This window comes from Sceloporus undulatus, chromosome 6, assembly GCF_019175285.1.
Source record: "Sceloporus undulatus isolate JIND9_A2432 ecotype Alabama chromosome 6, SceUnd_v1.1, whole genome shotgun sequence".
NCBI classification, from domain to species: domain Eukaryota; kingdom Metazoa; phylum Chordata; class Lepidosauria; order Squamata; family Phrynosomatidae; genus Sceloporus; species Sceloporus undulatus.
In genome coordinates, this window is record NC_056527.1 from 26,869,923 (window position 1) to 26,999,101 (window position 129,179).

Below are 129,179 nucleotides of genomic sequence, written 5' to 3' on the forward strand. Positions count from 1 at the left end.
CACAAATGTAAAGTGAATGTAAAATACTAACATATGGTTCCACTTATATCTCCAGCAGGTCTCCTGAAGCTTTATGGAAGTGCTTAAAAAAGAAAAATATACTAGCCCTAATAAAGCTTAACAGAATTATCATAAGCAAAAAATTAAATACAATATCAGAGTTATTAACAAGAAATGGTTAGAGAGCAGTATATTTTGGTTAGAGATCAGTATAGTGTATTGGTATATAGCAAATTGTAGCAAACAATTACTAATGGTCAGTGAGGAGTGTAGCAGCACCGCAACTGTTTTTAGGGAACTATCATATATACCTGACTCTAAGTCAAGAAATGCATGCCCCAGAATTGACTCTAAAATCCTGGGCCAACTTATATGTGGGTCAATAACTAGTACTGCTTAGAAAGGTCCTAAAACAAGCAAGCCTGATACCCCACTCTTGGTGCCTCTAGGTACTGTGTTTTTTCTCTGTGTGTGTTGTGTGTGAAAGAGATTCCCAGTCCGATTTGCAAGCCTCTGCTTCCCATGGAAGAAGCTCCACATTTAACACCACTTGCTTCCCTTCTCAATCTGATGTTAAAACCTCTCCTCCAGCACCTGGGAATTGGTGTTAGGAAAAGAAGGAGTAGAAGTCATATTTTCCCCATTCCATCCTTTGTAATAGCCCCCTAAGTTTTACCCTCGGCTTATCCACAGGTCATATAAAAATCCATGATTTTGACCCTGAAATCTCCCCTTTACCTATACATGAGATCAACTTGTACACGGGTATATGAAGTATGTACAAAGAAAAAATACCTGCCGTGGGAAATAGAGTAATGCCAACAACAACAATCAATCAATCAGCCATGAAAAACCAACACAAATGCATAATCTAAATAAATACCCCATATAACTCCCCATTGTATTTCAAGTATTGGGTCATGTGTTTAATCTTCTATTTTAAAGATTTTGCTTAAAACCAGAATGTCCAAAGGCTTTGCTCAACCACCTTTCTTAAATTGGTGGGGAAAACATCTGCTTAAATCAAAAGGTTATTGCTTGAGCTATATTCCCCAATACCATGACTTTTGAACCAGGATTAACTCCCTGACATGTACTCAAATTATGGGCAAATGAATGGAAACTTCTTTGATCTCAACTAACACTACACTACAGCATAATAATAATAATAATAATAATAATAATAATAATAATAATAATAATAATAATAATAATAATAATTTTATTTGTGTTTCCCCGCCTCTCCCAATTGGATCGAAGCGGGGTTACAGACTAATAAAATTACAGTACAAATAATTAAAATTCTCTAACCCATTATAAAGATTAAAACCAATATATTAACTAATGGTTAAGAATAACCATATAATACATAATACAGTACAATTGGGAATTAAGCAGCATCTCAATTCAGGGGCATGTCAGTCATTATCTTATAACATATCTGGGTATGCTTGGCGAAATAGGTCGGTTTTCACTGCTTTCCTGAATATCTCTAATGAGGGGATAGACACATGGCAGAGGGGAAGAAGCAGTGGCAAAAAAGGAGCTTTCACATTTGGGCCCCTGCTTAAACTTTGTGAGCTCTGCCGAGAGTTGGCTGGCCAGTTGGAACTGTGTTGCTTCTCCTACTTTCTTTTGTCCGACAAGCCAAGAGAAGAGGTAACAGAATAAACAAAGTTTTGGGAGGGAACAACTGGAAGCTGTGTGGAAAGGCACATCTCTAGGGAAGGAGGAGAAGGAGTATCCAGGATTGATTCTTCAAAAGAGTACTTCACTTTTATTGCCTCTCTTTTATTTAGAGTCCTTCCTTGCCACAGAGAAATATGGGATGTCGGATGCACCCCTTTCCATCCTGGTGAAGAGGAATTAAGAGCCCTTCCTCGTTGGGGAGTAGCTTTTCTTGTTGCACCTACGGTAGTTAGCCTGAAAGGAGCAACCAAGCAGCCAGTTGAGCAACAAGTAAGAAGCCTGTCGTGTGCACTGACCTTTGCCACAAAGCCTGGAACAAGCAAGAGGCTTCTCATTCACTGCTCTGCCAGGTGCTGAGTGACTAGGTGCAAAGGAGCAGTGACCACGATTTGTTTTGAATGTGCAGTAGAGCAGTAGACCTAATATCAAGAAATAAGCATGAAGGGGCTTCTAGTGTTGTCCCTCAAGAGGAGAGGGGGTGGTAGCCTGAAAAGGTTTGAGGACCACTGAGTTAGACATTCAACAAGGCTAATGGAAAGTAAATAATCAAACTTCCTCCAGTTCTGAAACAATGGTATTTGTTTGACTTAGAGTCGCAATGACCCGCAATAGCAGAAAGTGGAATTTACCTCTTGTCTTTATTTGGAACGGAAGTTCAGATAGATGGCAGGCATGCTGAATGTGCTTATGTTTAAAATTTCCTTGTTGGGGTAGTGTGTAGTCTCAATTTCCTTGTGTGTGTGTGTTTTTAACGTAGCTTTAGTTCTGGCTTTAAATTGGATTTTTCTATAGAATATCGCCATGTATTTAGAAGATTGCAGTGTATTTCTTGGATTTAAGGTATAAGTAACATCTGTGATTTTTAATTTATGTGATCTTTAGTTTATGCTGTTCTGTGGTTTAAATTCCCCTGATTTGGGGATGTTCCAATCAGGAATTTTGCAACCCCCTATTGAACTTTTTTTAGTCACCAAATTTCTAGCAGAGCACAGACTGAAGCAGTGAAAATCATTTATAACTAGGACTCTTTGATTTGCTATACTCACATCCCCTTGGTAACTCTGTCTCCTTCTTTTCTTTGGATGCCTAAACTATTTCTAAATGCTCAGCTGAAGTTTTACATTACTGCAGAGCTAGAAATCTGGGCACTGGAGGAAAATGTCATGAATTCTTGTTGGGTGTCAATGCCCTCACCCCCACCCACCCCCCACCCCCAAGTAGCTACACTCCTGGTTGCGACTATAATCCTTTGATCTAAACCAAAGTGCCTCCCCCGCAAAAAAATTTGGAGAATTTTATTCCTTTTTTTTAAATGGTAAAAAGATAACTTTTAAATGCACAATGATACAGTGGACGAAATAATAAACAAAGAAAACAGTCAACAGGACTAGAGCAACTTAGACTTGCTGTACAAAGCAGAGCATGTTCTCTCATCCAATTTGTTATTGTCCTTTAATTCTGTCTCTAAAAGAGACAGATCCTCCACACTACAAAGTGTTACTCATAAATATGGCCCTCGCAGGATACTAGCATGCTGCTAAGTCATGTGAAGACCAACTCACTGGAAAAGACAATAATGCTAGGAAAGGTGAAGGTTGCAGAAAGAGAGGAAGGCCATATACTAGATGGATAGTTTCAAACAAGGAGGTTACAAGATGCCAGCAGAACAGTTGAGGGAGTGTTTCGCTTATAGGACTACTATTAGTCAAGGCTGACTCGACTATTTATGGTTCCCCCAAATATTGCTGGACTACAGCTCCCTGTCTAGCTCACCACTGGCTATGTTTTCTAGAACTGATACAGTCCAAAACCAACTGAACATCCAAGTTCCCTGTCCCTGGTACATATCCCCCAAGAGTCTGTTGGGCAGAGACAAATTAATTCTCTGTCATCCACCTTTTTCAGCTGCTTTTAAAATGTTCCAGCTTCTTTCTTCTCCTTCCCTTTTACCTCTTTCTTCCTCATTTTACTTCAATTATTGCAAACTGAATGCAAAGTGCAAAAATAGTTTGAATTCAATGAGGTTAATAGAGAGGAGGACATGATCTTGTCCTTCCCACTAGACTCAGGTAAAAGTAAACTGCTGTAGCCTCTTCTAGCTTGCATGTTCTTCCTTGTTAATAACTTTTACCATCTTGACAGCAATGGTGCTTTGCAACACATGTCTTGGTTTTCATCTGTGATATGTTGGAGGATTTGCTGGTATCCAGCTCTCTGAAATTTCAAAAGGAGGTTTTTCCTGGTCCTCTCTTAAAATTTTGGACATTGAAAAAAAGATCATGTTTGATTGGTCATTCATATGTGTGTATATATTCATGATAACTTGTAAGACATCATATTTTTATTGTTGAAATACCAGAGGTGTCTCTTTAGCAGAATAGTAAACGGGAAATTAATGTTCTTCTGTTTCAGTGAAAAAGCTGACCTAGACTTATCTCATCCCTAAGCTGGTTTCCTCCTCTTGTCCTCCTTGGCTTCCAACCCATTAGGAAGCAGTATAAAGCTGATGAGTGCTGGACTGCAGACACAAATTCTTGGTGTTTGCCAGTCTGTTTTTCTTACTGACAATACAAGGAAATGTACAATTATCACCAATGATGATAAAGTGCATTGTTGCACCAACCATTAAAAGAGGTTTATGTAAACTAATATGTGCAATGCTTGCAATTTTTTTGAAATATTGTTATGGACCATTTGAAAGAACAGAAACACACAACCTGAAATGTTATAAACAAATTGATATGGCAGTCCTGGTATGGCTACTCAGTGCAATAGGGTCTGTGTCCAAGTAAGTGGATATGGGACTGCATCTTGAACCATAGCCACTGCATTTTTTCATTCCATTAGAATAAATTAAGTGACACTAAAAGGTTTAAAAATTAAAGTAAATGTGTTATCAGGGCAACAATATTCTGCTTATGTACTTGGAATTAAGCCCTGCTGAACCCACTGGAATTCACTTCCCCCCAACCACTATAGTCCCATAAACTAGAACTTCCAGACTCTGAATAACAGGACACAAACCCTTGGACTTTTCCCATGTCCTCAATCTCCTAGTGGGAGGTAATATTTGTGGGCCTTGGCAGCTGCCTTAGGATGCCAGATGCTGCTGTCAGGATTGTCTTTAGTCAGTAAGTCCTTTCTGGGGTGTTTGTGAGGATTAAAAGCGGGGGGGGGGGGGAGAGATTTTGTAAATCACTCCAAATTCATTGCAGAAAGGGAGGGATAAAAATGTAATGACACTTATAATTCATCTTATCAGCTCCAACATGTGAATGGTCAACTGTCTACTGCACAGTACCTTTGGCAGCCCCTTTAGTTAATATTTCATTCTTAATTTCCAACTTAAATGACAAGCTCTGACCAACTGTGGTTGCTACTTAACATTTATTGAAATCACCAGTACTTGCCCCTAGGTCTCAGGTTTTGGCCTGGAGACCTCAGGGTCAATCCTGAACTGGTAGCCCTAGCTCTCACCTGCTATTGCTTTTGTGATGGAAATAACAGTGCATCTGAAGAGAAGTTCCTATTAACCTGAACACTCTCCACATGAGAAAGAAACTTTGAAAATCAGGGGTCTTGGCGCTGTGAAAAATTTCCATGCAAACAGGAATGTTTCTTCTTTAGAGATATGAAATGATTAACCTACTGTCCACTTAGGGTTTTATCTCAGGCCCATCTGTGGCTACAGAGCCCTGGACTGAAAGATGGCTAAAGGCCTCATCTTGCCATTATGCTAAGGCTGTTCTGAAAGCATTAGGTGTGGTTCTGTCTTTCACTGTCTTGTCTACTTGGTGTCTTTTATTTACACAATCTTCCTTTGTTTCCTTCTATTTTTTCCCCCTCCCTCAAACCTTCCTTTCTCACTCCTACACAAAAGTCTTTCTCAGAATGTCTTACAATAGGTCCTCAGGCGCAACCCAAGTGAGAGTTGTGTTCCATGCAAACTCTATAAGGTATTTTACATGTCCACATAAAGTGAACATATTCACCTGTTTACACAAATGTGCATGTGTTCATTCTACCTAGATACAGCTGTTTTGTTATTGTGTACCTTCAAGTCATTTCTACCTTATGTCAATCCAAAGGTGAGGCTATCACATTGTTTTCTGGCAAGATTTATTCAAAGAGGGTTTGCCTTTGCCCCTGAGGCTGAAAAAGTGTGACTGGCCCAAGCTCATCCAGTGAATCTCAGTGGCTGAGCAGGGATTCAAACTCTGGTGTCCAGAGTCATAATCCAGTGCTCAAACCACTGAAACACATTGGCTTACAGATACAGCTGTACTGTGGATTTGTGAAGATTCTTGTGTCTGGATACAATTCTGGAATGAATCACCAGATACAGAGAATCTCATAAACATCTGAACCAATGTAAAATGTAGCATGTAAAAACTCTATCTTACTTCATCTAGGGAGCTTTGTTTAGATGACCTAATATTAAGTGTTGAGTACAGAGGATATATGTGTATATTCCATATAGAAGATCCTATCAAAATGTTAAAAGTGGGAAGAAGATCAATGGTATAAATTCCTTGACCTCCTACACCTGTAGATTAATGTAATCATGTACAGAATTCTATTCAGCAGGGACAGCACTGTATAAGACACACGAAACATACCAAAGCAGAACACATATAAAAGATGTTGCATCTACAAACTCATATTTCTACAATCAAGAGCATGTACAGTATTTGGGAAAACACTGAAAAGAATGCATTCACAATGGCTCATCTATTACAACTCTTACATATGCATGAAGTCAATATGTTGCATTTCTGATTATCCTAATAGATTATGTGTGTTTATTCAGAAACAAGCCGCACTGATTTCGATTGCCTCGCTCTGATATAACTTGTTGTAGAGCTGCAGCCATAGCAATATACACACTGTGTGGTCACAACTTTACAATTGTCCTCAACACTAGAAGGAAATCAGAGCTATACAGCTGTAGATAAAGGCATCCTTTTATTCTTTCATGATCAAAACTGCATATATAATCACACTAGAACTGCATAGTGTTGCATAATGCTATTAAAAATAAAGTTATATTTTTATTTTTATATGCTTATAAATATTTTATTCTATGATATGCATAGGCATTTAAGATACTCTCAACAAGCAACCTATTTCCAGAATTCATGTTTTAAATAAGGCACTGAGAATGCATTTTGACATTTAAAGGCGTAAAAGTCATTTTGCTAACCAAAACATCACCCAACAGAAATCCCTAGTTGAGCTGGGTTTTTTTTTTAAAGATAAGATTGGTGTAATATACAAATCAGCATGCAACTCAATTACACTTAATATCTGTTTGAAAGCTTGTTTGCTCCTAAGCAAAGGAAAAAAAATCAAAGCTGCAATTCTATCATCATATTCAAGATAGGATTGTGACTTACCCACTAGTGAAACTGCACCATGACAAACTGAAAGAAAAACCATCAGCAAAGGAACAATCATTGTAAGTGAGTTACTGTTGGCTTCCCTTCCTCCAGACTACGCTGTGGAATGGGTTCTTTTTGTACCATATCTTGTTAAGGCCAGCAAGGAGGAAAGCTGTGCTCATTTCTGAGAACTGATAGTTCAGGGAGAGCATTCTGGTTGTCCAATGATAAGGAAATGCCCTGCCACATGGGGGCATTTTAAAATAACAGGAATTCACAGTTCAAACGGTGTTTCCCTAGGCTAATTTCACTGCTGAAGGAAAAAGGAAGGAAGAGCTTCCACAGAATTGCAGATGATAAACTGATGACTGCTCAGCACATTTTTTTTCCTGAGAATGCCTCACATGAAATGTGGGAAACAGATCATTTGCTCAATTGCGTCTGCAAAGATCTTTTGGCAAACTGGGAAAAACTAAAAGAAAGGAACAATTTTTGCCTCACTGGCAAATTTAAAACTGTAAATATCAGTTTGGGATACTCTTTATAAAAGTTTGAAAAGGTAGTTTTAGAAGACAGTGCATTAACTTCTTAAATGAGAGATGGCCTAAAGCTTGTGGATCTTCAAATGTTGCTGGGCTGCAATTCCCATGAGTCCTAGCACAGTCAATGGAATCAAGGGAGCTATAGCCCAGCATGGTTTTGAAGGGCCATAGGTTGCCCACCTGTGTCTTAGATAAATCTGCTTACTTACTGGGAGTAGGCCCGATTGGTCTGATTAGAGTTGCATCTACATTGCAGAACTAATGCAATTTGACACTGCTTTAATTGCCATGGCTCAATGCAATGAGATTCTGGGATTCATAGTTTTATGAGAGAAAACTTGGGTGTTACAACAAACTACAAATTCCAGGATTTCATAGAATGGAGCCATAAGAGTTAAATGTGGTGTCAAATTGCATACATTCTGCATTGTGGTAGCAGCCTTAGATAAACACTGCAAGTCTGCTTAACCAATGGCATCACTAGGGTTGGCGTCACCAGGTGTGGTAATTCATGGTGTCACTTGCCCATTGACCATACAGAATTCTTAGGAATGTTTTCTGTACTAAAGTTACTCATAAATGGTAATTCTTGCAAATCACTGAATGTAACGACAGTAGTTGTGACATAAACAAATTAGCAAAATTAAAATTATACCTTTAAATCACAATATCATAAGCACAGTCCAAATGTATTTACATTTACATAGCTTCATGTGATTAAAGCGAGCATTTGGTAAGACAGAACTTTAAAAACCAGGGATTCTCCTTTGTTCGCCCACTGAACATCGTCCCACTCATATCTTCTCTTCTGCTGAGCTCTGGTGTTTTTAAAGGATGCAAGTGAACACTACAGTCCATTTCTGCCTAAAGGCAGACACTGGACACCTTTACGGTGTCACCCAGTGTGGCCCACACCCTCCTAGTGACACCCTTGTGCTTATCTGGGGTTCTGGGAATAAGCCCCATTGACCTCATGTGGATTTACTTCTAAGTAAACATGTATAGAATTCGTCTGTCAGCATAACTGCATTGTCTGAATCGAAAACTTAGATTTCGTCTGTTAAACTCAAGCTGCAACATGTGAATATTTACTATTCTGGAAATAATTGAAAGTAAGTTCATTTGGTTACCTTGTTGCCATCAAAAAGATCCTTGTAAAAGAACAACAGATATCAGTTTCCAGAATTGTGCATTAAAAACCATTTAGATATGTAGTGAACATTTATAGCTCACCTCTCCATTCCAATCCAAGACAGCCTTATTGATCTTAGTATGGGGTGAAACACTGCATCAGCCAGATGTTTATTGTGGTCTACAACTCCAATCTGTCCTAATCAATACGCTCCATTAGCCATCGTATATTTTCAGTGTGATCCCTGGTGCCTCTTCCTTTCCTGAACCCTGCTTGGACATCTGGGATTTCTCTCTCCATGTATGGTTGGAGCCTATGTTGCAGAATTTTGAGCATGATTTTGTTTGCATGGGATATTAGTGCTATGGTTCTATAGTGGCTGCAGTTTCTTGTGTCTCCTTTTTGGGGATGGGGATGTATATTATTATTATTATTATTATTATTATTATTATTATTATTATTATTAACCTTGATCACTTCCAATCTGTTGGCCATCATTTTGTTTTTCACATCTGTTGACATATGTTGGTTAGCACTAGTGTTGACTGTCAATGTGGATTGTAACAATTCCACTATTTCACAAGAAATCACACAGTTATGTTTTCTGTTCCACGATATATGAATCTGTGCCAACTTCAGCATGTGCTTCATGAGTAACCTTGAAACAACAGTAGCATTGCGCTATGAGAGGGAACATTTATTTGAGCAAGGAAACAGCTTTCACCTTTCAACTTCCAGGAGATTAATCTTCTGAACAATCACTTCTTTAAAGGAACTAAAAATATTTGAAGCTTCTTCAGATGACAATGATTGCAATGCAAGTCTCATTTTTTTAAAAGCAGCTTCTTTGTATACACACACAGACACAATATTTATTAGTTCAAATGTGCATGCTTAAAGTCAATTTGAAAGATTGGTATTGCCAGACTGGGACGAGATAATGAAATATAGTATGAAATTTAATATTTTGCCATGGATTATGGAATAAGAGTATGTATACTTAACTATACTGCCATAAGAGCTAGTAGCAATTGTGTAAATGGCTTTTAAAAGTTAAATCTCAGATGTAGGTAAGTGGATGTGGATCAGGGCCATGATGTATCTTCTACAGTCCAGACCAGGCCCTTCAGAGGTGTGATTGCACTGGAAGAAAACTTCCATCGTGATGAACGAATATACAATCCTATACACAGTTGTTTCTTCCAATGCAAATAACTGTCCTTAAATTCGTCTTTCTTCCTGCATTGCATCTAATGGCCTGAGCATCTACTTATTTTTTTTTAAAAAGCCATTCATAGAGTTGTTGAATGTGGAAAACCACGAGAAAGCTGAGGCACTTTATTCTAGTGCAAAATGCCCATACTCATGTTTGCACAGTACTTACAGAGAACTTCATGCAAATATATGGTATAGCCATTATTTTTAATCAAGCTTTACTGAACATAGTGGAAGTGACATGCATAGGGATTATACTGTCAGCTCAATAAATATTTCCACAGAATTTCATCCTGCGTTTCCTCCCTCAGAGCAAAGCTTTATAGTCGTAGCTCCTTGTTAAATTATTTCCTGCCAATAAATGAGACCACAATCCTATACATACTTACCAAGGAATAAAGCACTAGCACAGCAGTGGGCAACTGTGGCACGCCATGTGTTTCTGGATTACCTTCCATCAGCCCTAAATAGTATACTAAATAGCATACTGAGTAGTGAGGGCCCATGGGAGTTGCAGTCCAAAAACCTTTAGAGGACTTTAAGTGCCCATTCCTCCTTATCAAGTTTTCAAACTCCAAGTGATTACAATTGCATGAAGGGGAGAAGCAAGATTATGCTTATTGGTCCCTCCTCTTCCATTGTATTCATATTGGTTGACTTTGCTGTCCTCCGTGCAGTCTCAAATGGGAAGATTACAGTGGATCCTCAGTATTCGCTGGGGTTTGGTTCCAGGACTCACCATGAATACCAAAATCCACGGATGTTCAAGTCCTGTTTTATAGAATGGCATAGTAAAATGGCATCCCTTATATAAAATGGCAAAATCAAGGTTTGTTTTCAGTATTTGGGGGGGGGGAGGGGGGATATTTTCAAGCAATGGATGGTTGAATTCGTGGATGCAGAATCCATGGATACGGAGAGGCCACTATACAAGGATAGATTGCAAGTGATTAGTTCTAAAGCCATGGTACATGCTATATCATTACTCTGTTTTATTTTAAATGCTTTGAAAGGGCTTTAAATTGTTGTTGTTGCTTGCCTTTCAAATTGTTTCCAAATTATGGCAAACCTATCAAGGGGTTTTCTTGGAAACATTTGCCTTTGCCTTCCTCAAAGGCTGAGAAAATGTGACTTGCCCAAGGTCACCCAGTGGCCGAATGGGAATTCAAACCCTGGTCTCCAGAGTCATAGTCCAGTGCTCAAACCATGCTGGCTCCCATCTAAAGTCATACTATAATATTTGTATTTTAGAGGTTACCACTACCAGTTGCAACAATAATTACCTTAACTAGTTATTCTTACCAATACAAAGTGGTTAGGTTTTGGCTGAGTGGGGGTTCGAACCCTGCTCTACATAATCCTAGTCTAACACCAAAACAGGCTGGCTCTCTTCTTTAAATTAATGCTGTTTTATTATGGTAGTGTAGGGAAGTTTTTTTTTTTAAAGAACAAAGCCCTAAAATGACTGTGTTTTAGCTATACTTTGTTTTAAAAGTTGAGAGTTGCCTTGGGAGAAAGGTGGGCTGGGTGCATATCTAAGGATGCATGGGAGACAACAGTAACATCAAGAACTGGTCAAATAGGAAAATGAATGTTAGATACCAAAGTTGTTAGCCACTTCAGAGTTGCTTCAGAATGTAGTACACAAAAACAAGACAAAATGAACAATCAACGTTTATATTTTTATAGCATGGACAGTACCAAGAAATACAATGCAAGTTCTATGGCATCAGAAGAAAATTGACTATGCTACAATTATCTTTAGGAGATTAGTTATTGCAAACAAAGAATTTACTAATTATGTGTCTTGTCATGTTTTAATATATTGAGCATTCTTCAGCCTTCATCACAATCATTTCCTTTTAAAAATATTTTTACTGGAGTTAACATTGAGAAGACTACCTAATGGAGTTAAAATGACGAGTATAATTAACAGTTACAAGTGGAGGTTTTACATTTAGATTGGAAGAAAGTTTTAAACCGTTAGCTACAAAAATCTGGAAAAGTTATAAGGAAAAAATAAATTGTATCAAGACAAACTGAATAATGAGATCAATTTGCAATTTCTATCCCGATGCCTCATTTGTGTGACCTGATGAGCCATGAATCATTTGTTTCCACGTTGGAATTTTTTCCTTCTTTTTCAATTGTTAGAGACTTTTGAACTCAAAACTAGCATTGCAGATAGGTATACCTCAGAATTGCCTTAATGAAAACAAGAAACTTCATTGTACTAAAAGCAAAGTATGACCCTGGAAACTAGTTGCTTTTATCCAAAACTTCTGGGATGGTAGTTCCTGAAATCATTCAGAGCTGATGACTCTACAGTCCTCTTTCTACTATGTAACAAAATTTCTACTTCTGACATCACTGTACTCTGGATTGGAGAAGTGTAGGATGAATGGTGTGGCTTTTTGCAAAGTAAATTAGACTAGGTTAATGATTTCCAGTCTCAGGTCCACAGATTATATTAGATTACAACTCCCAGGATCTCTGAACCCTGGCCACATTGGCTGAGGATGCTGGGATTTATATCCCAATAATATCTAGATACCCATAGATTGAATCACACTGAAAATGCTACTTTTACACTCTTAATCCGTGGTGCCTTCTAAGATTTACCTTCCTAATGCATAAATATGTATGCAAACACCATGGATCAACTAATCATTTAGAAATATCATTCTTAATGCCTCAATTATTTAAATACAAGTTCTTATCTATGCTACCGAGATGTCAAGGTGATCAACACATTTTTATCCCAAATGGAAAGCTTGAGATCATAACTTAAACACTACATCAAAATGGTAAAACCATATAAAAATATAAAAGCCAGATGTAATTAAGACAGAAGACATTTATTCAACTGTATTTCAAAAAGAGAGATCAGAAACAAAAGAAAGCAACTTGGTTAATTATAACTTTTTTAAAAGGTTATTTCTTTAGGGTTCTCTGCTGCACCGAGACTCCTGAAATATTCTAGGGCTCAGCCCAGGAAAACATTTCATGCCATCTCCTCTTGAACAGCAATTTCTGATTAACTGTATATATTATGGAGTTGTTGTTGTTGTTAGCTGCCCTCAAGCCAATTCCAACTCACGATAACTCTGTGGATGAGACATCTCCAAGAATCCCTAGCTTTCGCTGCCTTCCCCGGATACTGCAAACCCTTGCCCATAACTCCCTTCATCTAGTCTATCCATCTAATCTGTGGTCTTCCTCTCTTTCTTCTACCCTCTACCTTTCCTAACATTATTGGTTTTTCTAGTGATCTGTGCCTTCTCATTATGTAGCCAAAGTATGATAGTCTCAACTTGATCACCTTTGCTTCCAAGGAGAGCCCTGGTCTGATCTGTTCAAGAAACCATTTGTTCGTCATCTTGGCTCTCCATGGTATCCTAAGTACTTTTCTCCAGCACATTTCAAATGAGTTGATTTTCTTTCTGTCTGCTTCCTTCACTGTCCAGCTGTCGCATCCATACATGGTAATTGGGAATACAATGGCCTGAACGATTCTGACTTTAGTGCTCAGTTGTAAGTCTTTGCTCTTCAGTATCTTTTCCAGTTCTTTCATAGCTGCCCTTCCTATTCTTAGTCTCCATTCTGGGAATTTTTTAACTATTTCAATTTCCTCATTGTCTAGACTGAATTATAGAATTAGCTTGATGTAAAATGTGTTATAATTGTTTTAGTTTTGCCTTTAATAGAATTGTTAATTTAGAATTGTTTTTAATAACTTTTGTATAGTAAGAACTTAGCTGTAGTTTGTTTTTTCTTGTTGTCACATGGGTGAAAGGCAGGACATAAAATTAAATAAATAATAATAAAATGAGTGATAAAATAAAAAGAAACATCTGCAATGTCAAGTGATTTACACATAATAAAGAACAGCTGTAGGACACTGACCTGAATGTTGCTTCTATGATTAAACACTTATTATGCATTATTTCGATTACTTAATTGTGGCATGACATAAAGAAAACAAAGAATGTAGAATTGTTCTGCAAAATAGTGGCTCCATGCTTCCATTGATGTACAGGGTGTAACATGGAAGGCACAGATCAAGTAGTGATTATATATAAAGTAGTAATAGAAATACCCTGAAGACAATGGAGATGGCTACACTTCGAACTGTTCTTATTCCCACCAAGAATTCATAGCCAAGCAAATAGTTCATAGCACAGGATTATTAAAACTAGTCAGGGAAAATCCCTTTGTGGGATCAATATAGCAACTAGATGTCTGTCACAAAGGGTGAGGTTCTTTGTTGGAGTGGCCTACAAACACTTAAATGTAAATAAGGCCCATTCTTTATATTGCTATCAAGAGAAGATGACAAAACAATACAGCATCTCAAAATAGAATGAAAGCCAGGTATTGTTTTCAGAAGAAAGGTCATGTCCAGGCACAAAACAACCTTGACTCTTCATACGCAGCCTGTTTGCAAGAGGGTGTAGAGAACATAATTTGATGGAATAGTTTACAGATTTCCACCAGAAAGTAAAAAAAGTTTTTAAAAAATGACACAATGAAATGGGTTCAAAGAGATTTCTCATTAAAGGAGACTGAACTGGGAAGGGGGGGAAGCACAGTGATGATGGGCTAAACTTAATGTTGAGACCTTCAGATAAATGAAGGAAAAAGATATATACATGCACCATGTGACAGAGAATAAAACAACTAACAAACAAAAGAAGAGTGCTAGCAGTACTGCAGTCTCAGAGAGAAACTCAAAACAGAGTAACTTTAATGTTTTATGTAAAAATATAGTTCAGACTCAAGAGCACTGAACAGGGAAATGGGTTAAATTCATACTCTCATCCAAACAATAATTTTGCAACAATTCACAACAATTTAAAAGATTACATCGAACAGACCTACTTTGGCAATACTTTTAAAATTTGTAAGCAACCTTGAGGCCCCGTTTTGGGGAAAGGGTAGGGTATAAAAATGAGAAGGGTAGAGGATGGAATTGTATTTGCTTTGGCAGCAGATACTGTATAATAAAATTAGACAGAGAAATATTGTACATTACATTAAGGGCGATGAAAATGGTTTCATCCATATAATCTTGCTAAAGTCCCTAACTCAGTCATGGGCCATGCTGGCCAAGATATATGGAAATTGTAGTCTAAATCTTATGAAAGGCACCAGGTTGCCTTCCCCAGCATATCATGATGATTCCATCCAAGATATTAAGTATATTATAACTTGTTTTGTCATGTGCCTTCATATCATTTCCAATGGCTGAGCAGGGATTTGAGCCCTGGTTTCCAAAGTCATAGCTCAACACTCAAACCACTGCACCATGCTGGCTCTCCTATGGTAATTACCAATGGTTAAGTAATAATTTCTAAATTCACAAATGAAACTTTGTATTGAGCTGAAGAGAATTAAATCTGTTTCCAGCTATGATAAATATCAGATCACGGATCTAGTTTGGCCACCCGTGTGAACTGGTTCTAGATGAGTGTGTCCCTTTCAATGACTTTGAATGCCATAGACCACTGTATCCTTCTGAGTGACCTGTGAAGACTTGGAAGCACTATTTTGTTTTGTTTTGTTCCCTCCAGTTTTATGTGGAGGCTTATTTAGAAGAGAGTACTGGGGACTCTTGTTCAGTTCCCTGACTGCTTTCCTTATCCCCCTTTCTATTTAATATACTGTATACAGTACATATAATTGCTGGGAGATGTTGTCCAGAGTTAAGGATTTAGAACTGCCAGTATAATTACCACTGCTGTTATAATTACCACCCTCTAGTTATAAGAGGAGAGAGGCAGCGTAGTGTGGTGGTTTGTGTGTTGGATTATGACTCTGGAGACCAGGGTTCAAAATCCCAGCTCAAGTCACATTCTCTCAGCCTCAGAGCATGACAATGGCAAGCCCCCTCTGAAAAATCATGCAGAGAAAATCCCATAGCCTTATGGCCACCTTAAGCCGAAAACGATTTGCAGGTACACAATAAGTCATTTCTAAATCTGTCAGTAACTGATTTAGGGCAGTTCTTCTGTTTCTAAACCAGTCAGTAACATATCAGGTGAAAATACAAAAACTGAAGCTTAATTCAAACAAAACAGAGGTACTCTTGGACACCTGAAAGGCAAGTAAGAAAAGGAGGACCATAACTCTGCTACATAAGGTTGTACTCCCTATGAAGCCCTCCCTTAGGTACATGATTTGGGTGCACCCCTAGATTAACCCCCAAACTTGGAAGCTTATTTTCACTAGTGGACAAGTTTGCACAGCTATACATCATGAGTTTTCTATATACAGTACTGTATAAATTACTTGTCCTAATTTATATAAAAATGCAGTTCAGTGTTCTAATCATATTTAATATGTTACAACCTAATAAGATGAGGGAGTGATCTAATACTATATCATGGTAATTTAAGTTGCATGATTATCTATTACACTATGAAAACAGAAATTTTGAAAAATACCTCGTTAGTGTGTTTGCATTATGTGAATGCCAATGCTAAAGAATTTAAACAACAGTGTGGCCTTCCTATCTAGAAAGCCAGATTATTATGCCTGCTCAGTTCATTGTTTAAAAACAAGTCAACTGCAAAAAGGCATAAAGGTATCTTTTCAAAAAAGCAAATGATGCTTAATATAAATAGCTTTCAAGTGGTGCACACTGGGGCATCAACTGTTGTTATATCCCTTCAAGTCCATTCAGAGATATGGTGATCCTATCACAGAGGTTCCTTGGCAAGATTTATTCAGAGATTTGCCATTGATTTCTAAGGATGAAAGAGTGATTTATCCTAGGTTATCCAGCAGCCTTCTATGGTTGAGTAGCAATTTGAACCCTGGTCTCCTAGAGTCCTAGCCAAATACTCAAACCACTCTGCCATGCTAGTTTCGCCATCACCTATTAAAAGAAATCTGAGTTCAATTTGAAGACATCAACTAGCACTGCAATAATTAGAACCTTATGAATCGAACTGTCATGACCTTAAAATAGAATCAGACAAATGGAGGATTCTTCTATCAATTATTGCTGGCTCTATAGCACCTCCACAGACAACAATCATACAGTACTGAAAACAGATGCTGAAGAATAAATAGTGAAAAGTTATCGCCTTCATGCCCTGCTTACAAGCTTCCACAAGAACATTTAGTTTGATGAAGATGGATCTTAGGTCTGAGCCTTGATGGTTCTTAAGTCTCCGTTCTTCATTGCTTTGACAAGGCAAAATAATAGAAGTCTAATAACAGGAGGAACAGTAAGTGTAATAAAAGAGGTGGGCACAGTAGCAGTTGGAACTACCACTGCAGATACTAGGGACTAGGAGATTATTGCATAATAATCAACATTTATTGCATAATAATCAAAATTTGCCGGCATTCTATTTAGTACCTAGGTATTCCAAGAAACTTCCCCCAAAATTGACAACTAGCATATGATGGTTTTAGCACTGGTATAGATGGAGTTAGGGGACGCGGTGGCTTAGCAGTTAAGACATTGACTCTGATGACCGCAAGGTCAGCAAATCGAGACCCAAGTGCCATATGATGGAGCTCCCATCACTAGTCCCAGCTTCTGCCAACCAACTTAGCAGTTTGAAAATGTGTAAAAGTACAAGATAAATAGGTACTACTGGGGGGGGGGGGGGGAGATGAGAAGGTAACAGTGTTACATGCACCTCGGTGTTTAGTCATGCTGGCCACATGGCCATGGACTCGTCTTTGACAACGTTGGCTCCCTCAGCTTAGTAACAGAGATGAGCACTGCCTCCTACAGTGAGACACAATTTGACAATCATGTCAAAGGGTGAAGCTTTGCCTGTACTTCATAGATGGAGTTCAAGCATCCATGGTTTGAAAATATTCAAAAAAAGTATAAATTTCAAATAGCAAACTTTGATTTTTCCATTTCTTATAAGGGACACCGTTTTGCTATGTCATTATATTTAACGGGACTTGAGCATACACAGATTTTGTTATACACGGGGGATCTTGGAACCAAACCCCAGCGTATAACAAGGGTCCACTGTATTCCAAACGTTGTATGTCTAAAGTTGGAGTGACTGTGGCCTCAGAAGCACGGAGGGGTAGCTCTGAGAAACAAGCAATGTCAGACAAGCCACAGGCACCTTTGGTTCAGAGATGAGGGCAGTGCTCTCATTGTTTCCTATGAATGCGATTACCACATGGATAGCCAAGGCCCAAGGGAGGAATTTGGGAAAGGAGAATATAAATTGTTTCTTAGTACAATCAGGATAGGATACCTCTACCAGAGATAGTAGAGAAACTCATACTGAATAAGTATTCTCATCTGTATTCAGAAAGACTCCAGTGATTTGTTTATACATTGTAAATGTTGGAGCTCCTTGATACAAGCCTAAAGTGACAGGATTCTTAAGTAACATACTCACAGGTTGAGTAAACCAAGGATTACTGCCATCTGTGGTAAGCTATGTACCCCATAAAATGAGGTACTACTACTAAAATGCTACACACTATATCATAGGTATTTGGGGAAATTCAAAGAAAAATGCTGTAGTAAATGAAAACAAGACAAATGTACAATTAAACAAAGGAGTGGAAAGCCACATTATGTTCAAATAAAAGCTACAGCTTGCTGATGAAAATGCTCAGAATATATGTTGAGTTGATACTTAATATACTATTCTTGACCCAAACTCTCGAGGCATCAGCAGACATTTTTCCTTAAAAGAAGTGGGCATGAGTGCTACTCATATCTCTAACCTGAAAACATACTTGTAGTCTGTGCGTACATGCAGAGGAAGTATCTTGGGCTATATGGATGCTTTGGAGGAGGATAAAAAGGCCACAAGATTTTTTTTTTAAAAAAATATTACACACAATCAAGTGATCTGACAATTATGATCGTCCTTAAGAAGACTTTAATAAATGTAGTGTTTTTGTTGTTGTTCCAGTTTAAAAATGCCATTCACTCATATCCAATGTATCCCCTCTCTCTCTCTTTGGTGTGATTTCCACCAATATACACAGAATATATTTTTAGCATTCAGATGACATAAAACCAGCATGGAAATGTAAGTTACATCACTTAAAACAATAAAATAAAACAGTTCAGATGTGTTTCATGGTCCCATATGTTTAGCAGCTTGCAAGTTATTATTCCAAAACCATTATTCATCAAAGCAGAATGTTTTCTGAATGCAGAGTGTCTGAAGTTTGAGACCTCTTACTTTGGTAGATAATGTCATCTAGTAGCACCCAAAGGCTACAGGAAGGCAAGACACTTTTGCATTCAATGTACAGTTAATGAAAACTAGACAATTCTGTTTCAAAAACATATCCACAGCCTGTAAGTATTTGTGATATGCAGGTTAGAGTTTTCTCCTACACTTTGAACAAACATTCTTATAAAATCCACGAACATGGTCCATCCGTTCATGATTAATAAAACAGTAATGTAAATTATTTTAACACTGTTATATATTCACATGATCACCACTAATCCAAAAACAGCCACTAACACAAACACACTATATGTACAGAACATATATGCCACAACAGTTTGTCAAGTTGACTCTTCACAAACTAGCCAGTTTCAGCAGACATAAATAATCTTGTACCAATGTCTAGGCATTTTAAAAGGAATTAAATGTCCTAAGTATTTTAACTCCTTTGCAAACTTAAAAAAATCCTAAAAAGTCAGTGCAAATAGAATCGTCATACTTGTTCACCAAGAAAGATTCCTATTAAGCTGAGGATAACCCATGTTTAAGATATTAAGGAATAAACTCATAACATTGTAAACTGCCTTCAGCAGAGGTTAGAGCAGATTAGGAATCAGAAGTCCTATACCCTATAGTAGTGCCTTCTGGGAGTAAGTATTTTGTTGTGATGCTGGAGGTTGTTGCTGTGGTGGCGGCGGCTGGCTGCCTGGTGGTTGGGGCAGGGTCGATGTGACTAAGTTATAGTTTGGCACCTGGGACATAGTTCCAGAATTCTGGTAAGCAGCAATGTCAACAGTAGCACCTGGGGGTGGGCTGTAGACTGAAGCTTGGCTACAATATGTAGTTCCTGGAACAGAACCAACCATTGTGCTGGAAGTAAAGCAGGGTGGAAAACGGTAAGTATTGACAAAAAGATACAAAATAAGGCAGACAAAAACACATTTTTCACTGAATATACATAAAAGAACAAATTTGAGTTTGCTTTCAAACCCAATGAAAACAAAGTTTAAAAAACTAATCAGAGGCCAAGAGCATTCTAACTTAAGTGACTTCACATAGCATGCAATTAAACCAGCTTCTTCAGAGCATTAAGACTACCTAATCAAATATTCTAGAGAAAATAGTTTAGTTCTGCTGGAGGATGTCTGTCTTACCCTTCACAGACGAAGTCTCACAAAAATAACTAGTTCCTGAAAACCTCAGATTTCCTCATCTTTATTTCCTGTAAATTGCCTCTCCCCAATTTTAAAGAAACCTAGAATGGGATTTCTCAGACAGTAGTTTATTTATTACGTGACATTCACGTACTTTTTCTACAATCACCATACAATGGCCTTGGTATCCACTGGGGTTTGGTTCCAGGACCCACAGGGATACGAAAATGTGTGGATGTTCCTGTCTCCTAATAGATGTACTCTCTGACCTTGGTTTCTTGGGCCTTGTTCTCGATTGGTTCACATCTTACTTGTCAGATCAATCTTTTTCAGTGGTCTCGGGTGGTCAGACCTCGTCTTCTGTCCCCTTATCTGTTGAAGTTCCTCAGGGCTCTGTTTTGGGTCCCCTTCTGTTCTCTTTATACACACTCTCCCTTGGCAAACTTATCAGTTCTTTTGGTTTCTCCTACCATCTGTACGACGATGATACCCAACTGTACCTTTCCATCCCTAATCTTTCGCCAGAGCTAGAGCAGCAAGTGTCATCCTGTTTAACAGCTGTCTCCCACTGGATGCACCATCGGCGTCTGAAGCTCAATATGTCCAAGACCGAACTTCTTGTTTTCCCTCCTATTTCTGTCAATAACGGCTCTATCCAGCCAGTCCAGGAAGCCCACAGTCTTGGTTTCATCTTTGACTCCTCTTTGTCATTTATCCCTCAGATCCAGACTACAGCCAAAGTCTGTAGATTTTTTCTCTATAATATCACCAAAATCCGTCCATATCTCTCAGCTTCTACCGCAAAAACACTGGTCCATGCCCTAGTGGTCTCACGACTAGACTACTGTAACCTCCTCTTGGCAGGGCTTCCCCTCTCTCATCTCCACCCATTAATTTCTGTTCAGCATTCAGCTGCACGCATTATTTCACTCGCTCGTCGTTATGATCATGTCTCCCCTCTGTTGTCCTCCCTTCACTGGTTCCCTTTTCCTTTCTGCATCAGGTACAAACTTTTGCTACTCACTTTTAAAGCCCTGCATGGGCTGGCCCCTCTTTATTTAACCGATCTTCTCTCTCCCTACACTCCTACTCGCGCTCTCCGCTCTGGTAGCCAAAGTCTCCTCTCTCAACCCAGGATCTTCTCTGCCCCATCCCGGATCCGTCCCTTCTCTCTTGCTGCCCCTCATTCCTGGAACCTTCTTCCTCTGCATGCATGGCTCATCACTTCCCTAACCTGCTTTAAGGCTGAGCTGAAAACCATATTGTTTAGGGAAGCGTTCTCAGGGAATTTGTGATTGTCATCTGGCTGTCTGATAGATGTGATGTGATTTGTTTTATATTTGATGTTTTTAATTTGTTTTTTTCTTTTCTATATGGTAATTTTATCTATTCCTCTTTTAATTGTTATTATCTTAGAATGTACGCCTTGGGCAGGCTTTTATATACTCTTTAATTTTACCGACTTTGTACAGTGCTGTGTATAATTACAGCGCTTTAGAAATAAAGTTTAATAATAATAATAATGTTCAAGTCCCAGTATATACAATAGCATAGTAAATGTTATTTACTTATATAAAACAGCAAAATCAAGGTTTGCTCTTTGGATTTTTTCTTTCTTTTTTTTTTTTTAATATTTTTAAGTTGTGGATAGTTTAACAGTAAATTTACAGCGCTTTATAAATAAAGGTTAATAATAATAATAATAATAATAATAATAAATTAAGTGAAAGCATTACATCATGCAAGAGTGGAGAAAGAATGAGTCACCCTGAACACAACTAGAAAAATGGTTATTGTTCTGAGAAATCTGTAATTTTCTGCATACTATGTTTTTTACAGGCAATTCTAATGTTGAACATCAATATCACAGAAATGGCATCCACTTATGAATAAACAGCTTCAGGGCTGTACTTTAAATGACATTCAGCCACCAAAATTAGGGCTTGTATTTTTATTTTTATTATTCTGTGCAAATGACACTAGAGAACAAAAGCCCAATTTAAACATACTGCAGATGTCATAAAGGCAAATACATCAAGGTAGTAGTTTAAATTAAATGTAAGTTTGTGGTACTTTGAATTTCACACTTACTTTGTGTAAGATGTCTGAACTGGCTGGTTAGGTAATCCAGGGCTTGCTGCTGCAGGAATTGTGCCTTGATTGAGAGATGGAAGCGGCTCCTGTGGAAGACTGTAACCTTGTACATGGCCCATCTGTGCACCTCCTGGGACCATATATGTATTACTTTGAGGCTGTCCTGAATAAACCTGAAAATACACATACCATATACATTTGTTTATAAGTCGACCTCAAGGGCTGTTTTGGGGGCCAAAATCATGAATTCTGATATGATCCGTGGATAAATCGAGGATCAAACACTGGGGCATGTTACAAAAGATTTAAAGTGGGAAACAAAGCACCACTTCCCCCTCTATGTACCTCACAAGGGTCACAGTCTTGGCAAGGAAAATGGGGAAACAAACCTCAGCGCGCACACTCACACACACACTCTCTCTCCCTCTCCTCCCTTCACCCTCAGGATTTCCAAGGCTCATGATTTGCAAAACGAGGTACAGACCTCTCTCTTCCCTTCACCCTCAGGATTTCTAAGGCTCATAACTTGCAAAATGGGATACAGACTTCTCTCTCTCTCTCTCCTCTTCACCCCCAGCTAGTTCCAAGAGTACCCCCAAACCTGTGTCTTCAGCACGAGTGTAATCCCATCTAACAAGCCTCTGAATCTTAGATTTCTTCACAGGATGCATATTGTTTCCTATCCATCCTAATTCAATTTAATGAACTGGACAGCACATTAATGATGTTCCACAAAAGCTAGAAGGTAATGAAAATTTTGAAATACAGTGCGCCCGCGTCATATGCGGGTGCGCTTTATCCGGCTTTCAGCTTATGCTGAAAACTGCTCGCCATAAAAGGCAATGATACCCGCAGCACCCGCACCATGCCGCTGTCGTGTGCATAAGCCCTAGTGTTTTAAATGGGGCTTGAGCATTTGCACAACTTCCCTTATGTGTGGGGGGGGGGGGCGGAACAGATCCCCCACATAAGGGAAGGGCACCCTGTATTAGGTATATTTTACTGTATTAGTTCTGTATTAAGTATATTTTACTGTATGTTAGCTCCTTATTGCTCCCAATATAACCTTTATATGCATCCTGACAAAACAGAAGGCAGGTATTTATCCAACACAGACCTCATGTGTTACCGCTAGAAGAGAATGCATTATCAAACACTTTGTACCAGAACATTTGCTACCAATCTTGAAACTTCTTTATGCATACCTGAGAGCCAGAAACACCAGACTGAGTCATGTAGTACTGTTGGTTTTGTAGTTTTGAATACATTGAATACATTGGATCCTCATTCATCAACTTGGTATATAATGAGAGTGCCTCCATCACTTGGACATTGAGCTCTGAGAGCTCAGAATGTTTCCTAAAAGAATCATTTTAATATAAATTAATATATTACAAATGAGCATTATGATTTAGTTGCTAACAGTTTAATCTGTTTTTAAGTTTTATAAATAGCCTTTTACAGAAGAGGGGGCATTTTTAACTGCTCCTGCAAGAGCTATGCACATTCAATTCCCCCCCCCCCCCCCCCCCGATCTGAAGACCTAAAATACTACCCAATGGCAGTATTGGGATCCAGGCCTGGAGTTTTCCAAGGATGGAAGTAGGATGGAGAGAATGAAACAACTGCCTCTACATGAGTAGAATATACAAATGCCCCAAGACTAAAAAAAAACTGCCATAAAGGAGCTAATGCTTGCCTTTTCATGAAGAAAAATACAATAGAAATTACCATTGGATATGAAGTAAATGGTTTGTGTGGAAACAACTGTAAATAACCAATTTTTTTAATGCAAGACACTGGCCTTAATCCTACCAATAGTTGCAACCATAGAAGTGTGGGCCCACTGACTCTAGAGCTTACATAATTTCAGGCTTCCTTTAAAAGAATTCAGTCTTTTTTTAAAAAAGCAGCACACTTCCTCCCCCCCCCAAGAACGCTGTTTCTTTTTATTTATTAGTTGATAAAACAAAGAAATTGCTCCTTTAAAAAATTATAACTGTGTTGACTAGCCATACCTGTCAATGTCTTCTAGTTTTTCATCAATGAGAGGTCCCATTTGATGGCACATAGCTAGAAATAAAGTTTGGACATTTAATAATGATTTGTTCATTTCATTTTGAATATTTACAGCCTGCTTCTGTGCCACAAAGACTCTCAGAAAGGTTAAATTGTTAATTAAGACAATTCCCTGCCCTCAGGCTTATCATCTAAAAAAATGTGACACAAAAGGTAAATGAAATGGCAGTGGGGAAGGAGATCAAGCAAAGAATTGTTCTCTGATTACTTTTAAACTAGTGTTTAATTTTATTAGGTGTTAAAAAAATTATTACACATACTGCTATATACCACCTTCAAATATGATTGGGTGAAGAAAGACAATTTTGAAATGAGAAAATACTGTAAAATAAAAAAAATTGCATAGTAAAAGTCAATAGAACTGAGAAAAAAATGTTTAGGAGAAAATTAAGAAATTAAATAAAACTGCTTCAGTTTGCAAGGAAGGAAAGTTTGTAAAGAACTTGTAAAGCATGGGTGGCCAACTTGTGAGGCCCACATTTTGGGTTTTGGAAGTGCTGAGGACTGCACCTTGCTGGTTGGTTTTGTTTGTTAAGTAATTAAAATAATTTTGAAATTTAATGTAAATTATTACAAATACATAACTATATCATTTGTAGGGTTTCATTAATATAAACAAAACTCTTTTTTTTTTTACTGAAAATGGCTACTTAATTTTAATTTCAATTTAACTGACTCCTGATTTAATTGCTGAATTTAATTTAATTTACAGAGCAGGCACTCTGGTTCTTTGATAGCCCACCAATTGCAGAGTACAGGAGTTGCCTGTCCAGGAACGTGCTGCCATTAAAGACAGAGGGGGAAAAGCCTCCCTCTGCATCCGTCAGATCCACTTGTTCTCTGCCAATATCATCTTTCTTTCTTTCTTTCTCTCCTCTTGTCTTGTTGTTCCTTCCTTGCTGCTTTCTCTGTTTTATCTTTCTTTCTTTCTTTCTTGCACTCACTCTGTAGTGGTCTAGATCTTACAGCTGCAGTTGAGCTGCCTGGTGTGCTGTTACAGAGGTGTGTGTGTGAGAGGGGGGAGGGTCTGAGATTATGGAAAAGAAACAGAGGATCACCAAAGAAGAGGAAGCTGCTCAGGGGGCCTGGGTATGGGGCGGAACTCAGAAAAAATAAGAGGAACTGGAAGACAAGCAGATAGGAGATGCACATAGAACCTAGGAATGAGATGGTGAGAAAGAGAAAGCAGCAGGGTTTGGTTGCAGGAGCAGGAAAAGGAGAGGATGTGTGCGGGAGCCGGGTGGAAGAGAAATCAGAATATTTTCAGTCATGGGAAGGGAGGACAAAAGGAAGGTGTTAAGAGCTGATTTATAAAGGCCGAAAAAGAGCTTTTCTGTGAACACAGCAAATTGTGTCTTCTATTCAGCAAGCTGCAACCTTGGATTCTGGAGGCTTTGAATCTTGGGGGAGAGGTCTCCAGAGAAGTGGGAGGGGGCTGCACTAATGGGTCTGGAGGATCACGCTATGCCCATCATGTTGTAAAAGATAACATCTCATGATATGCAGTCGACAGCCTTAGCTGCGGTTAGCACTTCATTGTCACTGCTTGGGGAGAATTGGGTGGGGGGACACTTACCTTCAAGATGGACCAGCTCTGGGAGGTCTGGCTGATCATCACTTGGATCTGCACTTTGCAACATCTGCAACAATTGGTCCATTTTATCCTAGAATATGAGGCAAATATTGAGAACTATGTCTCTAGTATATGTTTCAATGAATTATTTTAAACATTCTCATTGTCTTGGGGGAAATTACATTTTTGTCATTTTAAATTTGAACAGCAGGCACCCCTCAACATATCACAAACTGCTTTTAAAATGACCACTTATTTCCCAAAGTAGTTTGGAATATTCTTAAGTGTGCAGAACAAACTGATGTGCTCCTCAGAACTCTGGAAATGCTAGAAATATTACAGTAATTCTAATATAAAATCTTGTATCATATGCACAAAATTATTTTGCTATCAATGTTGCAACCAAATCTGTAAGTCATCAGCAATAATGTTATATACTATAAGTGGTGATAATGCAGCCTTTTTATTAACAGCAAAAATCTACTCAAAACACTCTGGATGTTTCAAAAGATAAATTTTATAATACTTGCACTGTGACCCATCTAAATAATGTTTCATACATGGATAAATAAACAGATCTCTCTCTTTCTCAGACACATACTCTTGAAGTGATTAAAATTAGGTCATCACCTAATTAAAGCAACACCAATAAATTAATTGTCTTACGTTAATTTATTAAATTTGCAATTGGGTATGTATTGAGTAAGAATGGTTCTGATGAAAACCACCTTTTTTATAATGCACATTTTATGATGCAACATATACCATTTTAGAAGACTGTAATATAGGAGGAAACACCTCTTCTAAAAGTTGCCTCTCATGTTCATAGTTTTTATATTTTACCTTTTTTAAAAAATCTATCAATTAATGGGGGGGGGACTTTCAAAGCAAATCAAATGAATTTAACTGTCTTATCTCTAGCAAGTGCATTGCAACTAAAATACAGCTGTAATAGAACAAAATTAACTAAGAAGTGTAATGAAATAATTTATCAGTATCTTTTTGTATATATGCCAAAGTTTCCAATGACTGTATACTTCAAAAACATAGCACTATTTTAAACTTTTTACCCTATTATAACTTCTATATGTTGCTGTGTACTTTCAAGTCTTTCTGACTTATGGTAACCCTAAGGCAAACCTATCATGGGATTTTCTTTGCAAGTTTCGTTCAGAGCTGGTTTGCCATTGCCGTCCACTGAGTCTGAGAGCATGCAACTTGCCCCAGGTAACCCAGTAGGTTTCATTGATGAGATAGGAATCCAATCCTATTCTCCAGAGATGTAGTCCAGCACTCAAACCACTATGTCATGTTCGCTCTCCATAACTTCTATAAGGAGTTCTGAATTCCAAGGATAGTCAATTACTTATTCTTACATCCCCACCTAGTGGTACAATACCATACATTTAGGAAAGTATCAGAAAATAAATACTGAAATTATGCAAATATAACTCAGAAAAGGTTGTGGAATAAACTGCTATCTAGAACAGTGCTATCTGATTGCTACAAACAGAACATAAGACTGCAGATTCTTCACAAACACAAGGACATGAATAAATTAGCACTATACCATTCAATGGATATACTAAAGAAACTGGCTCTTAATTCATTTCATAAAACCTGTCTTGAACAATGGGTCATCCTGTACACCTTGCAGTATTTGGTGATCTATGCTAAGGATTATTTTTATAATCATCATCATCATCTTTATACCCTGCCCTTCCTACAAAACTGAGGCTCAACGTGGCTTACAGATTAAGATCAATACAGTACATCTAAAACATATAAATATTGATATTAAAATATAATTAAACTATTAGCAATATCAAAACAATGTAAACCATATTGTTGATCAACCATGAATTTATGAGACAAGACACAATCAACTGGGTTAAACAAGGGCCATCTTTATCGACCTAGAACCTACTTAAGACGTAGGGCTGAGCAACATAAGGGGTGGGGATGGGATCTAAATGAGGCCCAGATGTCAAACTTATGTCACCTCCATAGGCAGACGAAACACAAGATCCCAAGGGCAATCCAAACAGACTGGTTGCTATCACGGACTGTCATTTTGGGAAGGCCAAACCTGGAGGGCTCCCTCCAAAGTCCTATGACTTTATGACAGAGTAAACTCCCAGATCAGCCCCAAAGGCCAACTCTTTCACAAGCCCTCCCATGCCCCATTGGAGGCAGGTCCAGAGTCCAGCTCTCCACAACAGTATGTACCTAGCTGTATAGTGATCTAATATCTTCTCCCCCTGCAATTTGTTGTGGATAAAGGTTAATAATAATAATAAGGGACAAGGGTCTGCTGGAATCACCAAGAAAGGAGCATGAGGAGGCAATCAACCCTTCAAACAGACTCATTCTCTTTTCCCCTGCCCATGATCCCACTTGATCCATGGGTCAAGTGCAAAGCATTCTGGTCTCCAATCATGAAGGCCAACAAAAAGCCACCCCACCACCCCACCCACAGTAGTGGTTGTCACATGGCTTGGGGGCCACAATTTAAAATAATGAATTGTTTGATATTTTCATCAACTTGCTATATTATAGGCCTTTTCTTAAATGGAAAAATGTTATATGTAGAAAAGAAGACAATGGAGGGGAGTAGTAGTAGTAGTAGTATCCCGCTCTTTTCCCAGTACTGGGACTCAGAACGGCTTCACAGCATTAAAAAGAGTACAGTTTAATTTTTTTTTAAAAAAAACAGCAAAAAACGTATATTAAATGAAGGGATAAAGGGATAGATGCTGAACAAAGGAGAAGTCAGAACTAGGCAATCTAGGTTTTTCTCTCAAGTTGGCATCTGCAAATCTGCATCAGTTCTCAAGCTGAAATTTTTTACTAAAATTTATCTTCTACAATTTGCAAATGTCTGCATTTTTATACATACTTCATCAATATACACTGGTTCAGGTTCTGGCTCAATTGTTTCAACTTGCACTTCATCACTAAACTGCACTGTTTTCTTCTCAGTTTTTACTGTAAAAATGTGAATGGACAGAAAGACAAAGATTTAATAACCAAAAAACAAACTGTAATGAGTATTTCATTTATAATAAACAGAGTTGGATGGATATTCATGTACATGCAACCAGGCTGGTGAAATCCTTTTGTCTGACTTTTCTTCCTCTCTTCCCTACAAGAAACCCCTCCAGTCTCCTGAAATTGCTATAGAGATGATCAGAGAGTGGATCTGTTATACAAGGTAGGCTAAGGTATAGGGGAGAGAATTAAGGGGGCACCTTCAATGAGCAGAGCTCCAGAAATAAAATATAACTCTGTCCAACTTTCAGCAAATTCCTCCTCCATCATTACCTACATAGCAGGTAGACACCTATATCTGGAGCTGATCAATGCCAGTAAAGTGTGTTCTGTTTCACAAATAAAATACAGTGGGCCTTTGCCATCCACGGGGTTTAGTTCCAGAATGCCCCCATTGATACCAAAATCCATGGATGGTCAAGTCCCATTAAAGAAGAAGAAGAGCCCTCCCTCCATGATAACTGTCATCCTTCGACCTGTGAGGGAGTGAACAGGCAGGCCCAGTTCCACCAGAGCTAGCCTGAAGATAGAGCCCGCCCTCCTTTCCATCAGCCTTGGTCTAGGCCTCAGAGGGAGAAAATTCTTCTGCTTTTGTGTCGTGTCTTTTAGATTGTAAGCCTGAGGGCAGGGAAACTTTTAATTAAAAATAATAATTGTAAGCTGCTCTGATAGCCTTTAGGGCTGAAGGGCGGGGTATAAATACCACAAATAAATAAATAAATAAATAAATGACATAGTAAAATGTTGTCCCTTATGTAAAATGGCAGAATCAAGGTTTGCTTTTTGGAATCTATCTATCTATCTGCTTACGATATATTTTCAAATCATGGATAGTTGAATCTACGGATAAAGAATCTGTGGATACAGAGAGCCAACTGCACATGGTAACATTCTAGAGGACTCCTAAACCTCAGGAAGTTTGGAGTAGGCATCCAGGACAGGGCCTTTAAAGCACTATCCATAAGTCCTCAGTGAGCAATTGTATATGGGGGAGGGGGAATTTTTACCCACTCTGCCTCTGCATGGGATGCCCCACTGCATTTGAGCACACAAGAAGTGATATCACACTTTGAGCAGGGGAGACCTAAACCTCTATCTTGCAGCCAGGTTTGGCTGGTTGGAGGTGATAAAATGGCCCCAAGATTGCATGAAATTTAAAAATTTAGAGTGAGCTGGAGTAACCAGGTGGGTTTGTCCAGCAGGCTGCACAAGTGGGATTTGGGGGTGCACCTTCTCTAATATAAGCAAACCAGTTACATGATAACAGTGCATACTTAATATTGTAGAGCATCCCAGAAGCAGAAATTTGCTTTCTCTGTTCATTGAAAACAGCCACTTCTCCTTTAGGCTAATATTGATGAGGGGAACTTTTCAAGAACAGAAGCTCTTCAAATATGGAAAAGTCTGAGATGATAGTTCAGCAAAAATGTTATTTACAGTGGATAAAAAAATGTGCAGCTTCATATGAGTTTTTTTTAAAACTGTCTTAAGTGGACTGTACTTTTCTGTGTGAACAAGTACACTACTCACTCATTTCTGGTTCAGCAGTAAGATCAGCAGTTACAAAATTAGAAGGAAATAATCCTGTCCCTTGATGTGTTTCACCTTTCCACCAGTTTGGATCACTACAGATTAAAACAAATGGGAAAGAAAGAAAGAAATGTGTGTCTCTGTTTAGAATCTGAAAACAAATGGTCAATGGTCACAAGTATTCGCTGAATTTAATCTCTATCCATCATAATGTACAATTTAACAGTATTCTTTGCTTATGTATACAGTACTGTGCATTCTTTGAGAGACTGCCCTTAAGACTGATTGGGTAGTTGGACAGAATGATTCTGCAAGTTTCTTGGTGAAATGAATAACTGGCAAAACACAATGCTTCTGCAGGAATAATTCCACTGACTATCTATCTGCTAACAAACCAGGTTTTGTTGTCAGCACATAATGGTCAAGATTCTGCACATCCACAATCAGATATAACTACAATGATGAAGCTCTAACATAATAGCTTTATAACTTTCTGACAATGCCACTCCGCAAAAACCTATGTTTTGAGAAAGGCTGTGTCCCACCTAAAAAGGGTTTCCAATGTGCTGCAGCACATTTAGGTACTGGGAAGTCTGCAGCGGTCAAGGTCACAGGGTGCACTGAAAACAGGCAGCTGAAGAAACCTCAAGGGGTTTTGCTGCAACTGATCCTCTGAATATATCCTGCAACTGGGCGAGTACTGCAAACCACATTTCCCACCACCCCAGTCAGCAGTGCCACAGAAACTATTCATTTGGGGCCCAGCCTCTCTGAAAAGGCACAGTTTGGTGGTGTCATTCACTTATTAACAGTCATAAACATGAATCACAAAACTTCCAAGTGCTGGATATGATGCCCATCAATGCTCTCTTCTGAATATTTAAAACTTTCACCTACTTTGGATTGATCCCAGATTGCCTTCTTCTTTACAGAGTAAATGCTACTGGAGCAGATCCCCCTTATAGTTCCATAAGCTGCTCTGCAAGTGTCTGGAGCAGGTTGTTTAGCATGATATTAGACATTCTGTAGAATACTCTTAGCAGTGATATTAGACATGCTCCAACATATGTGTTTTTTGCAGTTCTTTGCAGCATAGCCTGCCCTACCATTCAGCTGAATGAATGTTACCTCAGTTACCTCAGACAACTAATACAGGGGAGCAGCAATAACAGTTGATCTTTGTAAGCACCTCTCTTCTCTGTTAGAAGACAAAGGTCTGTATGCTGCATGGTCTGTTCTACCCGTTTAAGGTGTAGTGGAGGAACCTATTCCATCCCCAGCCTTTAAATAAGGTTTGGCTGATAGTGCAATTAGCTTTCATACATGGGGCGGGGGAACAGCCACCACCTTGTCCACTTCAGATCACAAAATACCTTGAGGTGCCGCTGCTTCCCAGTATATTTCAGGCTACCGTGTATTTTATGGATAATATACATACTAGTTTTACAGTGAGGCCAGGAGATTAATATTAACATGTCCACTTCATCTTTTTTTCAAGACTCGATACTACAGAAAATGATACAAAAAAGCAGATATACCATTTTGGGCCATGGAGTCAAAAGAGGATGTCTGTCTTTCCAAGTTCACACTTTCATCCACTAAGTAATATTTCATTCTTATGTGAAATAAGCATCTCAATGAACAGAGTGAGGCTCCACTCTGCCAGGAGTACTGTTCCTCTGCTCAGGTAGTTGGGATCTATACTCAAAGTACCTTTTAAGTAACTGGCTGAGATAGGGCAAACTTGCCACACACCTTAGCAGTTTGTGTATCTCTTTTTGTAAAAAAGGTCTCAACACTCATTTGCTTTTGTCCATCTATATCTGAACAAGCTTGCCCTTGACTAAGTCACTGGATGGCATTAAGGCCATATGGACTGCCTGTAGCTCAAACCAATAATGCAACTAGCTTCTGTTGCAGTCTATAAGTCTTGGGTCACTCTTCCCATGCAATCGGCCCCTGCTCCATCTGTCAGCCTTGCATCTAACAGGGTGATAACCTCTATTGTTTTTTGACATCTCACTCTCTCTCTCTCTCACACACACACACACACAAATAGGGAATAGATTGCTGAAAATCTCTGATGCATTGGCAGAGGTCTGATAGTCCCAGTCTGCAGCAGATGGTCTGTATGACGCACCACAATCCTTCTCTTTTGCTTCTGTTTTGAAACTGGAGATGGAACAAAGCTGTTCTTCAGAGTGTGTGCAAACTGAATGTTCTAGCTCTGAATGACTACTTGTTAATCACCATCTGCTGTCATTCCCACAAATGATTGAATAACAGGCGCCTCCCCACTAATGGTTAAGTTATAGTCAGTTTTGATGTCTTCCTCCTCATGTAGGCAAGGCAAAACCTATTCCTGGTTGTTGAGAGGTCTCAACTAAAACTCTGAACTATTCCACTGAGGTAGGCATTGTGGCAAGTTGCCCTCACTATCTCTTCTTTTTTACTTTTCATGTTTGACTGCTTTTGTATTCAGACAACATTTTCAGTAGATGTTTGGTAGGTGTTAGTTAAAATAAAAAGTAGACAGATGAAAGTTTCAGGTTTGTACGGTTTTAAAAAAATGTAAAAATACAGAAATATTTGCAAGAGCTGTGAAAAAACCTCTGTTTGTAGCCAATATGAATTGAAAAACTGAAGCAGGATGAGTAGTCCATGGGAAAGTTCACCTTATTCCTGGCTTCTGGATTGTTGTGAGGGTTAATTCACAAGATTATGAACTGCTACTCTGCACCTATCAGAATATTCATTGGACTAAGTAGAACACAAATGCCTGTCCTCTAGTGGCTCCAACCCACTTTTTAAAAAACTGGTATACTGCTAATCAGCTAATGACCCAATTGTAAGTAATCACTAAAAAATGCATTACACCAGAGATGCACTAATGGCACTGTTGTGCAAGCGTGACTAGACACTGTGATACACTGGACGAATTGCTCTGGATTTCAATTCTCATTTATTGCACTAGGTCAGGTAAACATGCATTCACAAATCCAGTTGATCACACTTATAATTTTTGACTGCTGAAGCTTCTTTTATAATAGAAATTAAGGCTGCAGGTTCAAAAAGCAAAGCTGCTGCATGACATGGTGAAACCAAACATATGACTGTAATTTAAATGTGTTTAGTACTCTAATCCAAAATGCAACTGAACTGCAAAAACAGAATGTTGGTACTGTAGTATTCACTGTGAAGGTTCCTTCTCAGCAGGTACAAAGACTCAATCCCTAATAGAGCAGATTATACTCCAACCAGAAAATACAAAGATTTTCCAAAATTATGCACCAATCCTGTCCAACTGAAAGAATGGAAAAAACATCAAAATTATTACTGTATACAACTACTTCTACCCTTATGAATATGTACTTCACAAATGTTGTTTGTGGATTCCATCAGAGTTACCTGTCATCAAGTACAGTGATAAGTTCTCCAGCTTTAAATGTCAGTTCATTATCTTCAGCAGCTTCAAAATCATAAATAGCTCGAACTTTTCGACCCTCATGTTTGTGATTTGTTAAGAGGCTTGAAGTGCTTGGATAAAGACTGGAAAGCGGTGTTTGCTGTTGTCTTTGTTCCTTCAATGACAACTCAATGGCTAGGAAAAAAAGGAATAAAGACAAAAGTATGAAGAAAGTAAGATAAAAGACATCACTATCTGAATTTAAGCCAGTTCAACCCTACAATATAGAATGAAAACTCAAAAAATCTGAATAAAAGCTGACAAATGTTAACAGAGAAGCTGAGGCTGCTGTGAATCCCATGAAATATTCTTCTCAAGGCACAGCTCAGGAACGCACTTACGTCTTAAGAGCACAGAAGTTGTGAAATCCTCTCATTGTATAACCAATATTAAAGCAAACTAACAAAGGCCACTAACTAAACAAAAGCTTGAGCAAAATTCCTTTTCCAATTTCCCTAGGTGGTAACAGTGCCACACCATCTCTGCCTAAAGTTATGCAATCTTGCATAAAATATTAAAGAGACTATCTAGCATTGTTCTCTGTAGTACAGAAAGCGGCAAGTTAAAATATCCCCACCATGCTTACAACATCTGTTACACACTATGCTGAAAATCAAAGCTGTAATGAGAACATGGAGTTAAAATTGAATTGACACAGAAGACATAAAATGACACACAGAAGGAACTCTGTAGCAGAACTGCTTATGTCACTCTGTGGTTGCCAAAATGAATCTATGGTAGAATGCAAATTGTACTGGATTACTAGTTCTTCACCAGTTAATATTCTTGGGGAACACACACAATTATTCAAAAAGGAGCACCATCAAGATACTGCTTTTTAAAAAGCTTGCAGTGTATGAGAATCTCTGTTAAGAGCTCAAGCTTGCTCCCAGAGGGAAATATCCAAGCCAAAAGAAAAGAAAAAAATCAATCATATAAACATATTCCCTTTTTTTTTCTTGTTTACATTATGGTTTCAAACTGTTTTGGAGTACAGTATCTGAATTTTACAACTGCTTCCCTCATAGGATGTATATAAGTGAATTGGGGGGGGGAGAAGAATAGAACTCTATTAGCCATACCAAATTAGGGGTATAGGTCTTTAAAGAGTGACCCTATACTTTTATTTTTGTCTTTCATTTAATCACAAAGCGCACTAAACAAATTTATTATCAGAGCAGTGCACACAGGTTCCCAAAAACATTGCAAACAAATGAAAATAGAAGGGCAGATGACCAATTTACTCCAACCATAGAATCAGTTATTTCTATTATAACATTCTAGAATTCTTTAATAATTTCAAGATTCTCACTATAAAATAACTAACCTTTAGCTAAATCCTCCTCCTCTTTTTTGTTTGCCACTATTCCAGGATCTTTGGCTACTAGAGCTGGGCTTGCTTTTGCTTGTTCTGCAGCCTGGACAAATAAAACAGAATGAAAAGTATTACAAAATTCAGTGAATTAAATCCAGCATTGATAGGCCATATTGAAAACACACTAGTAAGAAATCAATGTATTTTAAAGCATATTTATCCACTACAAGTTGAGTCTCCCTTATACAAAATGCTTGGGACCAGAGGTGTTTTGGATTTTGAAATACCTGTATTTGCATGTAGATAATAGACATCCTGAAGCTGTGACTCAAATCTAAACACAAAATTAATTTATGTTTCATAAATACTTTATACACAAGGCCTGGAGGTAAGTTTATACAGTATTTTAAATACTGACCTTGTGTACACTGAACCACCAGAAATCAATGATATCACTATCTCAACCACCAATGAAAAAGTTTTGGTTTTTGGAATATTTCAGATTTTGGAATTCTGGATAAGGAAGACTCAACCTGTACTAATCATGTAATGATAAAAGAACAGGACATTGATTTGTCAAGGCTTAATTGGAATGTAAATAGTCAGTGTTCATTCTTAAAGTGATCGTATAGTTATTGACATAGTTTTGAGTGCTGGACTAGGACAATGGGAGAGCAGGGATCAAAAAAACCACTCAGTGAAGGAAATCTATTGGATGGCCTTGGTCAAGTCCCACTCCCTCAGCCTAAGAGGAAGACAATGGCAAAACTCCTCGGAATCGATTCTGCCAAGGAAACCTTATAATAGTCCTCATGTCAGAATCAAAATAAAGGCACATAATACCAACAACAAATCCACAGAAAACTGTTTCTTCAAGACAAACCACATAACTCTCTTCATCTCCCAGAATTCTTCTTATGTTACACTGAATAATGGAACAGAAATCAAGGCTATACTACATTATTTGTTTGGCATCTCCCAGTACAATTTTGTAGATAGGCAGCTAGGTCTTAGCACAGCAGTCCCTTTGTATCTGCAGGGGATCCATTACAGACACACACACCACGAATAAGAAAAATCAAATCCCATTTTTCCCCGTGGTGGTGCAACATGTGCGCAGCTGCTATCATGGCAGCGTGCATACAACTCCATTAAGAACAGGGCTTGCCATCCACGGAAGTTTAAATCCACAGAGGGCAAGCCAGCAGATAATGAAAGCCCACTGTACACTCTGCCTCTCCTTCCATCTTAGCTCAGGAAAAATTTCAGTCTAAATTATATAGCAATATATTTTTGACATACTGAAGGGATTGCAACATCTCTCCTAGCTTCTGGGATGCTAGTAGATAAATTTATAGCAGTCACAGGCTGTACATCTTCCCCTTAGGGAAACACCCTGCCCACATGATCTTTTATCACAAAGACATCAGGTAAGAAAACCTGTATTTAAGTAAAATATGTGAATGGTGAATTGAATTACACACATCTCCTCAATTACCAAGACACTGTCCAAGCACGCTTTTCCAGTGAGTTTCTTCTCCAGCTAAGTAACTTCTCCCTTGATCCTTCCTTCACTCCTTGTTTTCAATGTAACAAATCTCTGTCCACTTGCAGGACAATCAACTGGCCTCCCTTCTCATTACTATCCTCTATTGCCAGTCTTCCTCTTCAAATTCATACTCCTGTACCAAGGTTCAACAAATCTTCTGTCTCCAGGCCACTTCTACACCATCTCTTACCATTGAGTTCACCTTCTGTTGACCTGGCTTCCACAGCTGCAACAATCCCAAGGAAGGTACTTCCTTGTTTCCCCTCTCTGTTAGGGATCTGTCCTCTCATTGGGTGCTCAGCAGCTGGTTTCAAGCCATTCATGTCTCCTCCTCCAACCTTCAGCTCCTCCTCCAAAATGTCCTTCTGTCACTGGATTTTTTTAGCTCCTCATTCTCCTCCCGCATTGTCAACCTTCTTCCCTTTTTAACTTCCTGCTCCACCACCGCTCATCCTCAACATGCTGCCTGACCTCCTGAACCACTTCTTCCTGGCTGCAATTAGGGCAAAAGGTGTGCAGTGTTTCTCATTTCATTTTGTCTCAACTACTGTCATTTTCTCCAATCTGCAGATGGTCTCTTCCTCCTCACTTCTGCCCAGGCTAGGCAACAATGGTAACAGGCTCCTTGCCTCTACCACATCCCAATTATCTTCACAATGACTCAATAGAAACCTGGGAAGTCAACACATTTAAATTCCACCAAATGGGACTACTTTAGTTGAAACAAATGGATTTATGCTGAAACATTTTGTTTTGGTTTTACCTTGTTTAAAGAAGACACGTAAGTTCAACAAAGCTGTATATACAAAGTCTATGTATATGAACTATGACATGAAAACGAACGAACTACAGACAGCAGGGCATGGAACTGAAAACTTGTTCCTTTTTGGCATAACATCTTAATCTACATTAGCTACAGATTTACTGTGGTATTCTAGACTTGTTGGTTGTTGCTATTTTGCATATAAGCACTTTACCTGTGAACCAATAACGGGAAATATAACACCTTGTTCCTTAAGATTTTTTATCATAGCAGATATCAAACTAAGTTGGGGGTCATTCTTGAATTCATCTGTCCATTCCACCATGAGCGCTTTTAATTTTTCACAGACTTTTGGATGACCCTGTGAAAAGGATAAAATTGTATGAAGTTTATGAAACTCACTGTGAGTTGGATCCTATTTAAATTTGTGAACTCAATGGACTTAATCTGCCTCTAATTTTTCACACTGACTTCAATTGGACTGAAGTGTGACTAACTTAAGAGTATGGAGCCTGCTGTGCATCTTTTCAATTTTCAGCCTTTTAGAAGCAAAGTATTGCTTGTTTATCTTAGTTCATATCAATACTGCATCAGCTGTTAATGCTACCCACGTCTTCAGTCATATGTTGTAATATAAATACAGTCAGAATGGCATGGTCTTTGGAAATCAAATACCAGAATCAATTTTCAAGTCAGCAGCATCAGCAATGTTCAAAATGCTATCAGTTTATTTCAGACCACAATGCTAGTTAGCTCTAGAACAATTTCAATTTCACTTATAAAAAATATTGCCTTCTTCCCTATATATTCTTGTAGTCACCTTAATCTCAGTCTTCACAAAACATCATCTATGTACTGTGTGAAAGGAAAATAATAAAGATATGTCCCAACAATTATGAGATTCCTTTTCTCTGAAATATAGCAAATGTAAACTGTAGCTTAGATTGTTGATAGACTGATGTTAAGACAGAGGAAGAATGGCAGCTTCCTCTGTCCCTATTATCTCAGGCCTCAAACAGATGGCCCAAAAGGGCCACCGTTGGGTCGATTTGGGGGTAGGGTGTGTATATGATGCACACCCCAGATCATGCAGACACCGTGTCAGGGCCACCTAACACAGTCCAAACCCAGCCGCAAAAGGAGTGGTTTCTTGCTGCTCCTTTTTGCAACCTGTTTGGGACTGTGGCAACAGCCACCTTTGGAACCACGGTGCCTGGTTGTCGTGGTCCCACGGCAGTCCTGCGGTGATTCTGGCCCATCTGCTTCACCCCTTAGTAACCTTTTGTTACTACAGAACACTCTACAGGCTTATTATGGCATAAACCATAATTTTGGCTACATGCACATGATCATCCCACTCCAAGATTAATTCAATTCAACAATCTTTAAGAAGCTTAACATATATTACCTTATTTAGCACATTGCTTACTTCACTAGCAAAATCTCTTGAACATACTTCTAAATGAAATATTTTGCCACAATTTGAGACACACGCTCCAAGAAGCTAAAGAAAAGAAGAGAAAATTGGAATTAAGTATTTCATTGTAGAATTTAAAATTAGTATTTTATTGTAGAACTTAACATTTTCTAAAGCAACTTACTGTCAATGCTTGCATAGCAACATGAGGATCCTTGTGGTTCACTCTTTTCATAATAGACCGAAGACAGTCTTTAGGCCTAGTAAATAAAATAAGAAGTTTTAAAAATACATTAGTATCAACCACAAGGTTCATCAAAATGGAAGAACATGTTATAATACAAAAGGAAATTAAGAATAATCCTTTTCTCCACCTAGCAAAATTCTTCTTACATTCTAGCAACTAAACAAAATTGTTTTAAAGTGACTACTCCATATTAGGATACATCAGTAACAGGATCTGTAATTCTATCAATGTGCTCTCTAGCAGCAGGACTGCCTGGTCAAAGATGCACTATCTGTAAAGCTTTTGCCAGAAGCATTAGCAAGGTGCTGCTTGTGCTTTCTGCAAAAATCACTGTGGACAAGGGAAAACATTGTGCCTGCTTTTAAGTAAGAACTTATGGAGGAAAACACAGGTGGTTTCATCCTTTCTCTGAAGTACAAGTGAGATACCTGAAGCTAATAAAAAACTGTAATGAAAAGAAGAATAAAAGCCCACAGGATGGGGGTTTGTAGTGATCTTAAATTATGGCCATAAATTAATGAGGCAAGCTGCAGGGGAAGGCAGATAGGATCTCATTCAGCTTCAGGGTCACACAGGGAACAGCCAAGCACCACATTGCTACACATTCAAGGTTTATACTCTTCACACTATTAAACACCTAACTGTTAAAAAAATAGATCAATCTTTTAGTGATCCAGCTTCTGCAACAGTATGGGAACCATACAAGCCACCACATGTTAATGTGATGCAGCTCCTAGCATTCCTCTCCTCTATGCTAGCTGGAGTTGCTGAGACTTAAAAAGGGGCAGCATGTTTCCCATCCCAGTTCTACAATCAAGTTTGTTGTTAACTGCCCTTGAGTCGATCTCAACCCATGGCAACCCTGTGGATGAGACATCTCCAAGACCCCCTGTCCTCTGCTACTCTGCTTAGTTCCTGTACATTCATACCCATGATCCTTAACAGAGTCCATCCATCTAGCATGCAGCCTTCTTCTCTTTCTACTTCGCTCCACCTTTCCTAGCATTATTGTTTTTTCCAGTGAGTCGTGCCTTCTAATGATGTGTCTGAAGTATGACAGCCTCAGTTTGGTCATCTTGACTTCCAGGGAGATTTCTGGCTTGATCTGGTCTAGGGCCCATTCGTTTGTCTTTTTGGCCATCCATGGGGATCCTCAGCACTCTTCTCCAGCACCACGTCTCAAATGCATTTTCTCCCAATTTTGTGACTTAACTGTCCAGCTCTCACAGCCATACATGTTAACAGGGAATACAATGGCTTTGTATGATTCTAACTTTTGTACTCAGCTGTATATCATTGCATTTTAGGATCTTTTCTAGTTCTTTCATAGCTGCCCTTCCAATTCTTAATCTTCTTCTGATTTTCTGGCTGCAGTCCCCGTTTCTATCAATGTTTGATCCCAGGTATGTGAACTCTTTTACTATTTCTGTTTCTTTATTGTCTAGGATGAATATGTGTAGATTCTCCGTGGTCATTATTTTTGTTTTATGTTCAACAGTAAGCCTGCTTTTGCACTTTCTTCCTTGATCTTCCGTAGATTTTTTTGAATAAAAGATCTCAAACAGAATGATGAATTAAGCAAGGCTGGATACAAATCCAAATGCTATCTTGGACAGCAGCCTGTCTGCAGAAGCTTCAGCATTTAAAGAAACATTGCACAAATAGCTGTAGTAGTTCTCAAGTCAACTGATAGCATTACCACTAAGAAACCTTTTTAAATACAGTAAGTAGAATTTTTTACAGCAAAACATGGAATTGTGCATCAGGGCCATGTTTTCATATGTGAAGAGATAGTAAATGTGACATCATAGCCAAGTAGTATAATCTGCCCTTTTTATCAGTGATGTGCCAAAAATGTTTAAGAGAGTACATTTTTATTTTGATTCTATGATTTTTAATACTTCACCATTTCATTTTTACAGCATCCACTAATATTCAACTACTTAAAGGCAAGTCTAGCTTAAGTTACACTGTAGCTTTCAGTAATCTATATTTGGTGGTGTCTATGTTTTACAAACCTATGCATCATACTTAGCACTACTAATTATAGAAAATGCTGCCACGTAGTATGATCATTTCACACTGTACAGATCTGTGAACTTGTCTTATACCAAGAAGAAACTGCTATCAAGTTTTCTGCAATAAACAACTGAAAGAACAATCTCTAACAACAGTTTCTGGGTACTTATTTTACAAGATTTAATAACTCCCACTCAGTATAACACTTCTATGAAATATACTATGTTTTTTAAATCATCAATATAACCACTGTTAACATTGAAAAAGTGGTTTTACAGTGATTTATTAATTCTACTCTGTAACATATTCTGTAACTCACCGGCTGGGAGCTGGTCAACTGAATCTAACACAAAATCTGCACCACAGAACAGACATACAAATAAACTAATCCACACAAACCTGTATATACCCTTTTAATCCATTATGAATAAAGACATTTAGCAAGATCACTAGAGATTAGTTTCATATCTTCAGCATTTCAACTAATACTATCTGTACTTACTGCACTGGGAAGGATTTTTAAAGGATTTAAAATCTGATCTACATCCACCCAGAGTCCAGATTATCTGCAGGACCATATTATTACATATGAAGTTTTGAAATCTTCAGGAGAGACTTTTCTCTCCATGGCACTACCTTACACCTGGTGGGAACATGTGAGAGGACCTTCTTGGTGTCTTCTCCCAGGCTCTGGAACTCCCTTTCTAAAATGCTACACTAGCACCCTGCATGGCTTACATCTAGCAGCAGGCAGGCTTTTGCTTCAATAGACCTCTGGTAACTTGTTTTCTCACAGTGAAAGTGTTTTTAATAATGTGCTATATTGTCTATATTAAGAGCCAGCACGGTGTAGTAGTTTGAGAGTTGAACTATAACTCTGGAGAGCATGGTTTGAATCCCTGCTCAGCCATGAAAAGCCATTGGGTGACCTTGGGCAAGCTACACTCTCTCAGCCTCACAGGATAGCAATGTCAAGCCCTATCTGAAGAAACTTGCCAAGAAAACCCTGTGATAATTTCATATTAGGGTCACCATAAGTTGGAAACAACTTGAGGGCACACAACACACACTGTCTGTTTTTAATAATTATGCTTTTGATAAGTACACCATTGAATTCTATTAATTCTATTTTCATTTTTACATCATTTTAGTGATATGAATTTTTATCTGAATTGATTTTAAATTCTGTAAGCCACCTTGAGTCCTAGGCTGGAAGAATAACAATGAGGAGGAGGAGGAGAACGATTTGAGAACTTGTAGGAAATCTGTCAAAATTAAAATAATACAAAGCCACTATTGCAGGCCTAACACCCACGACTGTCTAGAATAGGTCTGTGGAATGACTTCAAGGCTCCTCCCCCGCTTGGCCTCCTCTTGAAAAGTCCATACAGTGGAGGAGAAAGGGCGAACGCTCACCCTGCAAGGTTCCTATAAAACCTGGCTTTTTCCTGAGGAGAAGGTCAGGTGGTGGGGGAAGAAGAGGACAGGTGAACACTCATACTGCAAGGCTCCTCCACTGCTAAGTTTTTTTCCCAAGGAGAAGACCAGATGGAGGAGGAGGTGGAGGACAGGTAAATGCTTGCCCCTTGAGGCTCCTCCATGGCCTGGCATTCTCCCAAGGAGAAGGCCAGGTGGTGGAGGAGGAGGATGGGCAAATGCTTGTCCGGCAAGGCTCCTCCACCGCCCTGCTTTGTCCTGAAAAGAAGGCCAAGTGGTGGCAGCAGAGCAAGGCTCTTCCGCTACTCGACTTTCTCCTAAGGAAAAGGACAGGTGGAGAAAGGCAGGCAAACACTCACCCTGCAAAGCTTCTCCTTTGCCCAGTTTTCTCCTGGGTGGTGGAGGAGCCTTGTAGGGCAAGCATTTGCCCATCCTCCTTGTCTGCCATCTGGCCTTCTCCTCAGGAGAAAACCAGGCAGTAGAGGAGCCTTGAGGGGAGCCTTTTCCCATCCTCTGCCTCCGCCTGGCTTTCTCCTTGAGAGAAAACCAAACAGTGGAGGAGCCCGAAGAGAAGTCTTCACGGAAGAGGAGAATGACAAAGGCTGCCCTGCTGCTCAGCTTTCTCCTAAGGAGAGAGCCAGGCAGAGGAGGAAAAGAAAAAGGAGGAGGAAATTAATATTAATTATAATTAATATCATTTATTATTTAATTAAAACCTATCTGTAGCCCGAAGAAGTTTAGCCTATTTTAATTCTGGCCCCTACCTACTGCTAAGTTGTACAGGCCTGGTCTAGAAATACAGTCAATCAAACTAGTTAATTTAGGTTAGGCAACTAAGTGGGTTGTAACAGTGAGTCCCTCCCAGTTGGTCACATCAGCACTTCACAAGCCACTGGAAATTATGTCACTCCCAATTTCATGTTTTTGGCGAAAATCCAGCAGTTTTCCCCATGTTTTTTGGTATTTGGGAGCACTAGGGGAGTGGACTTGAACACCATGTTCTATAGCAGTTTTGAACAAATGGGCAGGGAGGGAATCCTGCATCATTGGGGGGGGGGGGGGGGTGTTACAGAAAAGGTGGTGAGATGATATGGCCTATACCTTCCTCTTCTAGCCTTATATAAACCCAGTGCTTCCTCAGGCTCAATAAATATAGTCCATGTACCATATTACAAAGTGATTCTGAAAGAAACTAATTTCAAAACCAGCATAGGCTGTTCTTCAAAAAGCAAACACTCCTTCAACTGAAAACTGTGAATACAAAACAGAATTCATTTAGGTTAATTAAATTATGTGAATAAAGATTTCATCAGTAGGTTAAATGGTTCTGCCAAGAATTGCAATTTAATCCTGTTTCTTGAATGCTTGTTGAAGGTTTGAAATAGTCTATAAAAAAGGAAACACAGCTGATCATGACATTATACAGTGGTTAGGAATATTTTAGGAACCAAAATAAAAATAAGATATTGGTATGTTTTATCATTTCAGTGCTTTGAAAAAGAAGATCTAGAAAGGGTGTTTTGCTTTTGAAAAAATATGAGTGTTCTTGGCTCACTTAGGAGATCAAATTGTACAGTACACAAATACTGTGGAAACAGCAAAACACAATGTGTAATACCTGATGCCACATTTAACAAAATAATATTCCACATTTGCCACATGAGCTGTTCCACGGAATTAATTCTCCAAACTTTCTATGCTTTTCAAAAATACCAAAGTTTCGTATAAAATTTAATGTTAACACATAGTTTTGTAGGCCCCCCCCAGAGTACACATTTTAGAGTTAGACTACTATCTCTCAACCTTCCACATAAAATGAATTTTACTAAAACAAAATGAAGAAATATGTACTTACCCAGTTCGTGACTGTCCAACTTTATCACAAATATCTAAGATCAGCCCCCAGTCTTCAGCTGTATTCATTTCACTAGTTGCTTTTTCTTGAAACACACAAAAAACATGGAATAAACTTTAACATGGAGGTAAAAAGTCAGGACACTGCACAGAACAAAATATAAATTGTTATGGTCATCTTTAAAAAATTAATTAAGACACAGCCTTCTTACATGGAAGCCTACTGTAGCATTGTATCAAAATTCAGCTGAAACAAAATGTTACATGAACTCTTAAGAAAACATCACACACTTTTAGTTCTAAGGGTGTGAACACGGTCAATACCAGAGTCTCATTACTCAAGACATTAGCACATTGGATCGTCAAGTCAACACATTTCTGCTACAGCCGCTCCTGTAGATCCTCCATGCCAGCAATAATAATAATCTTCTCTTATCGTGTATTTCCTTGATCTTTGCTTTGAGCTATTGCTCAGAGTTTGTTGCTTTGGCCTGTAAGACTCCATGCAGAGTTGCAGGTGCAATGCCTTTTCACATCCACTGTTCAAACTATGCAGCAATTTTGAATATTTTAATGCTGTATTTTGAGTCAGAGCCTCCACAATGTATAGAACAGTAAAGGTGTTTTTTTTCCAACAGCATCTTCTTGTTTGGAAAAAGAAATGTTTTAAAACTAATTGATTGAATTGAAACAGGAGTGAGAAATATAGTCTATGGGTCATGTTTGCTAATACCCATGCCCCTACTATATTGATGCATGACACTGCCACAGACTATTTTCTTATAGAAAACAGAATGTTTTCCTTTTTTAAAAAAGGTTTTAAAATGTGTCAGCTAACATACAGATAAATGAATGGAAAAAAGAGGGACTGGGAGGTCTTGGTGAGATAAATCTATGCATAAAGTATAGTGCAACACAGGCAAAGTTCGGGGGGGGGGGAATGCACACCAGTGTCTTCCTTTAACATCCTCAGCTGTTATAAAATGTTGATTCACTAACATGTGGCTATTTTATCATTAGCAGTATAGAATGAAAATTCCAGATTAAGATGTGGTAAAACTGTAGAACAGGATTTGGAAAGCAACTCCAGAAATTATACCAACTACTATTGTCTTAACTAACCAAAACTCCATGCAGTTCTCTATTATTAAGTTTCAGTAGAGATGTCTCCTGGAAGTGTTGCTTTGACCTATAAAGCTCTTTACTGCTTGGGTCCAGGTTATTCGAAGGACCTTATCTCCTTTTATGAACCCATTAGATCATCAGGAGAGGCCCTTCTCTCTGTTCCACCGCTTTCTCAGGTTTGTTTGGTGGGGACAGGAGAAAGGGTCTTCTTGGTGGCTGCTCTCAGGTGAGAATGGCCCCATCCCTGCTCTCCTTTCGGCAGCAGGTAAAAATGTTTTTGTGCCATCAGGCTTTTTCAAACTGGCGAGGGCTGGGCTTTGAAATGTAGTGTGATTCAGATTTTAAGGTTTATACAGTTGGTCCTCCATATCTGTGGATTTTTTATCCATGGATTCAAGCATCCACAGCTGTAAAATATGTTTAAAAAGTATAAATCCCCAGTAACAAACCTTGATTTTGCCATTTTATATAAGGGACGCCATTTTGCTATGCCACTGCATTTAATAGGACTTGGACATTCACAGATTTGGGTATCCACAGGGGTCCTGGAACCAAACCCCAGTGGATACCAAGGACGCAGTGAATACTGTTTTATAAATACATTTCATGGTTGTTTTTAAATGTTACATTTATACTTTTTTGATGTTTTTGTATTCATTTTAATCTGTATTGTTTTAAATTTGCTGTTAACTGCCTTGAGTCCCTCTATCAGAAGAAGGGCAGAATATAACAAATAAATAAATAAGTGAACTACCAACAGAAGTATAAGAAAAACATTATAAAAGGGGAAAAGAAACCATTTCAATGCTATAAAGATACCTCATATGAGCTACAATTTTTTTTGTATTATGGAATCTAGCATAATTATCACTAGTAGAATTATATTACTAATGAGTTAGAATTCCTGCATGTCCTAGACTAGTATGCCTTGTAAAATATGACTCAGTCCTCTATTACATGAGTAACATACAATCCTAATTACACATTAAACACAGGGGGACTTGCCAGTAATGAATGAGCTAATAATAAATTTTAGGATCATGATTGCTTAAACAGATCTGGACAATCATCCCTACCAAATATTGCCTGAACCAAGAAATTTTAATGTCACTTTGTAATAGGCAGAACTATTTTTAAAACAAATTCAATGACAGATTTGTAATGTCAGCTGGTCACATTCCAAACAATCTTGGATACAATGCTGCATGACTTTGGTTTTTCACGGAACTGACGACAAGTTATGCAAACAGAACCACATTTCTTCCAAAGTAACCTGTATTGCATTTCGACTTCTGTAAATAAAAAAAAACTTACAGAAAGTTGTCTTAGTAGTTGTTAAAACTTGACAGATTTTAATTTTCAGGATATATTTCAGTCTAGAGTGCCCTCTTATTAAGATCTGGAACAGATTATGTACTGTCTACTCTGACCGGCAGTGGCTTTTTAGGATCTCTGAAAGAAGCCTCTCCCATAACCATCTGCCTGATCATTTCAAGTGAACACACCAAGGATCGAAACTGAAATCTTCTCCATGAAAAGCATAACCCAATTCTAACAGCTAGTCTCAACTAGAGTTGATCCACTGAATCAATGAAATTTACAGAAAGTGTTGACTCATTCTGCTTTTCTGCTGTTTTAAGTTGGTGATCTGTTTAATATGCTTTTATTGTATTTAGAATTATTTTATTTATTTTATCTCAAGATCATTACAGTAGTTTGTTAGTATGGTTTTAATTGTACATCACACTAGACAGTGGAATACAAATATTTTAATTAATAAATGTATTCTACCATTGATGTATGGTACTTCCAGAAATTCATGAAGCATTGTAATTACTGTACAGTACTTGAGAGACCATCATGAAAAACCCTTCTAAAACTTTACATGCCCTTACCTAAGAGATTGTAAGAGTTAAACTTTTGAGTAACGTATAAATGTGTTTTAAAAAACTACCTAAGAGTGGTAGAAAAGTTAGTAAGAAATGGTATATGTATCATAGTAACTGTTGTGTTTATGTTGTGAAAAAAGGAAGTAAGACCTATTGAGTTCTATGATAGGCATGACATTTCTTTTTCAATTGTTGAAGTTTAGGGGACGATTCATTTTGTTTCTTTAATGCCACCAAGACTTTTTGTAATAATACCTGTTTATGCTTACTGAGACCTAATGTAGCAATAAAATGCAGCAATGTAGATATAAATAAATAAATACTAGAAGTGTTGCATGAAAATCTCCAATTATTTAACAGTCTTGCAATCATAAAGCAAATTTGAAATCTTATAACACTAGACAAGTGCCTATATGGATACAGAGGTCAAGATATTGGACCTGTCATCAGTATATGCAACTTTAAAACTAATTTGGCATAGGTTTCACATTGTCAAATATTTGTACTATCATCATCACTATTGAAATACCGGTTGCCATGCTCAAGACCTAAATTACAATTATCTGTGCAGACGAATGCTACCAGACAACATACTGGAATTCTTCAACGGGTTGAAAGAAAGTCTGTAAACATTTTTTGAAAGTGGCAAGAAGATCCCACCCCAATCTACAGCCTTGAAATCTTAAAAACTGGAAGTATGACTTTCACTGATCAATTTCTTCTTTCTACTGAGAGGAACTGCAGATAGCAATCATCTCTTGGAAGCAAGCAAAAGATAAACTACCTCAGTTCCTATAATGCCAACATCAAAATGCTATTCGGTTAGATGAATAATGCAATAGCAACACTGAAAAGACACAGTATTTCTCTGGATCTTCTATGGGGTTTATCCCCAATAAGTGTACATAGGAACACAGCCTTATATAGTTGCAAAACACCCTTCTCAAAACAGGATAAAATAGGTTTTAAAATTTTAAAATCCTGATCCTAGGCATGTTTACTCAGGCTCAAGTTCCAGAAAACTTGATGGAGCACACCCTCCGTGCATATACTATAGAAAAAATCTTAGGTTTTGAAGAACACTGGTATTACATAACTTGATTTGTATTGACCTTTGAACACTTTGTGAATATTTCTAGAAGCACTGGCAGATATAACTGAAAAAAGCAAGGAAACAAGCAAACTCAGAAATCATATATAAACAGTTACGTGAATTCATGTAGGAAACCCCCTCTATGTCAAAAACCTGTAAGCTTTTATAAAAATAGGTGAGAGATCAATAGCAAGTCATACATTTCTTCTATCTCCAATTCAAATATCACCAGACTAATATCATATAAATCAACCAAGTTCTCTCCAATTTTTGTCTGCCATCTTTTTTATTTATGAAGTTAGCTATACCCCTCATCAAAACCTGTTCCTCTGCTTGCAAGGAATGCCTAGCCACCCACAATGGAGCCTCTTAGGACATTCCACCCATCCATTCTGAGAACAATAGGCCTTAGACTTGTACAGATCCATTCACTCTTTTCACATTGCTCACTTTAATGTGGGAAAAACAAACACTTGGAAACTCCAGTTGTTTGAACCTAGGAGTCCCCTTGACCCTGGCAAATAACGTTTTCCCTGTGAGAGAAAAATGAATTAATGAGTTTGTACACATCCCAGACCTGATCTGATTGGAGAATAACAAGTGAGTTAAAGAGTGTAGATTCTGCTACACAGTACTCTCTTTCTCTTTGGGTCATTCGTATTTTCTAAACCGTTTACACTCCTCTCTGAAAACAGTTGTTCTCCTTAAGATTTCCCCATCTAAAGACTTAATACAAAGGCTGCATTTTGCCAACGTACTCCAGTTCATCTCAGACTGTCCTATATTAACAGGTGCAACCCTCTGGCAGACATCCCACATTTTTATGAATCACTGATGACTCTGCATGTAAGCATTGAAGTCAGCCAGTCATGGAATTTCATGTTTGACAACTATCTTTTCTAACAAGTTTTAGTTTTAGTCATCCTTTGGCCTGTGGGGGAGCGAACAGGCAGGCCCAGCTCCATCGGGGCTAGCCTGAAGAAGAAGAGCCCTCCCTCCAGTCCATCTGCCTTGTTCCAGGCCTCAGAGGGAGAGAATAACCACTGGACCTGATCCCATTCTCCACCACCATTCATTCCCTTCTCCTTTTATGTCGTGCCTTTTAGATTGTAAGCCTGAGGACAGGGAATAGTGTAAATAAAGATAACAATTGTAAGCCGCTCTGATAGCCTTTAGGGCTGAAGGGCGGGGTATAAATACCATAAATAAATAAATAATAGTAGTAGTAGTAAAAAACTACTTCTTTTTGTGTATCTTCATGTCATTTCTGACATGGTAAACATAACGTGAATCTATTGCAGGATTTTCTTGGCAGAATTTGTTCATAATAGGTTTCCATTGCCTTCCCTAGAGGCTGAGAATATGTGACTTACCCAAGGTCACCCAGTGATTTTCTATTGATGAGCAGGGATTGGAACCTTCTCCCAGTGTCTTAGTACAACACTCAAACACCACACTCACTCTCTGGTACTCTTTTACTTATTTTTCTTCTCATTTTCTCTCTCTCTCTTTTTGCTTCACATATTCATAAGCATTTGTAGCTTTTACTCTTACAATTTTCAATTAAAAATATGTAAAAAAAAAGAAATCAAATAAAGCAGCTACGAAAGAACTAGGTAAGACCTTCAGCTGCAAATACAAAAATTGTAATTATGCAGGCCAGAGTACCTAGGACCAGAGTTTGACTTAGATGTGGCTTCCAGCCTCTTAGGACGCATGTGTCGTTTAAACAGCACACCTCCAAAGCGGCCTGAAGCCACTTCATTTGGCCTGTCTGTTCAGGTGCAATGTCAACTTGCCAAGAAATAACAATATGATTCAATGTATTTTGTTTAGTCATTGTGTGCCATCAAGTCGTTTCCAACTTATGGTGACACTATTACTATTACAGGGTTTTCTGGAGCTGAGATAGTTTGACACACCAACCAGGTTTCCATATCTGAGCAGGGAATCAAACCTGGATCTCCAGGGTCCTAGTGTTAAACTCAAACTACTATGCTATGCTGGCTCAATTTAATGTATACAGTATCAGATATTCAAACCTCCTTATCAACAACCTTCCTAAAGTTAGTATTTGGGGGGGGGGAATAAAAATACATTTATTAATACAATTAACCTGGAACCAGTCACTTTCCACCAAGTTTACCTTGCAGGGTTGTGGCAAACAAAGAGAAGCTGGAGAATGAAGCTACACACAAATATCCTGCTTTCTTACAAGACAAACATCTAAACATTATGAAGAACTTCCTGACAGTAAGAGCTGTTTGACTGTGGAACACACTGCCTTGGAGTGTGGAGGAATCTCCTCCTTTGGAGGTTTCTAGACAGAGGCTGGATGGCCATCTGTTGGCGCAATGGATTCAAGCAACAGAAAAAGAGATTCCACCTAAACATCAAGAAGAACCTGACAGTAAGAGCTGCTTGTGGAACATGCTGCCTCAGAAAGTGGTGAAGTCTCTTCCTTTGGATGTTTTCAAACAGGCTGGATGGCCATTTGTCGGGAGTGCTTTGATTGTGTCTTCCTGCATGGCCACACACACCATCAGACTTGAAGATCTTGGCCTGGCAGTCCTCCAGACCATTGAATCCTCTACCAGTGCCAGCTTTTCCAACAGCAGCAGCCAAAGAGGTTCTTGCAAAATCAAAGCAGAGGGGTGTTGCTCCACCACTAGAAGCCAAATTACCAGCAATAAACAACCAGAACTGTGTGTGCTTATCTTAAGAAAACCTGCTTATACTTGAAGGCAAAATTGAGGGGCTGAGTTGGGAAGTATCTATGTTCCAAAGACTAAGATATGGAGCAATGGTTCAAACTGGGAGAAAAGGGATTCCACCTCAGCATTAGGAAGCGCTGTTGGACAGTGTGGGATATGCTCTCTCTCAGAGTGCTGCACTTTCCTTCTTTGGGTGTTTTTAAACAGAGGCTGGATGGCCATCTGTCAGGAGTGCTCTGTGTATTCCTGTATGGCAGGGCTTGGAGTGGATGGCCCTTGGGGTCTCTACCAATTCTAGCATTCTTGAGAAGGTGAGAACATTAAAAACAAAGCCTTTATAAACATTTGAAAATGAAGAAGGGAAGATCTGTAGGACTCTTGATCTTTTAGTTTTAAAAACCGAGATGTGAGAGATACAAAATAAGCCCCACCCTGAGTAACATATGGGAAAGAAAGAGAAGTACAAAAACAAATGCCTCCTCCTCCTCCTCCTCCTAAGAAAACCTGCTTATACCCGTGGCCCTTTGTATTCATTGATTTCTTAACCATGGATTCAAGCATCCTCAACTTGGAAGTATTCAAAAATAACACAAATTCCAAAAAGCAAGCCTTGATTTAGCCACTTTCTATAAGGGACTTCATTTCACAATGTCCTTGTATTTAGTAGGACTTGAGCATCCATGGTTTTTGCTATTAATATGGGGGAGGGGGGGCTATCCTGGAACCAAACCTCAGCGGATATCAATGGCCTGCTGTACTTATCCTTGAAGGCAATCCTTGAATCCCAAAGCACTGAGGCATGGCAGTTAAACCGACGTCAAAGTGGAATATTTCCGCAGCATGGATGCAGCAGAAGAGGCAGTTTCTGCTGACTTCCCCACTCCTCCATTTCTTTGTGTCTCATGCCTTTTTGGATTATAAGCCTGAGGGAAGGGAGCTGCCTAATTACCAATTTATAAGCCACTCTGAGAGCATTTCTAAAGAGCAGGGTATAAAAACAATAAGCAATAATAACAATATGTATGTGTATATGTCTGTATATGCATATCTATATATATACTATACTATATACAAACAAAACTATACACACTTCCTATCTGAGAGCATTGCTGAAGAAATCCCTCCAAAAGCCCCACTCAGCTGCCAGATGGGAAGACATGATATCATAGCCATAGCCATAGCAAGTACATTTCTATACAGTCACGATATTCCCAGGAGAGGCCTGACAAGGCTTCTACTCAGAGATCCCTAGCATGGAGCCTGGGCAGTTAAAGCGGACTCGAACCGGGTTGTTTCCGCATTGTCTGGGAAGCGGGACGAAACTCACAGGAAGCGCCGGGGGAAGAGGGATGAGGGCCGAGGCCTCCTCGCTCTACTCACCCACATCCTGGTCGAAGGGGTTGGTGGTGAAGAGCGGCATCTTTCCGAGGCGGGAGCCCGGCGGCGTTTGGGGGAAGATCCGCTCCTCCGGCCGCCCCTAGTCCTCCTGACCCTCAGAGCGACACAAACAGCAACAGACGCCGAAGAGGAGCGACGGAGGGAGAGGGAGGCCCCCGAGAGAGGACTAAGCCCCGCCCACAAAGCCCTCCTTCTCCCTCGAGCTCCGCCTCCTCTTCCTTTCCCTCTCGATTCTCCTCAGTCACTGGCAGGAACCGGCCTCGCGCACTGCATGCCGGGAAGGGACAAATAGGTGTCCAACGCACTGCCTGATTAAAAAAGCCAAGAGCCCAGTTCTGGGAAATGGAGACTTTTTAGGGCCAAAATACAATGCAGAAATAATGATAGAATAGAATAAGAATTAATAAATAATAAATAATAATAATAATAATAATAATAATAATAATAATAATTTTCCGCCTTTTCACACTCAGGTTCCAAACGCACTGCAGAAATAACCCAGTTTGCTTTAACTTGCCCTGGCTCAGTGCTAGGGAATTCTGGGAGCTGTAGTTTTATCGTGGCACCAGGGATCTCTCTCTCTCTCCCTCCCTCCTCCTCTCTCTCTGACAGAGAAGGCTAAACGTATCACAAAACTACAGTTCCTCAGAATTGCCTAGCCTTGAGCCATTTAGGGCAGTTAAAGCGGTCCCAAACCGGATTATTTCTGCAGTGTGTGTTTTGGACCTCAGTTAGACACCGCTTTAGCTGCCCTGTCTCTATGCTAGGGAATTCTGGGAAGTGTCTGTGAGACACTGAGCCTTCTCTATCAGAGAGAGCGCTGGTGCCACGATAAACTACAACTCCCAGGATTCCCTAGCACCGAGCCAGGGCAGTTAAAGGGGTCTCAAAGTGGATTATTTCTGCAGGGTATTTTGGAGTTCAACCTGTCCTATAAGCCGTATTCCCAGGTGCTTTGTGTATGTGGAGATAGGCTGAAATTATTCCTTCCCGCAGGCGTGGTTTAGACACCTACCGTGCCTCTCCACGAAGGACCCCTGGTTTTTTATATACAGTACTAAGGATTGGTGGCTGTATAGAAGTCAGGTCGAAACACACTGCAGAAATAATCCAGTTTAAGGCTGCTTTAACTGACCTGGCTCAGTGCTAGGGAATCCTGGGAACTGTATTATATTGTGGCACCAGAGCTCTCTGATAGAGAAGGCTAAATGCCTCACAAAACTACAGTTCTCAGAATTCCCTCACATTGAGCCAAGGCAGTCTCAAACTGGATTATTTCTTCAGTGTGTTTTGGACCCAAGTGTTGCAGTGTGGAGACTTCTTGTTCAGAGATATACCAATATACACTTTGTGTGTATTGTAGAATTAAAGTAGTTTGACACTGCTTTGGATGTACCGCACCACGCTATTATGCCACTTTAGCTGCTAGGGCTGCCTCCTGTGGAATTCTGGGCTTTGTAGTTTAGTGAGGCTTCTCTCTGACTGAGAAGTCTAAATTTCCCTCCCTAAACTACAAATCCCAGGATTCCACAGGAGGCAGCCCTAACAGTAAAAGTGGAATAATAGTGCTGTAACAGTGTAGCGTAATACTGAATTTTAACCATCATGGCTCCATCCTACAGAATCCTGGGTTTCGTAATTTGGTGAGATATTCATTCTGGTCTGTCAGAGAGCTGTGGTTCATCACCAAACTACAAATCCCAGGATTCTGTAGGATAGAGTTCAAAATACTAATGGGTACCTCTGCAATGTGGATACCCTCTTTGTTTTCCTTCACATAATTTCACCCAACTAGTCCTGCTTTCTTTCTGTATGGATGTCCTTTTCGCTTTTTGTTCCCACATTCTTGTCTGGTTCTTCCAGACGGTAGGTGTTCAATGTTACCAAATGTGTAACTCTTTCATCTTTTTCTCCTTAGTAGAGTTTACAAATCAGTGGAGAAGCACAGAAAGACATCAACAGCACCCCAGTAAAATTCAATGAAGACCTAAAGTAGAACAAGACAGAAGTGGAAACTAAGGGCCAGGTTAGATGTGTCAAAGGATAGCTTTATCTGTTGAAACAGAGCTGTCCCAATCATGGAGGAAGAGGCAGTTGAGAAAATCTGGTATTTGTAAAGTGAAAAAAGCATACAAATCTCATGAGCTGAACTTTCTTTGGTCCAAAGCACACTGCAGTTTGAGACTGCTTTAATTGCTCTAGCTCAGTGCTAGGGAATCCTGGGAATAGTAGTTTATTGAGGCATCAGAGCTCTCTTGGAAAAACTACAATTCCCAGAATTCCCTAGCATTGAGCCATAGCAGTTAAAGCGGTCTCAAGCTGGATTATTTCAATAATGTGTTTTGGACCCTTAAGGTCTTCTCAAACACGTCTTTAGGGCGAGGAGTTGTGGAAAGATAATTCATGAGCAGAGAGAAAATTTGCACACTTTATCCACCTGTTGTTTCTGCTTTAACAAAGCAGAGAACTCTATTCCATATTGAGTGGAGCCATTCTCCACTGAAACACAGCAGGAGATTGAAAACATACACTTCCCAGAAAGCCTGGGTGCATGGCTGCTGGTCCATGCTGGCTGGGGATTTGGAAACTGCAGCCCAAAAAAGGGAACATTTCGAGGCTGGGCATCTACCTTGGCTCTTAACCTTTCATGCTGTTGTTGTTAGCTGCCCTTGAGTTGACTTTGGCTCATTGCAATGAAACATCTCCAAAACTTCCTATCCCTTCTGCTCAGGTCTTGCAAACTCAGGCTCATGGTCTCCCTGACTGAGTCTAGCCATCTGGCTTGCAGTCTTCCTTTCTTTCTATTGCCTTTTACGTATCTTAGCATCATTGCCTTTTCTAATGAGTCTTTCCTTGTCGTGTTGTGGCCAAAGTACAACAACTTCAATTTAGTCATCCTGACTTCCAAGAAGAGTTAGGGCTTGATCTGTAGGATCCATTTGTTTGTCTTTTTGGCCGTCCACCATCAGCATTCTCCTCCAGAACCACATCTCAAATGAGATGATTTTCTCTCTGCTTTCTTTACTGTCCAGCTCTGTACATGATGACAGGGAATACAATGGTTTGGATGATCCCAACTTTAGTACCCAGTGTTATGTCTTTGCAGTTTAGGATATTTCCTAGTTCTTTCATAGTCTTCATCTGATTTCTTGACTGCAGTCTCTGCTCTGTTCAATATTTGATCCAAGGTGTGGGAATTCTTTGACTATTTCTATTTTATCTGGGATGAACTCATATGGTTCTTCTGTGGTCATTATTTAACTTTTCCTCCAGAGTTTTCTTCACTACCATGGGTTTTTTTTTTAAATTAACAAATTCAGTTTGCTCACTATTTATATGTCTCAAGTATATGTTTATGCATAAACAAAAGGGGAAAACATAAGCAGTCTCACAGACAGTTTTGTGCATGCCTTCTCTTTTTCACAGAGAACTATTCTGTAGAGTTTGCTGCCATGAGGTTTAATAATAAGCTAGTCTCTTAGGTGGGCTTAAAATAGTCCTAAATTATTGGAAAGTTAATAGATTCAGGATTCAGATCCATGCCCACTCCGGTCCACTTTGAAATGACCAGAACTGAAAAACCATTTGTGTTTCTTATTCCTTCTTATTAGGGCTGGGAAACGTCTTGGCCTTTTATATGCTTTTGCTTATACTCCTACAACTTGTTCCTGGAATTACTGGATTGGCTATGCTAAAAAAGCTCAATGGAAGATATAGGCTAAACGTCTGGAGAGACTAAGGTTCTACATCTCTACCATGATTTTTAAATTGGAGAATTTGCACGGAGTGTATAACATCAGCCTCAGACATATAGGTCTCTCCAGATGTCCTTGCGAGTGATTCCCTTTCAGTCTTTCACATAGTTATGAATTAGCACCTGACAGATCAGATGCAGGGATAGAGAAGACTGCCAATAGTTTCAGCCAGAGGTTGGCTGAAAGTCTGATTCAGTTCTAGTAGATACATTAGGAAAGGAAAGAGACTAAAGGCTGAACCTTAGTTTGATAATATTTTAACTGCCATGGCTCAGTGCTGCAGCATCCTGGGATTTGGAGTTTGTTATGGCACCAAGGCTTTCTGATGGAGAAGGCTGAGGGTCTCAAAAGAAACTACGAATCCCAGAACTCCATAACATGGAGCCTATGGTGGTTAAAGCTCTGGGCCCCACAACAAACTCCAACTCCCAGAATTCTATACCAAAGAGCCACAAAAAGAGTTGAAGTGCTACCAAACCGGGTTATTTCTCCAGTGTGGATGCAGCCTGAGTGTCCAAAGCGATGCCAGAAGATCCCTCGAGCTCCCTGCTCAGCTGGGAAGCAGGAGGAGGGAGGGAGGCAGGGAGGGACCTGGGCGGGGAGAGGCTCCAGCTGGCGGCCCCTCTCTCTCTCTCTCTCTCTCTCTGGGGGCTCTCGGCGGAGGGAGGGAAAGCAGCAGCAGCAGCAGCAGCAGCAGCATGGCGTCCAGCGAGGAGGACAACGGCGGAGGCGGCGTGGAGGAGAAGGAGGGCGGCCTGAAGCTGCGCCGGCCCCGGGGCTCCCTGACCACCGCCTGGCTCATCTGCTACAACATCACCATGACCGCCGGGTGAGTCCCTCTCTCTCTGCCTCCAGCCCCAGCCTCCGCTGCTTCTGCAAGGCAGCAGCCAGACCCCCCCCCCCCCAGTCCTCCTTTCCTACAGGCAGGGATTGGCCGTGTCCTCCATCTTTTCTGGAAGGTCCTCCACTTGGACCACGTCCAAGAAGCAGCCATTTCTATTTCTAGGGAGTGTCTTTAGAGTTTTATTGGGAGTGTCCTCCATTTTCCCTCCATGTCCTCCATTGGGAGCCCGGGGTGTCCTACATTTCTCTGGAATGCCTCCCATTCGGGGCAGGACTGATGCGAAGAAGCCTGCCTTGATCTTTCTGTGCGGCTGGGTCTTTGAGGGGAGGGAGGACAATGTCCTCCATTTCCCGGGGCCCGGGAGGGAGCGGGGGCTGAGCCTGGCCCGGCTGCCATTGCCTAATACGGTGCAAGGGCCAGGCATGCCTCTCTCTCTCTCTCCCTGCGACCCGGAGCGAGGTTAAGTATAGCCCCGGCGGCCCATGCTCGGAATGCCAGCCCAGGAGGACCAAGAGGCAGGCAGGCAGCAGGCGGAGGGCCAGAGTGCTGCCCTCGGCAGAATCGCCAACAGCCCACGCTTCTGGCTTCCCCTCCCCTCCGGCCAAAGGGGCAAGGAGAGGCAGACCCCCAACTAGGAAAGCCCCCGACTGAAGGGGCTGCGAGGAGAAGCAGGCCCCCAACTAAAGGGGCTGCTATGATGAGACCCCCCCCCACTAGAGCAGGCCTTCAACTATAGGGACCGCAGTGAGAAGCAGATCCCCCAAGTACAGGGATCCCCAACTAGAAGGGCTGCAATGAGAAGCAGATCTCCAACTCTGGGGACAACAGTGAGAACCAGACCCCCAATTCGGGGGACTGCAATGAGAGCAGACCCCTAACTAGACAAGACCCCCAACTAAGTGAGAAAACCCTGCCTCCAACTAGTGTAGACCCACAACTAGGGGAACAGAATTGAGAATCGGACCCACAGCTAGGGCAGACCTCCAACTACAGGGACTGAAGTGAGAAGCAGACCCCTGACTAGGGCTGGCTGGTGGGCTTTGTGGGCCTGGACACGCTTTTGGGGACATCGCCACTGAATGCAGTGGGCCCTCCTTAGCCACTGATTCCAGGGCCTGAAAATGTTTTAAATATATATGCATTCCAAAACACAAACCTTGATTTTCTAGATTTTACTTGAATGGAACTTGAGCATCCACAGAATTTGGTATCCACAGGGGCAGCAGGGGGGGGGGAGTCATGTCCTGGAACCAAACCCCAACAGATACCAAGGTCCCACTGCATTGTTGTTGTTGTTGTTTGAGCTTCAAGTTGTTTCCAACTTACACTGACCCTAATGTGAAACTATCACATGGTTTTCTTGGCGAGCTCCTTCAGCGGGGGTTTGCCAGGGTCTTCCTCTGAGACGGAGAAGGTCACCCAGTGGATTTCAATGTAATTCAGACCCTGGTCTCCAGAGTCATGGTCCAACACTACAACCATGTTGTCCCACTGTACAGTGAATTTTAATAATCATGGTAAGGATAGGAGGAACCAGTGTGGTGTGGAGGGTTGACTCTCAACATTTCTCACTATTAGCTGTACTGGTGAGGGTTACTGGGAATTATTGTTGGACTATAACTCCCAATATCCCTTACCAGTACAGCTAATAGTAACTGCCCTCGAGTTGGTTCTGACTCATGGTGGCTCTATGAATGAGACATCTCCAAGACCCCTGTCCTCCTCTGCTCAGGTCATGCAAAATCAGGCCTGTGACCTTCCCGATTAAGTCCATCCATCCATTGCATCTACGGGTGCGAGAACTGGAAAGTGAAGAAATCAACTCATTTGAGAGATGGCGCTGAAGAAGAGTTCAGAGGATACTGTGGACAGCCAAAAAGGCAAAGAAATGAGTCCTTGAGCCTGAATTCTTCATGGAAGCCAAGATGATGAAACTGAGGATTTCATACTTCTGAGAAAGCCTGACTCACTAGAAAAGATAATGCTAGGGAAATTAGAAGTTTTCTCCATTTTAATCAATGTTTGATCCAGAGTCTGGGAAATCTTTGACTCTTTCTATGTCCTCATTGTTTAGGCTGAATTTATGTAGTTCCTCTCTGGTCATTATTTTTGTTTTCTTTATGTTCAGGCTTGAGCCTGTATTTGCACTTTCATCTTTGACCTCCCTTAGTAATTATTCTAAGTCTGTGATGCTTTCTGCTAGTGGTATGGTATTGTCTGCATATCTTGGATTGTTGATATTCCTTCCTCCTGTCTTCACTCCTCCTTCTTCTATGTCCAAGCCTACTCTTCATATGATACGTATGTTCTGCATACAAGTTGACCAGATAGGGGAAAGGATGCAGTCTTGCCTGACCCCTTTGCCAATTGGGAACCATTCTGTTTTTCCATATTCTGTTCTAACAGTCGCCTCTTGTCCTGAGTACAGATTTCTCATCAGGACTACCAAATGTAGTGGCCCTCCCCTATATTTAAGAGTGTCCATAGCTTTTTGGGATCTATTCAGTCAAAGGATTTGCTATAGTCTATAAAGTGCATGCTGATTTTCTTCTGGAATTCCTTGGTGCGCCCCATTAGCCATTGTATGTTTGCCATATGGTCCCTAGTGCCCTTTCCTCAACCCTCTTGTACCTCTGGGATTGCGCTCTCGCTATATGGTTGGAGCATACTTTTGTTTGGGTGCGAAATTAGTGCTATGTTCCTTTGTTTGCTGAAGTCTTTTGTCTCTCCTTCCTTGTGGATTGGGATGAATATTGATCATTTCCAATCTGTTGGCCACTGTTTTCTTTTCCATATTTGTTGGCATATTTTAGTTATCACTAGAGGTGATTCTGTCTCTGTGGGTTGTAGCAATTCTGTTGGTATCATTCCTGATGATTTGCTCTTCGCAATATCTTATACAAGCTTCCACCTTGCTCTGTAGGATTTGGGGTTCATCTTTTATGGTTCTTCATTCCATCTGTTGTTCATTTTTTTCCCTCTCTTTTGTATAGCTCTTCTGTGTATTGCTTCCATCATTTTATTTATTTTTTGTGTGTTTATTTCTACGGGACTTATTGTTGAATGAAAACAGCAAAGATAGCAAAGATTTTGTGGACTTCACTTGCTCATTTTGTCATATGCATGGAGTGTTATGCAGAATTTTATGTGTATATATGCAGTACATGTGGAATTGTGTGGACAGACATAAATAATGCGTACATACAAACAATAAAATGCTTTTTATTGGCAGGTCAAATCAGACTATATTGGCTATGGTAATAGGTTGGGAGAGTGTGGCCCTTCAAATTATGTTGAAGTTCCCATCATCCCTAGGCAGCCTAGCCATTGGTGAGAATTGAGAAGCCTTCCAGAGGTTGTTTGACTGTAACTCCCAGCATTCCTTCCAAAGGACTATGTAGTAGTTCTATGAGTTAGACTTCAACAACATTTGGAAAAACGCACAATTCCCCCCTCTGTATTAGGGCCTTTTCTTCATATGCCATCACTGATAGAGAAGAAAGATCACATTTTATCAAACCTCTGAAAGGAAAATTAGAGCACACTAATAGTTTGGCTTCCGCCATCAACTGATTTACTGGTTAATTATCAAAATGTCATCAAAAAATACGGATCAGTTCTGTCTCTTGAATAGAATATTGTTTATTATTAGTAAATAGCACAGAGTACTTTCTTCTTAGTCATCTTTTCAGGATTCTCATAGAAGACCAAAATATCTGTAAACACACATTTGTTTACATAATACAGTATAAAGAAATATTTTATGTATTGGTAGGAACAGATTGTTTCTTTTGAGGAGGAAGGGAAGTTTTTATGTATGTAATTCAATCAAACAGAGTCGAAAAACAAAACAAAACAAAATCCTTGGATAAAACAGCTAGGATAATGTAAAACAGCTAGGATAGTGTAATAATACATAAAAGGTATGTTTTATCAGGAAAATAGATCACCTGGAATTCAGAACCTGAGTTCTGTAATTCTTAAGATTTATCATTGTAAATCTTGCTATGTTCTTTCAGGGCAGGGGAAGGCAACAGTGGCCCTCCAGACAGTGTTGGACTACAGCCCCAGTCATCCCCTACCATTTCCTATTCTAGCTAATGCTGTTTTAAGATATAACACAGAGGTGCAGAACCTTTGACCTTTCAGATGTTTTGGTCTACATCTGGAAAGCCAGAGTTTATCCATCCGAGATAAAATGCATACATGTTGTTTCTAAAATGCAAATTGTTCAGACCATTTTGAGGGATTCAGCATAGCAGACATGTGTTAACCTCAGTCTTAGAATATCTTTGTTTTTGCTAGAATTTTGAGATCCACAGACTGGAACCAGATGTAAAATACTACATTTGGAATTAAAGAATACTGAGCCCATTAATTTATTCAGTGTACCAGAAATGAATGACCAAAGGCCACAATCTTTCCATACACAAATTAATGCCTGGCCCTCCTTTCATTCTCAGCTTTCTTCATTTCAGCAGTGTAGCATATGGTAAGAAAGAATCCTATCTACCATCAGAATATAGCAGCATTAGATCTTGTTGTTAAACAGCTGAGAATAATGAATCTATAGCAGATTCACCACTAGATTTTAATCTGTCTTTCATCAACCCCTGTGATGCAACACCAGGTCAAATACATAGTCTCTGGTTTCAAGAGCAGGTCTTACCAAACAGTATGTTTCTTAGGCATGGGGATCATGTGATGCTCCAGATGATGTTGGACTGTAATGTCCATCAGCCCTAACTTGCTTGGGTAATGGTCTGGAATACTGGGAGCTGGAGTCCAACAATGATTTCAACTGCCAGTTTTTATATAGGCAATGGGAGGAAATAAACTTCTGTATCTATGTGATATGCAAGCTGCCTTCTTTTTAAACCTTAGACACTTAGAATTTTGCAGTGAGCATTTCTCAGTAAACATGAATGATGTCTAGTAGCCCATATTGTAAGATTGAGCCTTATCAGATCAAGCTCCATCTATGCAAAGATATTTCCAGTATTTTGAACAGATAAAATACAGATCAATAGCAGGCCTGAGTGGACTTTACTCAACTAATGTCCATTCATATATTGTGGCACAACATATAATATATTACTTCAGCTTGCTGTGAACCTCTGAATTCAGCGATCTTCTGTTTCAGGGGATAGCATGGTGAAAGACAAAGCAATTGAAAGCAGACTTCATTTGTAGGACTATACTAAATATGATAGAAAGATTGCTGATCAGAAAGTACTATTGCGTGTGTATTACATGTACTAATAGTGTGTACATAGAAGATTTTCTCCTAGAAAAAGCTGTTTTATTTCATTTCATGAATGAAGTCATTGTTTAGAAATTTACTTCCAGGTTTGGATGGAAAGAAGATGAGATATCTGGGGTTGCTTGCTCCCCTATGGATTGGCGTCATAGTCCGAATAATTTTCCTGCTTGAAGCAGCATCAAAACTACCTGTTGGTTCCCTAGCTAGGGAAAGCACTTTATAAAGCCCAGGGTCCCAATTCCTTCCTTTGCTTGTTCCTGGCTCTGGTGCAACTGCCTTGTGAAGTAGCACAGTTGCCTCATCTTGCTGCATTATACAGTGAGCACTGCATGGAAACATTGGATCTAGTGTTGGGTAGGTTTCTCTAGTCCTTTGCTTGAAATGAATCCCTTCTTCATCTGTTTGGAAAGGGCTCAGTTTCAAGTGGAGCATGTACAGCAGGTGAGATTAGAGAGAGGGTATTCATTTGACAAGTTGACATGATTTATTCAGGAAATGGCTTTCTTGAGCCCTTCTGCACTGGTGTCTCTTTTCAGTACATTCCATTTTCAGTCTCAGTATGGTTTGTTCATGAGTGAGTTCAATCTGTGCAATTGAAGGAACTTTATTAAATTGAAAAGGTTGTATTAAATACAGTAAATATCAGGTTCTGAGATGTTAGGCTTGGTGTACTGTTGATATGAAATATATATAAAAGTAGTTACTTTAATAGATGTAATGTGCGTACTTGCATTAAAGGTATTGTTTTCTCTTTGTCTAGGTGGCTGGTATTGGCTATTGCCATGGCACGGTTTTACATGGATAAAGGAACATACAACGGCCTATATAAAAGCATCCAAAAGACACTTAAATTTTTCCAGACTTTTGCTTTGCTTGAGGTAAGCATTTAAGTAGTGTATCTTTCTTGTGGGAGAGGGAATTTTTAGAATTCTTAAGAGGAGGTACAAAGTGTTCTTTATTTGTAATGAATAGTCCCCAGATTTCTCCTTGGGGTGTTTCAGCCAAATTGAATTTTTCATGCTAGTTTATAGTCTAACCTAACTGCCTTTGGAGTGCATGAGGCCACCTAGACAGAAGATGCTTCTTCTGTCTGGAGAACAGAAGATGCTTTTCAGTTTAGGGACACTAAAACAGCCATGGGCCACAGTATGTTGGCTCCTCAGTCAAAACTACTAGTTTCCATATACAGTGTTTATACTACTGTAGTGTTAGCTCAAGAAATGCTGTTCATATTTTGAGGTCATATAATATTTCAAAGTTCTCACTTTCAAATATTCTTTCCCACATAATTAGATAGCATGACACTGACAGGGTTGTCTGTTTTATTTTGTTTGTATACAACACCATGTATATTGATGGCACTGTACAGTTGCCCTCCATATTCATGGATTCTGCATTCACATATTCAAACATCCACAGCTGGAAGAATATTCTAAAAGAAATTCCAAAAAGTAAACCTTGATTTTGCCATTTTATATAAGAGAAACAATTTTACTACACCACTGTATATACTGGGACTTGTGCATCCATGGATTTTGATAGCCATGGGACATCCTGGAACCAAACTCCAGCAGACTAGCAAGGGCCACTGTATAAACAAATAAATATATGCCATCTACATAATTTTTAAACTGCAAAGCTCTAAGGGGAATATATATGCATGTATGTGTGTATGTGTATATATATGTATGTATGTATGCATAGACACATGCACATGCACACACAGGGCTGGGAAGGGATTTGTTTGTTTTTATTGTATTTTTTAAATTGTACTTCCATTGTTGTTAGCCGCCCGGATTCCTCATTGATTGGGTGGGATATAAATTAATAATTTATTATTGTTGTTATTATTATTATTACATACATATTCCACCTAAACATTAGGAAGAACTTCCTGACAATAAGAGCTGTTCAACAGTGGAATTTGCTGCTTTGGGAGAGACTAGAGTCTCCTTCTTTGGAGGTTTTCAGACAGAGGTTAGATGGCCATCCATCAGAAGTGTTTTGATTGTGTCTTCCTGCATGACAAGGGGTTGGACTGGATGGCCCTTGTGGTCTCTTCCAGTTCTATGATCCTATATGGATTTGATTTACAAGAAAATGAATAAAATGAAATGAATCCTTTAAGACAGTGGTGAAGAACCTGTGGCCTTCCAGACGTTCTTGGACCACAGCTGCCATCAACCTTGACCTTTGGTTTTCTTGGCTGCAGAAGATTGGAGTTGGAGTTCTACAGCATATGGAGGATCTCAGGGTTACTGTCACAAGTTATAAAACTTTCTTAGCCTCTGGTATGCAGGGGCGAAGAACTTAAGTAGCGTTATTCTTGGTTCAACTACCAGCTTTACAGTGACCTTTTCCATAGTTATTGCCCCTTAATAGATGATGAAAGAAGCTGTTTGTTTGCTGGGTTAGAATACTGTGGCTGTATGTATGACTACAAATATTCCTAAAAATGTATCAATGTGAACAACACTGTGCTTGTAACTACTACCGATTAGGTATTAACATCATAGCTAATAGTTTTCAAAGGGCTAGCCTCTTTGTCTCTATCAGGATAACAATAAACCCCTGGAGCTAGTAGATTTATTTTAGCATCACTTTCACAGATTACAATCTGTGTCTTCAGATGTATCATGTACTGTACAATAGTAAACAGATACGGAGTGTACATGTTTGTGGGAATGTTATCAACATGAAATAGGATGAAAAAAACAATTGTATTACAAGTTGAGCATCCCTTATCCAGAATTGTGAAATATTCCAAAATCCAAATTTATCCACATGGGTAGCTGAGTTAGTGAGACCTTTGCTTTCTTATAAACACTTACTTTGTTTCATACACAAAATTATTTAAATTTTTATGTGTAAAATTATCTTCAGGATATGTGTATAAGGCGTATATGAACCATAAGTGAATATTTCTTGGGTCCTATCTCCAAGATATATAATTATGTATATGCGAATATTCCAAAATCTGTGGGGGGGGGGATGATATTCAAACGTTTCTGGTCCCAAGCGGTTTGGATAAGAGAGACTCAACCTATATTCACATTGGTCATAACCAGGGGTAGGCAACCTGCGGGCCGAATGCGGCCCGGCAAGGCCTTGGGAGCGGCCCCAGCCTGGTCCTGCCGCCGATTGCCACTGGAGCCTTTGGGGGGCAATTGTCTATAGAAGCCTCTGAAACATGCAATTATATTAACATTTTTTTTAAAAATCAGCAAATTTTTTCACGTGTCCTCCATTTTTTTTAAAAAAGTGTCTTCCATTTGAAAATTTTGTCCTACATTTGTCCTGATTTATTTATATATTTAATTTTTTAAAAATCTATTTAATTATTTATTTTTTGGCTTCGGCCCCCCAGTTGTCTGAGGGACTGCAACCTGGCCCCCGGCTCAAAAAGGTTGCCTACCCCTGGTCATAAGTGTTCTAATACAGTAAGCATAAACATAGTAAGTGTATCCTTTTTTATGTTTATTCTTATTCAGTAGAGAAATCTTGTAGCACCTTTGAGACTCAAAGAAAGCATGAGTTTTCGTAGACTTCAGTCTAATTCCTGAGATCCTTTTAACATAGACACTCTTTCTCTGTTTAAATTTGCAGATAGTCCACTGTGCAGTTGGTGAGTCTTTGTTTTGGTTTCTCAATTAACTAAGTACAATCCTGCCCTAGGGGACAAAGATGACATGTTTCTCTTTTTAAGGAGTAGTGCGCACTTCAGTGCTTGTGACTGGGGTCCAAGTGAGTTCCAGAATCTTCATGGTGTGGTTTATTACACATAGTATTAAGCAGGTAAGTGTCAGGAGAGTCATTTGCTCTTTCAGTTTACATATTCCAGGAAAGGGCTGTGTCTGGCCTCCAGAAGTTGTTGGACTAGAACTCCCATAATTCCTCACAATTGGCTGTAGTCACTAGGGGTTATGGAAGTGGTGTGCAGCAACATGACCATATGTTCCCCACCCTGAGCTTTATTATAGCAGTAGTGAAGCATGTTTTGGTGACAATTTGTCATTTGAATAAGAAAGACTACCACAATATTAATTGAAGAAAATGAGTTAAAGAAGATCAATCAAGTTGAAACATACAGTTCAAGATCCTGGGAATGAATGTCTGGTTACTATCTTGTCTGAATTGCTTGTATCTTTCACATATTATTGTTTTCTGAGCTTTCTGTACATCATATGTGGACTCTAGTACATTTATAGTGTTTTGTAAGTTGGCATGTTTTTCAGAGTCAAAAGTAGTCCCATCTTCAGGAGGTCTAACTCTCAGGAGGTTGAGGATGACTGTAACTGCAGACAGAACTTTAAGTTCTTCATTTGCATCTCCATTACACGTGGGAGACAAGGGCTTAAAGGCCATCGGAGATGGATATCTGAGCTGTGTTGGCTTGCTGCCTAGTTTGCTCTCTCTATGAAACAAGATCAAAGGCTGACGCAATTCTTCCTCAGCCTATTCAACCAAGCTTTGGCTGTTTCTGTTTCAGAGAGAACTTAAAATTAGCACATGTTGAGTAGACTAAGTGGAAATAAGCCTTAATATGAATTATGTTTTGTATAGATGATTTCAGTAGTTTGTACTAATCCTGTTCTTTTTCACACATTTATGAACTACTGCAATCTATTTTTCCTAGGCTTGATATGGGTATCCTTAAGCTTCTAACATGCTGGAAACCAGAGGCAGATAAAGAAATGAACCCAATCCTATGCATGTTTGCACTGAAATAAGTCCTATTTGAGTTGATTGGTTTTAGCTCCCAAGGAAGAGTATGTATGATAGGAGTCATGCACAATCTGCAACTACTTCGTTGTCTGTGCTTTTTCAAAAGCATTAAGTATTTGCTTTGGCATCACTTTTATTTCAGAGATTCCAAAAATGATTTCGGTCAAGTCCTAGTACTTGATGCAAAGGCGATTATATAACCCAAGTTAATAAATTAGATCTAGGCTTAGTCATATCTTCAGCAGATTTTATGAGCTCAGTAAAATTTCTGCCATTCACCCTGAACTTACATGGTATGTGATTTTAGAAGATATGCAAGGTCAGGTCTGGTTAGTTCTCAGATAAGAAACTACCAAGAAATGCAAGGTTAGGAATAATCGTTTGGAAACCCTGGAGATTTGCGTGTCTGGTCAAAGTTGACAATATGGAGTTAGACAGAGCAATAATCTGGGTCTGTATCCACACTGCATAAATAATCCAGGTTGACACCACTTTCACTGTCATGGCTCAATACTCGGGAATTCTGAGATTTGTAGTTTTGTGAGATATATAGCTGTTTCTGTCAGAGAGCACTGGTACCACAACAAACTACAGTTCCCAGAATCCCATAGCATTGAGACAGTCACTTAAAGGGGTGTCAGCCTGGATTATTGATGCAGTGTGTATGCACCCTGAATCAATAAAGAAGTATCCCATTTCCACCCCTAATTATCCATCACTGTGGCCTTTGTGACGCCCTCGTCATGTGCTAGGGTTGCCTCGGGACGGAGTGCCCACACGCCCCGCAACCTTAGCACGTGACGAGAGCATCACAATGGCAGCGCCCTGTATACATGACCACCGCCATTGTTGTGTAAGTGCCGCGCAGCGCCCGCACAACGCCGCACAACACTTATCTAACAAGTGCACCAATGGCACACTTGTTATGTCGCCACCACGGCTTGAGAAGAACCCGCTGTTTGCAGATTCTTTTTCCGCCACTGGGAAGGCGTGCAGTTTGGCGGCTGCAGCTTCCCTCCGCCAGAAAAACAGGCACTGGGAGGCTGCCCTTTTTGGGTGGTCTGTACCACGCCTATATTTTAAAAACAAAGTCTTAAAAATATTATAATCATTGAGCTTAATGGGTCTATTGGAAATTAGGAAAGCAATTGTAAACTGTTTACTATGGAATCTCGATGAAAAATAAGTATCACTTTTGAATTAAACATGATCAGAAGTGCCTTGTAGAGCTGACTGGATGATATGCACTCTTTCCTACAGCATTTCCAGTGTACAGAATGTTTAAAACTATCTCATGACATAGTGAAATGATTGGTTGTCTGATATTACTATTATATTTAAGGTCTTGATATATCAATGAATCCTGGCCTTAGGGTCCTCTATGTGTATGTACCTTCAAGTTGCCTGTTGACTTAGAGCAACTCCATGACTTGCATAGGGTTTTTTACTCTCATATATTTGGGAGGAAATTATGTGTTTGGAGGGAGTACTGTATGATGATGTGCGTTAAAAACTAACCCTGAGTTATTGAGCTCTCTCGCCAGCAGATGGCACTTAGCCATCTCTTTATATGAGACAAAAATTTCCCAATTCCTTATTCTCTTAAAAAATACACAATACTAGAAACATCTTGAGTTGGGGCTTCTTTTTTGTATAGTCATCTGTGGCCTCATTTTAGTACACTTGAATACTGTGTCCTTTGCTCAGGACAGTTTACTTTTCCCCCAGGTTAAAATATTCAACATTCCTTTTATGGCATCAGTAGAAATGGCTCTAGGGAAGAAGAAGACTTGGGGGCGGGATGGGGGCTCTCATTCATAGAGTCACCATAAGTTGGAATGGACTTGATGGCAGTAAACAACAGAAGCAACATTGAATTCATTCCCGTATTGGCAACACATGAGTAAATAAAGCCAGACAAATTAGGAGTGAGACTGATGACATAAGACTTGAAGAGTGAAAGATGAGAGCCTGTCCAGTAGAGAGAGAATTCCAGAATAGCACAATATTTTGACTGGCATCACCTAAAACTTTACAAAGTGACCAAATTCTTGAATTCATCAGAAATCTAGAGACAGCTGGCTCTTAAGTATAGAAGAAGCACGATAAAGCAGCAGGGAAAAATAATATTGTTGAGTATGATGAAACCCCCAATTGCAGCTGATAATTAAAATTGAACAGGAGATATGTTATACAATCCTAATTAAGTTAGAGTGTGCTAGACTTTGCTTGGTGCAAAACAGATTTCAGGCTGCACCAAGAATACTTTTTACTTGAAAAGTATTCCTTTGAAAATATAAACAGGTAAGCCTCTACTCACAACACACAGGTCCCTTGTAAGGTAAAAATGTGAAGTTTCTTTTTGTCATATGGATCTGTGTGCATCTTTAAGAGAGCCTTTTGGATTTGAAAAGCAGTCCATAGGGCAAAGAATTTAGCACACTTTCTTCCACTCGTACCAAACGTTACCCCTTGAAATTCTCAGTCCTTCGCATTGATAATTCCTTTAAATTGGAACATTTCTTAGGAAATTCAGGAAATGGAAGCACATTGTGTCTCCTCTATCTTGTACAGCAGGGGTGAAGAGCATTGTGGCCCTCCAAATGTTGAATTGCTTCTCCCATCATCCCTCACCATTGGCCAGTTGCCTAGGGCTTATGGGATGTACAGTTCAACAGATCTCCCAGCCTTGTTGGAAAAGGGCTGCGTAACTTGGCCTTCATGATTATTCTACATGTCTTGCCAGCTATGAAGGTTTCATTTTGATCGAAGCTGAACTTCTCATTAAACTAATTCCATTCTGTCCATCTTATCTGTGTGGTACTGAACATAACTATTATGTGTCCTTGCTTGTTTGTTTTTTAGTATCTGAAATTGCTAGGAGCTGTACTTAATAATGATAACAAAGCAGGATAGACCCTGCTGGTATTTCATTATATTAATCTTTATTAAAATCACATATCTGTGCTACTATACATGGATACAGATTTTTTTTTCAACAAAAGGGTAAGCATAATTGTTCATCTGCTTCCCAATGCATGCTGAAAGAGGAATTCTTTACACAGTGGCAGGTATGATAAGAGGTAGGATATCAACATGGATGGGCTTTTTCTGTGGCCAATACAAATTCAGACACTTGTGCAGATAGTAAAGGACAGCTATAGATTTCTGCTCACTTCCCTCATTATCTCTGTTTATGGTCAATAGTATATGGCGAAGGTAAATGTTTCCCAGAGCTAATTTCTTCTTACTGAGAATCCTAATTTTAATTTAAAGGGAGGGGGAGCTATTATCAGTGGATCTGTTGTAACTCAACTGTTGTCTCATCTCTTTCTCCCCTGTTTTTTGGCACTTCTGCTGGCAGATTCTTGCCAGTAAAGCACTTCAGCCAGTTGATTGCTCTGTCAACAGATCTCTGAGATCAGCTGGAAAAGGCAGGTTCTGTCAGCAGAAAAGGGTTTTGCCTAATTAAATTGTTCTAAGACAAGTGCATCTTGGAGTTAGGATTGCACCCCAAGGAGTTGGGAAGAGGGTCCAGGCCCTGCAATTCAGGAACCCCACTTAAAAGCATTCTTAGTTTGCATATCTCACCTAGTTAACAGGCCCCACTGAGGATGCTGTACCCTGAGAACCTGCAAATCCCAGCACCAGCTCTTGAAAGGAAAAATGGAGGAAATGGAATAATGGAAATAAGATTTGTTTTAGAAGTGCCCGGGTAAAGTCATGGGGATGGGGACAACATGCAGGCAAAGTTGGGGAGGAGGGCAGGGAGACCTGGTTTGTAATATTTTAAATGCTGTCAATGTTACATTTACCAACTCTTGTGGGCACAGTTCTATGTACATTTACCAGAGGCTAAGCTTCCTGAACTCAATGGGACTGGATTAAAAAGTACAGTATACAAATTATGCTGACAAGGATAACTATGCTAACAGTGGTTAGCCAAAACAACAACAACCAACTGTTTGGGAGGTTAATTAAAAAGATCACCTGACTAGAAAAGGATTGTAAACTTTAAAACAGTCTGTATTGTTTGTGTTGTTTGGGTAATTTTGTTCCTTTTCTGTTTAGTAGGCAGTTTTTCTGTTTAGTAGGGAATTTTTTTAGTGGGGTTTTTTTTAAAGAAAAATAATTACTGCATATGAATTCTTTTTTAAAAGTGAGGTGGGGTTGAGTGTGCTTTCTGAGTTTGTCTTTCCAAACGTTATTGCCATTTTAAGGAAGCAGAAATTATTGGTGCTTTATACTTCTACAGATCCAGAATGAGGAGAGCGTTATTCTTTTTCTGGTCGTATGGACTGTGACAGAGATTACTCGATATTCCTTCTACACATTCACTATGCTCAACCACTTGCCATACTTCATAAAATGGGCCAGGTGGAGAATGCCTTGCAGTTTAGTTTCTCATTGATCTGTGCATGTTTCTTTCATGCATGCTACTTCAGTGAAGAATTACATTACTGTGACAGCTTGGTTTGTGTGGATGGTAGCTGATTTGTTTTCAAAATAGTGTTTTAAGTTCATATTACTGAATATGTTTTAAACACAGAGTTTCCTGCTAACTACTGTAACTTATCATAACCTATCTTTAAGTTGCTTATATTTTTTCAATATACATGTGTGTCTTCTGAACATTACATATTAAATAAAATAGAAAAATATTTATTTACAGATATTTCTGTAGCTTCCCCCTCTCCTTGCTAATGTGCCATGTTAGGATGCACCAAATATTTTTTCTGGCTGAAATGCAATAGTTGCAAAGTGTAGAATCTGTGCAAAATCTGGCTTGACCTTTGGTTTGAACTGGAGACCAGGGTTCAAATCCTTGCTCAGCCATGGAAATCCAGTAGGTGTGCTTGAGCAAGTCACACTCTCTCAGCCTCAGAGGAAGGCAAACTCCCTCTGAACAAATCTTTCCAAGAAAATTCAGTGGTAGTTTCCCTTTAGGGCCTCCATAAATTGGAAATGTTTTGAAGGTGCACAACAACAACAGCAAAGTGAATATGGGATTGCTGCTTCAGTTGCTCACTATGTCGCTAGGCATGTATCTCATTTTTATTAGAAAAATGGAAAAATCCCAGCACACTAACATATTTTGGAAGACTATGAATCTTACTGCTTTTGTATCAAAATATTTTTCTCTCAAACTGGATCTTTTCCCTTACCTTTTGCAGAGCCTAAGTTCTTTTCTGTACAGAGATCAGTAGTCTTTTACATACAGTGAAAAGATGATTATTTTATTATTATTCTGGTGGCTTCTCAGTTAGGCATTTGAAATGCATTTTGCTTGAAACTGTACTTGAAGGCAGCCAAGAAATTTCAAACTGCATTGAATGCAGCTGCCTGAATTTTTAGTGATATAAACAAATAGGATCATGTTGAAGTGGAGGTTGGAAAAAGTTGGCCTTCCAGATGCTACTGGATACAGCTCCCATCATCTCTCACTGTTGGCTATACTGGCTAACACTGCTGAGGGTTACAGTCCAGAAGCATGTGGAGGGTGCTTTTCTATCTCTTGAATACCATGATTTTTAAGAAGTCTGCCTATTTGCTTCCAAGGTGTTTTCCTTTAAAGCCCCAAGTGCACTTGGAATATAAATGTGTGAAAGAGCTAATATCCCAGTAACAACTTCCCTGTATCTTACCATCTTTAGAGTAGTCTTCTTTTGCCTAGGGAAGCTTGCTTTGTTGGAATTACACAACAGCACCTTCTCTCCGATCATGCCATGTCTCTGGAATGCCATCCCCACTGAAACTATATGGGCAAAGATGCTGCCCTCATATCTGTGTCAGATTAAAAGTGGCTGTGTTTGGCTGGGCATTATAAAGCATGTTGCTGGCTTGAGTTTAATGTTCTCACCTTTCCATACCTCTGATCTCTTTTCACTGCACCTTATATAAAAGTTTATCATACTGGTAGAATATTTTGGTTCTTTTGTTTGTTTACCACTTTGAAAGTGGAACATTTTAATAGATGAAATGTTTGTGAACATCTATCCATTTATTACACCTCCAGTTTTGGCATGCAAGTAGCTGTGCATGTGGTATTCTCTCTCTTTATGAAACATGAGCAGAGCTCCTGGCTGACAGTGGCTGTGAAATGAGTGTGTTGTGTTGGCCCTGTCTAACCCTTTTAGTAAATACCAGTCCAACACACTCTCAAGAAATAATCCAGTTTGAGACTGCTTTAACTGCCCTGGCTGAATGCTAGGGAAGTCAATATTTAACATTTAAAATTACCTGGATGACAAGGTCTGGGCACCAGGAAGAAATTCTGGCAAAGGCTTCTTTGTGAGAAAGTGGGAAAGCAGGAATTTAAACTCTGGTTTAAATTCCTTGTGAAAAAGTGGGAAACATAGGGGTGAAACAGATGGGCAAAAATAAAGTGGCTTCCAACAGCTTTGAAAGCAGGGTGTTTAGACAACTCATACCTTCAAAGCAGGTAGAAACTGGACTGAACCACAAACCAAGGCTAAAAACTGGAGCAAAAAATAACCCGACTCAAGGTAGCAGATGTGCATCTTTGTGCCTACATATAAATACCTTAGTGCGAGGCTGCAGCAAAGCAAAGAAAAGAAAGTGCAACAACTCCAATGGATTTAATTACAATATATACAAGCCACAGTCCAACGAAGGGGCATGGAGTGAAAGGGAGAGGCTCCATGATAGTGCTTTGCCAATGTGTCACTTGGCACACCAATGCCCCAATGCCTGTACAGGCAAAGCATCACACATGCAATTGTGTGGCTGTTCAAAGGGGTGACCATCCAATCAGATGGCATCTGAGCGAATGTGGGAGATACATGTGGGATCTCAAGCAGTGTGTTTGTGTGATGGTGCACATGTATGATAGGCAGGCCACAAAAAAAAATTATCGAGCACATTGGCTTCATGTCATGCCATGCAGTCAGGCCATGTGCATTTGGGCCACCTTGGGAGTGGGCCGTGTGGGCAGCAGGATTTCGACCCACTGTGTGAAAAGCAGAATTGATCCACTTTTTCCTGCCCATATGTTCCAGCCCATAGTGAGGCAGGAATCTCAGTTCTGGCAGAGGGTTCCTTGTAAGAAAGTGAGAAGGCAGGAGTTTAAATTCTGGTTTAAAGTCCTTGTGAGAAAGGCTCCCCAGATCACGCCAAAAGGGTGGGCTGTTGGCACCCAGTTTTCCTCCAGAGGGACGCTGCAGCAGCCAAATCGTGTGGCATCCTTCTGGGTCAAAAAGAACCCGAAAAAACTGGGTTCTTCTTGGCATGTGCGAGCGACATCATCAGTGCACCATTGGTGCACTGTGACACATCTATGACTCAAGCACAGCGCCCAGAGGTATGGATGCTGTGCTGCGCTTGCTTCATGAAAGAGAGCACCATATGTACGGTCTTGCATAAAGATGGTGCCGCCCATACGTGCAAGGGTTCCGGAGCATGTGGATGCTGCGCACCCCAAAACCCTAGAATTGGCCCCAGGCTGCCGCAAACTGGTAGTCTGTACTGGACCTGAGTAAGGCAGAAATTTAAATTCTGGCAGAGGCTTCCTTGTGAGAAAGTGGGAAACTGAGTGAGGCAGAAATTTAAATTTTGGGAAGGGCTTTCTGATGAGAGAATGGGAAATGGAGTGAGGCAGGGTTTAAAATTTTTGCAGGAGCCAAATCCCACCTTCACATCACATTTTGTGAAAAAAATTAAGTTCTGACTGTGATGGGATTTACTTCCATTGGGGAGGGAGGCATCACCTTGTTTGTGTTTGGCTAGGCATTTTAAAGCATGTTGTTGGCTTGAGTTTCATTTGGTCAACTTTCTCCTGGGACTACTTCTCAGCCAGGCCATCCAGGTTTAAAAAATTAAATTTTCCTTCATTCTAATCCATGGATGTTGAACCCTCGGATACCAAAAGCCCACTGTATCTCTTCTTGAGTTGAAACATAAGGAAATGCCTAATGCCATGCAAACTATTTGTCAATCTAGATCCATATTGTATATCCTTTCAAAACTGTCCCATTTCATCATAGAAGACCTTTGCATTGTTTGCTATGCTAGTTTCTAATTGGAGACATTGAACCTGGGATTTCTAGTATGCAAACCATTTGCAATACCACGTCCTCATATTGTGAGAATACTACAGAGCAAACATATGACTATATGTATTTATATTTGAGATTTCCTGAATGGCAGGGGGTTGGACTGGATGGCCCTTGTGGTCTCTTCCAATTCTATGATTCTATGTTTGTCCCATGTGCATTTTTCTTAGATTCCAGAATCCATTTCCCCTTCATTACATCAATCTGTGTCACAGTTCTTGCACTGTACTATTTTTAATGGTTCAAGATTTCTGATGTTTGCTGCCAGAAAAGCTTTGCTTATATTTCCTTAATAAAATCAATAGAGCTTAATCGAACTTAGCTTCACTCTACAGTGGTCCCCTGTGATTTGTTTCTACTGTTCCTAAACCTTATTAATCAGTTATTCCTTTTTCTTATACCATTTTCCTTAATGCTTACTGAATCTTATACAGTCCATTACAGTTGACCTCTGTGCTCTCTAACTCCTGCAATTCCTGTGAGAGTTTCAAGTTCCATGGCTGCCATTTTAACTCTCATCTGTTTTGGTCATGGAATGCATATTATGCATGTCTTTTGAACCTTGGACAGAACTCATGTTGCCTTTCTCCAGTCTGAGCTCAAGAGACTAGTTCTTTATGAATTACTGCATTTGCATGCCTTTCTTTGTAGGGAAATGCTTCAGAGTGTTGCTGCTAGCCTATTAAAAATGTATCCAGTTTGTAAACTGATAAAAATAAGAAAGTATTTTTTTCCAAAACTATCAGATTCTTTCAAAACCATTGTTTTCTGTTGTTAAAATGGGCCATGGAATTGCAAATTGCTATACTGTACTTGCACACTTCATAAATATATTTCCTAACTTCATTACAGATGCATTCACAGATGTATTTACATTGTGTTGATTTAGAAAGATGTATTAGTTTTAGCTGGACAGAACTCAAGTACAGATAGATTCAAAAATCTTTAAAGTCAACTAGGTGTTTCTCATGAGATCAAAGGCACACATTTGTTCATATAACTCCAGAAATCTTGTAGGGTATAATAAATGTCCATCACAGCCGAGTGACTGCGCTTTCTTTCTTCATTTTTTAAATATATTAAATATATTATTATCTGTTCAAGTGTAACAAACTTTAGAACATAATCTTGTCTAAGCTTCCTTGGGCCAGGAAATTAGAGTTCTGAATTAAATGAATTCACCCATTAAATGAAGTTCAGTGTTATAACAAATCAGAGTATTTTTCTTGATTACCAAGGTCCAAAATACACTGCAGAAATAATCCAGTCTGAGACTGGTTTAACTGCCCTGGCTGAATAGTAGGGAATCCTGGAAATTGTAGAGTTCTCTGACAGAGGCTAAATGTATAACAAAACTACAGTTCCCAGAATTCCCTAGTATTAAACCAGGGCAGTTAAAGTGGTCTCAAATGGGATGATTTCTGCAGTGTGTTTTGGACCTAAATTAAATAGGATTGATGGCAAAGGGAGAGAAAATAACATATAAATGATGTCCTCCTCCCTTATCACTAGTTGAATTAAAAATACAGGCGGGTTACATACTGCCGAGAAGCAGCGCTGTCCCGCCACCACCGCTTGCGGCGTCCGGGAGCCGCAGCTGCCACACCACGGGGCTCCCGGACGCTCAGAGGAAGGAGCGCAGAAATCGCGCTCCTTCTCGGGCCCCGGAAGAGGCGCCGCAAGTACCAAAGGGCACACTCGCGGCGTCACTTCCAGTGTGCCACGTGCAGACTCAGAGCGTCCATTACGTCAATATGGCGGCGGCTGTGTGGAACGGCTGCCACCATATTGTACGTATTGAATACATATTAGGGTTAGGGGGGTGCGGAAGTACCGCCCCTTCCTAACCCTAATACGTATTCAATACTTATTTTTTGGCGGTCTATAACCCGCCACAGTCTCCAAAATGAAGAGGTTTGGTTCTTGGTGATTTCTCCCAGTCAACCAGCTGGTGAGATTTACCTTCCAACTGTCCCAATTTGGCAGGAACAGTCCCAATTAATCCTGTGTCATCCCACTTTTTCAGTTGCATTTAAAATGTTGCAGTTTCTCATTCCTCCTGTCCTTTTCTTTGTTTGCCCTCAACTTATTTCCATTGATACAAACTGAGTTCAGAATGGAAATATAGTTTGCACTCAGTTAACTTAGCTGGAATGAAAGGAGAGGAGAAGATGGAAAGAGAAGAGGAGGAGATGGTGGTAGCTCATTCATCTTGAACTTAGACATCTCAAAGGCGCATTTTTGGGTTGGACTAGTACATTAAGGGTCCTTGTTAGACTTAAGACATGCATGCAGAGCAATCCTGTGTGTGCTTTCTTCAAGGGAATGCTGTTGAGGTTTATGGAGCTTTCAAGTAAGTGTGTGTAGGATTTCAGTGCTAACCTCCTGTCATGTAGTGGTTGCTGCTCCTGGAGACCAGGAAACACCAGCTGTTCAGAGAGAAATTCTTAAAGCAATTTCTTTTTTCTTTCTTTCTTTCTTTCAGGTACAACTTGTTCATTATCTTATATCCAGTAGGAGTTGTTGGGGAGCTTCTAACTATTTATGCTGCCTTACCCTACGTGAAGAAGTCAGGCATGTTTTCAGTGAGACTTCCCAACAAGTATAATGTCTCTTTTGACTATTACTACTTTCTTCTCATTATCATGGCCTCCTATATACCATGTAAGTGTCAATGGAAACTGTTGTTTTTACTTGTACATCAGCTACACAAATATTAATAATAAAGTTTTGCATATTGTTTTAATTCACTGCTTTAGTGATTCATTACATCACTTTGGGGTCAGTGACAGGGTTTATGCTTCATATGCAGTAATCCCCAGGTGAGTGTCCAGAATCCCCATTTAAGAAGGATTTTAGATATCAGAGCTAGGACAGTCCTTAATTTTTCTAAGGGCCTTGGAGAACTGTAGTCCTTTGGACTAGACAGTGGTAGGGTAGCTTACTTAATGTGTACTCTATCCCTCCAAGAATCTGAGAATGGCATGCAAAAGGTTATCTCACAGCATTTATTAACTGCATTATTGTTGAACAGCTTACTCAGATATTTTTCAATTAAGAGAATATTTCTATTCAAGGGCAATATGCATTAAACTAAAGCAAGTCCAATTTTTAAAGATATGGTCACTCTAGCCATCTTGTTTCCTAGTGAACTAATAAAAGATAGACACACACACACATATATTTGATATATTTAACATATTCTATACTTCTTTTATTTTCTTCTTCAACAGTGTTTCCACAACTGTATTTTCACATGCTCCGTCAAAGAAGAAAAGTACTTCATGGTGAAGTGATTGTAGAAAAGGACGATTAAAACAGCCCTTGTTATCCATGGTGCTTTTTCAGAGTAACTAACCAAATCTGTAACAAGTTGCACAAGTCCAGATTTGAAATCATGGAACAAGAATAAGCAGCATATACAACCAACATAGGTCATATATTTTGCAATACCAATATTGCAAATAATGCAAATGCTAATATTTTGAGACTTGAATTTTCATTTGTCATTTGTGTTTCTCCCATTTTCTTTTAGATAAATTATTTGGTTCCAATCACACAGACATAAGAAAAGTTATGTTTGGTCATTGCAAAAACAGTTTAGGATGCTTTTGGTCACAACTTCTGTGGACACTCAAACTAAATTGGGAAGCTGTTCTGAAAATTGTTACCCTTGATTTTACATCATGATTCTTGCCAGTGGCTAAAAAACAGGTACATAAGTCACAAAAGACTAACTGACCTATGTTCAACCTTTCAGTGCTTCATGATGCTTTGTTCAAGAAAGCTGTCAAACATTGAAATGTCATTTCATGGGTAGGAAAGAATTCAGCTTCATCGTGGTGATGGTACTAAAAAAAATCTGGGTACATATAAAACATCATGCTTAGCACAGTGGATCCTGGTCTATTTATTTTTTAAAATAGCAGGCTGATTAGATTCTCCTCCCCCCCCCCTTTTTTTTTTTTTAATATCTTATAATGAGAATTCATAAACTGTACCTTCATCTTTGTGGGTTTTTTTAAAAAAAATCTAAACTTACATTAATTAGGATAATTTTACTGATTGCATATAATTTGAATGGTTTTAAAAGCATCTCCTTGAAAATAACGAACTGTGCTCTTTGCAAATAGGGGTGGCAGAGGTCTATTTCAGTCCTAAACACTCTGACAACCTAAGAACCTTTTCTAAAAGCATTTGCCCATTTAAAGGAATTAATTTATGGATACATGCAGTATTTTGCTGTCAAAAATATATTCCTTATTCATAGAATAACATTTTAAAAGTTCATTTCTTCAAATAATTATGATAGAAATATTCTATTCCTTTTTAAAACAGCAGGTACAACTTTGAATATGAGTAGACGACTACACTCATCCCTCCACATTCGCTGGGGTTAGGGGCACAGGACTCCTGTGAATGTGAAAAAACCACACAAAAAATGCTATGTTTTTACCTGAGACACCTCTCTAGGAATTTCTAGTGCAATTTTGTGATCAACATCTGTCAGACACTGAGCATAGAATTGTGCTAGAGGAGCTACAAATGCCTAGTGTAGTGTTCTTTCTAGGAACCTCTAGGTCCTTCAGTGTTACGTTTGGTTTAAGTTGACCATAGATTTGTGCTGGAGGACCTAGATATTCCTAAAAAGAACATATTAAAAAAATCCTTGAATAATGAAATCCACAAAAGTCAAACCCACAAATGTGGTGGGATGAGTGTATATAGAAAAAATTGTAGTCATTACATTGATGGGAGAAAATCTGTGAGATACAAAATTTTGGTTTACTTCATTATGGAAGGACTCTTTAATGGCTTGCCCTTATTTGTGTCAGTCTTCTTAAAAGCTTTTAGAACAGGATCCGTATAACCACACAACTCATTCTGTCCCAGTGGCCTTTGAGCTTTTCAAAAGCAGCTTCCTTTTTGACATATTTACACTGGTCTAAACATGGTAGACAAGGAAATAACAATTTCTTGCGTATGCCCAAGAAATGGAAAGCCATGGAAAACATGCAAGCCAAGATGATCAGACTGAAGGCCTATCTTATCTAGTTCAACATTTTAGTCACACAGTGGCCAACCAAGTACATGTGGCAAGTCCACAAATAGGACATAGTGTAATAGGAGTTCCTACCCCTGCACACATATACACAGAGATTACCTATCATACTATGGAGCCATTTATGGCTGTGTCCTCTATGAATTTATCTAATCACCTTTTAAAGCCACCTACTGTGCCATTGTGCCTTAATATAAAACTATGATTAGTAGAACCTGTGTGAAAGCAATGTACGGAAAGGGAAATGCATTTGGAGGATTTATCAGTCTCCCATATACCTTAAAATGTTTCCAGAGATTCAGGGGAGAACATCTAAACTGGGGCAGGTCTTAAGGGGAAGAGGGCTTGTAATCCCTTGTTGCCATGAGCAGGAGGACCTTCTGCTTGTGTAGTAGGGTTTTCAAATCCAGTGGTCCAAGGATTTGATTTGTTGTGAAATCTTTCCTCAAATTACTCAGTTTTGTGTGCTTAAACAGTATATTTATGAGATTTAGCTAAAAATGCATGAAAGATACATTTTATTGTATTTTTCTGCCCAAAAGCCATTGTTGAGTTTTTTTCTACAACAAAATGAACAAAGGTGCTCTAACCGTTTACTTCATATTATGTATAGCTTTAAAATATAGTTATCATACAAACTCAGCCATGTTTAGTTTAAATCAATTATGTATTTTCAATCATTGCTTCATCTTGACCTTTTTAGAGTTTCAATTGTTCCTTTAAAAAATATCCAGGCAGCTTTTTGGTACATGTTTCTGAATTAGCACAGAGAACTATATGGGAAGACCTACTGTTTATTGATGGTTAATAGAATTTCCTCCTTCTATTCTTTGAACATATTATATGCCTCATCTGTAATTCTTGTCGATCTAATTTGAAACAGTTGCAACTGTTCTTTCAATACAAATATTTGATTCTCATGTGTGCTGTTGTTAAATCTGAGGATGTTGTCTGGTAAACTAGAAAATATTGTAGGTATTTTTTTTACCATTTTGTACATCCAATATTAAACAATACTATTTCTTGCACTCATGATTTTCTGATTTTCCACAGAAGAGCCATGTGATATTCCTGGGTAAAATTTTAAGAAGGAAAACATTTTAAGATGATTTTACCATGCTAATACTTTGCAAATGGCACTTCAAATAAACAGTTAAATCCACACCCAAATGTTTTTATGGTTCTGCAGATTCTAGCCAAACAGAGCATAAGAGTGTTTCTGTACAGGACCAGTATGGTTTTATATTGTATCTCTGCAAAGGATAAATTAACTGTTTTCATGGATTTCACTGGTTCCAAAACTTAGTGCAGCTCAGGTTCAAACCTTGTTGAACTAAGAGTTGGAACAGATGGCCCTAGAAAGCTGGATTGGTGCATTATGAGATATCTTGGAGATGGGACCCAAGTCTAGACATTAAATTCATTTGTGTCATATACACCTTATACACATTGGCTGAATTTTATAAATAATAGTTTTAATAATTTTGTGCATGAAACAAAGCTTGTATACACTGAGCCATCAGTTACTGCAGTATTTTGTATTTCAGAATTCTGGATAAGGGATGCTCAACCTGTATACTAGCTAATGGTTCACATGTCAATATTGGCCCCATACAGACAGGCCGAAATAAAGCTGCTTCAGGCCACTTTGGAGGTATGCTGTTTAAATAATGCCTGCATCCTAAGAGTCCGGAATCCATGCCAAATCCACGCTCCAGTCTAAGGCTGAAATGGTTGCCTTGTGCCTACAAAATAATTTTTGACTGATAGCAACCCTAAGGCAAACCTTTCATATGTTCTTCTTGGCACGTTTCTTCAGAGAGGGTTTGCCATTGAGATCTTCTGAAACTGTGAGATATGATGTCCAAGGATTTTCTTATTCAAGCAGAGATTTGAACCCTGGTCTGCAGAGACATAGTCTAATGCTCAAACCACTATATCATGCTGGCCCTCTTAAAGTTGAATACACAGCCCAATCCAAGGAGAGTTAATTACACTTAAGACCCACTGAAATCAATTGTCTTGGCTAGTCTTGGTTAACATTGGGCTTAAGTGCTATTAATATGCTTTGATAGCATGCCATTCTAGTAGTGAGGTTGTAATGAATAACCATGTAAAGCTAGTAATATCCCCTTCCCAGGGTTGCAGCTGGGGGAAGAAAACAAGGTCATTGCCTCCCCAATAAGAATTCTGCCAACTCAGATGAAATTTTCCTTCATATTTCTGGCATTACAATAATGTAAAACTTCATTTGAGCATTTAGAAAAAGAGTTTAGGCATCCAAAGAAGAAGGGCAGACAATATTATGAGAGAATGTGAACAAAGCAAATATAAGAGTTCTGAGTGTGAATAATTTTCAACATCTCACTCTATAGTGCTAGAAAATTTGGGGAATGAAGGGAAATTTCATTTTGGTTGGCAGAATTATTTGGGTTTAATGCCCTCTTTTTTCTCTCCACTTATACCCCTGTGCCCATCATTTATGAGAGGGAAATGAGAGTGAATCATGAATCTATGAAATATTCCTCCAGATTTTGAGAATACTCATATACAATACTATGTTTTAGAAGGTATACATACTACCTTTTGAAATTTGGACTGCATGTTATGTGTGTTAGACCTTATTCATCTCAACCTGACAACTCAATTAAAATATTAGTCTCATTTTACTACGTATTGACCAATAGTAAACTGGTGTGACTAAGGTTTTTAGATAAGAATATAGCAGGTCATTGCAAGGATGCAAATATTAAGTTTCCATAACTAGGATGACTGCATGCAAGTTCACCTTCTTCAGATCCTACCTATAATAATTACAGCTCAGATTCTGGCATAAGCCCATCTTTTATCCTCCCCCCAGCCCCAGCTATATTTGGTACAAAAAGCATTATATTATACAGTAAAACAAGAATACACACAGATATTTCTTAGAAATAATAACTCATGACTAATTATGATTGATAGCCACTTATTTTTTACCTACAGACTTGCACTATGGCCTGAGTCTATACCAAGTACTTTCTATGTCTGCAGTTTTCAAGTGAATGATTTCTTCCTTCAGTAGTGACCTTTAACTGTTTGATATAACCTTCACATAATAGGCTATGAATATTTATCTTCTTCTTCACAAATAAAATTCTCTCATGTGTTTCGATCTGTAAATTAGTCTCCAACCTGTGCACGTATTCGTCTATGGGTGTTCATATCTATTAATTCTCTCTCACACATGACCGTTGTTCCTATTCGGTATTTGTTTGCAAGTTGGACTCTGCTGTCTTCCAGGGTTTTTCCCCATTATATCTTGAACTAATCCCTTATTTTTTACAATGTGCCCATTTGTATTGATCTACAGTTTCCATCTATTTTTGTTACTCTCTAGTTTTGCTTCCGCTCCACTTTTCTTCCTATCCATGTCACATAACCATTTTTTCCCTTACATTTGAGATGCACCCTATTTCCTTTTCCCCATTTTGACTGTTGCCCATGATTTGGGGGAACTCTCACCCTTCAAATCCAGTGGAGTTGCAACTCCCATTATCCCATTCCATTTGTCATTCGATCTGGGGTTGATGGGAGTTGGAAGCCTCGACATCTGGAGGCCCCAATAATTTTTTTTTTTTACTCATATACTTGTTTTTCAAAAGAATGTTTTTATACATTTTTTTGCAGATAAACTCCCTTTGTCAGTAGGTGTTTCTTATAAACGGATATTTTACAATGATTTCATATAATATTTTATATGTATGTGTCTACAGATTGTACAGGGAAGGTTCAAACAATCCTACCACTTGGTAATGTTCCTCTTTTTAAAAAAAATCTCCTAGAATTCTCCTGCCAACATGACCCACTTTTGCAAACTCTCCCTTTCATATTAAAAGCACACACAGTAGAAATGAAAGGATACATAGGATAGAGATGATCCCTGAAGATTCCTACTATCAAGTATATGAAGTGACCCAATCATTAACATGCCAGTATGTGTACCAGTGGTCGGTGCCAGGTTAACCAGCACAGTCCCACAGCCCTTCATGCATGCTTTTAATACATATTGGGAGATTGCCTGACTCCTCTTCTAGTTACATCTCCAGTTTATATTGGTGTTGGTACTAAATTGGTATAGATAATTTTCTCTGGTCAATAAACAATTGTACAGCATGTTGAATATGATGAATTCAGTTTTTCAGAGAACAAAACATAATTCTTGTCCCAATGTGTTTATGTCACAGAATTTATCAGTAGCCATGAAAGATGGGTTTTGTGAAATGGACATTTTCAATATGTACGGAAGTGTGTGTATGTATTGTGTGTCTGTGAAGGAACATATGTGTTGGTTTTTCTGTGTGTGCGCAGTGGCATCCCTGAGGTTCGTGTCACCTGGTTTGTGTGGGGGGGGGGATTGCCTTGTCCTTGCTGCGCGCTCGCTCAGGCCACTGCAGTGCCCCCCCCAAGGCCTTCAATGTCCGCACCAGATCCTGAAGGCCATGCTCCCCAAAAGCCTTCAAGGTTTGGTGTGGCTGCAGCCATGCTGGACCCTAAGGCACCATCATCCCCAGCAACTATCACTACTGAGGGAGCAGTGCCATAGCCTCCAGAGGACCCATTTAGGGTCCAGTGAAGCTGCTTGAGTGAGTGGGAAAGCACCTTTTTTTGCTCACCTAATAGCTGTACAAGTCCCTCTGGGTATACCATCCTCAAAGGTGTCACCCAGTGCAATGTGCACCCCCTTAGTGACCCCACTCTGTGTGTGTGTAAGAGAGAGAGACTCTAACCAACAATATATTTAATCAGTGCAACTAATCTGAAAAAGCCTGTGTGATGAACAAAATATTCTTAACATTGCTTAAAACTTCCAGTTGTTGCAGCACATGCCTTATTTCCACATACAGTAGCTTCCAAATGACAGGGGAAACTCCACTGAACAGCTTTTCTGGGTGGCCAATGGACTGATTACTAAAAGCTTACCACAGTAATGATTTTGGAGGCCCTATGCTTTTATCACCACAAAATAAGCATTCTGTGAATATGGTATAGTTTCTGTCTGACCTCTTTATACTGTCAAACTTTCTAAATTTAAAAATAGTCTAAATCTTTGTACTTCACAGCATATTTACTTAGAAGTGAGTCTCTCTGAGATGGCTGTGACCTAGTTCTTAGTAAGAGGCATAAGACTAATTGAAAACGGACTCATGGAGTCAACATTCCAAAAGTTGTGTGATTAGATATATTGGCTGCAGTGAATTTGCACTGGAAATCATTTAATATTATATCCTTAGCTTTATGACATGTTTATAAGAAGTAAAAAAAGTGCTTGTGCCAGCATGATGTGGTAGTTTGAGCAATGGACTATGACTTTGGAGACCAGGGTTTGAATCCTGGCTCAGTCATGCAAACCCAGTGGGTGACCTTGGGCAAATCACATTCTCTCAGGCTCAGCGGAAGGCAAAGGCAAAACCTCCTATGAATAAATCTTGCCAAGAAAACCCTGTGATAGATCCTTAGGTTCACTATAAGTCAGAAATGACCTGAAGGCACACAACAACAACAAAGAGTGTTAGTGCAATTTATTAACTGGCAATAACATGCAATATCAGCGACTCACCACTTTGCATCCTGTGCTAGGATAAATCAACATGATTGTGATCCAAGTAGTAATGACAAACTGGCTGATATCCTGTGGCTGATATCCAGTGATAACATACCCATTAAATCAATTGCTAAATGGTGAGATCACTTGTAAGAAAATCCCATTGATTCAATGATCCTAACTCCAGTTAGGACTAACAATGAGATTTAGGCCACAGTATGTATGGGTTTGACAGGTTTAGCAAAATGTGACTTTAGCTTTAAAATCATCCACTTACGGTAATTTATTCAACAACAAAACCCTTGGCCTACACTTCAGCGGAAATGACCTCAAAACATAATCCTCTAGAATGAGTCCAAGTTTAATGACACATCCTATTAAAAATAGGCAGGGTGTATTAAGCCTCAGCTGCTGTGACATTCCCGGCTCAGAATGCAGTAGTCAGTTAACATCTTTAATTTTCCCATGTTGATCTCTGTTCATGCCATTCTAACACAGTGGCATTTTGCCTCTTCTCAAGGCTGTGCTCACAATTAGCAGTATAACAGATGGCAATTTACAGTGGGAAATGTAGATGCTTTTTAAAAATTATGTTTAGGCCAACTAAAAACGCATTGGAAAGGATTGAGACCTTCACTGTCCCTGTGCAGAATTCGCTAGATTCTCTAGACATTTCCCTTCTTAATTCACTTAGGTGTTATAGTCCAGTTTTGAATATTTGCAGTGAATTTGCAAATACAAATTGCATTTTAGCATTCTCCTGGGGAAATGTTCTGATGGATCTTTGAAAACAAACTTGCTTTTCTTTAATTTCTCCAATCCCTGCTGCTTTGCTCAGTGTCTGTGCCACAGCTGTTTCCCAACTAATTCTTTGCATAAACATCACATCTCCAGGAGGTAGCTCCTAAGAACAGAATATCACAAAAGACCACTTGTTCATAAGCATGCATGTTGTGTGAAGATAAAAAAGCAAACAGAAGCAGGACTCTCCACAATTGAAGAAAACAAGCAAGCAGATGTTTTGTCTCTGACAGAAGGCAAATATCTATGTCTTGTGTGTGTGAACTTTCAGGGAGATACTCAGTATTAGGATGAGGTGGCCAATGACCAGATAGTCTTCCTTGTTTCTGTTTTGTTTTGACTTTTAAGAGACAAAGCCTCTGATTCCCATGGGAGCTATAGTATATAGGTCAAAGGAGGCAATCATCTTCCCAATCTCAATGGAATGACAGATCATCATGTCCAGCAGTGATTGAATTTCCAGCACTGAAATGTGCATAAGTGCAGAAGTTGCACCTTTAAAATGAAGCCCCCTTCCAGTTTCAAGAGGAAAATAAAGTCCAGCTGGCCACCTGATCTATAGTAAGTATTTCCTTTGGGGGGGGGGGAATTTTCACACATCCTAGAAGATGGAGAATGTAATCTTCCTCAAATAGGTCCCACCCTCCAAATCTTCAGAAAGGGATTTGTTCATCAAGCAACCTTCTTGAAAACTTGTGTTCACAAACCTGACATTCAAACAAGCTATAAATAAATAGCCTGAAGCAGGATCAAAAGCACATAAAGATTTCAGGAGAAAAAATGCACCCAAACCTTCAGTCTGTTACCTGTTCACTTGCTGATGTCAATGCTATGGCTGTTTATCAATCCCATCAACCCACCTGTTAGTCCCTAAAGGGTATCTCCTGGTGTGAGACAGCTAAACTGCCCTGTTCTGCTTCACAAAAATAATCTAGTCTTCATGATTCATTAAAAGGTGCAGGGTTAAAAGTGTAATAACTTCAGGACACTCAGGGCCTTCCTAAAGGCAGTGCAACAGATATCCCAATTCCAAGTCAATGTGAATACTACTCAAAGCTGGTCAAGTTAGCTTGTCAGTGGAGGCAGGTATGTAGAGGGGGGAGAGAGAGAGAGTATTCTTCCACAAGTAACTGACACTCCTCTTGAAAATAAAATAACTAATTCCTTTCTGGCTTTTTATGACACCATAGATCAGATGTGGTTGCTTCACTCTCAGTAATAGTAAGACTCATCCTGTCCACACCAGCTATATCCAGAACAGAAGGGGGTCCTGTCCATACCAGCTATGCCCAGATAAGCCTCTTATGCCTTAGTATTATGCTATAAAGGGAATAGAAGGTAGTCCCACTAAAACTAAATCTAATTGCTAGTCCCAAATATAAGAGACAGATGGAATCAAAGGAAGTTGTTGGAGACATCTTGACTTTCTCTATTTCTATTGATTCAATGGCCTAGAAATTAGATACAGGTCATAGGATGTCGCCACACTGCAGAATTAATGCAATTTGGCACCACTTTAGCAGTCATGATACCATTCTATGGAATCCTGGAATTTTTAGTTTGTTGTGGCACCAGAGCTCTCTGACAGCAGCCAGCTTTGGGAGGTGGTTGCTTTTGCAACCACTTGAACCCCCTTCTTCCTGGAAAGCTGCATTTGGTTGTGTAGAAAGTATGATATCAAACTGATATGTCATTCTTCAATTAGCAGGTTTATGGCAGGACAGTAGGATGATGCGATAATGTTTTTAAATTCCTACTACCTAATTTAAAGTGACAAGTGGCCTAATCCTTGACTGCAGCTCTCCTCCTTTCCTGCTCTCAGTCTTTTTCTGAACTGAATAGCAAGTCTAGCCTTAACGTAATGGGCAAAACCATCAATCCATACACTGAGCCCCTCAGTTTTTCCTATTGGTTTTTTTCCCCTTACAGTGCTGTTGTGGTTTGAGCATTGGACTATGGTTTTGCAGGCCAGGGTTCCAATCCCCACTCAGAAACGGAAATCCACTGGGTGACCTCAGGCAAGTAACACTCTCTCCACCTCAAAAAAGGCAAACGCAAACCCCCTCTGAAAAGGGCTGGCCAAGAAAACCCTGTGATAGGTTCACCTTAGGGTTTCCATAAGTCAGAAATAACTTGAAGACACACAACAACAATTTTTTCTTTCTTCATCCCTTCCAAGACTCATAACAGAAGTTTTTACAAAGAGTCAAGTACCACATTGTTGTATGTGTGAAAGATGTATTATGAATCTATGAGTGATGTGTTGGGAACACTACCCTTCTTTCTTCCACTCATGGTTGAATCAGGGAAAGTTGGGGAACCTTTGACCATCCAGATGTTTTGATGTCACCTCCTAGGAGTCCCAGCACATATGATTGGATTATGGAAGCTGCAGTCCAAAGCATATGGAAGGGTCAAAACTTGCATCTGCCGGGTTTATGTCTAGATAAGTAAGAACAGAAGTCTACAATATATCTCATTATGACCTTGAAGAATAATTGCAATGCTTCTTCCAGCATATTTTCGTTGATTATCTTCTCTAATGGTATTCATTCATTTATTGTGAACATTAAGGGCAAGGACAAAAATAAAGTAGATTGGCAGAGTAGGCTGGAGATGTTGTAATGGAGAGCCTGGCACTTCCTATTAAAGGAGCTCTTAAGGTATTTGAAAGATTTGAATGTCTTGTCATTGCCAGCTCTTGATGTAATATGCAATTATGCATATTTAAATACACTCTGCATAAACAGAAGCTACAAAACACCAGTTGCTTTTAATGGAAGCAAATTGTCACAAATTAATATTGAATGCTGTGTCCAAATATGTTTCACATTTGCCTATACATCACACAAATGCATAGGAAGGGAATAAATTGAAATATTTTATGGATAGAATTTTTTGTAACCAGAATGGGCCATATTTCCAGGCAATCATCCATGTTTTAAACTAGAAGAGATATGGGCTGGCCTCAGCCAAGTGAAATCTATTTTCCCCTTTACTGGCACCCCAAGGTCTATTGACCTGGGCTTTGGTGTGTGTGTGTGTGTGTGTGTGTGTGTGTGTGTGTGTGCCCTGTCTTGAAAGGGGCACATGAGGCTATTCTTTAGCCCATTTCATTTTGTTCATACTCCCACAGTGTAGTTGCTAGTTACTACAGCAGCAGGCCCACAATACTTGTCAGGAGAGCTACAGAACACAAAGTATTAGAATATTTTTTAAAAGAACTTTCTAAGTTCCATTCATTGGTTGTAAAGTATCCAGAATCCAGTACAACCCTCACAGCCATGGGGCTCCCAAACTTACCGTACAAACATGAAACAATGGGAAATAGTAAAACCTACTGAAATGAAAACTTTTGGTGGAAGCATACCATAGAATTGCATTGAAGGACCTAGAAAATACCTAGAGATAACACTTGTCTTGGAGTCACTAGTCCTTCAGTATGATTGTAAGGTCTGCTTTTGGTACAAGTATATCACAGAATCATGCTGGAGGACCTAAATAATGCCTAGAAAGAAGATCTTTTTTCCAGAGGCAGGTAAGTGAATACATGAGTACCAGTCCCATGTTTTCAGGGGTCATACTGTACTTCACTGATAAGCTACTGAAATTCAGTGTTTTCATTACAGTCCACCCAAATGCATTCAAAGTTGTTTTGTTTTAAAACATAACTGCAGCACCATCTTCTCTTTGTGGACTGGCAGATTATTATTGAAGTCTTTCACAACTGCTGTCTGTTTACTTAATTCTCTCTTTGCCCTCCTGTTTTACTTGGAATTAGCTGATTCCTGTGCATTGCCTCCTGTGCATTCCTAAGTTCTTCTTCAGTTTGGCTGGAAAGAAATTTTTAAAGGTGTTGTCAAAGCAAAACCAGCATCGTGCTCTTGGCTGCTGCCCAGGATGGCTGATACTCAGGAAGCTGGATCCCGGAAGCCATTCTATAGAAATATAGCAGGCAAAGGGCAGCGAACTTCAGTGAAATATTGTAAAGAAAGAGAGAAAAGTAGAAACACCACAAGGTGTCCTATATGGATAAAAACTGGGTTCTTGAAGAGAATCCCATAAATCCTGTAAACTGCGGGGAATAGTATCTCATATAACACATGCTACTTCAACCTATTGATTTTGGAAACCATGAGAAAACAGTTCTATATTGGTACCATATGATAATTTCCTCATAGCATGAAAAAGGATATATCTGCAAATCATAGGCATCATTCCCAAAAGGGCTTCTTTTCAAGTGAAAATAGTCTGACAAGGAAGCTAAGGCTCTATTCCCCTCAGATAAATATGAACACAAACTATTCACAAGTATGAAATAATTACTGAGAAATGAAATTCTCTTCCTAGAAAAGAGAATATTAGCCCATGGCAGGTGGGGTTTCCTATTCATTTGAAACTGGGTTTTTTCCCCAGCTTGTTTTCAAGTAGCATCTGAAAAAGTAAGAAAAACTGAATATATTTTGGACTGATTTATCCTCTCAACCATATTTCACCATCCTAGCATGTCCTGAGCTAGATATGAAATTCTCATCAGTAGAAAATGGATTCTGAGTAGGTTTTTGTTAGACACAGAATATCTGCTTTTTGAACCATTTTATTTTTTACTCCTTTTACCCATTCATTGGTTACTATTATCGCCATTAGAATATATATCCTAACAGTACAGCTTATCAAAAGAGAACAATATCAAATTTCAAATTATGCAAAAATAGCATAACATTATTAGTATTAACATTACATTAAAAACAATAGCAGCTAATGGCAAAAATGAATGCAGTTTGAAGAGAGGGGGCTCATTTGGATAATTTGAACTTCTATCTTATGGACTCTTGCGGACTTATTACAATGTTGTGATTTATATGATACTGGGAGATGTGAACAAGAAGGACTTCTACATTTTTAAAATTCTTTGCTGTAACATTAATTGCTGAGCAGGAATAGGATAAGAGGCAAAGGAAATGTTATTTTTATTTGATGTTATGTTTTAAAATTTAACAAATAAAGTGTAGAAGAGAAAAAACAAAAAAGACAATAGCAACAAATAAATATTTGTTACATTGGAGTTTCATAAAATCATGCAGAATGAATAAGAATACACTGGCTCCCCCTCCCTTTCCGCATTCAGTCTAAGCTCCTGCTGTCCACGTTTAAAGCCCTCCGTGGACTGGCCCCTCCTTACTTATCAGACCTTCTTTCTCCTCACCTTTTCACTCGGGCCCTCCGTTCTGGTAGTCAAGGTCTGCTGTCCCAGCCCAGGATTTCCTCTGCCCCATCTCGGATTCGCCCCTTTTCACTCGCTGCCCCTCACTCCTGGAACCTTCTTCCCCCGCAAGCAAGAGCCATCACTTCTTTAACCAGCTTCAAAACGGAGTTGAAGACCATTCTGTTCAGAGAAGCCTTCCCAGGCATTGCATAATTGTCGCTTACTATTTGATGTTCTTGTGGTGCCTGTTTATTGAACCATTTCCTGTATTGCTATGTACTGTATATGTATTATCCTACTTGAGAGTATGTATTTTCCCTGGAAGAAGATTAACCATCCATTATGAAGCCAAGCCCTCCCTCCAGTCCATCTGCCTTGGTCCAGGCCTTGGAGGTAGAGAGGAACTGCTGGACCTCTTACCCTTTCCCTCCACCACTCCCTTCTCCTTCTGTGTTATGTCTTTGTAGATTGTAAGCCCGAGGGCAGGGAATCGTCTAACTAAAAGATTGTATGTACAGCGCTGTGTAAATTTACAGCGCTTCATAAATAAAGGATAATAATAATAATAATAATAATAATAATAATAATAATAATAATAACCTAGTCCTCCGTATTCCTGGATTCTGCACCCATACATTCAACCATCCATGGCCTGAATATATATATATATATATTCCAAAAAGCAAGCCTTGATTTTGCCATTTTATAGAAGGTGACACCATTTTACTCCACCATTGTATATAATGGTACTTGAACATCCATGGATTTTAGTATCCATGTGTGGGGGGGGCCAGGAACCAAATCTTATTGGATACGAAGGGCCCATTGTAATTTTATATTGTTAATGTAACTGTCAACAATGAAAAGACCTTGTGTTTCTCTGTCAGAAAATATTCTGGAGGAATGCAGCAACCATAGAATATTGGTCATTCAAGTTCCAGTGGCACGTTTCAAATTGACACTCCAAAGTGTGCAAAAAAGGGAGACAAGGCATACCTCATCACGAAATCATGTTAGACACTTCAAAAAGTAAATGATTTAGTTGCTATCCAAGTTCCAGTAGCAGTTTCAATTTCAAATTTCAGAAATGGATCTTCCTAGAAGCAAAAAGATGGAATCTGCTATACCTAGATTTATTTGGTTTTTTATTTGTAAATGGCTAAGAGACAGGAGAGGGCTTTTTAAGGCACTGGTGCTAAGATTCTTAAGGCATGAAAAAAAGGTTGGAAAATAGGAGAGGATTAAGATACTGCTGTAAAATGTTGTTGTTGTGTGTCTCCAAGTCATTCATGACTTAAGGAGACCCTAAAGTGAACCTATCATGGGGTTTTCTTGGCAGAATTTATTCAAAGGGGAGTTGTCACTGCCTTTCTCTGAAGCTGAGTATGTGACTTGCCCAAAGTCACCCAATAGGTTTCCATAGCAGAGCAGGGATTCAAACCCTGGCCTCCCACTGTCCTAGTCAAACACTAAAACCATTACACTATACCTGAGGTAAAAAATGTTTGCAGGAAAACAAGCTATTCCATGGACCACATTGGATCTGGTCTGCATTCGACACACTTTAATCAGTCAGTTGAGAAATGCAAACCAGGCTGCTAGTGGCTTGAAGAAGTCAAGACAAAATGGAAGTGATGTAGGTTAGTGGTCCATCTGGCCAAGGAGATGAGGTTTAGTTGTTCCGTGGGATATTACATTCCTCCTTAAGGATCAGGTTTGCAGTCTGAGTGCACTGTTAGATCCAGCATTTGCTATGGATGAACATAGGGTATTTGTAGCACGAAAGATTAGGTACCACCATATCCAGGGGATTTCTTGGCTAGACTTTTTCAGAGGAGGATTGCTTCCTCTGAGGCTGAGAGAGTGTGACTTGGAAAAATAGCATCCAGGACCAGCTCTATTGCAGTTCCTATGTGGATGGGATTAATTTTGAAGACCTGTCAGAAATTTAAGATCACAAAATACCAAGATTTTTAATTGGCATAAGTTTACATGGAATGAATTGTGTCACTTTTAAAAGCCACAGTGGCTTCCCATATAACTCAAAGGGTTAGGTTTTTAAAAAAACCCAAACAATAATTGTTAATTGTTAAGTCTTATAGATGGTTTTGTTCAGGCTTTTATAAGCCATCTCAAAAGCTCCCTTGATGTAGCAGGCTATAAATATATTGCAATATAATGCAATTATATTTTGAATCATCAAAGAAGTATATCAATTTATTATATTAGTACATACACAAGGGAAGATGAAACTGGATTAAGTATCTCATCATTTGGACTAGACAGTGCTGATGTCCTTATTTTGTCTTCCATTTGATCTTTGGAAATGCATTCTTCGAGGACACTCAGAATGTTACATGATGTACTAAGGAAACCTAATATCTTCTGCTATACCGAAGCAGTGAAAAGGGGTGTCTAATAAGCAGGTCAAGAAGGCAATATGCCAGAGTTTCATAAAACATTTTGCACAGGGCATTGTGAGTTTTATCTTTTTCTGAATAAAAATTGGAAGGAAACATCTCTCTTAGAATGATGAAGGTGTGCAAGGTTGGCCCTACCATGAAGCAGAAAGAGGTGACCTGTTTCTGATAGTACCATAAGGATGTGTCAAACATATGAAAGCAAAAACTGGTGTTGGAACGCTATAAGGAAATGTTTAAAAATATTTGCCTTAGTTGAAGGAAAGTTACCATATGAGCAGAGCTCGAAAATACTGAGTCACAAGGAATATCATTATTGAAACAATTCAAAGATATAGCTGTCTTAGTCTGGAATGTCAGTATGCAAAGGGACCTTGTAGCACCTTTGTGACTAATTGTGCTAATTTGATAGCAAGTCGTTTCTCTTATGTCCCTTTCATACTACTCAATTTATAGCACTATGAGCCTAAGTCTGTGCAATCCTGGGATATGCAGTTTTCAGGGAGGCATTTAGAATTCTCAGCCAGAGAGCTCTAGTACCTCACCAAACTGCCAGTCTCAGGATCCAATAGGATACAGCCTTGGGAGTTAAAGTGGAATCATTAATGCTATAATTGTGTAATGTGAAAGAGCCCTTAGCCATGAAGGTGTAATAAAGATACATTTCACATCGTGTGTGTGATTAGAATCAGAGATGGAAGATCGAATCCCTTCCTTGTTGTAGAACATCCAGAGCTAGAGCACCTCCTAAGAAAGCTTCTGCTTACAGATAGATCTCTAGGGAGGAACAGAAAACTGTCATTATGGATCATTGATTCCACTGCTGAATTACTCACACACTCAGGACATTATGTCCTAATGCTCAGCCATAGCTAGTAGTATTCAGTGGTGGGCATGGTATCGTCTATGGGCCACATTTTGCCTCTGCTATGACCCATGAAGCCCTCTATCAGTCCCCAGTAGCTCCCAAAGGCCCACCCATTTAAAAAAAAAAAACATTGTCAGAACATTTCCTTGGACAATTTTTAGCCCAAAATATTTCAGAACCCCCCCCCCCCCAAATGTGTGAAACCATGTGAAAATACTACACACACACACACGCACACACCAGAACTCTCCAAATGCCTCCATTTTTCTGTACAGTTCTTCTCAAAATGGTTACAAAAAGTGACACCATTTTGAAAGGCTCATCAGTTCTTGCCACCATTTTGAGAGGGGCTGTAGAAGGAAATGGAGGTATTTGGGTCTGCAGTATGTGCAGGGGGGGATTAAAGCCTGTGGGAAGAATTGGGAGAAATTTACTCCATGCCTCCAAGCAATTGCCTGCCCCTACTGTAACATAAGACCATTGGGCAATTGTTGTTGTCGTTGTTGTGTGCCTTCAAGTCTTTTCTGACTTATGTAAGACCCTAAGGCAAACCTATTCTGGAGTTTTCTTGGCAAGTTCTTTCAGAGGGGGGTTGCTGTTGCCATCCTCTGAAGCTGAGAGAGTGTGACTTGCCCAAGGTCACCCAGTGGGTTTCCATGGCCAAGCTGGGATTTGAACCCTGGTCTCCAGATTCCTAGTCCAATGCTCAAACCACTACACCACACTGCCTCTCATCATTGGACCATGGCACCTAGTATTTCTCATCCAGACTTTAAAGGAGACTAATCCTTCCATTTTGAAGCCAAGCCCTCCCTCCAGTCCATCTGCCTTGGTCCAGGGCCTCGGAGGTAGAGAGGAACTGCTGGACCTCTTACCCTTTCCCGCCACCACTCCCTTCTCCTTCTGTGTCATGTCTTTTTAGATTGTAAGCCTGAGGGCAGGGAACCGTCTAACTAAAAAGATTGCATGTACAGCGCTGTGTAAATTTACAGCGCTTCATAAATAAAGGTTAATAATAATAATAATAATAATAATCCAGGATGCTGATGCTATTTGGGGATGGAGTTCAGCACCTTGGATAGTTCTTTTAAAATTTGGAGTTCATCACCCCATTGACAAAAGCCACTGCCATTCCCCAGGAGAGCAGAGAATGCACCTTTGCTCTCTTATATGTAACAGTCCTTAAATTATTTGCAGGTTAGATTTATTTTAAAAGAGGAATAACTGTTCAGTAATTCCATCCTTGTCTGCTATTGACACAAGGAAGTAAGTTAGGCTGAAGATATAATCTGCAGCTGAAATGTGATTAATGAATGGAAGAGAAGTTTCATGGCACTTTGCAGAGAAACAAAGCTGTGGGTGGGGGGAATACAGCAATATAGAACGAAGTGTTCAAACTCTCAATGCACAGGGTAATGAATATTCATTTAGCAATCTCACCTCCTCTAAACATGACCTAATAAAAAGTGGTGCTGGGGGATGTTAATGGGCTCAAAGGCATGAGGAAATCAACCCAGACAGCTGGGTTAATGAAATCTCTGGTTTAACAGAGTAGCAAGAAATCTAGATGAAGATCGTACATTTAAACAAAATGCAATCCTGTCCATAGCTAGAAATGTTGTATTGCTAGAGCCTGAAGGCATGGGGATGGAGGTCATTTCATGAATTAATCCAAGACCATCTAATTGAAGTAGTCAAGTACTTGTCAGTCATGCATGTGTGCTTATACTCACTGAGCTAGTGCATAGACACAATGCCAAATCCACAGGTCTTTGCTCATGAGTGAGCCTCAAGCAAACATATTCCCTCCCTCCCCCTGTCCCTCTTGGTTTAAGTAGGAAAGGAGGGAGTACATGAATCCAAGGGTGCTCATATAACTTCAAAACATAGTTTGACATTACATTTGACTCAATCTATTAGCTGGATAAAAGATAAGATTGCAGTTCCCCCTTGAGAGCAGCAAAGCAGGTGAATAACTGCAGAACTTACATTTGGTACTACAGTTACATTTGGTACTACAGCTCTTAAATCCTATGTGGGCTGGCAGATTCTGGGAGTTGTAGTCCAAAAATGTGATGAAACTGACATTGGCATCCTTCTGGTGCCATTTAAAAAAAAAAGCTGTTGAGGGCTGATTTGCTCCCAAATGTACTTATACATGATTTTCAATTATTTTACATTTCTAGACTGCTTTAAATTATTCAGTTTAGCATGCTTTAAGTCTGTTTAAATTATTTCTATTGTTTTGAATTTTAAATTGGTTTAAATGGTCTAAACTGTTATTCGTAAGCCATCCTGAGTTATTTGTAAGCCATCCTGAGATCTTTCACATTTAAGGCAGGGTAGACATATTTTAATGAATAAATAAATATGGATGTTACTTACCCATTCTCCTGAGAACCCATGGTATAGGGTGGGGTATCAATTATTTAAAAGTTTTAAAAAATGAACTTTTCTCGGTTGTGGTTAAGTGCAACACTTTCTAATTTCTCAGCACACAGAAAAGCAGGGAGGTTACTTTTTAAAATTACATTAAGTTCAGGGACCAAGAATAGCACTGAGGGGGTGAAGGCTCCTTTCTCTCTCATGGTTGTACCCAGACAAACTATATATGTGGAGAGATGTAAAGTGCCATCAGCTGAGGCTGCTGATGAATTTGTTTGTCTCCTGCCAAGTCCAACCGGAGGAAAATTATTTGCTGGCCTAGGATTCAACTTGACTTCATTCCCTACTGTACTCCCTCTCTTCAGGAGATCGCCTTACATATTCTTAATTGCAAAGACAGCTTGTAAAGCTGGCAGCAGTTTGTACTGAGAAAGGGATTTTAACGGTGTGCACTTCATTTACTCCTCTGAATCTGAAGGCTTGAATCACAGCACTTGGTCAGGGCAGAACTGACAGCTGTTGTCACAGACAAAAAAAATTAATGGAGATATTAAAATTTTTACTGTTAAATCTTATGTTCTGAAAATGGGTGGGCCAGTGTAACAGATCCATTTAAATCTCTGTTTTCATGCTGCAAGACTGCTGATACACTAGTCAAAAGGACTGCTTCTCCCACCACTGCATGTCCTTTCCTACGGTGACTTTTTTTTCTATTTATAGGAGCAGAGTATCACCATTGTCACAGCCAATGTGTGTAGAGGAAATGTGTCTACTCCAGAGCTGACTTTAGTAATTGTCTATGTACTAATTGTATTTGGCCTCATCTACAACGTCTTTTGAAATGGCTCTGACTGCTATTGGTTCTCCCTGTTATAGCCCTGGCCTTCCCTGTACTTATCTGTTCTTTCTTTTATCTGGCCCAGTTATGTTAACTTTTGCCATACCCCCAACTACACTGGCAGAGTTATGTCAGCTAATAAATTCCTGGCTTATGCCAGAATGGGTTATGTACCAGAAGGCTGGAGAATCAGCCAGGCATCTATTCTGGATAAAATCATGGAACAGATTATTAATTGGTTAATAAGCATCTATTAAAAATAATGCTAAGAGTCAGTGTAGTATAGTGGTTTGAGTGTTAAACTACAACTCTAGAGACCAGGGTTCAAATCCTTGCTCAGCCATGGAAACCCACTGACCTTGGGCAAGTCATACACTCTTAGACTCAGAGGAAGGCAAAAGCAAACCCCCTCTGAACAAATCTTGCAAAGAAAACCTTGTGATACGTTCACCTTAGAGTCATCATACGTCAGAAATGACTTGAAGGTACACAACAACAATAAATAGTACCATTAATTGATTTGTAGAAATTTTCACTGTAGTTGATAGGATCTGCAGAACTCTCAGCTTATTATATTAATACATGTATATGCTACCTTTCTTCTCTGGGCTTCATATAGGATCATCACCCCAGCCCATCTTATTCTCACAACTTTGTTAGGTGGGTCAGGCTGAAAAACCATCCAGTGCGCTCCATCACTAAGTGGTGTGTGTGTATAAATCCGGGCTTCCAGTTGGACTAGAGTCCAACACTCTAACCACTACACACATGCTGGAATTTACTATCACAGTTATGGATGTGTAATTTAGGGCTGTGCATCTGTAACTGATTTATTTTCACAATCCCTACATATTCATGATAGTGGTACTATTACCATGATAATAAAAATCCCCCAATTCTGCTTTATTGGGCTGAGAATGATGGTAGTCTGTTCTCCTGTCAATTGGGGCACACCATATCAATGTTTCCATGCCACTCCTGACAGCAATCTCCATTGCATAAAGGAACTGCAATAAGGATCCTGTTTCTGATTCTCTCACCAGAGACTGCTGGAGTGAGGGGAGTGTAAACATTGGTATGCTGTAGGAGAACAGACCTCTGTTGTTTGCATTGCCTGCTGTCTGGTAAAACAGGGTGGGAAATTCAGTGGGCCAGGAATGCTACTCAGTAAAGTATACTTTCTAATTCACCTTTCAGCATCCTCACTTTACAAATTTACAAATAATGGGTTTTTGTGGGTTTTTCGGGCTATATGGCCATGTTCTAGCCCAAAAAATCCACAAAAAAACCATGGATGCCGGCCATGAAAGCCTTTGACTTTACAAATAATGGCTGGAGTCTTGTTAATCCCAACCAGAATAGACCCAATGAGTCAATTATTGAATGGTTAAGTCAACACATAGCTAATATATATACAGTGGATCCTCCACATACGCGGTCTTTTTATCGGCGGCTTTGAGCATAGGCGCTCAAAGCCGCCAGCGCACATGGGATGGAAGGGGCGTCGCGTCCCATTCAATTGAATGGGCGCGCGTACCCGTTGCGCCTCCCGTGCCGCCGCGCCGCCGTGCACGAGCCCCATTATTTACAATGGGGCTCGAGCATAGGCGGAAATCGCCATACGCAGCGGGATCCGGAACGGATCCCCCGCGTATGGCAAGGTTCCACTGTACATATAAGCAAAACAGATGACACCTCCTTTTCTTCACATAAGTTTACCTCCTTCCAGACAAAGGCTGCATCCACACTGCAGAAATAATCTGGCTCAATGCTATGGAGTTCTAGGAATTGTAGTTTGTGGTGGCCCCAGAGTGGTGCCTCTGGGGCCACCACAGTCTACAATTCCCAGAATTATAGTTAAAGCACTGTCAAACCAGATTATTTCTCCAGTGTGGATGCAGCCAAAGTGTATAGGCAGGATTCTGAGGTAAATTGTATAGACAGGACTCTAAGATATGGCTGATTATATTTTGCTACCTGATGTTATAGAATATCATCATCCAGTCCTTAGGGTCTTGCCTATACAAGATGCCTACCTATATATTTTCTCTGGAAGGAAGTAACATTGAACTCAGTGAAATATGTGAGCAGGAGTTCTATTCTCAGTTTACCTAAGTTTAAGATAGCAAAGTATCAGAAAAATATTTGAGTGGGGTTTTTTTTAGTGTGGGGAAAGGTTGCAGAAGAGATGGTTGTTCTACAATTTTAAAAATATATTTCTTAATAACTGGGGAAACCAGCTCTCAAATTTTAATGCAGAATAGGAACATCGTTACCCAAAAGTTAAAATAAGAACCAATATTTCAGCTAGGGAAATCTAATGTGGAGATTCCCATTCCTTTGCAAGCAGTTAATTAAGACCTCACCTCCACTTTAAATTATTATCACACAGCAAAAATTAGGATGATGATTATATCTTTTGACAAGCCAGCCGCAAGCTTTAAAATAAAGAAGGAAGCAGTAATATTTATAAGATGATGGAAGGAAGATTTGGGACCGTTTAATGATAATAGCAAAGCCAGCAGCAATCTGCCTCTGTCAGAAGGAAAGCTGGAGATATTCAATATTAATACCAATAGCAAATGGAACCATCTTCCCAGGCTAAACCATGTTGTAATTCTGTTTGAAACAGGAAAGTAATCTGGTTCCTTTTAAGTCTTCTCCAGGTAGCGTCTCAAAGTACACCTGCTTCAGCTTGCAAACTGGAATGAAAGGAAATTAAAGCAGAAGAGACAAAATTAAAACAGTGGCTGTTTTATCTAATCCATCCCATATTTCTCTTAAAATTAAATTGGCATTAGTGATTGACTGGTAAGTGGAGCTAAGCTGCATTTAAATGGCAATGATGATTATGGGTTTTTATTTTAAATATGTAGAAAGGAAGGATTTAAGGCTCCTGTCCTAAACTAATGTGTATAAATCCCATCACAGGGCTGATGTGCAGATCTTGGAAGTAACTAGATACAAAAACAGATAAATATTTATATTCTGCCCTGTATCATGGAATGGCAAACTCACTAGTCAAAATTAGCTCAGGCATATCATCACCCCTTTTGTGGTATATCCTTGTCTTTTTAATTAGGTTAATAGTTACAAGATATATGATAATAAAAGTATCATACCTCATTACATTGTGTTTGTTGTGTGCCTTGTGTTCTGGTTTTGATTTGGAGGGAACAAATCAAGAAGAAAGTATATTTCATATCACAAAGCTATGGCCTGGACAGAGAATTGAATTTTTTAAAAGGAACTAAAAACTATCTATTCCAGATATTTTTAAGAAAATGAATGTAAAATTACATTTAAAGATTACTATAACCTCATTTTTTTTTAACTTGGACCTATAAATGGTTTTAAAAAGTAAATTCAAAGTTCTATTTATATCTTAAAGTGACATTCTCTGTAGTATTAAACTGATGTCCTCTGCACTGTGAACTTTATCTCTGAGTAAGTATGTATAGAATTAACCTGTTAAATTTAAGTGTACTAAGATCTGGTTTTGATAGATGGCCTTCTCAAACAGCCTTCTTTTTTATACTTTGGTTTCTCTTCAGATTGTATAAATCTTTCACCTTTTTCAAACATCCTTCTTTTGTTTTTTGTGGGTTTTTCAGGCTATGTGGCTCTGAAGATGCCAGCCACAGATGCTGGCTAAACGTCAGGAAGAAACTCTTCTAGAACATGGCCACATAGCCTGAAAAACCCACAAAAAACTATGGATGCCAGCCATGAAAGCCTTCGACTTCACAACCTTCTTTTGTTCCTCCTCGGATGTCCATGTCTTGGTTACCCATCCATTTGTTCCTTTGATACCCTGGGTTCCAAATGCTTACGTGAGTCCTGAGTTGTCCTTCAGTGTGTCCTTTCTCAGAATGCTCGAGATACCAGTTTTGGAGGTGGGTCACATCTCCATCTTTTGAAGTGTTCCTCTTTTTCTTTCTTATGGTGGTTAATGGCATCATAAACCAAATACCCCTTAGGGAAGGAAAAGTTATACATTAGCCAGCATTCGCCCTTCTTTTGGACCACTCCAAAAGGTGGTCTCTCTCTCTTGCCACTGGACATGCATTCCTAAGGCAATGCACATACCCACATCCCTCATGTATATACACAAACACACCTTCACAGACCCAAATCAGAGTTTCAAAACTGATGTTCCAAGTTCTTGCTTTTTGCTGATTCCGATCATTTGCCCGTTGTAAAGACACTGTTTCAAGTTGTTTTGTGTTGACCCTTGCCATAAAATACATGGAATGCTGTTTACCAGGCTGGCTAGCATTCCATATGCCCTAAACTTGTAACTAACATAAATTACAAAGCATATATTCCAGGGTATTTTACCTGTTACATTGATTAAATCAGCTCTGTTGTTACATGTCTAAAAGTGATAGAAACAGAAGTATAGAACAGTAATACATATGTATTTCTGTGAGTAAAAATATAAAATCAGATGTGTGTTGTAGGTTTGACTTCAAGAAGGAAAGGAAGGACAGTGATGTGCAACTGTGGTCCCCAGATGTTATTGAACTGCAATTTCCATCAGTCTTTGCCAGTAAGGTCAATACAGAGGATGGGAACTGCAGTCCAACAGCATCTAGACACCAAAGTTGTTTTCCCTGGGGAAAGTGTTCCCACCAAATATTTCTAACTACCCCATTTAGGAGCCCTGGTGGCGCAGTGGTTAAATGCCTGTACTGCAGCCATTCACTCAAAACCACAAGGTTGCGAGTTCAAGACCAGCAAAAGGGCCCAAGCTTGACTCAGGCTTGCATCTATCCAAGGTTGCTAAAATGAGTACCTAGACTGTGGGGGGCAAATTAGCTTACTTGCTGTTCACCGCTATGATCTTTGGAATAGCGGTATATAAATAAAACAAATTATTATTATTATTATTATTATTATTATTTACTTTTGATGTTTTGAGTTGTCATACCTTATTTACTTTGGATTGAAGCACTAGTGGGTAATTTCAGTGGATCCAGTGGATTGTCAGCCTCATACTAATATAATTAACAAATTTGTTTAGCCTGGGGAAGGGATGCAGTTACCAGGATGCCACATGGCTTTTTTTAGGTCCTTGGGGCTCTCCCTCCAGCATCTCAATTTTTTCTTTTGTTTTCTTTTTTTCCAAATTGTTCCCTGTACTGTACAATATCATGCCCCCTAGGTAATGTGAGGGACAAATTTTCCATGACATATTTTTGCCCCCTCTCCAGGCTGTTTTTCTGTCAGTGACACTCCCGATTAATCCTATGTCAATCCACTTTTTCAACTGCCTTTCAGATATCCAAGTTTCTTTCTTCTCCTCCCACTTTCCACCTTTGTCCTCATCTTACTTTGATTGTTGCAAGCTGAGTTCAAAATGCAAAAATAGTTTGCACTTAATTAACTTAGAAGGGGGAAGGAGGATAAAATCTTGCCCTTCTCTGTAGACTCAGGCAAAAGCAAAATGCTACAGCACCACCTAGCTTGTATGTATTCCTCATTAATAACTTTTGCCATCTTGACCACAATCTGGTGTTGCATGGCCACATGTGTCCTGGGTTTTATCTATGAATGTTTGGAGGTTGTGTTCTTTTATTTATTTTTTTTAACAAAAGGCCTTGCCAGGGCCTAAAATGATCAAAAATCTCCAAAAGCATGGATAGGACATTGAGCCCCATGCCAAGGAACCAGTGAGTATTTTGCATCCATTTTATAAGGTCTAAATGGAGGGAAGAATCATCTGGAAGTCCCTTAGATGAGGCCAATATACCCCTCTGCCATACCATAGCAATTGCTCATCTTAGCTCAGAAACTAAAATGATAGAAAGGATAATCTTGAACTGTCATAAAGATCTTCTCTGCCTTTATTTTTAGTCTCATAAATATAGATTACAGAACAGCTAAATATTATCACATACATAATCTTGTCACTGCAGCAAAAGACAAAAACAAAACACAACTAAAATCCTTAGTCTAAATTCACCTTAGCTGTGGAATTTCACTGTAGATGCAGTAAGGAACATTTTGATAGGTCTGGCTCAGCGGTGTATTAATCTTCTCCCAGTAAGTCTGGAACAGTTACCATGCCATCTAGTGTTTACTTTATCTTATTGATGAATGATGTGGAAGAGAGCAGAAACACTATAGATATGGTCTTGCCTTTAAACATTTTCAGGATGGGAAGTATCTCTAGAAATTCATTTAATATCCTTACTATTCATCACATTTATCAGACCCACCCATAGCGAAGATTATTTTATGCCCCTATTCCAGTTAATGCAGCACAAAATTCTAATAAAAGCAACAAAACAAAATAAGGTATTAAATGCAAATTCAAATTCGGCAGCAATCAGAGTAAGAGCAAACCATAAAATTCCCAAAGGCTAAAATTGCCTTCCTAAACCTACCATGAAATTCACCTTTTGCACTGTACTAAATGCATTAGGTTTTCAAAACATATAAATTTCATCTCCAAAATGGAGAGAAAACATTTTTTCCTTTTTCTATTCCCAGTTCATTTTATGGTTCTTCTAGAAGACTGTAAGGGAATGGAGCAGGAAGAGCTGAGAAACATTACTTTTTCTTTTGGACTACAGCTGCCAAAGTCTTCAAGCCCTCCATGACCACCAACTATAAGGTACAAAAAATATTCAGATGAAACAGCAACAAGAACAAGAAAAAATGACAGAGAAGATCTTTACAGCAGCCTGGGATTATTGATCTTTTTTGTGTATAGCACTGTGAGATTACCGATTACTTGCTAAACCATTGACCATGCTGTCTGGAAGACTCTGTAAGTTGCGGTCCAAAAATTAGAACCTTTTCAAACTCTGGAGATACCGTATATACTCATGTACAAGTTGACCTCATTGAGGGAAAGTTTTAGGGTCAAAATCTTGGATTTTGATATAATTTGTGGATAAATCGAGGGTAAAATTTGGGGAGTTATAACAAAGGATGGAAAGGGGGAAACACCACTTCTGTCCCTCCTTCTTTTTCTCTGGATGTCTCCCAACCACCTAACACCACTCCCCTGCTGCTGGTGGAGACGTTTTAACATTGGATTGGGGAGGAAAGGAAATGGAATTAAATCGTGTGTTTCTTTGATGGGAAAAGAAGGCTTTGACATCAGATTGGGAAGGGACAAACGCGGAGCTAAAATCGGATAGGGAAACTCTTTCATGCACACATGCACACAAAACCTCCTGCCTTGAGGCACAAAGAATGGAGCATCATGGTGGTGCTTGTTTTAGAACCTTTCTAATCAACATTATGTATTGATCTGTATATAAATAGACCCAGGATTTTAGGGTTAATTTTGCGGAATATATTTCTTGACTTATAATTGAGTATATATGGTAGGTATCAGATTGGCATTTGTCTCGTGGGCTGAATCCATACTGAAGATATTATCTGGTTTGACACCACTTTAGCTGCTACAGCTCAATTCTATGGGATTCTGGGAATGGTAGTTTGTTGTGGCAACAGAGTGGAGTGGATGCAGCCAGGCAGAAGGCAGGTAAGGTACCAAATGTTAATATAGCCAGCTTTATGCAAGCTTAGTTCTTCAGTATCAGCCTCATTGCTGGAGTGATTAATGGTGCCTCACCATTCACCTTTTTCTTTTGATGATCCCTTGTGCTTCTGGTGGCTTTTATCACAAATATGTCTTGTACATTTTGCCCTGTTTCTTGTACAATTGTTTGATAGCAGCACAAAACTGATTGCATTCCTTCTTAGGGGGGAGGCGAATAGATAAAATCTGCTACACTACAAATATTGTTCATTTAAATGGGCCCTTCCACCAGGCTGTGTGTGAGGGTTAGAGTAAGAAATAAGTAGTAAAAGAAAAGCGTGCCCACCTCCCATGTTGCATGGCTGACCCAAGATATTTTACAGCCTGCACAGCAAATGGTGTGTATCTTTCGTGCCCTCCTGTGTTGAAATCTTGCTGCATAGTTATTTTGCATTGTTATTTGATCAAGGTTGGTCATATTTTGGCAGAAAATTCCAAAAGTGCCTGTCCTGCAAGTAAAAATACAGTATTAATAAATATTCAACAATTTGCTGCCCTTTCATGACATCCAAAATCAGCTGCCTGAAGCAGCCTTTCCATTCTGTCTATATGCCACATTGGGAAATGTGTTGCCTGTGGGTGATGTGTGGCCATCCTACCCACTCCAAAACCACTGGATCCAATTTGAAAGTCAGCAAAGAAAATAGACATTTCATCATCTTCTAAGTACTTACCTCAGACCCATAAGTCATGATCTCAAGCGACAAAAATATTTGGGTCTCAGTTGCCATCTTATTCACAAAGGCCATCTCAATTACCTTCTCATGTTCCACTATCTTTTAACAGGGACGTAGCTATGATTTTAGGAAGGGGGAGGGAGTCCAGACCAAGTGCCACCATTATAATGGGGCTTGAGTGCAGTGGTGCAGCAGCCCACACCATTCATTTTTCTAATGGAAGGGGGGGGGTCCGGACCCCAAGAACCCCCCCCCTTTGGCTACATCCCTGCTTCTAAGAAAACTTAATAGTATTTATACTTCCAGTTCCTCTCATATGAGTATTCTGGTCCCTGCCTTTGATATGGGATTAACTGAGATTTATTGAGTGAACTGCAACAGATCAGCAAAGACTTCTGACTTCCAGTTTAAAAGCAGAAGAACTTTTTTTTTTAAAAAAAATCATCCCTCAAACTCCAACATGCAGTTATTTGGCCTCATTTACCCCACTTCCAATGCCCCAGGTATTCCCAAAATAGCCAACCTCTCCCTTGCCACATTGACTATTTCCAAGCAAAACAAAACAAGAAAATGACTCCTGGTTACTCCTGGTTTGCCAACATGGTCTAATGATGTAGTATTTGAACCAGCTCTGATGTATTGCTTGGAAGAGTTTCTCAATTTCTTTAGATATCACCATTAATTGTGAATCAACACATTCTGCAAGCCTCTGCGTAAAGAAGCCACCATACTGACACTACATACTGACCCTAGCCTCTTCCCAGGGATATAATTCTTCACTGTTGCTTCTTGGAAAAAGCAACAATTAATTGAAACAATTTTTTTCCACTGCAAGGAAACCTTTCACCTGTCTACATGGACCAAATAAAACATCCTTCTCCCCATCCTTTCTGCAGAGAATCCGTACAGTGTATGGCCCAAACCTTAGTTCTCATGTGAAGAGTTCAGATGACAACTGGCCATGTTCAGAACCAAACCCAGGCAATACTCCTTGCTAAAGATTTTTAACACACCTTTTGTTTCAGATCTTGGGATGCCAGGTGGCTGTTTACATGTGCCACTGTGTCTGGGCTAACAGGCACCAGTGTCAACATGGGAGTGTCAGGTAACTGGGATACATTTGGGCATTTCTGGGGCCAGAGTACTCTAGGCTACTCTTGAAGTATTAGGGCCCATGCAGAGAGGGCCCTAGAAACTCACACAGGAGTTTTAAATAGTAATTTTTATTAATTTTTAACACAAACAATCTAATTTACAACAAAAATAATATACAATCAAGACAGAGGGAGGAAAAGAAGAAGAAGAGGGAGCAAAGGAAAAAAGAAGGGGGGAGAGAGAGAAGACCAAAAAAATAGTGCTCTGCCCCCCCAAATCCTGACTATAATGAATATAAAAATATAAAAGAGGAAAAAAAGATTATTCTACCTTTACATGTTCAGCTAGATAAACTTACCAAAATTACTAATAACCACAAATTATTACATTTTTAGATTTCTTATGGCTCAAAAAGTCCATAAACAGTTTCCAAACTTTCAAAAAGTATTCAGTTGGTTTATCCTTTAGAACAGGGGTAGGCAACCTGCAGCCCGCGGGCCGGATGCGGCCCAGCAAGGCCTTGGGACCGGCCCCAGCCCAGTCCTGCTGCCGATTGCCGCCGGAGCCTTTGGCCTATCAGGAGGAGGCAGGCAAGGGGGGGCAAGGGGCAGGCAAGGGGAGCAAGCGGTGGGCAAGGGGGGCAATTGTCTATAGAAGCCTCTGAAACATGCATTTATATTAACATTTTTTAAAAAATCAGCAAATTTTTAGCGTGTCCTCTAGATTTTTAAAAAAGTGTCCTCCATTTGAATTTTTTGTCCTACATTTGTCCCGGTTTATTTATTTATTTATTTTTGATTATTTAATTATTTATTTTTTGGCTTCGGTCCCCCAGTTGTCTGAGGGACAGCAACCCAGCCCCCGGCTCAAAAAGGTTGCCTACCCCTGCTTTAGAACCCAAAGTAATTTGGCCATTCAGGCTATCTCAGCAGCCTTAAGAATCAATTCTTCCATCATCAGTGCTTCAGTCCATTTCAAAGTTTGAGCAAGCAATATGCTTCTAGTTGTTGTCATATATTGAAGTTCTTTATCCATAATGTCCAACAAAAACATTTCTGGTAACATTACAAAATGTTACCAGAAATGTTCTTAGTCCCTGTTCTACAGCATGTTTGAGGAAAATTATTCCACACAGAGCTCAGGAAAAAATGTAAATTAATTTGTTAGGTTTTCCTCTGGTGGCATAGATTCCCTGATTAACATGGAAGTTAATCCTACACATCAACCAATTAATTGTTTTAAACTACTATACCTTGTCAGAGGTGGGGTGGTATTCTCTCCTTCTCAATATCTGCCAGGTTTAGTTATACCAGAGAGACACAGAAGAAGGATTAGGATTAGAGGAAATGCATCCTTGTTGTTCTGATATCCCTAATGTCTTCTGAATTTTAGGTACAGGCTAAAGATGAGAGTGTGCTTGGAATAGAGGAAGAGAATGTGCATGTAGGGGGAGCTGATTTGTTTGCTCAGCTAGAGGCAATCTCAGAATGACAGATCTTTTAGGGTTGGTGGCTGGTGCCTCTCAGTCTAGCATGTAGTGAAATTCTTGGAGTCTTTCCATATAGTAAGTGGGACTGTATTTTCCATTTCCCCCTATTTCATTTTATTTACTAGTTTATATAGTATTATTGGAGAGCCAGTGTTGTGTAGTGGTTTGAACTCTGGACAGGAAATCAGGAAACCAGGGTTCAAATGCCCGCTCAGCCAAGGGCACTTACTGGGTGCCCTTGAGTCACATTTTCTCAGCCTCAGAAGAGGCCAGGGCAAGCCTCCTGAACAAATCTTGCAAAACAAAAACCCAGTGATAGCTTTGCCTTAGAGTTGCGATAGGTTGAAAACAACTTGAAGGCACACAACAACTACAATAGTATTATCTGAAGTGAGTGCCAGTTAGCCCTTTTGTAGTCCCTCAGTGTTTTAATTACTCACACAGTGCTAAGCACATGGATAATTAAGTGATTTCCCCCTCATTCTCATTTTCCTCTCTCTTCCACCTTTTGCTTCCCACCACTCTCTGCTTCTGTGGATCACATGCTTTGAGTGGTTTGATTAAGGTTGAAAACATTAGACGGGAGCCAAAACAGTCAGCTAGTTAAACCCATGTGCTTCTCTCAATACCTACACAATACTCTGCCCTCTTTAGTTCAACAAGGCTTATTCTCAGATAACTAGGTATAGCATTGCTACATTCATTTCTAATAAGTCTATGCTTCTTGGGTGAGAAGACCTAAGAATCAAAAAGTTTTATGGCTTGGCCACAGAGGAGCAGCAAGCCTAGGCTGCCACAGTAGATGTTAGAAACTGCTTTAGCAATTGTATATTCATAAACCCCTAGGCTGTTTTTATTTCTTTCTGAACTTATGCTGCAAACATTTCACATGTGTTAAGTGAAAACAGACATAGATAGTTAAATGAGTCATGTGAATATCACTTTATTTACTCATTATCATTACAGTATAAAGTATTAAGGTTAGAGGGGAGCAGAGAATAGTAGGATTGTTAGACACCTGCTTTTTAAACTGGAGATGCTATGGATTGAAATTGGGATCCCTGGTTCCTGCGTGCAAAACATGTATTCTGCCACACTCACCAACAATGGGGAGGTAGAGAGTAGTCATATAGTTGTGTATAAGAATGTTTGACATATGCTCAGAGATCATCAGGACATTTCTGATTAAGAATTCTCCATCCTGGATTACAGTGGTTGATCATTGTAGCCAGACACTTATTGCTGCACTTGCAGAGAATCAGTATACTGAATTAGCAGTAATAAACACATCATTCTTTACTAACCTTTAACATCATTCCTTACTAACATTTAATAATTAAAATATTTGCAGAATGAATGAACAGCATACATGTTGGCATGTGGATAGAATTTTTTTTAAAAAAGCAGAAAATTAATTGAGCAGTGGTACGATGAGACTGTGTGCTTTAGAACAACTTTTTCCAACTTGTCTGTTTCCTGACATGTTGGATTACCAACATCCTCAGGCAGTGGCTTTATTATGGGTTTTGTAATCCACTGGGGAAAACATCACAGCTTTGCAGAAGTCAATGTTAAAATGACAAAAAGACTACCTTTCAAGAAGCCAATAACAAAATGTGACACTACAGGATCAGTGGTGACAACTCCCATGCCAGTATCTGTTACAAATTAATCAACAGCAATTCTTCTGACTGATTATCAGTGTCAGTGACAATGGATTAATTTCTGAGTTCCAGTGTATAACGTTAGCAAACTAATTTTCAAGCCCAATATTTCAGGCTGTGGTTCCACACTATAGTTCAACAAGTGGTAGCAGTGGTTAGCTGGGGATAAAATAAACCTGGACTCAAATGGGTAGGATAAGGTTTGGGAATGTTCCTTTTTGGACTACAACTGCCTGAATCCTCTACTAGTATGACTGTGCTGCCTGGCGATTTTTGGGATTTGTAGTCCACTAGGGAACTTCTCTAAGTTTTGAGTCAAGCTACTATGCAAGAAGTTACTTCAACTTATTCAACAATCGGTAAGAACCAGGCATGATGCAGGGCATTGCAGGTTCAGCATTCTATTATTATTATTAACCTTTATTTATGAAGCGCTGTAAATTTACACAGTGCTGTACATACAATCTTTTTAATTAGACGGTTCCCTGCCCTCGGGCTTACAATCTAAAAAGACATGACACAAAAGGAGAAGGGAGTGGTGGAGGGAAAGAGTAAGAGGTCCAGCAGTTCTTCCCTACCTCCAAGGCCTGGACCAAGGCAGATGGACTGGAGGGAGGGCTTGGCTTCATAATGGATGGTTAATCTTCTTCCAGGGAAAATACATACTCTCAAGTAGGATAATACATATACAGTGCATAGCAATATAGGAAATGGTTCGATAAACAGGCACCAAAAGAACATCAAATAGTAAGCGACATTCGTATACTCTTACATGCCATGTCGCCTAGCTGATGTATTTTTATTCCTCAAACAATTGTCAAGCATCGGAAGTTATAAATCGCACAGCAGGTTAACATCTGAGTCTAATTAATTCAGATGAGTATAACAGAACATGTGACTAACTGGTGGGATACAGGCAATTAAGCACCAGAAATGATGTAAGCTACAGAACGGTGAATAATGGGACTTCCACTAAAAGCCCCACAGATATATTTGTTGCATTTCAATGGGTGATTATTATTATTATTATTAACCTTTATTTATAAAGCGCTGTAAATTTACACAGCGCTGTACATACAATCTTTTTAATTGGACGGTTCCCTGCCCTCAGGCTTACAATCTAAAAAGACACGACACAAAAGGAGAAGGGAAAGGTGGTGGGGAAGGGGCCTCTCTAGTAGGATAATACATATAAAATACATAGCAATACAGGAAATGATTCAATAAAACAGACAACAAAAGATGAATCCCTAAGATATTCTAATCATAAATTTAATGGAGCTTGGCTATCAGTTAGAACACACCCTGTGCTAAATTTTACTGCGCTCTGTCCTCAGTTTAAGAGTGGACTGTAAGTCTAGCGTTCCTTTGCAAGTTTCCTAGCCAAGGCTATGATCCTATATCCAATCCTATATATTGTGAGAGGACATGGATGGAACCCTCAGACCTGCAGTAATTGATTTTAGCCAGGTGTACATGTGCTATAAGAGCTGGTGTGGGGTTATGGTTTGAGCATTGGACTAGTATTCTGGAGATCAAGGTTTGAATCCGCACTTGGCCATAGAAACCCAGTAGATGACCATGGGCAAGTCACACTGTCTGAGTGTAGAGCAAGGCAAAGGCAAGCCCCCTCTGAACAAATCTTGCCAAGAAAATGCCATGAAAGGTTCACCTTAGGGTCACCATAAATTGGACATGACTTGAAGGCACACAACAATAACAACAGTATGTGCCAAGGTTGCATTATTTTAAATTGTTCTTACAGGTTATTAATTGTTCTAATAGGTTATTAATTGTCTGGTGTTTAATTGATAAATGATTTAATATATTTTAGTTCTTTTAAATTAATGTTATTATTGATTATTTTAAATTGATTTTATTGTAAGCTGCCCTGAGATCATAGGATATACAGTGGGATATAAATATATATTTGCATATAAATATCTCAATAAAGGAATAAAATATACCCAATCGCCTGTCATTTTCTGGACTACAGCACTCAGAAAACCAGGTGATCTTGGGAGCTATAGTCCAAAATGTAACTTTTCAAAGCAATGCTTTGTACTAATAAGAAAAGAGTTATTTTTTTAAAAATAAATATTTGGCCTCCATTAAAGCAGACCTATTTGGATCCACAGGATTTACAAAAATGATTTTCTTACAATTTTAGTTTTACTCTCACTAGAACTGCAAATTGATTAATGTTTAATTTTCTCCTTGGAATGTTAATGGTAACTAATTACTTTTTAGAAGTAATTTTCTTTGCTCTGAACATGACACAGTTAAAAAAACCTCTGACCAACAGAGCTTGGAATAGTTTGAACCGTATCCCTACAGAAGTTGCCATTGGTGGCTGTGTAGAACTCTGTTACATGTAAAGCAGAATAATATTCTTAGTTTTACCTACAATCCAGCAAAGCTGGAATAACTGCACTGAACTTGTTCAGTGTCCAACATATTAAATTGTCTTAAATCTAAATTGTTTTCTACATCAAGTCAGTCAAATGTCTACTGGTTTCTCACCACCTCCATTTCCAGTTTAAAAGAACCATGGGAAGATTGTAAATATGTGAGATAAGTAAAAGACATTGGGAATCTGAGGACACTGAACATGTTATAGGAAATGATATATTAGGTGTGGACTCTATGGTATATATGCTTACAGATTTTATTCATGTATATTTACTCACATTACCAAAGTGAATTTAGTTATTCAGAATTATTTATCATTTTATATATCAATTATACATTGAAAAAGGAGCTAGATATTAAGGAGCCCCATTTCTCTATATTGTGTGTGTGTGCGCGCGCGTGTGTGTGAAAACACACACAAAAAAATGAGAAAAAATTCAAGAATCTCAAGATCCTTGTCAATTAGTCAGACAGTGACAGGTAAGAAGAGCTTGCTGGCTTTTTCAGACATTGAGTTTTACAGCAAACAGCTTTCCAAACTGGGAGTCTTCCAAATTGGCATCATACCCACCCAGCATGGATTTCACTGGCATTGATGGGAGTTTTAGTTCACTGCACCTGGAAGAATCTAGGATTGGGAGGGCTGGACTGGAAAAAAAAGTCAATTCATAGGTAGCCACAGAGATCTATTCACAGGAGTTTGAAACACAATTTTTTTAAAAAATTGTGACTGGTTGGTTTTATGTTCAAAGCAGCTTTCCAGCTACAAAATCTCTGTTCTGTGCTCTGCTTGCTTTGGTGAATACCAACATCTTAATATTTCCCTTTCTCAAGCCGACTTTATCTGTTGAATTCACCTTGCATATTCACAACCCTGTACAAATAATAATGCAAATCTTTTCCTTTCCACACTACAGAATGTTCCAGGGGAGATAACGTCTGCTTCCAATAAATCATAGTCAGGAGTCAAGAACAGATGGGAAATGGCAACTAAGGTTGGGAAGAGATACTCATTCATGGTAGCCATATGAAACCACTGTTATCAAGACTAGCTCAGGCCCAAGAGTTAGGAAATGCTTGGAGCAGGTAGCTCAGGTAGCCTAGGAGACCCTTGTCAGCTCTTAATTTCCTTTTGTTCTCAACAAGGATAGTCTGCAAGAGAGCAGTGTCCATGGAACAACATGTACAGACAGCCAATGAAACTCACTGCTGAGCTGTCTCCTACACCGTGGTGAGATTACCTTTGACCAGTGGCAGCTGGTGGCAGTAAATGTGCACTGGGTTTTAATCTGATTTTGAAAGGATATTTCAAGAGATCTATTCACAGGAGTTTGAAACACAGTTTTTTAAAAATTGTTATTGGTGGGTTTTATGTTCAAAGCAGCTTTTGAGACATATTCCTTAGATACACTGAACATTCAAGATGTTCGGTGTATCTGAACAGTTCAGACTAAACCCCAGAGTGGATTCACCGCCCCACAGACATTGAAGTCACCACTGAACCCTTCCCATTGTTCATAGTGGTTGGAACCTCTAGGGGCTGAGGTCCAAATGGTTAGGCGGGCAAAAAAGGTTTCTTAGCCTTATTTTAATTCTATCACTAGAAGTAAAAAGCCAGTACGGCATAGTGGTTTGACTGTTGGATTACAACTCAGAGTTCAATTCCACGCTCAGCCATGGAAACCCATTGGGTGACCTAGGGTAAGTCTCATTCCTAGAATCATTCATCAGAACACCACCATGACCATACCATAATTACCCCAGCTGCATATATAGTCCCTGCACCACATAGAAATCGTGCTCTCTGAAGGATGCCAGCACACTCAATCCATGATGTAATGACAGAAACAAAGAAATAGGGTGTAGCTACCATCTGCCTATTTCTTCTGGAGGTTTCCTATGCACTGGAAAGGATTAGACAGACAGAAAAGAAGCAGTTTGTCTGTATATCTTAATTGTCTTCTTAAACTACAGTCAGCAATCCATGAATTTAAACATCCACAGCTTGAAAATATTCTCTCTCATTCATATATATATATATATATATTCCCAAAAGAAAATCTTGATTTTGCCATTTTATACAAGGGACACCATTTTATTATGCCATTGCATTTAATGGTACTCAAGGATCCACAGATTTTAGTGTCCACAGGGGCTCCTGGAACCAAACCCCAGTGGATATCAAGAGCCTGTCATAAAGTTTGATAATTCTGCTTTTTTTTTTTTTAAATATATATTTTATTTAATAAAGACAATTAACATACAACATTGGAATACATAACACCACACAATACCATACAATACAAACATGTAAACATATAAACCCTAACTATAAGACAAACACGTTAAAAACATAAAGCTGTTTTCAGATGCTTCCATTTACATAGTTCTGAACCTTCCTTCTTCAAGTGCATACACCTTTTCATTTAACTTATAGATTCATTTTCCATTGTCATTTTTCCTTTGTTTCTTTATACAGAAAATGTTCCCTTTTTCCCAGCTTTGTTACAATGTTTTACTAAGAAAAGGATTTCCCAAAAACAGAAGGGCAAAAAACAGAACAATAATAATAATAATAATAATAACTTGTTCCTCGAACCGTTTTCTTTTACTATTTCTTTGTAATCACTTCCTTATGTTTTCCCTAGTTCTAATCAAATTTCCAACCATATATAACGCTATATAACTTAACACAGTTCCAATCCTTCTCCACCTCCTTTTTATTTACATCCCGCAAAGCAGCAGTTAAGATATCCATATCCATTGCTTCCCTTAATTTTACAAACCATTCTTCTTTTGATGGAATAGATTCTTGTTTCCATAATTTTGCATATTCTATTCTTGCTAAGGTCAGCATGTATAAAATTATACGCTCTTTGTTTTTCTCTATTTTAAGATTATGTGTCATGTTCAGTAGGAATGTAAGGGGTTCTAGTGGAATCTTGATGTTTAGTATTTCTACCATCAGCTCCTGTATTTCCTTCCAATATCTTTGAGCTTTAGGACACTTCCACCATAGATGAATGAAAGAGCCTTCCGGTCTATGACACTTCCAGCATTTTGTGTTGCCAATATTATACATTTTATTTAATTTAACAGGTGTCATGTACCAGCGGTACATCATTTTAAGGAAGTTCTCCTTGTAGTCCTGATTGAGAGTGAATCTGTTGGATTTTTCCCATGTTTTTTCCCATGCTTCTAATTCTATTGTTTTACCCACATCTTGCGCCCATTTCACCATTACATCTTTTACAATTTCGTATTCCAAGCTTCTCGTTCTTAGTATTTCATAATATTTGGATATGTGTTTTTTACCTTTTTCTGTGAGAATTTTGTCTAGTTCATTTTTATCTTTTGTGAATCCCAAAGTTTTCTTGTCTTTCTTAAATTGTTCATATAGCTGGTTATAAGTAAACCATTGAATATTTTTCCCTTCTTTTTGTAACTGTTCTTGTGGTTTAAATTTGAAGTTTCCCTCTTTATCATATGATAATAGCTCTTCATATTTTAACCACGGTTCTCCTTTTCTTTTTGATCTATAATGGAACGCCTCTTGTGGGGACACCCACAACGGTATCTGCCCATAGAATTGTTTTTTAATTTTTAACCAAGTTTTCAACAATGCCCTTCTAATAAAATGATGTTCAAAGTCTTTATTGTGTTTTGTTTTCTCATACCATAGAAAGGCGTGAAAGCCGAATCTCATGTTGCTGCTTTCTAATGCAAGCATTCTTTGGTTGTCTAGATTTACCCAGTCCTCCATCCACTGTAGACATATTGCTTGATAGTAAAGCCTAATGTTGGGTAGTGCAAATCCTCCTCTCTCCTTGCTTTCTGATAATAGTTTCCAATTGATCCTTCCCTTCTTACCCTCCCATAAAAATTTCGTCAAGTCCTTTTGCCATTTATCCAAAATTTTATCATCAGATAATATTGGGATATTTTGGAATATGTACAAAAGTTTGGGTAAAATTTGCATTTTGATGATTGCTATCCTTCCGGAGAATGATAGCTTCAACTTTGTCCATTTACCTAAGTCTTTCACTATTTCCTTCCATGTGTTATTATAGTTATTTTGAAGCAGATCAATGTTGTTTTTAGTTAAATATATCCCCAAATATTTTGTTTTAGTCGCTATTTTGAATCCAGATTTTACACTTAATTCTTTCTCTTCTTCCTTATTTATATTTTTTGTTAACATGACAGTTTTATTATAGTTGACTTTAAGGCCAGATGCCTTTCCATATTCTTCTATCGTTGTTTTCAGATGATCAATGCTAACAATCGGGTTTTCCAAAAAACAGATTATGTCATCTGCGAAAGCTTTGATTTTAAATACCTGATCTTTTGCCAAGACACCTTTTATTTCCGGATTATTTCTTATTGCATTATTTAATAATTCTAAAGTAATTACAAAAAGTAAAGGGGATAGAGGACACCCTTGTCTGGTGCCTCTTTTGATATAAAAGCTTTCTGTTTTTTCATTGTTTATGATCAATTGTGCTTTTTGTTCCTTGTATATATTTTGTATCCACAGGTCAAAATTAGCACCCATTTCCATTTTCTTAATAACTTCAAAAAGAAAGGTCCATTTCACTCGGTCAAAGGCTTTCTCGGCGTCTAATAGTATCATACCCAATTTTTTTGCATTATGGTATTCAAAGTGTTCTATGATGTCTATTACTGTTCTTAAGTTGTCTTTAATTTGACGGTTGGGTATGAAGCCGTTTTGATCATCGTGAATATTTAACTGCAAGATTTTTTTTAATCTTCCTGCAATGGTAGCTGCAAAAATTTTGTAGTCTGTGTTGATCAAGGAGATGGGCCTATAGTTACCAACATCCAATCTGTTCTTTCCCTCTTTTGGGATCAGAGTTATGAAGGCGTCCTTCCATGTCTCTGGTAAACCATTTTTTTTAATATCATTCAATACGTTGATTAGTGGTTCTATTACTACTTCCACCATTTGCTTATAGTAATTGGATGGTAGGCCATCCGGGCCTGGAGCTTTCCCCGGTTTCATATTTTTTATTACTTCTATTATCTCTTTTTTTGTGATATCACGGTTTAGATCTTTTCTTTGTTCTTCTGTTAGTTTGTTTATCTTTTGTTCTTTTAAGTAGTTTTCTATTATATTGGTTTCTTTTTCCTTATCTTGTTCCTGTAATTGATTATCATATAATTTTCCATAGTAGTCACGAAATATCCTTTTTATCGCTTCTTGGTTGGTGGTTGTTATTCCTTCATGACAGATTTCCGTTATTAGTCTTTTTTCTTTTTCCTTTTTTAATTTATTCGCTAATAGTTTGCTTGGTTTATTACCAAATTCAAAATGGTTTTGTTTACATGCTCTGAGTTTCTTTTGTATTTCCTTAATTGCTATTGATTTCAATCTTTGTTGTAAAATTTGTATTTCCATTTTGATTCTTTTGTCCCCTTTTTTCTTCCATTCATCTTCTTTTTCTTGTAATTCACTTCGTATCTCGTTCTCTTTCTTTTGTTCCTCTTTTCTTTTTTCTGAGTTTATTTTTATAAATACTCCTCTAATGTAGGCTTTACTTGCATCCCAAATCACTTTGTGTCTCATTCCTTCTGTTGTATTAGTGTCAAAATACATTTTTAATTCTTCTTTGACTTTGTTCACTGTGTTTTCGTCTCTTAATAAATCGTTATTAAGTTTCCATGTATATTCCTGTTTTTTCTCATATAGCTTTAATATAATTGGATTGTGGTCTGATGATGTTTTAGACAGAATGTCCATCGCTTCTATTCGTGGTAATAATGCCTTTGTTGCAATAAAGTAATCGATCCTGGAGAAAGAATCATGCACTTCTGAGTAGAAGGTATAGTTCTTTGCTTGGTTGTACTTGTATCTCCAAACATCATACATGTTAAACTCTTCCAAAATCCTAAAGAAGGATTTAGGGAGTTTTCCTTGATTTTTCTTAATTTGTTTCCCTGAGTTTGATTTTCTGTCTATGTCCGGTTGTATTACTCCGTTGAAGTCCCCAAGTAATAATATGTTTTCATATTCAGTATTTTTTAGTTCTTTATCTAATAATTCATAGTATTTTTCTTTGTTCTCTAATGGGGCATATATTCCCACAATGAGTACTGTTAAGTTTTTGAGTTTAACCTCTATTGCAAGGTATGTGCCTTGCTTGTCTTTGAAGATCTCACTTGCTTCATATTTTTTGTTTACATATATCGCCACTCCTCTTTTTCTTGTGTCTGCCGTTGATACAAAACATTGTCCTAGTTTGGGGTTTTTTATGTATTTTGCTTCTTCATTCTTTATTCTGGTTTCTTGAATACATATAATGTCTCCTTTTAATTTCTCTAGTTGATGGAATATAATGCTTCTTTTGTATTTGGAGTTTAGTCCTTTTACGTTCCAAGATATAATGTTTATCACCATTTTCCTTTAATCCTTTAATTATAGCTTTATTTGCTTAGTCTTTGAATATATATAAGTATTTGTATTTGTTTTGTTTATTTTCCACCCCTTCCGCCCCTTTTTTTTCTCCTTATAGATTGTTTATTGATTTACACTTGAACAACTTTATTTCACTTGTTTAAAATAAATTTGTTAAAACGTTCTTTAGTTAATTAGAATAAGTCCTTCTTCCTTGTCTTCATTTCTGATTTCCTTCTCAGGAGTGACAGCTACTAGATCATTATTTATGTTGTCTTCTTTCCTCTGGTTTTCTTGGTAGCTTTTCTCCTCCTCCTTTTTCTTTTCTCCATATCGGTTTGCTTTCCATTCTCTTGCTTTGAATGTCTTTTTCTCTCCATCTTTATTTTCTCTTCTTAATTTTTGTTCCATTTCTTTTGCCTTTTCGATGTTGTCTATTCTATATCTTTTTTGTAAGTAAGTGAAGGAAACGCCTTCAATTCTTTCCCATTTATAATCTATCTCCATCATTTTCAAAATCTGTGTCAATGGTTTATACTTTTGTCTCTCTGCCATTATTTGTGGAGGTATATCTTTAAAGATTTTTACTGTGGTGTTTTCAATTCTTAGTTGTTCTTCATAACTTCTTTGTATAAACAAATCTCTCATTGAAGTTCTTAAGAAACAGATTACCGTATCTCTTGGTACTCCTCTGTCTTTTGCCTGTCTTGAGCTTATTCTGAAGGTTTTATCGATTTCCATTTCCATCTTTTCTATAGAGCTTCCGATATATTCTGCGAGTGAAGGTAATAATTTTACCGTAAGGTTCTCGTTGTTTTCTTCTTTGATTCCCCAAATTTTTATACATCTGTCTCTATAGCGTAATTCATTTGTCCAATCCCTCAGTTGGAAATGTTCCTGTTTCTGTTTCAGTTCTTTGACTTCTGTTTCTATAATGGCAGTCTTTTCTTTTGTCTTTTCAACTTCTCTTTGTGTTTTTGTTATATCCGAATTCATTTTGTCCATTTTTTTACTTATATTCTCCAGTTCTTTTTTCAGATCTCTCCTCATTTCAGCTCTCGTTTCTTTAATTTCATCTCTCATTTCTTGACTTGTTTCCCTCAAATCCTCTTTCATCTCCTGTCTCATTTCTTTCATCTCTTGTCTTATATTTCTGATTTCCTCCAGAAGCAACATGTTGGGGTCCATAATTCTCATTGTATCTTCAGTTGAACCTCTTCTGTTTTGCAATTGTTGCGATTGGAGATGTGCTGTGACTTTTCTAGCAGTTGCCATATTTCCAATCTGTATCAATTATTATCCATAAATCATTAAGATAAATGAAAATTAATTGCTTTCAATTACTTTTCTCCTTTTAAGGTTGGATTGTTTTACACTTCCCATGCCATGATTGTAATACCTATAGAAACACAATCTCATAACAAAACACCAAATTTGCTATGTTTGCTATATTTACTATAATACTAGGTTGTAGTCTGCGCAGGTATCTCTATATTCAAATCCCACAGAGAAAATATTATCTGTTAAAATAAATAATTACACTTATCTTACTTTGCTTACTCAGCTTTTTTCAGTTAATGTCAATTCTAAGATCTATATGAGTTTATTTAGTCCACATACAAAGTCACGTTCTATTTGTATTTTCCCTTCTAGATTTAGTGTCCCTTAGTATCTTCTCATATATTTTCAAACCAAATGTAAATATCCAAAATTCCACAAAATTATCATTGAATTGTTTTCTTCTTATGGTTTCCTATAGTCAAACCTAGCTATCTTCTTATTGTTGCTCTTGTGTTCATGAGCTTAGTACCTTCTCCTCTTCTTAATTTCCTGTGGGTCTGTTAAGTCTAATTAGTTCTTTGAGGCTTTTACCCTTAAGCTTCTTCTTTCCCTTAGGTCTTTTCTGTTGGTTCTTCTTTAAAAAGAAAAACAAAACTTAAGTTCCAAGTCCTCAGGTCTGTATCAGCCTTTGGTTGTTAATGTGCTCTGCCAAACAGTCTTTTAAAACTCCACTTTCCAAGCCCCAAAACAATATTGTTGTTGCTGTTGTCTCTCTAATTTTTCTCTTTCTCTTTCTTGGCTCTTCTTTTTGCCTAGAGTCCATATACTGTGTCCTTTTTAAACTATGTTTCTTTGTCTGTTAAGTCAAATGTTTCTAGAAAATAAATTCCTTATATCTCTCTGTTGCTCTCTCAGTTTTTGTTTCTCTTTAGTCTCTTGCTCAGTGTCCTCATTCCCAGCATGTATCCCCAGCTGCTTTCAATCCTGTCTCCCCTTCACTCCATGCCTTGCCTTGTCTTCCAGGTGTTACAGTTCCAAATGGTTTCTTTTAATTCCTTTAATTTCTCATCCCTTTTCCAAATCTTTACAAAATTATGTTCATTTATATTTTTATTCTCTAGCTCCCCTTTTCAAGCTTCAAATAGTCCTTCCCTTCTATTCCCTCTCTCCCAGTTATTTTTCCAACGTCTTTTCTTTGTCTTTTCCTTTTCCTTCTGATGCTCTTGAGCAAAATACTGTCCTTAATGGGAACAGATATTTAGGAAAATGATGCACAAATAAGGTGTTTAATATTCTTTTTGCCGCTTGTCTTACTTGCTTCCCACTTGAAATGTAAAGTGCGGGTTGCTGCTGCGCTGAAAACAACAGCTGCGAAAGCGGGTGGCACAGCTCTTCGGTCGCCGCACTCCTCAGTCCCGGGGGTCCGGGATTTCTCCTACCCCCCCAGTCTGGTTCCAGCTGGCGACCCCCAACGAGCTGCCTGGGTAACCCCTCTTCTCCAAGGCGGTTAAGGACGGGTTGGTTGCTTCCCCGTTCCTCCAAGAACCGTTTTCGCGGAGGTTACGGTTCCGAGGTTTGGGAGCACCTCGTACCTGCTGCCTCCTCGCAGCTCCCTCACACCGGAAGTCCGATAATTCTGCTTTAAGCAGGAATTCTATAGATCAGAGAGCAGCTACTCCAGATCATTTGGATTACAGCTCCCATAATTGCTGGCCATTAACCACAATGTCTGAGGCTCATAGATATTGTGGTGACAAACCCCTGGAGGACACATGGTTGCCTGACCTTGTTGCAGTTTATGCTTTTCAGTGTATCCAATTGCATAATGTGGACTTAATTGGTTTAGTAGTAGTGAATAGCAAACAAGTTGAATGTGATGTATGAATCTATGTTTTTATTATACTGTAAAAACTAATACAGTACCCAACATTTATATTGCCGCAAAGATTGTTGATGATACCATTCTAACCTCCTCCACAAGAGGAAATTACAGCACAGATATTGCTTGATTTTTAGATAATTGGTTTTGACAGATTGACTATAACATAGTATACCTTCCAAAAGCATAGCTACTTGTGCCATCGCTTTCAGCGATGCCCAGCTTCTGACATCGAGGGAGAAGTCTAGCACCTACAGAATAATTGGCATATTGAAAATAACTGGGCAAATGTAATTTGAATGGGTTTGTTTCCCAGATGATTTCATCATGTTGGCGTGTACTTTTAACAGCAGTATTAAAAGTAATTGCTCCTCCTGAGTTCGACATCATGCCAGTAGCCTGTTAGGATCTCTCAGAGAGTTATGCACTGTGCTTAATTTGCATTCACAGCATGCTTTATAATAATTCCTTGAGAACTCACACTGTGAGTGTGTACGAACAGCAGAGCAGATTTGGAGGATGTGTTGTAAATGCTTGCATTCCAAAAAACAAAAGCAAAACTCTCCACTACCCAAGCTAATTTAGTCTAGAGACTCCTGGAAATAATAAATTGTATTTGCTTCTTCATTGGTTTGTTGGTGGAGCAGAGAATATTGTATAGAGAAGAAAAATTCTGATGATAGAGAGTGAAATCCCTTGGGAACAAGAGGACTAAAGTTCTGCCTGTTAGCTTTGCAATGCACTGCCTTCCCTCTTTAGAATTCTCCTCCATACTTCTATGTGCTTCTATCTAAACAAGATGTTGTCCTTAAAATCTCAGCTTTAGGCAGTTATGGCAGAGCAGAGGTGGGCTGCTGTGGAGAGTGTGGAGACTTCACTACTGAATTTGAGGGTTTTTTTTTTAAAGGTTATAAGCACAAAAAAGTCTTAAGAGGTAATACTGCATCCCCTGGAGTTCTCTGAGGCTGCTGCTTTCCATTTTAGGGTCATTGAGGGTGATGTGGGGGGCTTGGGGTAGTTCTCAGGTCCAAAACACACTGCAGGAATAATCCAGTTTGAGACCGCTTTAATCCCCCTGGCTCAGTGCTAGAGAATCCTGCAAATTGTAGTTTATTGTAGCACCAGAGCTATCTGATAGAGAAAATAAAATATCTCACAAAACTACAATTCCCAGAATTCCCTAGCATTTAGTCAGGGCAATTAAAGCAGTCTCAAACTGGATTATTTATGCAGTGTGTTTTGGACCTCAGATATGTCATTGGTAGACCACATGAACCATGCTGGTTGAACTCCCACTCCCATCCCATGACACTAGCAGGGATTACAGGAAAATGGTTCATTTAGTGCAATACCCTTGGACAGGGAACTGTGTATATCAGGACTGACTCCTTAATCATATCTTGAAAAAATTACTTTTTTTTAAGCCTGCAACTCAAGGAATCCATGATATAAGATGAGCACTTTTGATTTTGAGAGCTGCAGTCCAAACAGTAACTTTTCTAAGTGCTGACAAAGACCCCCCAAAGAGCCACTGCAGCAAATAGCATTGTGCTAAATATATCCAGAATGGTAGCGGTTAGCATCCTGTCTGGTTGTTAAATGATTAATTGATTGATTTCTCTCCTGCTTTTCAATCCAGAAAGAGCTTCAAAATGGCTAAGAAAAAAAGAGCGAATTTTCATTACATTACATTAGGGCTGCCTCTACTGCCTCATACTGTTGCTCTGTAGTAGCGTATGTTCCCCTGCTAAAACACCAGGTATTTCATCCCATCTCACTTTCCTGATTTCTCACAACTATGTAGCCTGTTATTTATCATAGGACCACAGGAAGCTGCCTTATGCCAGAAATAAGTTGCCCTGCATGAATCAGAACATTGATGCATCTAGCTCATGTTGCCTATTACCCCATCAGATTTGTTAGATAACAACAGCCATCAAGGTGGGTGCAATTGGTGAATGTTGTAACTCAGTGCATCTAGATGGCATCTTGATGGCACCAGGCAGCCAAAGATAGACCAATATTGCTTGGCAGTAGCTCTCATCAGACCCCATCAGATTCCTCTCATCAGATCTTCCACCCCTTGGATTACAATTCCTAGACTGCATCTGGACAGCACCAGGCTGCAGATGACAATACTGCCTGGCAGTAGCTCTCCATGTTTTCAGTTAAGGGGCTGGAGATACTAGAGTTTCAACTTGGAACTAGGCTTTTTGCATGCAAAGCATGTATTCTGCATGCTCTAAGCTATGGTCCTTCCTCAGAATTCCAGCTCTTTTCACAGCCTGCCAGCCAAGGAGAAACTGGATCAAATTTAGGATTCTTTCCATAGAAAATAAGTTTTCTACTGTGGATGAATATAGATAACAATGATATGTGAAAGTGACCATAATTTTTTTCTCTGGCCTTTGGAAACTTTCATTCTTTCATCTTGGATCCTCACTGTAAAATTTGGATTAATCATTTGTGATTAAGCAATAATCCCTTAAAAATAACAAATTTCTTCATTGCCTGCATGATGGTCTTTCAAATATTTAAGGATAACTATCACTTCACTTCTGAATGTTCTGTTTTCTAGGCTGAACATTCTCAACTCATGCAGTGGGGAGTATATTTTAGCACGGGAAAGAGAGAATTAATGGACAGTATGATAGCCTTGTAATTGGAATGCTGGGGGTTGAATCTGGCAATCTTGACAGAAGGTTGTGATCTATCAGCATTTCCTTTTTACCTGTTGTAATTTGCCATGGTATTGCCATCTGCTGAGTAAAATGGATAGAACGTCAGCACACCTTTGACAAGGTCATTCTATCACACATGTCCATATTCAGCCTCCAACCTTCAGGTTCATTAAGATGCACCTTTAGAGTACAATCCATAAAAACCTGCGACAAAGCTCTTGTTGTTCAAAGAAGATTACAATCTTGTAGCAGCCATGCTGGTCAGAGAAATCTGGCAATTATAATCCAAAAGCTAACGTTTTAAAGCTCTCCTTAGACCCCACTGGCCAGTGCTTTCAATAAAACAGTGAGATTTTGCATCAAAAGAGTTAATGGTAGAATTGTGGAGGGGAAGAAATTGAAAATGGAAGCAATTTTTAAAAATCATTCTAAAAATACCATTCGCCACCATTTAAAGCTGGTCAGATGTTTTCCTGCCATTTTACCATTTTTCTTCTTGTTGCAGTGTGCCATCAAGTTGTTTCTAATGTATGGCAACCCTAAGGGAAACCTATCATGGGGGTTTCTTGGCAAGATTTGTTCAGAGGACGTTTGCCATTGCATTCCTCTGAGGCTGAGAACATGTGACTTGCCCAAGGCCACCTAGTGAGTTTCATGGCCAAGCTGGATTCAAACCTTGATCTCCATAGTCGTAGTCCAGCATTCAAACCATTACACCATGCTGATTTGCTTTATTCCTATACATTGTTTTTATGATACTCCACAACAGCTTTCTATCCACGTATTCCTATAATTGGAGGGTCCGACTGAATGTGGAATTGTAATTTCTGTTTCATGAGTAGTTAGTAGATGTGTAGATTCACCTAGAAATAGGACTTGTAAGAGTGGGGACATCCTTTGTGCCCAAACAGACAGGCCAAAATAAAGCTGCTTGGAGTCACTTTGGAAGTTTGCTGTTTCAATGATGCATTCATCCTAAGAGGCCGGAAGGACTGTTGCAGCTTTGGCACAGCTTCTGACCTTTTAAGATGCGTGTATCATTTAAACAACGTAACTCCAAAGTGACCCCAAGCAGCTTTATTTTGGCCTGTCTGTTTGGGCCCTTTGTTACAGTCTTAATCACACTCACCTGGGATCCCATTCAAAACTCCCAAATCCTCTGATGTAGATTCATGTATATATAATGTTTAATTTCATACTTCATTTGTTCCTATTAATTTTTATTTTTGAGTAAGCATGTGTAGGATCAGGCTGCTTGTGTATGAATGAGGCATTCAATTGGTCTCAATTTGGAAATCATGTAGCTGTGATAGCCAGATGGAATTATCCTTGTTTAGAAACAGAAGGCTATGCATGCCCAGTATCCGGATGCCAGAAACTGGGGTCAGACAATGAGGGAGAGCTGTTAACTAATGACTTCATGCCCTGTTTGGAAGACTACCAGAAGCATCTGGCCAAATACATTTGGAGGCAGGATGCTGGGCTAGATAAATAATGTCCTGAGTCAGCAGAGCTTTTTTTAAAATGCTCTTAATCTCATCCCAGACTTCATTTCTGCTCTTCTGAATGTCCCATCATAGCTATTTCAAATATATCATAAAATAACTTTAGCAGTCCAGATGCTCAAAACTGTCTGCCTTGCCAAGTTATGCCAGAATTTATTTTCAAAATGTTTTGGGAAACTTTCTGTGTTGATTTGAAGTTCTGATTAACTTTCTATATTTCAGTGCTACAGGTGAATTTCCATTAAGAAATTGTTCTCAATCCCTGCCACTTTAGGTTCAGACACTCCTGCACACAAAAATGCCTACTCAATACCTTATGCTTTGGGACTGTGTTAGAACCTGGGAGGGGGGTTACAGCAAGTGAATGGGTACTTTTTCAAAGTTCTTAATTTACAACATGCTAAAAATAGATGTTCTCTAGAGCACCAAAATTCTCAGGCATTGTACCAATACCTCTGAAAGACAGCAATAAATCTGATTTCATTTAATTGAATGGTCCTTATCATTCATTCTAATTCTAGTATTCAGGTGTGAGTGGTGATCTATGTGTACCTGAGATGGCACCACCTTTGCACAAGAAGGAAGCATCTATAGACTCAGAGAGCCAGAGGTGTTTTTTAAGGACTTTTAAAGTATAGAATATGTGTGGTAGGGCTAGGAAAATTACCCCACCCCCCAAATACAGAGGATTACATATACCCAATGTCCATGGGATGCTGAGACACTATTCTGAGGGGTATGGGAGACTGGATTGGAGTGCAAATCAAATAGAATATCATGGGAAGGGCATGACAGATTAACTGGAAGAATGCAAGGGTGTTCTATACTGCAACTTTTGGTTACAGGTTTCATTTGTGGTTGTCTGTTTTACAACACCATTATTCTACTGTAGAAAATTGATATCCATTTGTAGAAATATTGTGGAACACTCTGCAACTGCCCAGTTTTGTTGTAATTTTTGGCTCATCTACATCACAAACATAAGGCAGTTCTGATCAAAACTTGGACAAGTTACTTTTATGGACTACATGCTCATTGGTAGGTTCTGGAACTTGTAATCTACAGTGATGTTTCCAGCCACTTGTTCTGGCTTAAGGAACTCTGGGATCTGTAGTTTGGCGGTAGCATTCAAGATCTTGGACAGATCAATAAGTATCCTGGCCCTCAAGCAAAATTATCATTCCTGCATGGGGTTTTTTGGTTAGCCATGACAGGTGACATTTTCCCACATGTAGTTTACATCACCTTTTGAGCTTTTTCTTTCTCTTTATACTAATGACTTGTCACATGAACAGAAAACCTTGATGGAGGGGGTTTTCAGCTCTTTATCCTCTCTCTTTGCCAAAGAAAATATGCTGTAGAAAACAACTGTAGAACACATGAGAGATGCTTTTGTAAAATGAGTAAGAACTCTGGCCAAGTAGATTTTACACAGAGAGAGATACACAGACAGACAGACACACTCGTACACATCTAAATGTACTTTGTTTTCAGTGGGACATTCCCAAGTATGCATGGTTAAGGTTGTAATTTTACTGAGTCATAATTAATGATTTAACATAATGATTAACAAGCAATGAGTGATTTTAGCAAGTCTAACAATAAGAAAGTTTTCAAAAACCACCAGGTTTTCAAAGTTTATTAACAATTTGGGACTTATTTGCACACAGTTGATTTCTGCAGGAAACAGCCTTTTCTGAGAAGGAAACAGCTTTTTCTGCACTGAATTATTTTCTGCAAAGAAAAAGCTGATTCCCATGTAGTAAATGCTGCTTCTGGGCAACTCCTC

The 129,179-nt window shown here is 39.0% G+C and overlaps 3 protein-coding genes across 5 annotated transcripts in view; 1 reads left to right on the forward strand and 2 right to left on the reverse strand.

The window, feature by feature from the left end:
- LOC121934053 (macrophage mannose receptor 1-like) overlaps nucleotides 1–7,282 on the reverse strand; it is a 66,687-nt gene extending 59,405 nt beyond the window's left edge. Inside the window, exon 1 of the mRNA XM_042474037.1 lies at nucleotides 7,086–7,282. Within this exon, the coding sequence (XP_042329971.1) occupies nucleotides 7,086–7,146 (61 nt within the window). The 5' untranslated portion in view covers nucleotides 7,147–7,282. The remainder of the gene's footprint in view (nucleotides 1–7,085) is intronic.
- An 11,539-nt stretch (nucleotides 7,283–18,821) lies between these two features.
- Nucleotides 18,822–53,082, reverse strand: STAM (signal transducing adaptor molecule). The gene is made up of 14 exons (XM_042474851.1): nucleotides 52,891–53,082; nucleotides 44,691–44,775; nucleotides 39,317–39,392; nucleotides 39,124–39,219; nucleotides 37,930–38,076; nucleotides 35,416–35,506; nucleotides 34,031–34,223; nucleotides 30,623–30,717; nucleotides 28,941–29,029; nucleotides 26,045–26,132; nucleotides 24,408–24,462; nucleotides 23,595–23,748; nucleotides 22,387–22,562; nucleotides 18,822–20,011 (listed from the first exon to the last, which is right to left on the reverse strand). Exons 1-14 carry the CDS (start codon nucleotides 52,928–52,930, stop codon nucleotides 19,771–19,773), a joined length of 1,626 nt encoding a protein of 541 aa, XP_042330785.1. The 5' UTR covers nucleotides 52,931–53,082; the 3' UTR covers nucleotides 18,822–19,770.
- Nucleotides 53,083–57,314: 4,232 nt separating this feature from the next.
- Nucleotides 57,315–80,060, forward strand: HACD1 (3-hydroxyacyl-CoA dehydratase 1). 3 transcript variants are annotated; one of them, XM_042475941.1, is made up of 7 exons: nucleotides 57,315–57,492; nucleotides 63,531–63,648; nucleotides 66,377–66,395; nucleotides 66,477–66,565; nucleotides 71,751–71,872; nucleotides 78,053–78,231; nucleotides 78,801–80,060. In XM_042475941.1, the coding sequence occupies exons 1-7, from the start codon at nucleotides 57,362–57,364 to the stop codon at nucleotides 78,881–78,883; spliced, it is 741 nt and encodes a 246-aa protein (XP_042331875.1). In that variant the 5' UTR covers nucleotides 57,315–57,361; the 3' UTR covers nucleotides 78,884–80,060. The 3 variants fall into 3 exon arrangements, with proteins under 3 accessions (XP_042331875.1, XP_042331877.1, XP_042331878.1); XM_042475943.1 differs by having other exon boundaries at nucleotides 66,480–66,565; XM_042475944.1 differs by having other exon boundaries at nucleotides 66,483–66,565.
- The last annotated feature ends 49,119 nt before the right edge of the window (nucleotides 80,061–129,179 follow it).

Coding starts and splice junctions, on each gene's coding strand:
- STAM (XM_042474851.1), bottom strand. CDS start 52,930: ATGCCGCTCTTCACCACCAACCCCTTCGACCAGGATGTGG. Junction 39,393..44,690: donor GTTGGACAGTCACGAACTGG/GTAAGTACATAT, acceptor TTTATTTACTAG/GCCTAAAGACTGTCTTCGGT. Junction 39,220..39,316: donor TTGCTATGCAAGCATTGACA/GTAAGTTGCTTT, acceptor TCTTTTCTTTAG/CTTCTTGGAGCGTGTGTCTC.
- HACD1 (XM_042475941.1), top strand. CDS start 57,362: ATGGCGTCCAGCGAGGAGGACAACGGCGGAGGCGGCGTGGAGGAGAAG. Junction 57,493..63,530: donor AACATCACCATGACCGCCGG/GTGAGTCCCTCT, acceptor CTCTTTGTCTAG/GTGGCTGGTATTGGCTATTG. Junction 71,873..78,052: donor TACTTCATAAAATGGGCCAG/GTGGAGAATGCC, acceptor TCTTTCTTTCAG/GTACAACTTGTTCATTATCT.